This window comes from Oryctolagus cuniculus, chromosome 12, assembly GCF_051225735.1.
Source record: "Oryctolagus cuniculus isolate XC-2025 breed Fujian yellow rabbit chromosome 12, ASM5122573v1, whole genome shotgun sequence".
In the NCBI taxonomy this organism is placed as follows: Eukaryota; Metazoa; Chordata; class Mammalia; order Lagomorpha; family Leporidae; genus Oryctolagus; species Oryctolagus cuniculus.
Genome location: NC_142878.1, coordinates 104,627,065 through 104,766,353, shown reverse-complemented (window position 1 = coordinate 104,766,353; position 139,289 = coordinate 104,627,065). Strand labels below are relative to the sequence as shown.

Genomic DNA, 139,289 nt, shown 5'->3' with positions numbered 1-139,289 from the left:
ACGATAGTCCTTTTTGGTAGACAGACTGTGTCGTGATTATACAAGTCATAGAGGATTCGGGCTCTGCACTAGGTTTTAACTCAGTGACAGAAAACCCTTCTATTCAGGAAAATGCTCCATGCACAATTATTTGTATTGTGGTAAGCCAAGTTCTTTCTCTAACCTGTCACTTCCAAAATGGTAGGTTTTCTTGTTGTTTGAATTTCTCCACAACTTTGGAAAACTTATAAAGAACCAACATGTGAAGATGTTAGGGAATGGTTAACCCTTTCCTAACCAAGAGGTAAATAAACTCTGAAAACTGCAGGCAGCAAAAAGATGCGACTGGTGGTGCAAGAGCAGGAAGCTGGGAGATGCCTCCCACATCCAGGAAAGAAAAAGGCTTGATTCTACCCCGGACTTCAGGAATGTAGATTTCTGTCCTGAGGCTTCAACAAGGGCTGGAGTAGAAGACAAAAACAAAAAACAAAACTGGGATCTGGAGTAGATTTGATTGTGATTTTGTTTTTCCTAGCTGTGCGGTCTGTAGCAAGGCCACTGGCTTCTTTGGGCTTCTGTAGACAGCGGTAATCGGCCAGCACTGCAGCTCACTAGGCTAATCCTCCGCCCTGCGGCGCCGGCACACCGGGTTCTAGTCCCAGTCGGGGCGCCAGATTCTGTCCCGGTTGCTCCTCTTCCAGTCTATCTCTCTGCTGTGGCCCAGGGGTGCAGTGGAGGATGGCCCAGGTGCTTGGGCCCTGCAATCCATGGGAGACCAGGAGAAGCACCTGGCTCCTGGCTTCGGATCAGCGCGATGTGCCGGCCGCAGCGTGCCAGCCGTGGCAGCCATTGGAAGGTGAACCAACGGCAAAAGGAAGACCTTTCTCTCTGTCTCTCTCTCTCTCAATGTCTACTCTGCCTGTCAAAAAAAAAAAAAAAAAAAAAGCGGTAATAATACCTGCTTGGTGCGCCGCATCAGGCCGCCGGGAATCTATTTATAAGATGCAAAATGCTGTTCATATGTTAGCTATTTCGTAGCTTTGTTGTTAAGAGTGTTTTCATCCAGTAACATATAGGCTAAAAGCAATACAATCCTGAAAAGACAGGGGAGAGGAACCCAGGGCAGGAGGAAGAAAGTCAACGAGGAAATCAAACGGCGTGGAGCCCTCACAGCAGGAGAGGCACAGCTCAGCCCCAAGTTCACTGTCATAAAGGCTCATGAGAACGTGTAAGCAGGCTTACACGCTGTGACTTTAGAAGAGGGAGAAACGTCCTAATGACACTATTTAGGAAGAAGGCAGTTAAGATGAAGTAGTATGGGGCTGGCGTTGTGGGGCAGCAAGCTAAGCTGCCTCTTGCGACACCAGCATCGCACATCGGAACGCGGCTCTGCTTCCAATCCAGCTCCCTGCTAATGTGCCTGGGAAGGCAGCAAATGCCTGGGCCCCTGCTACCCACATGGGAGACCAGCATCCAGGGTTCAGCCTGGGTAAGTCCCAGCCATTGATTTATTTGGGGAATGAACAGTGTATGGATGATACCTCTCTGTGTCACTCTCCCCTCAAATAAATAAATTAAAAAAAGATACAGTAGTAGTAAAATCAATTAGAAGCCATTAGAAAAGACTAGAATTGAGAAATATAAAATAGGTATTTTTTTTCAAGATTTACTTATTTATTGGAGAGGTAGTTACAGATAGAGGGAGGGAGAGAGAGAGAAAAAGGTCTTTCATCTGCTGGTTCACTCCCCAAATAGCCACAACGGCCAATTGGAAGCCAGGAGCTTCCTCAGGGTCCCCCAAGCAGGTGCAGGAGCCCAAGCACTCGGGCCATGCTCTCCTGCCGTCACAGGCCATAGCAGAGAGCTGGACTGGAAGTGGAGCAGCTGGGACTCGAACCAGCAGGTGCTGGCACCGCAGGCGGAGGCCTGGAGTACCCTGCCACAACACCAGCCCCTAGGTGCATTTTTTTTTTTAAGATAATAAAGAAGAGATAGTACTCTGAACTCCAGCAAGGCGCGGGAGTCATTACACTAAGAATGAGGGAACGAGGCCCGTGGCAGCTTTCTGTCCAGGACAGCTGGGGTGCCCACTGTGATGCTGGCTGGGGAGGCCAGGGGGCGTCCGGAGGGGCTCCAGGGGCAGCATTTCCCGCCTTCGAGAGGTGACCACATCAGACTCTCAGTGTTGCCTCTCGGGAATCTGGTTCTGCCATCAGATTCATTTCTCAGTGGCAGACTCACGGTAGCCAAGTTTGTAAGAATGATGCATAAATCCACGTACCCATTTATAAACCGAATACGAGAGCGGTAACTGAGGCTGGGATACAGCCCGCTCACGTTAACTTACAATGACGGAAGTCTGTTAGATGAAGTAGGCATTTGACAACCAGCATAGCCTCACAGAGACCTTGAGCTGGAAAGCACTTTCATTTACAATTACGGCTGGCCTTGCCAGCACGACCAGCGTATAGGAGATCCGGCTCGGAACCACCACATCTCCTGGACGGGGCTGCATCACTGACTGTCCACGGCCTCTGCTTCCGTGGTCCTCCACGGGACCCACACAGGCTGGAACAGGGATGGCGGTGCATTCAAGAAGGCTACATTAAAGGCAGGCTGCAGCCACTGGATCTCTTTAATCATGGAGTCTGTTGGCATGGGCCCCCGGTCCACGGAGAGCCGCCAGAGGATCTGCAGACCTCATAAACTAGGTGAGAAATTTTACATATGATTTTTGCCATTTCTTTGTTAAGAAAAAGCTTGTTTGTTTGAAAGGTAGACATACAGAAAGATGGACAGTGAGTTCTTCCACCAGCTGGTGTGCTCCCCAAATGACCACAACAGCCAGGGCTACGCCAGGTGAAGTCAGGAGGCTGGAATCCTACCCAGGTCTTCCATGTGGGTGGCAGGGAGCCAAGTACGGGAGCCATCAGCTCTCCTGTCTCCCAGGGCACACAGAAGCAGCAGCTACCACTGAATCCCAGATAGAGGATGTAGCTGTCCCGAGTGACAGCCTTTGCCATTTTCTAAGGAGAGAATCAACAGGTTTACAGGTTTCGTCAGTCCCTCAAAGAGGCCCATAAGCTAACAGCATCTCTATTAGATCCCATGAGTTACGTTTGTATTTGAGTACTTAGCAATTGTTTTCAAAGATGTATTTATTTGAAAGGCAGAGTTAGAGAGAGAGAGAGACAGAGAGAGAGACAGAGAGAGAGACAGAGAGAGAGAGAGAGAGAGAATCTTCCATTTGTTGACTGTCTCCCCAAATGGCCCCAACAGCTGGGCTGGGCCAGGTTGAAGCCAGGAGCCAGGCATTGCATAGAGGCCTTGAAAATGGGTGCAGGGGCCCAAGGCCCGGAGCCAACTACCACGGCTTTCCAGGGAGCATCAGCAGGGAGCTGGATGGGAACTGGAGCAGCCAGGACTGGAACCAGAGCTCACAGGAGATGCTGGCGTTGCAGGCATCAGTGTTATATTCCAGTGCTTAGCGGGAAGTCATATTAGCCCCAGAATGTTAACAGCACAAATATACACTAACAACTAAACTAAAAATCCCAAGTGAAATAAGTGGTGTTCTATAAAAATGCACATTATCAAAGTTGATAAAACATGCAGTGAAAAACCTGAAGTCAAGCAGAGACTGAAAGTGTTCTCAAAAATAATACTGGTAGGTCGGCGCCGCGGCTCACTAGGCTAATCCTCCGCCTGCAGCGCCGGCACACCGGGTTCTAGTCCCGGTCGGGGCCCCGGATTCTGTCCCGGTTGCCCCTCTTCCAGGCCAGCTCTCTGCTGTGGCCCGGGAGTGCAGTGGAGGATGGCCCAAGTGCTTGGGCCCTGCACCCCATGGGAGACCAGGAAAAGCACCTGGCTCCTGGCTTCGGATCAGCGCGGTGCGCCGGCCGCAGCGTGCCAGCCGCGGTGGCCATTGGAGGGTGAACCAACGGCAAAGGAAGACCTTTCTCTCTGTCTCTCTCTCTCTCTCACTGTCCACTCTGCCTGTCAAAAAAAATAATAAATAAATAAATAAATAAATAATACTGGTGTGCCGGCGCCGCGGCTCACTAGGCTAATCTTCCGCCTTGCAGTGCCGGCACAGCGGGTTCCAGTCCCGGTCGGAGGGCCGGATTCTGTCCCGGTTGTCCCTCTTCCAGGCCAGCTCTCTGCTGTGGCCTGGGAGTGCAGTGGAGGATGGCCCAGGTGCTTGGGCCCTGCACCCCAGGGGAGACCAGGAGGAAGCACCTGGCTCCTTGCTTCGGATCAGCGCAGTGCGCCGGCCGTGGTGGCCATTTGGGGGTGAACCAACGGAAAAGGAAGACCTTTCTCTCTGTCTGTCTGTCTCTCTCTCTAACTCTGCCTGTCAAATAATAATAATAATAATAATAATAATAATACTGGCAAGCAGGTCCCTGCTAATGCCCTGGGAGGCAGCATCGATGGCTTAAGCACTTGGGTTCCTGCCCCCATCCAGGAAACGCAGATTGAATTCCAGGCTCCTGGCTTTGCTGTTGCAGGCATCTGGGAAGTGAACCACAGGATGGACAATCTCTTTCTGTTGCTGATGCTATCTCTGTCTGACTTTCAAACAAGTAAAAACATTTATTAAGAGAGGAATAACATTGGGGGCCAGCTCATACACACACACACACACACACACACACGGGCTTTTGGAATCAGTGCAACCACGGGCAGGGCAATAGCTATTCCTGCATCTGGACATCTTCAAACAGATTCCACTCAGGACCTGAGAACAAGGAGGAAGCTGGAGTCCAGGTGAGACCTCCCTCCACCCACCTCTGTGGTGACTCTCAGATCTCTTCAGCCTTTTGCCCAGAGGAACTACTGCTGGACAAGAGAGCAAACATGGGCAAGACTGCTGGGGACTCCAGTGGATGGAGCCACAGGACCAGACACACAGCAGAGACTCCTATGCCCATTGAACCAACACCCTGCTTGGCCCTCTCTAAGGTTAGGTATCCTCTGGTCTGAGTAAGTCTCCCGGAATTATCACGAAAGAAGAGAAGAGAGGGGAAAGGAAAGGATAGAGATTTAGAATCAAGGAATGTGGGGCCAGTGCTGTGGCACAGAGGGTTAAGCCTCTGCCAGGGATGCCAACATCCCATATGAGCACTGGTTCATGTCCCAGCTGCTCCACTTCCCATCTGGCTCCCTGCTAATGGCCTGGGAAAAGCATCAGAGGATGGTCCAAGTGCTTGGGGCCTCTGCCAGCCACCTGCCTGGGCGATCTGAGAGAAGATCCTACCTCTTGGCTTTGGCCTGGTTCAGCCCTGGCTATTGCGGTCATTTGGGGAGTGAATCAGCAAATGGAAGATCTCTCTCTCTCTCTCTCTCTCTCTCCTCTAATTCTGACTTTCAAATAAATAAATAAATAAATAAATCTTAAGAATCATTGAATGTAAGCTCATACCAAAGACTTGAGCTGAATTGGGTAAATAGAGATGACAAATCTAAATTCTGAAATATTAGCAGATATGGCTAAATGACATAATGAGGAATGAGAACTACTGACAGAATACAAAATGATCATCTTCAGAGATGGGGAAAAAAATCTGTCAGTACAATGTCATAGCCATTTGTAATACTAATGATAAAAATAGCTGGTGCTTCTTTTTTTTTAAAGATTCATTTATTTATTTGAATAAATTTGAAAAAAATTGGTTCACTCTCTAAATGGCCACAATGTCCGGGGCCGGGCCAGGAAGCCAGGAGCTCCATTCAAGTCTCCCACATTGGTGTCAGAGACGCAAGCACCTGGGTCATCCTCTGCTGCTTCCAAGAACCATTAGCAGGGAGCTGGATTGGAAGAGGAGGAGCTGGGACTTGAACTGGCTCTCTAATATGGGGTGTGGCTATTGCAAGCAGTGGCTCAACCTGGCTTAACCCACTGAACCACAGCACCTACCCAGTGGCACTTCTGTAGCGTCAGGCAACAATTATTTCAAATTATGGTAAACTGTACAGAACCTAAAATTTACTATTTCACCCATTTTTTTTCTTAAAGATTTATTATTTTAAAAAACAGAGTTACACAGAGAGAGAGAGAATCAATTTTCTATCCTCTGGTTCACTCCCTAAATGGTCACAATGGCTAGGGTTGGGCCAGGCCAAAGTCAGGAGCCAGGAGCTTCTTCCAGGTCTCCCAGGTGGGTGCAGGGGCCCAAGGACTTGGACTATCTTCTGAGGCTTTTGCAGATGCATTAGCAGGGAGCTGGATGGGAAGTGGAGCAGCCGGGACTTGAACCTGTACCCCTATGGGATGCTGGCATCACAGGCACAACACAGGCCCCCATCTCACCCATCTCCACATGCACAGCTCAGTGACAGTTAAGTGCAGTTGCCCAGTGTGCAGCCGTCACCAGCCTCCATCTCCAGGTCCCTTCATCTTGCAAAACTGAAATTCTGCCCCCCAACCCCCACCCTCAGCCCCTGGCAACCACCATGTAACTCTATGAATTTCACTTCTCCAGGTATCTCAAGGAGTGGATTCATGTAGTATTTGTGTTTTTGTGACTCCTTATCTCACTCGGCAAAATGTTCTTGAGGTTTACCCTGTTGGCGTATGTGTGAGGATGGCCTTCTTTTCAAGGTTAATAGCCTGTTGCTGGCGCCGTGGCTCAATAGGCTAATCCTCCGCCTAGCAGCGCCGGCACACCGGGTTCTAGTCCTGGTCAGGGCGCGGGATTCTGTCCCGGTTGCCCCTCTTCCAGGCCAGCTCTCTGCTGTGGCCCGGGAGTGCAGTGGAGGATGGCCCAAGTGCTTGGGCCCTGCACCCCATGGGAGACCAGGAGAAGCACCTGGCTCCTGCCTTCAGATCAGCGCGGTGCGCCGGCCGCAGAGCGCTGGCCGCAGTGGCCATTGGAGGGTGAACCAATGGCAAAGGAAGACCTTTCTCTCTGTCTCTCTCTCTGTGTCCACTCTGCCTGTAAAAAAAAAAAAAAGGTTAATAGCTGGTTACATGCACGTACTGTTTTTTGTGTGTCTATTCATCTGTCAGTGCACACAGCTTTCCACCTTGAGGCTGCTGGTAGCAATGCTGCTACGGACATGAGCATACAATTATTTGAGATGCTGCTTTCAGTTTTGAGGATTCTATGCTCAGAAAGGGGACAGCTGAATCACACAGTAACTCTACTGTGATTCTCTGTGGTGCCACCATTTTACAACCTCACTAATATTATGCACAAGGGTTCCAATTCCTTCACATGTTTGCCCCAACTCTTACTTTTGGGTTTGTTTTTATAGTAGCCATCCTTAGAATGTGATTTTAAAAAATGTTTATTTTCATCCACACTACAGGCAGAGTGAGAGCAAGACACACACACAGAGAGAGAGAGAGAGAGAGAGAGAGAGAGAGAGTCATCCATCTGCTGGTTCACTCCCCAAATGGCTGCAACACCCATGGCTGAGCCACGCCAAAGCCAAGAGCCAGGAACTCCATCTGGAGCTCCCACACGGGGCGCAGGGGCCCAAGCACTCGGGCCATCACCTGCTGTGGCACAGGAGGCATGAGCAGGGAGCTGGATGGCCAGTGTCAGGGCAAGGACTCAGAGGAGCCCTCTGATCCGCGATCCTGCACTGCACACATCAGCTTCTCTGCTGTGTTGCAATGCTGGTCCCAGAACATAATGTTAAAAATTAAGGTATTTATTCCAATTAAATCAGCATTTGTCAGAAATCAGTCTAGAGTGTCAAATATTATCAATATTATTTAATTCTGCTTTGAAAATTCTGGCTCTAGCAGTAATGCAAGAAACGTAAATTAAAAATTATGAAAAATTTGAAAGGAAGAGAGAAAATGCTTTCGTTATGATTACAAAAAGTAAGCAATCAACTGGAGACACATGTAACATGTTTTTAAAGGTCAGTTAAGGGGCTGGCATCATGGCGTAGCAGGCAAAGCCGCTGACTGCCACACCAGCGTCCCATATGGGCACCGGTTCATGTTCTGGCTGCTCCACTTCCGATCCAGCTCCTTGCTAAGGGCCTGGGAAAAGCAGTGGAAGCCAGCCTAAGAGTTTGGGTCCCTGCCACCCACATGGAGTTCCAGATGAAGCTTTGGCTTGGTCCAGCCCCAGCCATTGTAGCCATCTTGGAAATGAACCAGCTGATGGAAGATGTCTCTCTCTCTCTTTTTCTTCCTCCCTCTCTCTCTCTCTCTCATGTGTGTGTGTGTGTGTGTGTGTCTAACTCTGATTTCCAAATAAATAAATCTTTAAAAAAATAAAATTCAGTTAAATAGGTATAAGAAACACATACTATTAATGACCAATAACCAGTTTGGAAATATAACAAAAATTAAATTTTGTCCACAGTATCAGCAAAATAATAATAGTATCAGTGAATTATTAGTAAGAAATATACTGCTCTTCAGTAATGCCCCTTAATATTTTACTAAGTTCCAATCAATTGAGGAAACAAGGACAGTTTGACAAATGTGTATTTTTAAAACAGAACAAACAGAGGGAAGAACAGCAGATTCCTTACTGGGCCACCCAAACACCGCACAGATGTTGCTGTTCCTTCCTGCTCCCTCCCCCGAATCGCCTTCAGCAAAGGCAATCTCAATTAAAATCCTGGCAGGATCTCTCGGAGAGCTACCACGTTGCTACAAATGTAACCTGGAGGCATCAACAGATCAGAGCTGCCCATCAAATTCAAAGAAGGGCAAGGAATGGTGGAAAGACAGGGTCCCACAGACACCATGTGTGGCCAAGCAGGGCGGTGAAAATGTCCTGGGGCCTGAGGCCAAGCACAGGGACGGGCGAGGACGATCTGACCTGCGGGGAAAGCTCAGGCCTGGGGCATCGTATGTGTAAAAACCCGAGCATATGGCAAAGGGGGCCTCCGCACACAGAACCGTGGGGAAGACCAGCGCTCACATGCTTGTAGGATCATTGGTTCGTGAGCTGGAAATGGACCAATTTACACCCGAATCAGCACACAACCTTCAACAAAACGAATTTTATTTCTTGAAAAATGATTGATTGATATAAAGGCAGAGTTACAGAGAGAGGGAGACAGAGAAAGAGATCTTCCACCTGCTGGTTCACTCCCCCAAAAGGCCACAGCAGCCAGGACTGGAGCTTGGAACTCCATCCTGCTCTCCCCTGTGGGGTAGCAGGGGCCCAAGCACTTGGGCCATCTCCCGCTGCTTTCCCAGGGACAGGAGCAGAGAGCTGGATCAGAGAGGAGCAGCCGGGACTCAAACCAGTACCCATATGGGAGGCCAGTGTCCCAGGCAGTGGCTTAACCTGCTGGGTCAGAACACCAGCCTCTAAATCTCTAACCTGTTTAGGAAGGCGACAGACATACAGATGGACACATCTCAATTTAACATGGAGTTACTGCAGAAGGAAGAACACAGTGTGCAAAGACAGACAAGAGAAGCCCTGATTCTGCCTACAGGAATCTAGAAATCCTGCACCGTGAAGGGGCAGGTGTTTATACTGGGTTCTGGGTGGCAAGCAGGAGTTTGGTAGGGACAAGAGAGAGTATGTGCACAAGGGTGAGGTCATACAGAGGGTCAGGGTCGTTAATGGAGATCGGCGGAAGGGAGTTCATTTGTGGAGGGAGCTGCTGGCCATCGTCAACATGTGATCCATGAACCCCTGGTGTTCCTGAGACATTTTAGGTGGATCTGCCAGGTGGACATTATTTTCACTCCAATACTAAGTCACCATTTGCCTTTTTTCCCTGTGACTCTCATGAGTGTATGGTGGAATTCTCCTGAAGCTATGTGTTGATGTGTGATACTGCAACAGATAGAATGCCAAAGAAAATATGTGAATCAAACTATCATGTCAGGGCACATGCTGAACGGATGTGCAAAAAATATGCTGCTCTTTTCACTAACATATTCTGGAAAATATAGTTATCTTTCACTTAAAAAATTCTTGGGGCCGGTGTTGAAGCATAGTGGGTAAAGTCGCTGCCTGCAACGCCAGCATCTGTATGGGTACTGGTTCATGTCCCGCTGCTCCACTTCTGATCCAGCTTCCTGTTGGTGGCCTGGGAAAAGCAGCAGAGGTTAGACCTGTGCTAGGTCTCCTACTATCCACATGGGAGACCCAGATGAAGCTCCTGGCTCCTGGCGTCTGCCTGGCCCAGCCCTGGCCACTACAGCCGTTTGGGAAATGAACCAGTAGATGGAAGATCTCTCTCTCTCTTTCTCACTGTCTCCCCCCCACCCTCTCTGTAACTGACTTTCAAATAAATAAATAAATCTCAAAAAAAAACCTCCCTGGGCCTTATCAGATGGTGGCTCAAGTAGTTGGGGTCACAGCCACCCACATGGGAGACCTGGATTGAGTTCTTGGCAACTGGCTTTGGCCTGGTCCAACCCTGGCTGTTGCAGGTATTTGGGAAGCAAACCCACAAATGGGGTATCTCGCTCACTCTGTCTGCCTTTTTTTTTTTTTTTTTTTTTTGACAGGCAGAGTTAGACAGTGAGAGAGAGAGAGACAGAGAGAAAGGTCTTCCTTCCATTGGTTCACTCCCCAAATGGCCATCACGGCCAGCGCTGTGCCGATCTGAAGGCAGGAGCCAGGTGCTTCCTCCTGGTCTCCCATGGGGTACAGGGCCCAAGCACTTGGGCCATCCTCCACTGCACTCCCGGGCCACAGCAGAGAGCTGGCCTGGAAGAGGAGCAACCGGGACTAGAACCCGGAGCCCATAGGGGATGCCAGCACCGCAGGCAGAGGATTAACCTAGTGTGCCATGACGCCAGCCCCTGTTTCTCTGCCTTTTGAACAAATAAATGAACTAAATAAAAGTGGTCTACATGTTAACACGTAACAGGTTTGTTATTGCTATATTTAAATGAATTAACACTATTTTAAAATGTCTATTTTAAAGTCTAACAGAGAAAAGACTAACTGATGCAATCCACACAAACAACAGTTCTTTGGGGCCCTCAAGAATACTTAAGAGTATACAGGAGAGGCCAGCACTGTGGCATAACGGTTAAAGCCGCCACCTGCAGTGCTGGCCTCCCCTATGGGCGCTGGTTTGAGTCCCGGCTGCTCCACTTCCAATCTAGCTCTCTGCTGTGGCCTGGGAAAGCAGTAGAAGACGGCCCAAGCCTTTGGGCCCCTGCACCCACATGGGAGACCTGGAAGAAGCTCCTGGCTCTGGGCATTGCAGCCAATTGAGGAGTGAACCAGGGGATGGAGGATCTCTCTCTTTCTCTGCCTCTCCTTCTCTCTGCGTGTAACTCTGACTTTGAAACAAATAAATAAATCTTAAAAGAGAGAGAGAGAGAGAGAGAGAGAGAGAGAGAGAGAGAGAGAGAGTATACAGGAGTCCTCAGACCAAAAAGCTTGAGATCTGTAGCTTACCTTGATGAGAAGCCATTAGAGGAAGAAATATTAACCCGAGGCAAATGCGTGAGGGGCTTTTCTCCCCCACTAAGCATGGCCTCAGATTCTGCTCCGGTTGGGCCTTAACCCTCCCCCTGCAGGTTAGAAGTGGGTTTTGTGTTGAAGATGGTTTTCAAAGGTGGGGCGGACCGAGGTGGCCATGAGTTCTTTGCGAGCACCCTGTTTCAAGAGCTAGAGACGACCTCCCTGCCTCTTGAGGCCGCATAGGTCTTGTGTTCTTGATCAACAGATCATGGCAGAAATGGCTGTCCAACTGCCAAGAAGGACCAAGCTCACAGCCCTCGTATCCCAAAAAGCTGGGTCCTGTGAGACGTGGAAGGAGAGACGGGGCTGAACAGCCATCACAGGTCGGGGAGGGTGGTGTTAAAAACTGATTTTCCAGCTCTTCCCTGGGAGGGTGCTGTTTATGGTTGTCATCATGAACCTGCAGTTTGAATTACTGCATGCTTCCAGTGTTGCAGAGTGCTCCAGCAGGTGTGGGGAACCAGGAGCGCTCTGACCTACGTATGCTGTGTTTCAGGAGTAGCTTTCTGTAAGCAGTGGAAAGACCAACCGGATGGGACGTGGGAGGCCAAGACAAGGGAGTGGAGTTGCAGGCGCCTGCTTAAATCCAGGTGGGAAACCATGCGGGTGGGGAGGGCACTTCCAGGGTATTTCTAAAGCACAGTCAATGAAACATACGACTGATTGGATGTTGAGGAGGGGAGGGATTAAGAAAAGGATGAGTTGGGGCTGGTGCTGTGGCACAGCAGGTTAAGCCTCTACCTGCATCCCATACGGGCACTGGTTCGAGTCCCGGCTGCTCCACTTCCCATCCAGCTCCCTGCTAATGCACCTGGGAAAGCAGTGGAAGACGGCCTGAGTGCTTGGGCCCCTGCACTCACGTGGGGCGCCCAGAAGAAGCTCCTGGCTCCTGGCTTCAGATAGGCCCAGTTCCAATCATTGTAGCCATTTGGGGAGCGAACCAGCAGATGAAAGATCTCTCAGTCTCTCTCTTAAATAAATACATTTTAAAAACTTAAAAAAGAAAGGATGGGTAAAAAGCAAAAACTACTACACTTCAAATTATACCACCAAGCAAGTGAATGGATAATGCAAAGAATGGGAGAAAGTATTTGCAAATTACATATCTGAAAAGAAACAGGAACACAGACCCAACCATAAAAAGAACATTTAAAAATGGCACAGATGTGAACAGACATCTCTTCGAAGATACAGAACTAAGCAATTAGAGCTTGATAGGATGCTCCACACTGTTGGTCACCGGGAAATGCCAAGCGAGCGGCTGGTGCCGTGAAGCGGGTTAAATGGCTTCCAGTGCCGGCGTCCCATACCAGAGCACAAACCCTTTGCACTCTGTGCCACTTCCGGCCCAGCTCCTGCTGATGCACCTTGTTTTTATTTTTTTTTTTTAAATTTTTTTGACAGGCAGAGTGGACAGTGAGAGAGAGAGACAGAGAGAAAGGTCCTCCTTTGCCATTGGCTCACCCTCCAATGGCTGCCGCGGCTGGCGCGCTGCGGCCGGCGCACTGCGCTGATCCGATGGCAGGAGCCAGGAGCCAGGTGCTTCTCCTGGTCTCCCATGGGGTGCAGGGCCCAAGGACTTAGGCCATCCTCCACTGCACTCCCTGGCCACAGCAGAGAGCTGGCCTGGAAGAGGGGCAACTGGGACAGAATCCGGCCCCCCGACCGGGACTAGAACCCGGTATGCTGGCGCCGCTAGGTGGAGGATTAGCCTAGTGAGCAGCAGCGCTGGCCTTTGCTGATGTACCTTGGAAGGCAACAGAAGACGGCCACCTGCCACCCACATGGGAGAACCAGATGGAGCTCCTGGCTCCTGACTTCAGCCTGGCCCAGCCCCAGCTGTTGCAGCCACTGGGGAGTGACCCCAAAGATGAAAGATCTCTCTCTCTCTCTTTCTTTCACTTTCTCTCTCCCTCTCTCTGTTGCTCTGCCTTTCACATAAATAAACTTATTATTATTTTTTTAATGCAAAGTAAACCCACAGGGATGTGCCATTTCACGCTTACAGGGATGGCTAAAATGAAGACAGATTATAGCAAGTACTGGCAAGGAGATAAAGAAGTTGGAACACTCATTACTGCTAGGCATGTAAAATGGTGTAGTCCTTGTAGCACACAGTACAGCAGTTCTTCAAATGGTTAAACACAGAATTGCCAAACAACCCAGCAATTCTACCCCAGGTCTATATACCCAGGAGAAATGAAAACACATCTCATCACAAAAACTTGGATAAAAATATCCACAGTAGTACCATTCGTAATAAGTGAAAGGTAGGCAACAATTCAAATGTCCACATGTTGGTGAATAGATAAATAAAATGTGATATGGAAATACAATGGAATATTATTCAGTAATAACAAGGAATCCACTGACACATGCTGCAACATGAACTTGGAAACACGCTCAGAGACAGCAGCGAGCCTTGCAAGGCCACAGGTGTCTGACTCTTTATTTATGAAATGCCCAGAACAGGCAAAACTACTGGGACAGACGTAGGTCTATGGTTGCCAAGGGCTGGGGAGGGGGAAGGCAGGAACTTGGGAAAAGGAACAGCCACTGATAATGGGTATGAGGTTTCTTTTGGGGCTGAAAAAATGTTCTAAAATTGACTGTGGTAATGCTTGCAAACCATTGGATTGTATCCTTTAAATAGGTGAATCAGATGCTATGTGTATTAAATCTCCACAAAGCTGAAAAAAAAATTGAAGGGGGAAAAAAAAAAAGCAAAGGATGAGTTTCCAGCCTCAATGTCTGGACACGTGGTATCACCATCAGCCAGAACTGGGACTGCAGCTGGGAGACCGTATCTGGGTGACACAAATGCGTCTTGGACACATTCAGTGGCTGAGGGACGAGGACAGTGGACAGCCAGGAGAGAGGCTGGGTTTGAGACAGTGATGCAGTGTTTCTTACTGGTGCATCTGAATGCATCTTTTTAAGAAACATTTTTAAAAGATTTATTTATTATTTTATTTGAAAGGCAGAGTTACAGGGAGAGCGAGAGACAGAAAGAGATCGATCTCCCATCTGTTGGTTCACTCCTCAAAAGGCCACAACAGCCAGGGCTGGGCCAGACTGAAGCCAGGAGCTTCCTCGGGGTCTCCCACGTGGGTGCAGGGGCCCAAGCACTTGGGCCATTCAGCTGCTTTCCCACTAGCAGAGAGCTGGATCAGAAGTGGAGCAGCCGGGACTCAACCCAGCACCCAAGCGGCTACACCACCACACCAGTCCCTGAACGTTATCTTTCAACCTCCGGAACAGCCCTTTCCGCTGGGTGTTTGTCCCCAGTTTCCATGATTTTCCCAGGACTACAAAGCGGCTAAGTGGGAGTGGTCTGTCGGAATTCCACATCACTGTGCAATGCTGCCATCTCTCAGCCTCTCAGTTCTCTGCTGATTTGGCATGAATGCAAACAGCAAAAGGTCATAAAAACGAACTTCTGCAAATTTACAGCAAATACGTGACTACCTGACTGTGTTAGGGGCCAGGGTTAATACAGAGATAAACTGGATAGGGGTCCACAGTTCTGAACAAAAAGACATTTAAGGTAATATTTGTTGTGGTTGCTCAAATGCTTGCCAGTTCATGAAGCTCTGTCCCATATATTGTGCAAACCTCTCCCCCAAACCTCTCATAAGTAGGTCTGAGGGTATTCCAAAAGGCTCATGGAAAAATGAGGTTAAAAGATGGGTTTATTTTGCTGCCAAAAAACCTGAAATCAATGCAGTTTTTTCATAGTATACATTTTCCATGAACTGTCTAAAAAGATCCTTTGTGGGCACGGATGTCAAAAAGTTTTTGTGCCCAATATTTATTTATTTGAAAGTCAGAGTTACACAGAGAGAGAGGAGAGGGAGAGAGAGTGGTCTTCCATCCTCTGGTTCAGTCCCCAATTGGCCGCAACAGCTGGAGCTGTGCCAATCCGAAGCCAGGAGCCAGGAGCTTCTTCCCGGAATCCCATGTGGGTGCAGGGGCCCAAGGACTTGGGCCATGTTCTACTGCTTTCCCAGGCCATAGCAGAGAGCTGGATCGGAAGTGGAGCAGCGGGGACTCGAACTGGCGCCCATATGGGATGCCGGTGCTTCAGGCCAGGGCATTAACCTGCTGCGTCACAGCACCATCAAATCAACTTCTTTTAAGCCCATTTTGCATGGACTTTTCAGAGCGCCCTCCCAACGTAAGTCCTCCTCAATTAGGCTTTTGCCCAACACCTAAAAGATGCTTCCCAAAGAGACCTGGAACTGTTCAAGGCAACAGCCGATTTTGAACTTGAACTAGGAGCTTCTGACACTGCCGGCTCTCCCCGACCTGGACACACCTTGCGTTTGCCTTCGGGCTTTACTCTCCTGCCTCTCACTTCTGTCCACTGTGGGACCTGTGCTCTCACAGTTCTCGTTCTGGAATGTTCTTCACACGACTAACAAGCCCGCTCAGATCTCGGGTCTTCAGTGAGGCCTGCCGTGACTACCAAACTTAACACTGCAGCCGGGCCCTCCCGCTCTGCACCCTTAACACTGGCCAGCCCTTACCGACTCCCCACATACGTCAGTTACTTAGCAGGGTTACTATTTGCACCTCTCACCCCACGAGAATGAAAAAATCTATAATAGCAAGGACCTTTGTTTTGCTCACTGATGGCTCATTATCACTGGGTCCTAACAAATCTCGAGCAGGAATCTGAATCCCAGCCAGGACCCCAAGTTCCTTCCATAGGAGCAGAGACCAGTGAACCGAAGACACCCCATTCCCGAGACTAGCAGTGTCCACGCAGCTGTCACAATCCACCCCTCACCTCCCTTCTCAGTTCCACAGTGGCTTCCACGTCTCAGCGAGTCAAGCCAACTACTCAATCTGTTAAGACCTATCTTGGGGCTGGTGCTGTGGTGTAGCAGGTTAATCCTCTGCCTGCAGTGGCGGCATCCCATATGGGCACCGGCTCGAGTCCCGGCTGCTCTACTTCCCATCCAGCTCTCTGCTATGGCCTGGGAAAGCAGTAGAAGATGGCCCAAGTGCTTGGGCCCCTGCACCCACATGGAATGCTGGGAAGAAGCTCCTGGCTTCTGGCTCCTGGCTTTGGATGGGCACAGCTCCGGCAGTTGCGGCCATCTGGGAGTGAACAAGCAGTTGGAAGACCTCTTTCTCTCCCTTTCTCTGCCTCTCTGTAACTCTGCCTTGCAAATAAATAAATTAGCAATAATAATAATAAAAAAAGACATGCACTCCAACATGGTCCTGCTTGCTTTGAAACTAAAAACAGTTTGGATGCCTCAGGGCCCAAGGCACAGTGGGCTCCAGTTTTCCACAGGTGTGACTGTTTCTCACTTGAGGCTGGACCCCAGGGCGGCAGGAAATTCCTTCCTTCCCTTCCCAGGAGGCTAAGCCCCCTGCACAGTGTCACAGTGTCACCTCCTCCCTGAAGGCTCTCTGGCTTCTAGCTCCGGCTGCATAATTAATCACTTCCTGTGTTAGGGGCTCACTCACTGCCCAGCCGCCCACCTTGTACACAGCAGAAAGAATTCCACTCCTCCAAGCGGGCCCTGGCTATTGAGCTGGGTGAAGTAATGACAGCAGAGAGCACCCGGAAAAAATAACATTTCTAGATTACACTTTTAAAAAAATCAAAATTAATGCAAAATATTGAAATTTAAAACACTACATTCAAGAGTTTCAGGACTAGGTCTGCAACCCTCGCCCACCAACTAGAGTGTGACCTGAACTCCCGGCTCGGGCCGGGGCTGGAACCACGCTTTCGGAAAAGCCTGGGGACAGGGGGTGTCTGCGGCGCGCCGTGCACCTGTGCACGCGTGTTGCACACTTGCGCACACACATTTTCTGCTCTCTCTGCTCTTTCCCAATGCTGGCCCCTGGACAGGGCAGAGTAGCACCGCCGAGGGAGTGGCCAGGGCGCGGACTCAGCGCTGGCCACGACCGGCGCCACGGGGCTGCCTGTGGGGCCCGCCGCTCGGAATTCCCACGGGCACACCTGGCAGGTGAGGCGCGACCCCTCTCAGGTGCCTCGATCTCAGGCACGCGCCACTCCCGGAGAGGCGGCAGAAGGACCCGAACCTGCAATCGCCAGACCCTCCAAAGTCTCCGCGGGTCGCCCGCAAATCGCCCTCCAGCAGCAGCCGGCGGACGAGCAAAGAGCGAAGCGACCGGAGCCACCCGGCCAGCGCGCAGGCGGGCAGGAAGGAGGAGCGGCTCCCCTCGCTCCGCCCCGCCTCCTCCCCCGGCCTCGACCAATCGCCGCGCGCTGCGAACCCGGCCACGCCCCCTTCCCCGCCCCTGCAGCCCCGCGGCTCCGCCCGGGCCGGTAATAATCAGGCCGCGGGCGGGCCGCGCCGCGTCAGCGCCGGGCGCCGACCAATCGGAGCGCTCTCCCCGGCCTCGCGTCACAGGCCGAACAACCAAACAGAAAAGTTTAATAAACAGCGGACGGAGAGGGGGGCCGGCGGTGGCTGGGCCGGAGCGAGCTGGGGGGTTCTGCGGCCTCACCTGTCCCCATTCACCGGCGGCGACCGGCGGCGGCATCGGCGGGCAGCGCGTCAGGCGGAGGCGGCCGCCGCCAGGTGAGCAGCAGCGCGGCCCGCGCCGCCCGGCCGCCGCGCCCTTCCCCCACCGGCGGCGGCCCCTCCCCGGCCCGCGGGCCGCAGGCGCCGGGCGGCGCAGCAGGTGGGGGCCCCGCGGCGGCCGGGGCGTCGGCGAGGGCCCTGAGGCGGCGACGCGGCGGGCGCCCGCCCTCCGGGGCCGGCTTGCAGTCAGGGGCGGGGGGCGCGCCGGGCCCGGCCCCCCCCCCCCCCTCAGCCGCCCGGTTGCGGAGCCGTTGGCGGTGAGGGGCGCCCCGCCGAGCGCGAGGTGGCTTCTGGCAGGGTCTCTCCGCCTGCCGCGTGTTGGGGGGCTCCTGGGGGGCGGGGAAGGGTGGGCGGCGTGGAGCGGGTGCGACCCCCGGGGCGCCTCTTCCTGGCCCCCCGCCCCGCCTGGTTCTTTGCTCCGCGTTTCTGGGCGGGGGGCTGTGGGGTGTGCAGGCGATGGGACGCGGCGGGGTGAGAGGGGGTCGCGTGCGCCCCCCGGAGCTGCACCTGTTCCTCGGGGGTGGGGGTGGGGGTGGAGACCGCAGGCGACTCCGAGAAACTGGAGCGGACGCCCCTTTCGAACCCGGGGCGGGGTTGATGGATGGATGGATCGATTTACGTAAAATGCCATCAACTCGTCCAGGTTCGCTGCGTGGCGACCGTGTCACCAGTTTTAGGGCGCGCGCTGAGCTGTTGCAGCCTGCGGGGCTTCGGGGTGGGGGGGCGCGGGGTGCGCACGGGTGAATTCCCTTTTACAATGTAGGAATCTGTATATTTTTAAATAAGTGTAAGGGAGGCCGAGAGCGCCAGGAATGCCGGAGGGAAACTGAGGGCTTGGTGCATTTATTGCCTCGACTGTGTATCCATAACGTGCGGGACCCTGCCTTGTGCGCCGTTTTCAATACTGGCGTGCGTGCAGCTTTTTGTATGTCAGTTAAATCAGAATAAAAAAAATTTTTTAAAGTGGCCAAGAGCGCATCTAATACCATAAAGGAACAGTTTGCACACAGTGTGCTAAGGGAAACTGTGACTCCTCCTTGCAAACCCAGAACGGGAGCGCTAGGAAAACTTGGGTCTGGGTCTGGGCTCCCCATCCTGTGGGTCACTCCAGTCGGGCGCACTGGGTTGGTCATTCTTTTGCCTTTTTAAGAAGTTGTTTTATCACATATGTTGGTGTGCCAAAAGCAGCGTGGGGTTTGCTTTGCTTTGCTTTGCTTTGGAGTTTTACGAGAGCTGGTATGCTGCCGTAGTCCTGTGCTGGGAGCTTTTTAATATCGTGTTTTTCTCCCGGAACTCGGGCGCACGCAGGCCCGTGTTCCTGGTTTTGATTTGGTCTTGCCTCTAGCAGCGTGAACACTTCTCGCTTCTCCTCCTGGACAAGGCCGTTTCTTTGCGAATGCTTCCTGTAGGCTGCATCACAGTTTCAGGTAGTGCGTGAAGTAGACGGAAATACTTGGAAGGAAAGTCCTGGAAGAAGTTGAGGGTCTGACCCCCGCTGATTGGTTCCGCGGAGCTGAGTATTTGCAGGAGGAGCAGAGATCCTGTTTGTAAGGAATCTTCCTCTAATTACTGTGTAAAGTCCTCGGGCATTATTCAGCATCTTCTGTAGCAGAGAAAGCTCTCTGACGCAGCCGGCTCTGCCTTCCCTCCCCGCTTTGCCACCTCTCCCCCACCCCCCCAACTTCCCCCAGCGACCCTGAGACCTGCTCTGTGGCTTCCCGTGCCGCGGAGAAAACCCTGCCCACAGCTTTTCCTTCCGGTTCTGCCTGGACCGGCGTTGAGGCAAACACCTGTCAAGTGGCAGAGCCTTCCAGGGAAGCCTTGAGACCAAGGTGTCACTCTGCGGCATTGCCTTGTGCGTCCTTGGCCACATTTTTTGGAGAAACATGTGGATATTTCAAGAGTTATTAAGCGCATATTTCAGTATTTTTTTAGATCTGAGAATGCCCCCAGGTGTTCCTCCAGAGCGGTCTGTTTTTATCATGCCAACAGCAGTGCAGTGACAAGTCAGGGCACAGTGGTGGAGGCGTGGTGCTGTGTGTGTGTGTGTGTGTGTATGTGTGTATAGTGACAAGTCAGGGCACAGTGGTGGAGGCGTGGTGCTGTGTGTGTGTGTGTGTGTATGTGTGTATAGTGACAAGTTAGGGCACAGTGGTGGTGGTGCTGTGTGTGTGTGTGTAATGTATAGTGACAAGTTAGGGCACAGTGGTGGTGGTGCTGTGTGTGTGTGTGTGTGTGTATAGTGACAAGTTAGGGCACAGTGGTGGAGGCGGTAGTGCTGTGTGTGTGTGTAATGTATAGTGACAAGTTAGGGCACAGTGGTGGTGGTGCTGTGTGTGTGTGTGTGTGTGTGTGTGTGTATAGTGACAAGTTAGGGCACAGTGGTGGTGGTGCTGTGTGTGTGTGTGTATGTGTGTATAGTGACAAGTTAGGGCACAGTGGTGGTGGTGCTGTGTGTGTGTGTGTGTGTATAGTGACAAGTTAGGGCACAGTGGTGGTGGTGCTCTGTGTGTGTGTGTGTATGTGTGTATAGTGACAAGTTAGGGCACAGTGGTGGTGGTGCTGTGTGTGTGTGTGTAATGTATAGTGACAAGTTAGGGCACAGTGGTGGTGGTGCTGTGTGTGTGTGTGTGTGTATAGTGACAAGTTAGGGCACAGTGGTGGAGGCGGTAGTGCTGTGTGTGTGTGTAATGTATAGTGACAAGTTAGGGCACAGTGGTGGTGGTGCTCTGTGTGTGTGTGTGTGTGTGTGTGTATAGTGACAAGTTAGGGCACAGTGGTGGTGGTGCTGTGTGTGTGTGTGTATGTGTGTATAGTGACAAGTTAGGGCACAGTGGTGGTGGTGCTCTGTGTGTGTGTGTGTGTGTGTGTATAGTGACAAGTTAGGGCACAGTGGTGGTGGTGCGCTGTGTGTGTGTGTGTATGTGTGTATAGTGACAAGTTAGGGCACAGTGGTGGTGGTGCTGTGTGTGTGTGTGTAATGTATAGTGACAAGTTAGGGCACAGTGGTGGTGGTGCTGTGTGTGTGTGTGTGTGTATAGTGACAAGTTAGGGCACAGTGGTGGAGGCGGTAGTGCTGTGTGTGTGTGTAATGTATAGTGACAAGTTAGGGCACAGTGGTGGAGGCGGTAGTGCTGTGTGTGTGTAATGTATAGTGACAAGTTAGGGCACAGTGGTGGAGGCGGTAGTGCTGTGTGTATGTGTGTATAGTGACAAGTTAGGGCACAGTGGTGGTGGTGCTGTGTGTGTGTGTGTGTGTGTAATGTATAGTGACAAGTTAGGGCACAGTGGTGGTGGTGCTGTGTGTGTGTGTGTGTATGTATAGTGACAAGTTAGGGCACAGTGGTGGAGGCGGTGGTGCTGTGTGTATGTGTGTAATGTATAGTGACAAGTTAGGGCACAGTGGTGGTGGTGCTGTGTGTGTGTGTGTATGTGTGTATAGTGACAAGTTAGGGCACAGTGGTGGTGGTGCTGTGTGTGTGTGTGTAATGTATAGTGACAAGTTAGGGCACAGTGGTGGTGGTGCTGTGTGTGTGTGTGTATGTGTGTATAGTGACAAGTTAGGGCACAGTGGTGGTGGTGCTGTGTGTATGTGTGTAATGTATAGTGACAAGTTAGGGCACAGTGGTGGTGGTGCTGTGTGTGTGTGTATGTGTGTATAGTGACAAGTTAGGGCACAGTGGTGGTGGTGCTCTGTGTGTGTGTGTGTGTGTGTGTGTATAGTGACAAGTTAGGGCACAGTGGTGGAGGCGGTAGTGCTGTGTGTGTGTATGTATAGTGACAAGTTAGGGCACAGTGGTGGTGGTGCTGTGTGTGTGTGTGTGTGTGTAATGTATAGTGACAAGTTAGGGCACAGTGGTGGTGGTGCTGTGTGTGTGTGTGTGTATGTGTGTATAGTGACAAGTTAGGGCACAGTGGTGGTGGTGCTGTGTGTGTGTGTGTAATGTATAGTGACAAGTTAGGGCACAGTGGTGGTGGTGCTGTGTGTGTGTGTGTAATGTATAGTGACAAGTTAGGGCACAGTGGTGGAGGTGGTGGTGCTGTGTGTGTGTGTGTGTATAGTGACAAGTTAGGGCACAGTGGTGGTGGTGCTGTGTGTGTGTGTGTATGTGTGTATAGTGACAAGTTAGGGCACAGTGGTGGTGGTGCTGTGTGTGTGTGTGTGTAATGTATAGTGACAAGTTAGGGCACAGTGGTGGTGGTGCTGTGTGTGTGTGTGTATGTGTGTATAGTGACAAGTTAGGGCACAGTGGTGGTGGTGCTCTGTGTGTGTGTGTATAGTGTCAGGTGGCTTGTTTTTGTCTGAAGCTGGAAGTAGAGATGGTTTAGTTTTTGCAGCAGGTCACTTGCAGAGTGTCGGGATGCCTTGTTTTGGTAGGGCTGTGCCATCTGGCTGTGTTTGCATTTGACTGTAAGGGGTATGGGGTGTGTGTGTGTGTGTGTGTGTGTGTGTGTGTTTCCCCCAAACTTTGAGAAGGATTTGAAAGTTAGAAAGAAAAGCCACTCATAACATATCCCTGCCACTTTAAATAATCATTGTTGGGGCCTGCACTGTGGTGTAGCGGGTAAAGCCACCGCCTGCAGTGCCAGCATGCCATGGAGTTCCGGCTGCTCCACTTCCAATCCAGCTCTCTGCTGTGGCCTGGGAGAGCAGTAGAAGATGGCCCAAGTCCTTGGGCCCCTGCACCCGCGTAGGAGACCCGGAAGAAGCTCCTGGCTCCCTGGCTCCTGGCTCCGGATGGGTGCAGCTCGGGCCGTTGCGGCTTGTTGGGGAATGAACCAGAAGATGGAAGACCTCTCTCTCTGTCTGCCTCTCTTTCTCTCTCTGTAACTGTGACTTTCAAATAAATAAACAAATCTTTTTAAAAAAAGAATCATTGTGAATATTTTGTCAGGTATATCCTGGTCTTTCTGTGTATTTTCTTTTTTTTTTTTTTTTTAAGATTTATTTATTTATTTGAAAGTTAGAGTTACACAGAGAGAGGAGAGGCAGAGAGAGAGAGGTCTTCCATCTGCTGGCTCACTCCCCAATTGGCCGCAACGGCCGAAGCTGCGTGGATCCGAAGCCAGGAGCCAGGAGCTTGGAGCTTCTTCTGGGTCTCCCACATGGGTGCTGGGGGCCCAAGGATTTGGGCCATCTTCTACTGCTTTCCCAGACCATAGCAGAGAGCTGGATTGGAAGTGGAGCAGCCAGGTTTTGAACCGGCGTCCATAAGGGATGCCGGCGCTTCAGGCCAGGGTGTCAACCCGCTGCGCCCCCTCTGCGTATTTTCTTTATCTCTCCTCTCCTCTCCTCTCTCCTCCCCTCTGCTCCCCTCCCCTCCCCATCCATCTCCTCTCCTCTCCTCTCCCCCTCATTCTCCAAATGCCTGCAACTGCCAGGACTGGGCAGGCCTAAGCCAGGAGCCAGGAACTCAGTCTGGGCTTCCAGGTGGGGGGAGGGACCCAAGTACTTGAGTTAGCTCTGCTGCTTCCTGGGGTGTGCACTAGCAGAAAGCTAGAATCAGAGGGTGGAACCTGAACCCAGGCGCGTTGCTGTGGGATGTTGGTGTCCCAAGGAGTTTCTTCATTGTGAGGCCAAACACCTGTTCCTGTGTGCATGTTCTTAAGTTCTTTATTTTCTAAACTAGTAATTCAGAACAGCCTTGGGCTGGCTGTACTTTTTTTTTTTTTTTTTTTTTAAGATTTATTTATTTATTTGGAAGGCAGAATTACGTAGAGGCAGACACAGAGAGAGGGAGAGGGAGAGGTCCTCCGTCTGCTGGTTCACTCCCCAGGAGGCTGCAAAGGCTGGAGCTGCACCGATCCGGGGTCTCCTATGGGGTGGGGGTGGGGTGCAGGGGCCCAAGGACCTGGGCCGTCTTCTACTGCTTTCCCAGCCACAGCAGAGAGCTGGATCGGAAGTGGGGAGCCAGGACACGGGACACAAACCTGCGCCCACAGGGAATGCTGACACTCTGGCTGCACTTTCTAACCTGATCCCAAGTATGATCTGTTTCCCTACCTTTGTTTTATGTCGCGCGGTGAGGCCTGCTTCAGCTTTCACTCCTCTGCAGTCTACCCGGCTGCTCTTGGCGGAGAGCGTCATTTACGTGTGTAAATTTAAACGATTCAAACCCTTCAGTGGTGTGGCAGTACACAAAATAAATGCAGACCTCTCACTGTGGTTTTTATGTGCTAGACCAGCAATGCAAATAGGAAAATGATGGGAGCCACCCGGAGTAATTAAAAATTTTCTGATAGCCACATTGCCAAAAAGAGAAACAGGTGCAATATTTTTTATTCGGCCCCGAACGCAGTGGTTTCGGCATGCTGTCCATCCAAGAAGTTGTTACCGGGCTGATTGAGCGTGTGTTCCGTGTACAGCGCCTCTCACTTCTGCCTGGTCGCGTTTCAGGTGGGACTGGTGGTCACCAGGTTGCATTCGACTGCTCCAGGACCACCCGGGCCCTGCCTGCTTCGTAGACATCCTGTCCGCATGCTCTCCCTCACACGTGGCTCTCCAGCCGTCCTGGCCTTTTTGGGACTGTCGAGCAGGCCAAATGTATTCCCTTAAAAGTGTTGTTCTTTCTGCCTCGAGCTGTCAGCCGGGGTTCTGCCCACGGGTCACTCCTTCAGAGATGCCCTCCGCTGACCCCTGTGCTGCCCGCTCTCGTCGTCGTAGAACCCGCCAACTGAAGTCGTTATTGTCTGCATCCCCTGCTTGAAGGTAAACTACATGAGGACGGAGATTCCCTCCTCTCTATGGCTGGATCCCCAGGTATTAAAGATGTGAATTTTAAGGAGTACACGTACCATTTCATTTCATGAAAGTAGTATAACTTAGCGACCCATCGTGAGTAATTGTACTATATTTTTTCCCTCTCGTAAGCACTGTGAAGATCATCTTTAAAGCCACAGCTTCCTGTGTATTCCCAATCGTTTCCTCAAAGCATGAACCTCTTTTTCAGAAGTCTTTAAACAAATAGTGCCAGTGTTCCATACAGGTTAGACCAACACGGCAGTCTAAGAACGCACACTGGAACATTATCCGGCATCCTTGCCTCCCTTTTCATAGGACTTGTTGCGGTGCTCAGCAGAGGTGTGGGTATTGGACCTCTTCAGCTTTGTGCGTATTTGATTCCCTCCTCAGCAGGTGGGGTGGCAGCCCTTTGCTGTGTGCTGTGTACTGTGTTTTTCCTGCCTCTTTATTTGCCTTTTATTTGCTTATAGTTTTTTTTTGCTTTGTTTTTAAAAACATGCAGCATTTTTACCTTTTAAGAAATGCAGATTAATTCTTACTTATGGCTGCTACCTGGCTTTTATATTAAAAGGATTCTCCTATGCAGATAACTGTTTTCTTCTAGTTCTTTAGCTTCTAGTTCATTTTTTCATGTCGTTTTTGGTTCATCTGGGATTGCTTACTTTTATCACCTGGGACTTTGTATCATATCGGATTGATTTATAATATGTGAAGAGAAGTGTTATTTATTCCTTTTTTTTTTTTGACAGGTAGTTATAGACAGAGAGAGAGAAAGGTCTTCCCTCCATTGGATCACCCCCCAAATGGCCTCCATGGCCGGCGCTGCGCTGATCCGAAGGCAGGAGCCAGGTGCTTCTCCTGGTCTCCCATGTGGTAGGGCCCAAGCACTTGGGCCATCCTCCACTGCCTTCCCGGGCCACAGTAGAGAGCTGGACTAGAAGAGGAGCAACCGGGACTAGAACCTGGTGCCCACATGGGGATGCCAGCGCCACAGGCGGAGGATTAACCAAGTGAGCCACGGTGCCCACCCCGTATGTTATTTATTCTTAACAGTTATTTTAGCCTCGTTTAAGGAAAATCTTTGTTGCCTTGAAACAAAGCTGCCTTTATCATATATAAGTGCACATGCACTGGTTCTTTTTAGAATGGTCAATGCCAGTGTCTTGGTGCCCTTGCACATTCATGTGCCCTGGATATGCTGTTTTCATTTTGTGAACAAATATGTGTTTCATTGTGTGACTTTAAATGTACACTCTTAACCCTCCCCCTCCCCACACTCACCCAGAATTCTTGGTTACTGCTTTTGTTAATCCTTGAGTTTTTTAGTTGATTCCTTGGAAGCACAAATTGGCTTTGATTTAGGGTTCTTAACTTAAAAAATTCAGGGGCAGGCACTGTGGCGCAGTGGGTTAACACCCTGGCCTGAAATGCCAGCATCCCGTATGGGCGCCAGTTCGAGTCCCGGCTGCTCCACTTCCGATCCAGCTCTCTGCTGTGGCCTGGGAGAGCAGTAGAAGATGGCCCAAGTGCTTGTGCCCCTGCACCCGCGTGGGAGACCGGGAAGAAGCTCCTGGCTCCTGGCTTCGGATTGGCACAGTTCTGACTGTTGTGGCCAATTGGGGAGTGAACCATCAGATGGAAGACCTCTTTCTCTCTCTCTCTCTCTCTCTCTCTCTCTTTCTCTCTCTTTCTCTATTTCTCTCCCTCTGCCTCTCCTTTCTCTATGTAGCTCTTATTTATTCAAATAAATAAATAAATCTTAAAAAAATTCAATGTGTTATGTCTACACTTAATGTTTTATATTGTGTGATTTTAAAAATTCAGTGCCATTGAAACTTCTACTTGTCTGGGTTCTTGAAGGTTTGGTGATATGTGTAATTCCTGCGGTTTCCGTTCTGTGAGCACCCACTTCACGCTGGGCGTTGTGCTGGGTGCCCAGCGTTCAGCCGTGCACTGTGCGCAGCGCACAGCCTGTTGGGAAAGCGGAGCGCAGCAAGTCGAAGAATGGAAGCCGTCTCAGAGTCTGACAGGTGCTAGGAAGGTGAAGAAAACGTGCTGCTTGGTGGGCTGAGAGCCTCCCTCTTAGGAAATGACTGTTAAGTTGATTGTGGTACCAGACTTCCTCAGTCTGTAAGTAAATTTTTAAAAGTAAGGACAAACTGAGTCTTTTGGGTAAAATTTTCTGCCAAAATTGCTTTCCAAATAGCTTTGAAGCCTTCCCCCATCTCCTCACTGGATGACTGCCTCCGAGCTCATCCCGTGTGGAAAATGCGGCAGGTGATTCTGAGCTCCAGATCAAGGAGTCGCGTGGAGGAAGTGGTGTCCGGTAAAGGGGGCAGCTAGCGCGGAAGTGCTTGGGCTGGTGTAGACCGGGCGGTGTTGTAAGGAGTGGGATGAGCCTTACTCCGAGACCTCTCTGGGAAGGCGCTCACGGTTTCCACGTGGTGGGCCGCTTGGTGCGCTGCTCTCCTGTCTCCTCCCGATCCGTCTCCCACAAGTAGCTCCCACGATTTGCCCGCGGTGCTTCTCTTGCTGTTTCTTCCGTATTTCCTGTTTTCTCTGCCCAGGACTTTGTGTGTGTTGTGATCTCCTCAAGGACCCTTGGACTTCCCGGAACTGGTCGGGTCCTCCTGTTGGGTGTGCGCGCTTATTTTGTAAACAAAAAAGGTCCTCCAGACCTGTGTTTTCCAGTCTGACGGCTATTCAAATGAACTAAAAGTAAATACTATTAAACCTTCAGGTGCTCATTTGTGTTAGTTACACTTCAGGTGCTCACATGGCTAGTGGCGCCTGTACTGGACAGTGAAATGTGGAGTCTTTTGCAGAAATATAGCTTTACCTGAATTATAATCTTGAGGCTAATGGGCACTGTATTTTATTTACATTTACATTGCCACATATGTACTTGATTTATATACTCAGCAAGAATGAGAATCTCTCCATTTAAAAATTATTCATCAGGCAGGCATTTGGCGCAGCAGGTAAAGTGTGTGTTAGGGGGTACCCACACCCCATATCAGACTGCCTGGCTATGAGTCCCAGCTCCACTTACAGTTCCAGCTTTCTTAATGTACACCATGGCAAACACCAGGTCATGGCTCCAGCTCTCGGGTTCTGTCTGTGCCACTGGTGTGGGAAATTCTCTGGTTTTGGCCTGACCCAGCCCTGGCTGTTGCTGTTATAGGCATTTGGGGAGTAAACCTCAGGAGGTGGGAGATCTCTGTCTTTGTGTGCATGTCTCTGTCTCTCTCCCTTTCAAATAGTGTTTTTTTTATGTAAATTGCTTATCAGATGTATTATTAAAAATTTTATTACTTAATTTTTTTAAATTTTATTTATTTGAGAGAGTTATAGAGAGAGGGAGAGAGAGAGAAAGGTCTTCTGTCCGCTGGTTCACACGCCAAGTGGCTGCAATGACCAGAGCTAGGCCAATCTGAAGCCAGGAGCCTGTAGCTTCTGGGTCTCCCATGCGGATGGGCCCAAGGACTTGGGCCATCTGCTGCTGCTTTCCCAGGCCAAAGCCGAGAGCTGGATCAGAGGAGGAGCAGCCGGGGCATGAACTGAGCTGGGGCTGCACGTGGAGCCCACTGCTCCACAGCGCAAGCCGGTTTATTAGAATATATTTTAAAAGACTTGTTTATGTATTTGAAAGAGGGAGGGGGGTGGTCTTTCATCCCTTGGTTCACTCTCCAGGTGGCTGCAACGGCTGGAGCTGCAAGGATCCAAAGCCAGGAGCTTCTTCCAGGTCTCCCATGTGGGTGCAGGGGCCCAAGGACCTGGGCCATCTTCTGCTGCTTTCCCAGGCCACAGCAGAGAGCTGGATTGGAAGTGGAGCAGCCAGGACTCCAACTGCTGCCCATATGGGATGCCGGCACTGCAGGCGGCAGTGGTGGCTTTACCTGCTATGCCACCATGCTGGCCCCTTTAAGTATTTTAATACGACTGTTAGAAAACTGAAAATCCCTTTGGCCCCTGTTGTATTTTTGTAGGGTGGGAGTTCTGTCCATCTTATTTACCATGGTATCCACAGCCGCTACTGGTGCCCAGTACCTGGTCGGGGTGCAAAGGTCTGGCAAGTGAATGAACTAACTCTCAACTGCAGTGGCATTGCTTAACTGACAGGCAGTGTTACCTGCACATGTTTTGATTTTCAGAATTGTTAGTTTTCATTGTGACCACAAGTTTTAAAAAAATTTTGAGGAAAGAAGCCTTTGATAGCTAGAAAAATCGATCTTGTAATCTTTTACTTTGTCTTTTGGTTTATGCTGCTGAGGGGTAGAAATTAAAGCCTGCCAGTTTACTTTCTGTCCACTTGTCTTCGTCTAGCAGTTTTATTGATGATCTGTGTTATATTGTTGTGGCGAATGAAAATTTATGGCCCTTAAATCTTTATAGGTGAGGATTATGAATACTTCTTCCTTTACTTATGCTTTTATCTGCCTGTTGTTATCTTTGTTTGTTTCTAATTTCAGTTATTGGTTACCTTGCTTATTCCTTTAGACTTAGGACAAAGAGTTTGCTGTCTTGCACTCCCAGGAAGATCTCTTCCTATCAGTTTGGCTTATGCTTTCTTATCTGTCTGTGGCCTCACTGTGTCCTTTGTGTTCCGGGTTTGCTGGATGGGCCATTAATACCCTCCCCAACTCCCCAATACACACTGCACTATTTTCCCATAATGAGTTGGAAGATAGACAGCAGGGGTTGCAAACTCTGCGTACACCTTGTAGCCAAGGTGTACTTGCCAAAGCAAGGGTTTTTCTTTATTGTCTGTGCTCCCTGGGATGGTGGTTTTCAGACTCCGTCCTCACTGATCCCAGGCACGTGGCCTGGTCTCAGGGTGGTCCTTTCATCACCTCCTGCCTAACCCCCCAGTGGTGTCCAGGGAGAAGGCCCCAGATGAACTAATTGTGTAGGCAGAGCAGCTCGCTAAGACAGTCTCTGCCCTGCTCTGTGTATGCTCTGTCAACAGTTGTTTAATTCTTTAGGCGCTGGCTCTGTATTTAGGGTCTTTTTAATCAGAAGTGAAGTGGGACCAAGTTCAGTGGCTTGTTCGCTTCAGAATTGTTTCTAGCTGATAGTTTGGGAAAATCTCAAGGCTCCCACAAAGAATGCACAATGCATCCTTTGAGTGCTCGGTGTTGAGCTAGTGGTGTCCTCGTGAGCAGTCAGAGGCGTGGCGCTCTTGCAGGCTCCTTGTTCTGTTAAGCCATACTGTTGTCATGTAGTAGTCCTGCTTGGGAGTTTTATGGTCGGGATGCCACTTTAGTTATTTTGCTCTTTCTGGTGATTTAGAAATGCAGTAAAATTCCCCTGATTGTAACTTGTGTGACACCTGAAATGATTACCATCACCTTGACGTTCTTTCCAGAAAGCCCTGGAGGTCTCGGCACATCTGGAATTGCTAGTCTCTCTCTGTTCTTGGTTACGGTGTGACAGCAGTCTTGGTTATGTGAATGTATGGTTGGTGTCTGTTCCGTGCAGATAATCAACTTTGAAGTGAAAAGTGGATGTCAGAGCACAGGTTTATTTGGTTCCTCTGTCTCCTGCCAAATTTCGAGGTGAAGATGTTTACCATTTCTGTTTTTCTGTAATCCTTTAAACTTGTTGGTCATCTGCAGTCTGTTTTCCACAGTCCTGGGCTGGAACTCACTCACAATTAGTTGTTCTTTCTGCTGATTGCTCCTGCCCCTCTTCTGCTTCCAGGGTTCCTTTGCAAGAGTGTCCACACGGTGGGAAGAAAACCTGACCTTGACTCGCGAAGTGCTGGGCATTCGAAGCAGTGACTCCTTGCAAAGGATCTTGGGACTAGACCTCTGTGAATTGGCCCTTTCAGTTTGTCCACTTACAGGGCATAATGGGTGATGCAGCTGTTGGGGCTGCAGCAGGGTGTTGCTCCATGTTCGTGTCTAGTTGCAATTACGGGAATTTTCAGAGTTCTCTTTGTATTCAAAACTGTTTTGTGTTCCAATACAAGTTTTCTTGAGGGAAAAATGGTTGCAAGATTTTGCACTTCGTAAGCTGGGGCTTTAATTTAAAATTTGTTTAGTATGTACACTAATTTTAAGAAGTAATCATTCTAATCTGCTTTCAGTTTGAATTTATTTTTATGAATCACTGAATCACCGTCAGAATTTCTGGTGGAGGCGAAAATTATACTTCACTAAACATCCTAAATGCTGTTGAATCAGCCAGATAGTGATTAATGTCGGAGTAATGTTTGATGGGCCAAGCTACTAAAACATGAAAAACAGTTCTGATGAAAACATAAACCTGGATCATAAAATACAGCAAACTTAGTCACGGATAAAGTGACAGCCGGTCTTTTTGGCTTAAAATCGGAGTGCTTCTGTGGTGTCCTGTGATGCGGCTCACCGAGCAGCGTAAGGTCACACGCCCCGTCTTCCCACAGCGTGCCCCTGACACCTTGAGGGTTTGGAATAGTTTTTGCTCATCTTTTAAAAACAACAATTAAAAAAAACTGAAGTCTTCCTGGATCTTATACCTGAGGACGTCCTAATCCTAAGAACAAGTGATCTTTTTTTTTTTTTTTTTGAGATCTCCATTTGCAATGGATGAGCATTAACCTTGACAAAACATTCATACAATGTACACCTGCTAAATGTGCAAATATTAAAGTTTGAGCTTGAAGTGGGACCATCAATCTTCGATGTCACTGAAAATTTTACTCTTTTGTGATACTGAGAACGTGTCAGCGAGTTTGATAGGTGGCTTAGGAATAAGTCTTTTGCTTTCAGTATTTTAGTGCTATATATTTGCGCTTAAGTTAATAAGCTTCTCTTTAAGTCTTAGAGAAAATATTGTTTTGTTCCTCTTACGAAAATTTTGTAGTGGATTTTCTGTTGCCGTTTTACATTTTCAGACAAAATGTGAACTCTATTAAAATAGGAATCTGGCTTTTTAAAGTGTAACTCTCCCCCCCCCCCTCGAGGCTCTGTAAAAAAATGTCAAGTGATTTAGGTTCAGACCATTCCTTTTCCTCGGTTGGTTGAAAGCTCCTTCCGTGAGATGTTCATTGCTGCTACTTAGTTTATTTTTCACCGAGACAAAAGAGAAAGCGAATAGTATATGATGGGAAAACCGAAACGCTGCCTCTGTTTCTTTAAGAAGCCAGCTTATCCAGGGGGTTTTCGTGCGTCTAACCTAACCTGCTAGCACGGAAAAGTTCTTTAAAATAATGGATATTAGCCGGGCCCAATCACGGCGGCCAGTGCCGCCCGCGGGGAGGAGACTGCCCGGGCCGGCCACTAGGCTGGGGGAAGGTGGAGCTTGGTGTTCAGGGTTGGTTGCTTTGGAGAACAGCTTCAAGTGAAGTTAATCTGAGGTGAAGCAAACAGAAAATTGTGGAGGTTCCGTGGGTAGGATTTTTGTTCTAATCCTTTAACGACCTTTGCTTTTATACTTCTGCTCCTTTATGCTTCTGTGTACGCCGGGCTTTGGCACTGCTCTGTTTTCTGATGCAGACGGAACATTAAAATTAAGCAGGGAGGCAGAACAAAAGGGCTGTTTGGACAGGAAATAGGTGTTCAGAGAATCAGACTTGACTTTCTTTTATCCTTATTTTTAGTTGGGGATTTGAGTGTCACTAAAGGACCTTTGAATCCGAATCATAGCCAGCAGCAGGCTTATCTCTGGGGTTGGACGTCTGAGCAGCCGTTGTCAGTTTTCATAAATGACATCTGGAGGAGGTCTGTTTGTGTGATTTTCCTTAAACTTAAGGTGTGGAGTTGCTACCACGATAAATGTGAGGGACTTAAATTTGTTCTTTTTAGAGAACTGAAATGCCAGTGCCAACTGTTTAATTTTCTTTATCACCCCGGCGCAACCCCCCCCCCCCCTTTTAACTTTGATATATTTTAAACTTGGCAGTATGTTGATGTTTTTAATGCGCTCATAATTTTAGGCTTTTTTTTTTTTAAAGTCATTGAATCATGATTTGGGACAGTAAAACTGATTTCTTCAAACTTCATTTCTTTCAAAGGTCAAATTAAGTAAGTAATTAACACTGTTGAGATAGGAAATGAGTTTGATTTGTGTTTTTAAAGGCTGTAGGTAGGCTACTGAAACTTTTTTTTAAAGTACTTTTAAGACCATTAATCTTATGTATAAAATGATTGTAGTGTTTTAGAGTTCTAGGATTTTTCTTCAAGAGATTATTTTATTTATGGTGTTGCTCTTTTCTGTCATAGAAATTTAGGTATAAAAATTCATCTCAATGATCAGTCCAAATGCCAGGTGACCATTTTTAGTCTCTGTACTTGTATTTTCTATGTTACTTGTGCCAGATCATGCAGTCTTTTAACTTAATGTTTTTCCATTATGTCTGTTGCTTTACCAGTGCTATAATAATAAAAGCTAGAAAAGTCACCCATTTGCCCACAGTATCGTTGTATGGAGCTCACATTCTTTCCATCTGCCCTCCTGTGTATCATTCTTGCATTTTTCCAGTAATTGTGAATGCAGTTTTGTACTCTCTCTCACTGAACTGTATCATCTGCTGTTAAAATTGCTTTCATTCCAGTATTACATAGTTCTTTTCCGTTGGTACAACCTTAATTAACCTAGTCTTTGGCCTCTTCAACTCTCAGGTTCTTAGTTTTTCAGCATTTAAAATGGTATCGTGTTGAACACACTTCTGTGTGTATCTTTAAAATATTTTCCCTTTAAAAAAAAAAGGTTTATTTCTTTTTGGGAAAAATCCCCTGGAGTGGGCTTACCTAGATCAAAGGATATGAAAACGTCACTGGCCAAATTCCTCTTCGGAAAGGTTACACCAGTTTATATTGCCACCAGCAGGATGCGCTTCAAAGTCTCTCTAATGGGCCGCCCCTTAAATTTTCTATTAAAGTGTGCCTCTGGAGCTCTGAGCTGTTGATTAGTTTTTGCCTACACGGATAGCCTGTTTTAAACTCCATTTTTCCAAGATACAGATGCGTCTAAATCCATTTTCTGGATATTAAAATCAGCTGAAGGACATTGTGACCATTTTTGCTGACTTGTTGGGGATTTTATGTGTTGCCTGTGCTGCTGTCACTGAGTAGAGGGCTTGATATTTTGTGCCGGCTTTGTTGAGGCCAGCTTTGCTTGTTAGTATGTGCTGCTTTGGGTAAGTACACACGAGGAGAAACACTGCCTTTCAAGAAAATACATCCTGGACGTTTGTAGAGGGGCTAGAGTGTTCCGTTTCACGTGACCTGTCTCTGAATAGCCCGTGTCCCTGTGTGCACGTCCGAAATTTGTTTAGTACAGTTCAAAACTGGAGAATCTATACAGACTGTTGCAGGGTTTTGCATGGTGTGTGAGCCCCTCCGCCGTGCCTCACAGGTTTCTGGTTAAAGGTGTGAAGGTAGCTAGCGTGCTAGACAGCGTGTTTTGTGTTTTGTCTCTCACAGGGACCTCCACTACCCAGTCTGTTGGAGACCTGGGTTCAGCTGCTTGGGCTGTGAACTAGTTGACTGATGTTCCAGAATAGACATAAAAAGGTGTCTAGAAGCACTATTCAAGATAATTGACAATATGAATCTAATTTATAAGTGGGGGCAAAGGCAGGCCCCGGGCTGAGCTCTGAGCCGCAGGTCCAGTGCTCTTGAACAGGAAAGTTGTTAGCTCATTTTGCAGTTGAAGTGATGCCACTTATTTTCTTTAAACTTTGTTTCGACTTACTGTTGGAATGTTTGTCACTCAGTGTTTCCGGGGAGAGTTTTTTTTAATGTCTATTTTAATCCTTATCATTGAAGGATAATTTTTCCAGACACTAGTTTTTTTTTTTAACATTTGGAATAGAATAGAAAAACTTAAAATTTACCACATTTTTATCTCTTAATATTTCTGAATTTGGGAAAATGTGAAATGCATGGGCACCTCGAGAAGCTCTTGGGCAGTGGAGTTTAAAGGGGGATTTACTGTGCAGAAGTCTTTGAGATCTAGGCGTAGGTTTTCCACAGCATGCGTTTCCCTGAGCTTTTGAAGTCTCCTTGTATTAGATTTTCTTCTAAACAAAACGTAATCCTTTTGCTGCCAGAGAGATGAAAATAATTTAAAGTAATCATTTTAGTAAAAGTCACTCCAAGTTTTGGCAGTTGATCCTGTTTTAACAGAAGGACAAGGTGAAGGTTTGCCTGCTCTTGGGACACTGGAGTTCTGAGAAGCTGTGATCTTGGTGGTCTCTCTGCGGTGTATCTGGTTGGCAAAGCTAAGGAGCGTCCTCCGTTTCCTATTGGGAGAGAAATACCCTTAAATTGACCTTGATATTGGGGCAAAAATGTGAATAGTAACAGCTGTTTTATTCTTTTTAATGGAAAAATCACAGAGGGTATATCCAGTGCTTTCACAGTCTTCCCTGTTAGCTAATTTAAGGAGAGTGTGTGGTTTTTTTTTTTCCCTCTATAATATAAGGAATCGTAATGGGGGGTAAATTGACAAAACTTGCAAGAAGCTAGCACTTGGCTTGGCGTGTATGAGGTTTCCTTGTTCCATGACGGGAAATGACCGGCTCAGTGGTGTTTTTCCTCCATGTTGTCTTTACGAAAAGAGGTGAATGTTTTAGGTGGTCACTCCTCTGTCAGTGACTTAGGAAGCGCAGACTTAGAACAGGTGTCTGTGAGCCTGTTTGAATTCGGTTTTCTGTTTGGATGTCATCAGAAAAAGTGAACTTGAAAGTTTTGTGGTTGTTTAGCAGTATTTTGGTGGAGGAGAGCGCATCCATCTATTCTCGTTGTACACTTTTCTCCCCCAGTTTACGCTCACTGGGTCTGTAAACACACCTGCCGCGGATGCTGGTGAGCACTCTGTCAGCCCTGCTCGCTGCACCTCCTCCCCTCCTCCCCTCCTCCCCTCCTCCCCTCCCCCCCTCCCCCCCTCCCCCCCTCCTCCCCTCTTCCCCTCCTCCCCTCCTCCCCTCCTCCCCTCCCCCCCTCCTCCCCTCCTCCCCTCCTCGCCTCCTCCCCTCCTCGCCTCCCCCCCTCCTCCCCTCCCCCCCTCCTCCCCTCTTCCCCTCCTCCCCTCCCCCCCTCCTCCCCTCCTCCCCTCCTCGCCTCCTCCCCTCCTCGCCTCCCCCCCTCCCCCCCTCCCCCCCTCCTCCCCTCTTCCCCTCCTCCCCTCCTCGCCTCCTCCCCTCCTCGCCTCCTCCCCTCCTTGCCTCCTCCCCTCCTCGCCTCCCCCCTCCTCCCCTCCCCCCCCCTCCCCTCTTCCCCTCCTCCCCTCCTCCCCTCCCCCCCTCCCCCCCTCCTCCCCTCCTCCCATGAACTTGCTGAGGCTGCCTGCATGCCTGCGTCCCGTGCAGCTTTCCCCTTACCAGCCGTCAAGCCACAGAGCCTGGTGGGTGTCGCCAGCCCCTGCCCTTTCTGTGTGGTGTATAACATCCTATGTATGTTAATAGTTCCCAGACCTGGAGCCCCACGTCTCCAGGTCACCAAAATGAACTGTCCAGGCCAGCGCCTGGGTGTCATTCTGCTGCTTCCCTGTCACTTCCATTCGCCACAGGGCCCTGTCCATTTCCAGTCTGTGCTATCTCTAGACTCCATCCACGTTTGCTTTTTCCCTTCCTTAGCCCAGGCCACACTATGGTTTTTCACCAACATTACTAAAATAGCCAGCTAACTGATGTTTACTTCCAGTTTGGGCTCTGTGTAATGCATTATTTACGGTGTAGTCATGTCTCTTTTTCTCTGTTTAAAATTTGCCACTGATTCCTGGTAGCCCTGTGAACATTAACAACCCAGGGTGATTAATGACACCAGCCGAGTCTGTGCTGAGTATTTTCTCAGGTAGTCCCCAAACAACCCTAAGAGCTACAGTATCGGTACCTCCCTCAACAGAGAGTCCAGAAAGACTGATCTGTACAAAGTTGCCTTAGCTGGCCGGTGACGAGCGCACGCTGACCCAGCATTGCCAGGTCAAAGTCTTTGCCTGTAAGCACTGAGCTCGGGCCCTGCCACCTGGCTCCTGCTCAGTTCTCTGCCCTTTTCCCACACCGCTCTCTGCACCCTTTAACTGTCCGTTTGCAGTTCCTCCTTCAAGGGCACACTCAAAACTTGCTGCCCAAGTCTAAAAATACTTTAAGAAAAACATTTTCAGAAAAAGGTTTCTAACAATTTTTGAAACTCTGAAAAAAGGCATGATTCCTCATCATCCTCCAAATGTAAGATAAAAGAATGAGATATAAGGAAGGTAAAGGTGGTTTTCTAAACGGGTTCACTTTTGAATTTCAAAGCTGTTGATTCCTTATATTTAACAAAAGCTTGAGACCCAGTTGTCTCAGAGGAAGAGTTGGCAAAGTGAAAGCACTCCGAGTTATTTGAACTGCTAGTGGCCTCCTTAGATAGCAGGTGCCCGGGATCTGTGCTCGTTTTGCATCCAGGTGTGTTAAGGTATACACACCTGTGGGGGCCAGCGCTGCGGTACAGTAGGTTAAGCCTCCACCTGCAGCGCCGGCTGTCCCATAAGGGCGCCAGTTCAAGTCCTGGCTGCTCCACTGGGCAAAGAGCAGAAGATGGCCCGAGTCCTTGGGCCCCTGCCCCCTCGTGGGAGACCCGCAAGAAGCTCCTGGCTCCTGGCTTCAGATCTGTACAGCTCCTGCCGTTGTGGCCATTTGGGGAGTGAACCAGCGGATGGAAGACCTCTGTCTCTCCCTTTCTCTGTCTGTAACTCTACCTCTCAAATAAATAAATACAGTTTTTTAAAAAATGAAAAGAAAAAAGTATATACCTGTGGACACAGGCCTCAGAACTTCTACTGAGTAACTTAAAGGTAGGGGGGTAGAGAGAGGCCATGTGTATTCTTTTTATTAACAAAACTTGAATATTGTAGCCTGCATCACATGAAAATTGAGGTAAACAGAAATAGTTGACTTGGAATATGTTTCATTTAAAATATTTCATTGTTTTTCTCTTCACCTGGCACTGCTATCACCCGCAACATGTTTTAAAGAGAAATTACCCACCCTCCAAAAAGTGTTTTCATTCACAGCTTTTTTTTTTTTTTTTTTTAAAGATCTATTTATTTATTTGAAAGGTGAAGTTAACAGAGGGAGAGTCAGAGAGAGAGAGAAATCTTTCATCCACTGATTCACTCCCAGTGGCTACAATGGCAAGGGCTGGGCCAGACCGGAGCCAGGAGCCAGGAGCTTTATCAGGGTCTTCCACATGGGTGCAGGGGCCCAAGCATTTGGGCCATCTTGCACTGCTTTGCCAGGCGCATTAGCAGGATCTGGATTGGAGCAGCCAGAACTCAAGCCCTGAGTCCTTATGGGATGCTGGCATTGCAGGCGGCAGCTTAGCCTGCCCATGCCACAGTGCTGGCCCCTCATCCATAGCTCTAAAAGCAAGCTGGTAAAGGAAGAAGACCAAATGGATAGAACTTTGAAGTATGGGTAACTATTACCAATAATTTTTTGAAGCGGTCGAATATTTAATTATAGTTGGAGGTAAAGGTAGTTATAGGCTTGTAATAAAAGTTTGTGTTACTGGTTATGAAAGCAGGGGTGCTTTTGGTTTTTGTTTTCCAGTCTGAAGCTTTGTTGAGAAAGAAAGTGCCGTGCTTCTCAGGAGTCTTATTGGCATACTTAATTATCCCAAGTAAGATTTTGCTGTCTTTAAATTAAAAGGTGTAAAATAGTTTGTTTTGTAGATTTTTAGTTTTACTTTTTTGTGTAATGTACTTTTCTATAATTTGGGAAGGATTTTTTTCTTTAGCTTTGGTAAGTAGAATATACAACCATTTTTTTCTTAAATTTTTTAGATAACTGCTCAAGATATATGTCTTAATGAATACTGGATCTCAGTTTTAAAGAGCTTTATAAAATACGTTTACTTTTTGTAGGAAAACTTATTCTTGGCAGAGTATTTAAAAGGAACATCTGTACTGAAAGGATCCCATTAATGACCTAAAATAATTGTTTCAGTAGCAAATTCTTACTGGGTTGTGTGTTTAGAACCTAATTAGGTGGTTACTCAGCTGAGTGCAGAGGGAATTGGGGTAGTGCTTTTCTGAGAGAAGTTCACCTCCTGTTAGGTGCAGCTGGCCGGGGTGAGTGGCTGTCTTCTGTCCGGTAGGTCGGCGCTGTGTATTACCAGTGACATATGGGGTTTCTATACGTGATTGTCGTGGGTGCTCCGTGGGGACCAAGAGCACTGTAAGCTAAGACAATCAGGAAACCAGAAAAAGCAACATCTGAGCCCTGCCTTGAAGATTGGTTCCATATGTTTGAGACCACCCAGTGACAGCCTTTTTTTGAATAGTTTATTTTGAATGTAGAGCAGCATTTTATAATATTCACCTGAAAGTGGTAACATGGGGAGAATAAGAGATTCCAGATGCTCCAGCTGAAGGCTGGACGCTGGGTTAGCGTGTGCGCTCTGATTTCCCACTCATCCGGGGAGCTCTCACTGGGTGGGGAAGAGGCATGGAGGCCACTGAGGCTGCAGGAGTGGCCTGGCTGTGAGACCACGGTGAGAACCAGAGAGTTCGTCAGACTGTAGTGTCGTAAGATGGGTGTTACTTTTGTCCCAGTGTCACAAATGACCATAAAGCCGTGGAGACATTCGGGAACTTGACAGGTGACGAAGAGCTGATCACAGGTCAGAGCCTGGATTCACACTGGCAAGGCTGGGACCCTGTGTGTGTGGACCGTCCAGGTTTGCTTGGGGAGGAAGGGCAGTCCAAGGCAGGGAGGCTGCCAGACATTGTTTTTGAAGCTCCCTGGTGATCTCAGTAATTTTATTAATATTCTGAACTTGGGGTTTGTGATCTCAAGCTCACTGTGATGGACAGGGCTGACAAGCATTGTTCTTTCTTATTTCGGTAAGCATCAAGTGGTAGAATTGTTAGAGTTCTGGATCCCCAAGGATTTTTGTGAAGATTCGACAGCTTCTGGCTCCCCACCTTCCACCTTTCCCTTTCTGCTGAGTTTCCATTTTCTGGTTCTTTGATTTCCTATAAGCTTAAAATAAGAATCTTCTCTTCTCTTCTCTTCTCTTCTCTTCTCTTCTCTTCTCTTCTCTTCTCTTCTCTGCTCTGCTCTGCTCTTCTCTTCTCTTCTCTTCTCTTCTCTTCTCTTCTCTCCTTTTCTTTCCCTCCCTCCCTCCCTCCCTCCCTCCCTCCCTTCCTTCCTTCCTTCCTTCCTTCCTTCCTTCCTTCCTCCTCCTCCTCCTTCTCCTTCTTCTCCTTCTCCTCCTCCCTTTTTTTTTTTTTTTAAGGTTTATTTTAGAGAGAGGGAGAGATCGTCCATCTGCTGGTTCACTCCCCAAATGGCTGTAGTGGCTGGAGCTGGGCTGATCAGGAGCCAGGAGCTTCTTCCAGGTCTCCCACATGGGTGCAGGGGTCCAGGGACTTGGGCCATGCTCAGCTGCTTTTCCAGGTGCACTAACAAGGAGCTGGATTGGAAGTGGAGCAGCCAGCACTGGAACCAGCACCCATATGGGATGCTTGAGCCATCGTGGCAGCTGTACCTGCTATGCCACAGTGCCAGCCACAAGAATTTCTTCTTAAGAAATGTATTAATCAATTGGGCCGGCGCCGCGGCTCACTAGGCTAATCCTCCGCCTTGTGGCACCGGCACACTGGGTTCTAGTCCCGGTTGGGGCGCCGGATTCTGTCCCAGTTGCCCCTCTTCCAGGCCAGCTCTCTGCTGTGGCCAGGGAGTGCAGTGGAGGATGGCCCAAGTGCTTGGGCCCTGCACCCCATGGGAGACCAGGAGAAGCACCTGGCTCCTGCCAACGGATCAGCGCAGTGCGCCGGCTGCGGCGGCCATTGGAGGGTGAACCAACGGCAAAGGAAGACCTTTCTCTCTGTCTCTCTCTCTCACTGTCTACTCTGCCTGTCAAAAAATTAAAAAATAATAAATAAATAAAAAAAGAAATGTATTAATCAATTGATCTATCTTCACTTCTCTTGATAAGGAGTGGGTGTAGTTTGGTGGACTGAGCACCTAATTTGTGCCCTGGTGTACACGTGTTAGTTTAAACTTACCCAGTCCTGTGAATTGGTTTCTTAAGCACTTACTCAGTGCTTTGCTAGAAACATATGTTGAGGAAACATGCAGAGAATTAAAATGTTCAGTGAAACAAGGTAGAGACCAGATCTTAATAGGACTGGAGTCAGAAGACTTTATAAAGGATAAAGGGGCTGTGCTAAGATTAGAAGATAAATAAAAGGCAACCAGGAGGCAGGCCTCATAGCTTGAGAGAGAGCAGGGACCCCTGGAGCTTAAAGGGCCCTGAGCAACAGTGGCAGAATGAGGCTGGAGAGATGGGCAGAGCGAGCCTGCTCTCTTCATGCTGGGCCCTCTCTGGACTGTGGATCTAGGCCATGGTCTGATCATGCCTGCTCGAGTATCTTCCTTTACAGTAAAGAGGGGCAAGGCATTGGGGGGTTCAGCTCACATAGCCCACAAGAAACAGAGCTCGACTTTAAATCTAGGCTGAGAGTATGTCAGCACTGTGCTTCTCTGTCTGTTTAAGGCCCTTTGGTCGGGAACACAGGAGGCGGAGTGTGTTTGGCACCTACTCTGTTAGCAGAAGTCCGGTGAGAAAGGTCACTTCCTGTGAGACTTGCCGGGAGACACACCTAATAACTGAGGCATAACTGGCCAGCACCTAAGCAGGTGTGCTGGCCACATGTGAAATACTGATCTAACGACTAATTTACATTTTGGGGGGAGGAGGGCTGTGGGTCAGAAATGACTAAGATGCGAAGACAAGAATGGCAGAGAGAGTGACGTGCTCTTGCAAGAAAGAGGCGGGCAGAGCTGTTTTTTTGGAACAAGTTACTGAGGTGTGTTGAGTTTTGAGATTCAGGACTCTCTTTAAAGTCAGTGGAGGGTTTTGCACTTCCTGGCCTACAGGTCTGGCTCTGAATTAGACAGTGGACACAGAGGTAAATCAGACTCACAGCTGCCACCGCTGTGCACCACGTCTGCCTCCTCACGCCCCGTCCTGAGTTTGCCTCCCGCACTGCAGCCTGCGTCTGGTTGAGAAGATTGAGGTCCCTTAACTCCTCCTTGGTCCCCAGACCTGGCGTGGCTTCCTCCCGCTCCCGCTCCTGCTCCTGAGTTCCTGTGCGGAGTGAACAGGGCACCTGCAGCAGGGTGTTCCTGTTGCTGCCCTGACCGAGACGGTCCCAGAGGACACAGGCCTGTGGTCGTCTCCCGTGGTGGCTGCTGACTTGTGCCTGTTCCACAAGGGCTTGCCACGGGCGTGAGGCCTGTGTGTCTAGCTCCGTCTGTTTTCAGGCCATTGCTCTTCCAGGTAAACACCTGAGACGCGTGAGCAAGGCGCCTTCTCCCGTCCCTGCCGTCTGTCTCTGTCTTGCTCTGTCATCATGCCTCCCTTTCCCCCTCACCCGCCCAGAAGTCAGGTGTGTTTGTGTGTGTGTGGCTCGGCCTCACGCATATTGTGAAATCTTTCTGTGAAGTTATTCTTCGTTCACTCAGAACATAGGAATGAATGCCTGCTGCGTACGGGTGCTGTGCCGATTGCAAGTAGAGCGTTAAAGGCGCTAGTCCCGCTCTGTGCCGAGGATGCTCGTGTAAGCTCGTGAGTGGGACCGTAACCGTGAACGGCTGCATGCAATTCTGTTGCTTCAAGCACTGGAGGTAGTGTAACCATCTCCCTATTCTTGCCACTTTGGGGCCAATTTTTTTTCTTTTCTGTGAGAAGCAATGCTACCATTGTTGCGTGTCCTTAGTATAAATTCATGGACGTGGAATTTCGGGTAAAAAAGTATGCGTGTTTTTAACTTACTGTACTGGAGAAAACTTGAAGTTCACATTTTATTGACTGATGGAAGAGACAGGGAGCCGTCCACTAATTCACTCTGCAGATGCTCAGAGTGGCCTTCAGGCCAGGCCTCGGACTCCTGGGACTCAGGCCTGGTCTCAACATCGGTGGGCGGAACCCAGTTCTTGGAGCCCTCGCTGCTGCTTCCCCAGTGTCTACGTCACCAGGAAGCTGGAGCCGGGAGCGGAAGAGTGGTTTTGAAGCCAGGCACTCCTGTATGGGATGTGGGCCTCTTAACAACCACGCCGAATGTTCCTGCATGGTTCCTAGCATGTCTTGCTAGGAAGATATGAAGAAGATAGCTCATCTGTACCCACGCTATGCGTATGTGTTAATGCTTTTCAGAGATTGCCAGTTTGGTAGGTCAAGGTTTTTTCTCGTAATAAGACGAAACTTACATACCACAAAATCTACCCATTTCATAAATGTTCGATCATTTTCAGTAAATTTACAAAGTTGTACAATTAAAATCCAAATTCAGTTTTAGAATATGTCATCCAAAATATCTCTCGAGCCCATTAAAAAACAGTCCCCAGTCTGCCTGTACCTCCTCTCCCACCCCCCATTCCTGGGTAACCAACAATCTGCCCTCTGACAGAGCTTTCCCTTTATTGACATTTCTATAAATGGAAACATACAATATGTGGTCTTTGCTGGTTTTGTAGTGGTGCAACATCACTAGCTCATCCTTTTTTTTTTTTGATTGTGATAAAATATACATAAAACTTGACATTTAAAACTTTTTTTTAAAGTTTTTTTTAATTTATTTAAAAAGCAGAGTTATATATATAGAGAGAGATCTTCCATCCGCTGGTTCACTCCCCAAAAGGCCAAAAAGAGCTGGCTGATCTGAAGCCAGGAACCAGGGGCTTCTTCCCCCAAGCACTTGGGCCATCCTCTGCTGCTTTCCCAGGCCATTAGCAGGGAGCTGGATTGGAAGAGGAGCAGCCAGGACATGCACCGGTGCCCATGTGAGATGGCGACACAGCAGACCACTGCTTTACCCATTACATCACAGTGCTGGCCCTCCATTTAAAACATTTTTAAGTAGATCAACAGCATTAAGTATCAGCTATCACCACTATCGATCTCCAGAACTTTCGTTTAATTTTATTTTTAAGATTTTATTTGAAAGACAGAGTGACACAGAGACTCTTCTGCCTGCTGATTCACTCCCTAAGCACCTCGGGCAGTCAGGGCTGGGCCAGGAACTCCATCTGGGTCTCCTACGTGGTTGACAGGAACCCAAACACTTGGGCCATCATCTGTTGCCTCCCAGGCCCATCAACAGAAAGCTGGATCAGAAGCGTAGAGTATCCGGGACTTGAACCCAGGAACTCCAGTATAGAATGTGTGTGGATGTGCCAAGCTACCGCTTAGCCTGCTGTACCACAACTTTTTTTTTTTTTTTTAAGATTTATTTATTTATTTGAAAGAGTTACATAAGGAGAGGAGAGGCAGAGAGAAAGAGAGAGAGGTCTTCCATCCACTGGTTCACTCCCCAATTGGCTGCAATGGCTGGAGCTACGCCAATCCAAAGCCAGGAGCCAGGAGCTTCCTCCGGATCTCCCACGCAGGTGCAGGGGCCCAAGGCCTTGGGCCATCTTCTGCTGCTTTCCCAGGCCATAGCAGAGAGCTGGATTGGAAGAGGAGCAGCCGGGACTAGAACTGGCACCCATATGGGATCCAGTGCTTCAGACCTGCTGTGCCACAGCGCCGGCTCCGCATCACTTTTTTTTTTTTTTTTTTTTTGGACAGGCAGTTAGAGAGACAGAAAGGTCTTCGCTCTGTTGGTTCACCTCCCACATGGCCGCTACGGCCGGCGCATTGCGCTGATCCGAAGGCAGGAGCCAGGTGCTTCTCCTGGTCTCCCATGGGGTGCAGGGCCCAAGCACCTGGGCCATCCTCCACTGCACTCCCTGGCCACAGCAGAGAGCTGGCCTGGAAGAGGGGCAACCGGGACAGAATCTGGCGCCCCAACCGGGACTAGAACCCGGGGTGCCGGCGCTGCAGGTGGAGGATTAGCCTAGTGAGCCGCAGCGCTGGCCACAACTTTTGAAATTGTACCCGATAAAGAACTTTTGAAATGGTACCTAACTGAACTCCAGTACCTATAGAACAGCAGCTCCCTAGTCCTTCCCCTCTCTGGTCCCTGGTAACCAACATTGCATTTCCTGTCTCTGAATTTGACTGCTTCATGTAAGTGGAGTCAGCGAATATTTGTCATTTTGTGTCTGACTTGTTTCACTTAGCATAATTTCAAGATTCATTTATGTTATAGGATACATCAGGATTTCATTCCTTTTAGGCTGAATAAGTAACCTGTTGTGTATGTGCACAGTATTTTTAAACATTTATGGAAAGTGGAATTTAAAGATGAGTTTATTTGGGTGCAAAATTTTAAATCCCTGCATAGTTTTTTTTCATAAATGCTTTTTCCATGCATTTTTCTTCCTGCTGTTCTTAGCTCTTAATTTTAGACCCATTCTACCATCTACGCTGCCACTAAAACCGACCTGCTAAGTGCTGCCAGAAAAATATCGCGTTGTTCTGTATTTTGACACCACTAAGAATTTTTCTGTGGCTTTTTATTTTGTTGTGATTTCAAACCTTTACACAGAGCTTGCATGAACAGCACTAACAGGTCTCTGGGATATCCTACTCCTGGCTCCCAGCTGATAAATTCTGTCCTGTTTGCTCTGTCGTATTCCCTGTCCTCTGTTCCTCCTTCCTGAGTCACTGGAGAGCAGGCTGAAGGCCCAGCCCTTTACCTCTAAGTACTTGTGGTATCTGTTTCCTTAGAACACAAATATTCTCATAATACAGTGAGAATGTTACCAAAATCAGAAAATTTAACATTTATGCAACAGTATTATTTAATCTTCCACCCATATTAGCTTTGCCAGTTGTCCTCACAATATCCTTTTATAGCCGCTTTTTTTTTTTATTTTTATTTATTTTTTTTTTTGGACAGGCAGAGTGGACAGTGAGACAGAGAAAAAGGTCTTCCTTTTGCCGTTGGTTCACCCTCCAATGGCCGCCGCAGCCGGTGTGCTGCATCCGGCGCACCGCGCTGATCTGAAGCCAGGAGCCAGGTGCTTCTCCTGGTCTCCCATGCGGGTGCAGAGCCCAAGCACTTGGGCCATCCTCCACTGCACTCCCTGGCCACAGCAGAGAGCTGGCCTGGAAGAGGGGCAACCGGGACAGAATCCGGCGCCCCGACCGGGACTAGAACCCGTTGTGCTGCCGCCACAGGCGGAGGATTAGCCTAGTGAGCCACGGCGCCGGCCCTTTTTTTTTTTAATTTTATTTAAAGATTTTGTTTATTTGAGAGGTAGAGGTGGAGACAGAGAGAAAGGTCTTCCATCTGCTGGTTTGCTCCCCAGATGGCTACTATGGCCGGAGTTGGGCTGATCTGAAGCCAGGAGCTTCTTCTGGTCTCCCATACAGGTGCGTGGGCCCAGGCACTTGGGCTGTCTTCCACTGCTTTCCCAGGCTGTTAGCAGGCAGCTGGATTAGAAGAGGAGCAGCCAGGACTTGAACCCTTGTCCATCTGGCATGCTTGTGCTGCTTGGGGAGGCCTAGCCTACCAGACCACAGTGCTGGCTACAGCGTGGTGTTTTTTGTTTTGAACTTTACAATTCACACTTCTCTTGAACTTAGCCCTTCGTGGTAACAGCCCCCTCTTTCTTCATTCTTTTAGATTTTAACCTCACTCTTGCCTCTAACTTCAGTTATCATTGAGATTATCAAGTTCATTTTCTCAATTTCCTGCCCACTTTCTTTCTTAACTTACAATATTGTATCTTCATTTCCCTTTTCTTTGTACAAGATATATTCTTCTTCCTGGGTAAGAAAGTTCTGTTTCCATGTGCTGTAGATCAGTGCTGTCAATGTGGTAGCCAGTTACTTACATTTTAAGTGAAATTGAAGTTTTCTTATTTTTTTTTTAATTATTTTTATTTTTTTGACAGGCAGAGTGGACAGTGAGAGAGAGAGACTGAGAAAGGTCTTTGCCGTTGGTTCACCCTCCAATGGCCGCCGCGGCTGGTGGGCTGCAGCCAGTGCACCACGCTGATCCGATGGCAGGAGGCAGGTGCTTCTCCAGGTCTCCCATGGGGTGCAGGGCCCAAGCACTTGGGCCATCCTCCACTGCCTTCCCAGGCCACAGCAGAGAGCTGGCCTGGAAGAGGGGCAACCGGGACAGAATTTGGAGCCCCGACTGGGACTAGAACCCGGTGTGCCGGCGCTGCAGGTGGAGGATTAGCCTGGTGAGCCGCGGCGCTGGCAAAAATTGAAGTTTGCCCCCCCCCCCCGCCCCTTGCAGCAGCTCTGGTCAGGTGCCTGGTGGCCTCCTGTGGCCAGTGCCCTGGCAGGCTCCCTTCCCTCTCAGCCAGCAGCTGAAGCATTCCCTGTGGAGCCCCCCTCTGGTGGCGCCCTGGCTCCGCCTGTGTCCTGGTGTGTCACCACGTCCTGTACCTTGTGCTTCAGTCCCACAAACCACATGCATTCTCTTCAGATATCCTGATTCCTGCTTGTTTCACTTTGCATACCTCTTCCCACATCTTCTTGAGAGAATTACTCAGATTTAACAACTCACTCTGTTCTTCATTAATCATACCAGCCCGTACTAATTTAACACAATTGCCTTTAGTGCGAAAGCTGTGAGCTCCTTTCAGGGTGAGGACCATAATTCTTTACCTTTGTGTACTCTTCAGATAGTGTCAGATTGAAAGGAAGATGTTGTCTGTGTCCTCTGTATTGTTGTTGTGGGCTGATGGTCATTTCCCACGCAGGTGGAGCAGCCTGCCTTCGAACACAGCTGTGCTCTGCCTCTGCGTAGTCCCTTCTAGCCTGCTCTGAACCCTCAGCCTCGACTTCCCTCTGAATGCTTGAACCATGTTTTGCTTGGTTTTTCCTTTCGTTTCCTTTTTTCTTTTCTTTCTTTCTTTCTTTCTTTCTTTCTTTCTTTCTTTCTTTCTTTCTTTCTTTCTTTCTTTCTTTCTTTTCTTCTTTCTTTTCTTCTTTCTTTTCTTCTTTCTTTTCTTCTTTCTTCTTTCTTTTCTTCTTTCTTTTCTTCTTTCTTTTCTTCTTTCTTTTCTTCTTTCTTTTCTTCTTTCTTTTCTTCTTTCTTTCTTTCTTTCTTTCTTCCTTTCTTTCTTCCTTTCTTCCTTTCTTCCTTTCTTCCTTTCTTCCTTTCTTCCTTTCTTCCTTTCTTCCTTTCTTCCTTTCTTTCTTCCTTTCTTTCTTCCTTTCTTCCTTCCTTCCTTCCTTCCTTCCTTCCTTCCTTCCTTCCTTCCTTCTTTCTCTCTCTCTCTCTCTCTCTCTCTCTCTCTCATTTCTTTGAGAGGTAGAGTTAAAGACAGAGAGACAGAAAGGTCCTCCATCCACTGGTTCACTCCCCAAATGGCTGCAATGGCCAGAGCTGAGCGGATCCAAGCCAGGAGCTTCTTCCGGGTCTCCCACATGGGTGTGCAGACCCAGGCATTTGGGCATCTTCCATTGCTCTCCCAGGCCATAGCAGAGAGCGGGATTGGAAGAGGAGCAGCCGGGATTCGAACCTGTGCCCATATGGATATGCAATGCTGGCGCCATAGGCAGAGGCTCAGTCTGCTACACCACAGCGCTGGCCCCTGCTTGTTATTTTTCTAATCATCTGGAATCCACTCTCCAGCCTCCTAGACGTTTATATGTTAGGAGAACCGATCCACTTGTGGTTCAGGGATGCACCGTGTGGAACCATAGCATCATGTTTATTTAGTCAAAAATAAATCATCCTCATTCAAAATATAAATCGGGCAACGTCCTCCATAAGCAAAGTAATCCTTCTTCCCTGAGGCAGAACAAATCCTCTGCCGCGTGACCCCTTCCTGGTTGATGGTTGTGTTGTTTCCTGCTGCGTTGTGGCTTTCTGAGGACAGTGGGCATTTCTTACCCAGGGCAGGCAGCTCAGGACGTTTTTCACGTTACGTAGCTCCAAGAGGTGAAGCCAGAACGTGAAGCAGTTTGTGCTTTTTTCCCGTTGTATCCACAGTGTCTGCCACGTATTTTAGTGCTTAGGAAATCCTCTTGAAATCACCAGTTACCAGGGCTCCTGTCACATTCTGCATCTCATTTTTCCTTGAGGTTTTATCATGTGTAGCTGCGTGGGCTGTGGAGACACTGCGTCCAGTCCAGATCCTTTTGCTACCACTGGTGAGGTGTGGGTGTGGCTGAGTGTGTCGCCCAGCGGTTCGTGTGTTGCAGGTTTGGTCCTCAGTGTGGCCAGGCTGCAGGGTGTCGGCCCTTTACTGCAAGGCGGTCAGATCATTGGCGCCCTTCCCTAGCGGGGGATGAATGCTCTCTGAGTGAGTCCCCCAGAGGGCGGGTTGTTAGAAAAAGAGCAAGCCTGGCCCCTGGCTTCCTGTCTCAGCGCCCTCTGCCACCCACCTTGAGACCCTCACCAGAGCCCAGACTTGGGGCAGCCTGTGTTGGACAGCCTGCGAAGTGATGAGCTCTTCAGGATTCAGCCTCGGTCAGTTAGTGATGGCAGCACAGATGGCCTGCAGCAGCCTGAAAGCTGCTTGACCCGAGCGAGCGTCGTCATCTCCTTGGGTCTCGTTTTCCTCATCTCCGTGTACTTCCTGCCTCTGGGGGGATCGTGAAGAACCGCGAGGCGGCGCAGGAGAAGCATGTACAGCGTCCCTCCCAGTTCATCCTTATCCTGCTTCTCTGACTCACTGCCAGTTTCTCGTAGTCCGTGCTGCCCTGCCGTTTTGCTGGCGGTCAGGGTGACAACCAAGTGCGTTTCTGGTAGGGGTTAGCGAGAGAGGAACCCTGGAGAGAGGGCTGAGCTGGCACAGTGTTTGGGAGACACTGCTAGTTAGAACTCTGAAGCCCAAACTAGTGTGCAGTTCCAGTTACCTGGACACCTTTGGGCAACCTGTTTTCAAATATAATTTCTTGGGCCCGGCGCTGTGGTGCAGCACATTAACGTCCTGGCCTGCAGTGCTGGCATCCCATGTGGGTGCCAGTTCTAGTCCCAGCTGCTCCTCTTCCGATCCAGCTCTCTGCTGTGGCCTGGGAAAGCAGTAGAAGATGGCCCAAGTCCTTGGGCCCCTGCACCCACGTGGGAGACCAGGAGGAAGCTCCTGGCTCCTGGCTCTGGATCGGCGCAACTCTGACCGTTGCGGCCATCTGGGGAGTGAACCATCAGACGGAAGACTCCTCTCTCTCCCTCTGCCTCTCCTCTCTCTGTGTAACTCTGACTTTCAAATAAATAAGTGAATCTTTTTTTTAAAAAAAGATAAGACAAAATATAATTTCTTTTTAATAGTTTTATTTTAGCTTTTTTAGCCTTGGAGCTTTGGGAGTATTTTAGAAATACCAACTTTGGCATCTGTTAAGTGCAGAGTCACAGACTTGGAATCCAGAGTCACACGCAGAAGCTTGAAGCCGCCTTTTACACAGCCCAGCAGGGCGGCGTGCGCCCCTTCGGATGCTCCACACAGCCCTGGTCACCATAGTTGTGACCCACGCTGGGTCAGGCAAGGAGAGGTTGCCAAAGGAAATACTGGCAAGAGAAAGACTTCATTAGTGTTGTATTGCCTTTAGTAAGACCCACAGTGTTTACCACTCTCCAGTGATTTTGCATCAGAGAAGGGGGTGAAGAGGAGGAGGAGGAAGACGAGCATGTAAAACTGGAGGTGTGAGTGAAGAGGGACCACAGAAGGTCTGGAGATGCCAGCGCTGCGTGGCTGGTTTGTCTGATTGAACTTCTAAGCCCTATTGTGTTCTTCCCATAGTTTTAATAGTTTTCTCCGAATAATCAATTTTGTGTTGGTTTGCTTTCTCAAAGAGTTCCATTCAGATAAAATAGTTAATCTTACTTTTTATGATACTATAAAATGACTATGAAAATCAGGAGTGAAATAAGATTTTTAGTTTGTCATTGATTTGTTTTTAATTGTCTTTAATGAGAAATATCCCAGTTTTAAATATACATTTAATATTTCACTATCACCATTAATATTAACAGCTGGTAACATTCCTGAGTTTAAACTTTTGCTTTCTTTTTTTTTTTGGACAGGCAGAGTGGACAGTGAGAGAGAGAGAGAGAGACAGAGAGAAAGGTCTTCCTTCCGTTGGTTCACCCCCAAGATGGCTGCCACGGCTGGTGCGCTGCACTGGTCCGAAGCCAGGAGCCAGGTGCTTCTCCTGGTCTCCCATGGGGTGCAGGGCCCAAGTACTTGGGCCGACTCCCTGGCCACAGCAGAGAGCTGGCCTGGAAGACGGGCAACTGGGACAGAATCCGGCGCCCAAACCGGGACTAGAACCCAGGGTGCCGGCGCCGCAGGAGAAGGATTAGCCTAATGAGCTGCAGCGCCGGCTTAAACTTTTGCTTTCTGATAGTACAGAAACCTTGTTCTGAGAAACAAGCTGTTTGCAGGGATTATTCAGTGGGTAGGTCGGATTGGAAGCTGTTTTATAGTTTGAGTAGCTTAACCCTTGCCATGAGAACACAGTATAATTTACAGTGTCTGCTAGCAGGGAGAGAGGGTATCCTGGCTGGCTGGTTGTCATTGGTTTAAGCTCATGGCACATCTTAAAAGCAAATTAAAAAAAAAATGTGGATTACCTTTAAGAGAACACACACACTTCATCCTATCCGGAACCCTTCTGTGCTAAATGAGACTGACTGCCGCTCTTTTGAGCAGAGAAGGGAAGCGTGTGTTAACTGATAGGAACAGGCAGCAGCATGCTGTACGGCAGGTGCACTGTTCCGCATGTCGCCTGTCGTTTTCAGACCTCGCTACTTAGGCAGCGTAGAAGGGATGGAAGGGGCTCGCGGAGTTCAAAGTGCACGGACGGCAGGGAGCAGTGTGCCTGTGCCTCAGGGTTTCCATAAAGTGTTAGCCCCAGCCGAACATTTCTGAAAGCTCACAATCTCATTATTTTATAATTAGCATTTGCCTAATCAGAGTACGTATTCTGAATGGACAGTCCCTCTTTTCTGTGGACACCTTTATTGCATTGTAGTTGGTTTTAAAGTTTAGAAAGAGAAAAAACAGCAGGAAAAGAAACCAGGCTAGCCATGGAAAGCCCTGTTCTGGGTCAGATGTGAACATCTTGTAACGCTATGAACACAGATGCAGTGTAACTGTTATGTGAAAGCAGCCGTTGGTGTGTGTGTGTGCTGCATATGCTGCCTGGGTGATGCAAAGAGGAAGAAAGGGGAGAAGCTCCCGACCTGTTTCTGCGCAGGACACCCTCTTGGTGAAGAAGGGCTCGTTAGTGTGGAGAGGAATGGTGGCTGTGTTGTGGATGTGGGTCTTGCTCTATGGAAATAATTGAGACAGAGAGCATGAGCGCAGGGAATTTCCCTCTCAAAATTAGTTCTGTTTCCTCGGTTTTCGCCAGCTGCCCCAGCTTTCCTCTGTACTGCCCCGTGGAACCAGCATTGGAGTGAGGCTTTGTCCGTAGGCGATGTGGCAGGCACTGCCGTTCTGAGTTGGCTGCTAGCGCCCGTGCGTCACGTGCGATGCCCCGTGTTGCTGGGAGTTCCCTCAGTGCCTGCTCGCAGGGGGCTTCCAGCAGCAGGCCCTCCTTTCGTTTCTCCCAAGCAAATGCCGTCTCCTTTTTCCCAAGAGGTTGGTTTCTTGCTCTTCTGCGTAGATTCTTCCTCTCTGCTAGTTGGCTGCAGTTTCTGTGAAGCCCATCTCCACGCGCTGTCTTTCGTTGGAGAGACTTCTGCTGGCTCTTGGAGCCCTCTGGGAGAGGACTGCCGAGCACAGGGGAGGCCTCCACATTCTTCATACAGATGTTCACTTTCCTGGTGGCTTCTGGGTTTCGGTAGGGGAAATGTCTAGCCAACAAAAAATATTTGTTATAATTTCAAATAGTGGTTCTCTAAAATGTATAGGGAGAAATACTTAGTTTTTTGGGCAGTTCTTTTGGAGATACATGATTCAAAATTTCAAGAGGAAAAATCAGTTTAAAAAGTTGGAGGGAGCAGGTGTTTGACCTAGAGGTTAAGACTCCCACCTTCCACCTGACTTCAGGCCCCAGCTGCCCCTGATTCCAGCTTCCGGCTAATGCTGGCCTTGGGGCACAGGAGCGAATGGCCAGGTGACCGGGTCCCTGCCACCCATGTGAGAGACACGAAGGTGTTGAGTGCACCCAGTGAATGCAGGAGCATGCTCTGGCTGGTGTGCATGCGAGCATCCGCTCTTCTCTCCCTCCCCCTCCCCCCCTTCCTCTCACTCTCTCAAATAAGTGCAAAATTTAAAAAAACAAGTTGGAATTTCCCTGGAATGCTTCCCAAACCTGGAGTTCTAGTTCTCTTTATAACCTTTGGATTAGTATTTCTGAAAACCAAGGATTAGTGGAACCAGAGGAGGTTGGGGGTCCAAGGATCTTTTAGGGTTATATCCTCTGGTGTTCTGTTAGGTTGTGCAGATTGTTCCGAAGTTAACACTTTTTTTTTTTTTGACAGGCAGAGTGGACAGTGAGAGAGAGAGAGACAGAGAGAAAGGTCTTCCTTTGCCGTTGGTTCACCCTCCAATGGCCGCTGCAGCCGGCGCACCGCGCTGATCCGATGGCAGGAGCCAGGTACTTCTCCTGGTCTCCCATGGGGTGCAGGGCCCAAGCACTTGGGCCATCCTCCACTGCACTCCCTGGCCACAGCAGAGAGCTGGCCTGGAAGAGGAGCAACTGGGACAGAATCCAGCGCCCCGACCGGGACTAGAACCTGGTGTGCCGGCGCCGCAAGGCGGAGGATTAGCCTAGTGAGCCGCGGCACCGGCTCCAAAGTTAACACTTTCATAGTACTTTGGAAGTGTTTTCAGTTGTAAGCAGTACTTACTGTGGTCTAGGTTACAGATAGTATTTCCCATTATGTATCTAAGTAGTTTGTCTCAAAGTGGAATCTGGGGATCCCTTGAGGCTTCTTAAGGAATGCTAGTCTTTGGGCCTAGTCTCTAGAAATTGATTCATTAGGTCTGGAGTGGGCCCAGGATCTTGCAGTTTTCTGATGCTGTGACTCCTAGGTTTTAAGAAACACTGGTCTAGGGGCTGGTGCCATGGTGCAGTAGGTTAATCCTCTGCCTGCGGCACCGGCATCCCATATGGACACCGGTTCTAGTCTGGCTGCTGCCCTTCCCATCCACCTCTCTGCTGTGGCCTGGGAAAGCAGTGGAAGGTGGGCCAAGTCCTTGGGCCCCTTCACCCACAGGGGAGACCAGGAAGAAGCTCCTGGCTCCTGGCTTTGGCTTGGCGCAGCTCCGGCTGTTGCGGCCAACTGGGGAGTGAACCAACAGAAGGAAGACCTTTCTCTGTCTCTCCCTCTCACTGCCTGTAACTCTACCTCTCAAATAAATAAATAAAATCATTAAAAAAAAAAAGAGAGAGAGAGAGACGCTGGTCTAAAGCTTACACAGAGAAATCAAGTGCAGTGATATTTTGGGAAACCTCCAACTTCTTGACCTGGCTCATCTCTTGAGGTTTTGGTTTGTGCCCTCCTTGCTGTGGTTCTGGCTGACTGAAATCCGGCTCTTGGGAGTGTAACTTCCTGGCACTACGCTGAGGTCCGTGGAGTCGCTTGAGCATCATCCAGCAGCTGGAAGTCCAAAGGGTGAAGTAGGACACTGGGTGCTACGTGACTTCAGAGTGTGATCCGTGGCACGTGTGGTTTTGTAAGTCACATAGAAACACAAGAGGAGAAGCGGAGTCTCATCCGCAGATGACTGCTGTAGGCCTCTCCAGCCATTCATGGGCCAGCTCTCACCAGCATGGGAAGGTGGTCTCTGTGCAGATCCGTGCACATCCAGTAGTGAGGGACTTCTCAGTGGTGCGAGAGCTAATGTGTACTTGTCTTTCTAATTAAGGGAGACTTGAAAATTAGTCACGTTGCTAGCGCTTATTTTTGCATTAGGAGTAGTGAAGGTGGACGTGTAGGGTGTTTTAGTGAGGACAAAAGGGACCGCTTCCATGTCACTGGTATGCAGTTTTTGTTGGTATGTTTTCTCTAAATGACCTAAGAGTGCCATCAAGTTCTTGAAGAGAGTATAGTGCAAATTAGAAAGTCTTAGCAAACAAGGACTTGTCATCTGGCGTACTATTTTTAGATCATCATGGATTAATCTGCTGCCTTTAATGGCCTAATTTAGACCAGATTAGTGTGTTCTGAACTATTAAAGCATTCCCTGATTGATCCAAAAAATCAAAGACTGAAAAGACTTAGGTAATTAGATTTTTTTGTGGGTAATTAAATTTCCTATAGTTGATATATAAGGGGTTTTGTGTGTTTTTTTTTTTTTTTTTTTTTTTTGACAGGCAGAGTTAGACAATGAGAGAGAGACAGAGAGAAAGGTCTTCCTTTTTCCGTTGGTTCACCCCCCCACCCCCCAAGTGGCCTCTTCGGCCTGCGCGCTATGCCGATCCAAAGCCAGGAGCCAGGTGCTTCCTCCTGGTCTCCCATGCGGGTACAGGGCCCAAGCACTTGGGCCATCCTTCTCTGCCCTCCCAGGCCACAGCAGAAAGATGGACTGGAAGAGGAGCAACTGGGACAGAATCTGGCGCCCCAAACAGGACTAGAACCCCGTGTGCTGGTGCCGCAAGGCGGAGGATTAGCCAAGTGAGCCGTGGCGCCGGCCCTGTGTTTGTTTTTGTGATGTGTATAAATACAAGTCACAAGCGTTTGCCTAGAGCACCTATTCCAAGCAGCCTGCCAGATAATAGGAACACTGTACAACGGTGAGCAGGACAGGTGGCTCCTAAAATACAGTGTTAACCAAATGTCATGAGGGAGCTGGCACTTAGCCTGGTAGTTAAGATAAGACAAAGCCTGCAGCTTGGCTCCCGGCTCTGGCTCCTGCCAGTGTAGACCCTGGGCAGGCAGCAGACAAGTATAATTGGGTCCTCGCCACCCACTTAGGAGATCTGGATTGAGTTCCTGGTTGCAGGCTTCGGCCTGGCCCCAGCCTCTGCTGTTGTGGGCACCTGGGGAGTGCACCAGCAGGTGGAAGCTGCCTCTCTGCCTCTGCCTCTGTCTCTCTGTGCCTCTCAGACACTGTCTAGAAGAAGAATGTAAGGGGCTGACTTCCATGGCCTGGAAAGCACCTGGTGCGTTACTTTCTGCTCTCTTGAGTAGTGCTGATGCTTTCTCCCCACTTGCAGCAGATAGTATTTATCTGAAGGATAGCGAGCTGTTAACTGGGATGATGATCAAATAGGACTTACAGAAAAGCATTGATTTGATAGGAGTTGGAAACTTAGAAAAATCAACTTTGTATTCTCAAACAATATAATAAACTGAACATGGTATTTAAAACATACCAGAGTGAGCATTGTTGTGAGATGCATAGTAGCATTTTAATTTATTCAGAGTGCTAAATGTTAAGAGTTAGGGAGAAAGGACCCTGGGTAGTGTTGTCTTCTCAGTCCTTGAGGAGGCTGTATTCACTGTCTGTGTAAGTGAGCAGGTTCCTGGAATATTTCATCGTAATGTACTCCACAATACTGACAGAATTGACAAGAAAATGTTTTGAATGAATTGTATTTTTTCTATAAGATACTTCTTTGTTATTATCAGTTTTCTAAAGATGTCTCTTGGTCTTAAATTACCTAGTGTGCTTTAGGTTAATCTTTGAGTATGTTTAAGTATTAAAAAATACTGAAGGGGCTGGCACAGTGCCATAGTGGGTAAACCCACTGCCTGCAGTGCCAGCATCCTATATGGGCGCCCATTCAAGTCCTGGCTGCTCCATTTCAGGTCCAGCTCCCTGCTACGGCCTGGAAAGGCAGTGGAAGATGACTTGGGTCCTTGGGCCTCTGCACCCATGTGGGAGACCCAGAAGCTCCTGGTACCTGGCTTTGTATCAACCCAGCTCTGGCTGTTGCGGCCACTTAGGGAGTGAACCAATGGATGGAGGACTGACTCTATTTCTCTCTCTGTCTCTCTCTCTCCCCCTCTATGTCTCTTTTTCTCTCTGCCTCTCCCTCTTTGTAACTCTGCCTTTCAACTAAATAAATAAATCTTTAAAAATAACAAAAGAGTATTGAAAACTCTATAGGAGCATGAATTGTTTTGTGACATAAATTTAATGAATGTGCAAGGAAGTTGCCCCTGAGATGTGTGAAAGTTGCTCTTTCTCCGATATTTTGAAGAGTTAAGAAACGTTGGAAAGTGATTGCTGGCTGAAGGAGTAAGCTGCGCTCCCTGTGTTTGAGAGGTCCCTTTTGTTAAAGCTGAGAATCACTTAGCCGTCAGTTACACGTCGTAGTCCAGGACTAGCAGAGAGTGTGGAGCAGAGCTGGACTGTCAGCTTCCCCCACCCTTCAGCTTTAGAAATTGGTGATGAGCATGTTTAAGCTCAGTTCCCACTAAGTGCTTGCTGTAAAATAACAGCATACATGTTTAAAATAACAGCATACATGTTTAAAAAGCAATTCTAGTTGGTCCTGTCAAGTCCCAGATCATTTCCAAGGTGTTGATAATGTAGGAAGGAGATGGAGAGAGGAGGAAGGAGGAAACGTCTCTGCTCATCACTCAGTGAGGGACATTATTTACTACGTTATTTTAAGATATGTAGAATTAAATTACTTGGTAGAAAATTCACACTTGCAGAAACTCAGTCTCAGCAGCTATGTGGCATCTTCTGGTATAACTCATACTTTTAATGAACTAGTACAAACTAAATACTGAAAAATATTTTTAATTTGGGCCGGCGCCGTGGATCACTTGGTTAATCCTCTGCCTGTGGCGCTGGCATCCCATATGGGCGCCGGGTTCTAGTCCCAGTGGCTCCTCTTCCAGGCCAGCTCTCTGCTGTGGCCCCGGAGGGCAGTGGAGGATGGCCCGAGTGCTTGGGCCCTGCACCCACATGGGAGACCAGGAGGAGCTTCTGGCTCCTGGCTCCTGGCTTCAGATCGGTGCAGTGCCCGCTGTGGCAGCCATTTGGGGAATGAACCAATGGAGGGAAGACCTTTCTCTCTGTCTCTCTCTCACTGTCTAAAACTCCACCTGTCAAATAAAAAAAGCAAAAAACAAAAAACAAAAAAAAATTGAATCAAAATTACTTTCTACCCCTTATCCTATATTGTTTTAAAATTAGCTTTGTTAAAATAACTACATAACATAAAATTTGCAAATTTTGTGTGCAGTTTGTTCTGATGTGTGTAGCTGTCTGACTGCCACCATGCCAGCTGTGATACAGAACATTCGCATCACCCAGGAAGTTCCTTACCTTCTGTTGTGACTGTGCCTTCTCTCTGTGAAGTCTCCATATCTGTGGTGTTGCTTTCTGCCGTAGTTGAATTTCTGTAACCTTTCATATAAAAGGAATCATATTATGAGGTCCTTTATAGCGTTTTCCTTAAACTTATTTAGCATTATGATTTGGAGAATCCCCCACCTTGTGTGCGCTGGTATTTCATTGCTGCTCAGCGCTGAGCCCATCCGCCTGTGTGACTGTGTCGCTGTTGTCACCACTTGATGAAGTTCGGGATGTTTCAGTGGAGGGCTGCTAGGAAGTCACTTCAGCACCTCTGCACAGTCTTGGTGTGACGCTCCAGCACCCTGTGGGAGGGAGGACTTTACTCCCTTGAAAAAGTGGCATTTCTTCTCTCAGCTTTGGTAGATAGAGGAGTGTAAGTCACATTGAAAGGTTCATATCTATCTCGAGGGAAGAACAGAATTGCCAGCTGTTGTTCTTCTGTGTTATTTTTTTCCGTTAAGTAGAGCAACTGAGAACTGGTGTCCACGTGGGAGGCCCGCGTCTCAGGCTGCGGCTCTACCCGCAACGCTGGCCCCTCGCTTTTGTTCTTTATCCCACCCCGCACCCTTCTTTCCAAAGCTACTAGCCTTTCTTTCCCATCACTAAACTTCTCTTGAAATGGCTTTGTTTATTTAAAACTCAGCGTTAAGAGCCTGCTGGGTCTTGATGGGCTGAGTGCTGGCCTCCTGCCCCACCCTGCACTTGGGCCTGCCACTCAGTGCAGTGCCATTGCGGCCTTGTTCTCCGGCGCTGGGACTTAATGCAGCTTAAATTCAGGGAAACACAGAAGACGCTACAGGCCATGGTGTGTGGGTTATAATGCCACATATCAGGACTTGGTAGAAGTTCAGTTGTCGGCCATGTGCATCTGACTAAGCCTAGTGAACGCCTGTGACGGGAGCTCTGTTTGCTGACTCACGTGTGTGTGTTATGATCTCCTTGTCCTTGGAAGAGTAAATTTGGAAGACAAGTTTCTCATCCTCCCAAATACACAGTATATATGTGTGTGTATACACACACATGTACACGCATATATGTTTGTTTATTTATGAGGGGGTCTTCAACATTTCACAGAAAATGCATATGATGAAAAACACTGCCCAGATTTTAACAGTTTTGTACCATACCAGACATACTTTTACTTCCATTTTCCGTAAACTTTTTGAGACACCTGTACATATAGATACATGTGTCCATGTACACATCCTGTATTTCTTGTTTAAAGTGACATAAATTTTAGGTTTGATTAGGTTACCTTTCCATCACAGTATGGATTATTCTGATGCCTTTTTTTTTTTTTAGACAGGCAGAGTTAGAGAGAAAGGTCTTCCTTCCGTTGGTTCACCCCCCACCAAGTGACCTCCATGGCCGGTGTTGCGCCCATCTGAAGCCAGGAGCCAGGTGCTTCCTCCTGGTTTCCCATGGGGTGCAGGGCCCAAGCACTTGGGCCATCCTCCACTGCCCTCCTGGGCCACAGCAGAGAGCTGGCCTGGAAGAGGGGCAACCGGGACAGAACCAGTGCCCCAATCGGGACTAGAACCCAGAGTACCGGCGCCACAGGCGGAGGATTAGCCTAGTGAGCCGCGGCGCTGGCCTATTCTGCTGCTTTTATTAAATCATTTGCCTGCAGCAGTCAGAGAACTGGAGGTCAGAGGGCAAGTTGGAGAGCTACGTGCAGAGAGCAGACGCGGAGGGCTGGAGCACGTTCCATCAAAGTGGGAGAGAAGGCAGGGCCTGGGGTCAGGGTAAAAGTACTTGGCTTGTCTTGCTGTGTGCATTCTATCAGAACCTGCTGAGGGCCTCCTTGTTCCTCCTTCTGTCTTTAGAGTTTCTGGCAAAGAGATGTGTGGTCCTGCGTTCCCAGCGGAAGAACAGCAGCAGTCCGTCAGAGTAGCTGTCTCCTTTCTTTGGAGCGCTCGCAGTAGTAAGAAGAGCAAGACTGGGGGAGGCGGACGCTGCCCTGACCTCGATCCTTGACTCACATCTGTGATCAGTGGAGTGGCACTGGCCATGCTTTTTTTTTTTCTTTTTTTTTTTAATTTATTTATTTGACAGGTAGAGTTATAGACAGTGAGAGAGACACACAGAGGAAGGTCTTCCCTCCATTGGTTCACCCCCCAAATAGCTGCTACACCCGGAGCTGCGCCGATCCGAAGCCAGGAGCCAGGAGCTTCTTCCTGGTCTCCCATGCGGGTGCAGGGGCCCAAGCACTTGGGCCATCCTCCACTGCCCTCCCGGGCCACAGCAGAGAGCTGGACTGGAAGAGGAGCAGCAGGGACTAGAACCGGCGCCCATGTGGCATGTGGGCGCTGCAGGCAGAGGATTTACCAAGTGAGCCATGGCACTGGCCCCCATACTTGTTTTAAAACACATCGCTGTTTCCTCTAACTCACCGAATAGATAATCAAACATCATGTGGATTGCTTCTGGGTTGGAGCTGATGTGTGTGGAAATCTGTACTCTTGGACTCTGTAGACTATCAGGTTGGAATAGTTATTTTTCAGATTTTGTTCTGAAATAACTCAATTTATGAAAAACTACAATAATTCAGTTCCTGTGTACCACTTAGCAGGATGGACCCATTGTTGACATTTTGCCCAGTTTGTTCTGTCATTCCCTGACATGATGTTTTTTCTGAACTGTTTGAAAATAAGTTTCTTGTAGGCATCATGTTCCTTTACAATGTACTGCTTCAGTGCACGGTTTCTAAGAACAAAGGGACTCTCGTGTGTCACAGCTACAAATCAAGGCGACGTAACTGATAATGCAGTTTCCTGATAAGCAGTCTGCATTCAGGTTTCCCATTGGTGTTCGGTAGTGATTTTCTCCAGTCTAGGGTCCAGCCCAGTCTCCTTCCGTACATTCATTTTTCACTTATCTTTATTCTCCTTTAATCAGAATGTCTCCTCAGCTGTTCTTTGGCTCTTGAAGAGGATTCCAGGTGGCTTGTTTGTAGACTTTCCTGCGCTGTGGGTCTGTTTGACGTGCCCGTGGTCCGGTGTGGGCGGGACAGTCGCCGTCGGGAAGTGCGCCTCTGGCTCCTGCCGTCAGGAGCCCCGGGTCCCCTGGGCATCCTCAAGGGTGCTGCTGGTCTGTTACTTTAGAGATGTTCTGTAGCTGGTGGCTGTGCAAAGTAAATTAGCTAAACTTAAGGAAAACAGAACACCTGCTTTTGCTTGTTTTGAGTACAAATGATTATAAAAGGTAACCCTTGCTCACCCGGCCTGTGGCCAAGTGTGGAGAAACCCACAAGCTGAAATTCTGTGTTGTATGTTGTACATTAGTGCCAGCTACTGCCACCCATTTTTGTAGCTCTAATAGTGAAAGCATGCCTTAAAACTTAAGTAATTCGAATGTGATAGTAATTTTAACTGTCTCAACTCTGTTCCTGTTACATGTGTTACAGGAATGAAACTGAAGTCCGCTGCAGTAAAACTCTGAAGGCTGTAAAATGTTTTCTTGCGTAATACTCAGACTCTGAGTAGCTGCTCATGAGGCTAGGGGAGGCAGGGAGCTGATGTCTGCCTCAAGGCACAGGACAGCTGTCTGCTCATCAACCTCGACTGTGTGAGTAGACTGTAGCCTGCAATTCTACGTCACTGGGCATGGTAGCTTAATCTTCTTTATTCTTCTAAAACTCTTGAAGATACGCTTCTGTCAGCACCAGGAAACTTTTTTAGGGCCTTTCTTTTTTTTTTTTTTTTAATCTGGTGGGCAGGCTACTCAGAGTGGAGTGGGTGGAGATTTTTATTTGTAAAATATTCTCACCATAATGCTTAGAGCTAATGCCATTAGTGAATGTGCGCCCTTTTTTGGAATCACTCTAAGCATTAGAATTTGTGTTACTGATTTTATTATTAGGTAGCAAAAGATATTAATTCTTAGATGATTGCTTACTCTTGCTGTAAATTTTTGCCCTTTAAAATTAATAATCATATTTTGACCAGATAGCCGTAAGGAATGTATTTTAGGAATATGATGTTTGATATTAAAGTAGAAAATTATCCTGAAAGTAATCTAATAACAAGTTATAATGTGTTTTAAAGTTAGTATTTTTTTTTTTTGACAGGCTGAGTGGACAGTGAGAGAGATGAGAGAGAGAGAGACAGAAAGATCTTCCTTCTGTTGGTTCACTCTCCAATGGCCGCTGTGGCCAGCGCACTGCGCTGATCCGAAGGCAGGAGCCAGGTGCTTCTCCTGGTCTCACACGGGGTGCAGGGCCCAAGCACCTGGGCCATCCTCCACTGCCTTCCCGGGCCACAGCAGAGAGCTGGCCTGGAAGAGGGGCAACCGGGACAGAATCCGGCGCCCCGACCGGGACTAGAACCTGGTGTGCCGGCGCCGCTAGGCAGAGGATTAGCCTAGTGAGCCGCGGCGCCGGCCAAAGTTAGTATTTTTAAAAGTGACTCAGGTTTCATCTAACAGAGCATATACTTCAAAATAAAGAAACTCTGTTACCCACAATGCAGTTGGAGATCTTCTAAAGTTGCCAATCTGATTGTTGAAAATGCTTAGACAGTGTAAATCCCTGCTTAGGAAAACCGCTCCCTGCCTTGACTAAAAGTTACCATCTTAAGAATCGACTATGAAGGGGGGGTATTTTTCCCTGTTTTCCTCATTTTTTCTCTTCATGGATTCAGAAATGAGCCTCTTAGTTGACTGTCCCCACTTAGGAGAATGCTCGGTTTGTGCAGCGGGGTGGCTGGCATATGCAAGGTGCTGAGCGTGCGGTGAATGCAGCATTTCCCGAGCTGCTGGAGAGACGGGGACTAGAAGGATGTTCATCGGCCTCGTGTGTTTGGGCTAAGATAAATTCATTTTCTCTTTCATGTCACAAGCTGTTGGCTGAAGGACAGCCAGAATGGACTGTCAGAGCGTGTGGAGAGTGCCCGCTGACCGAGGGCTCACGAGACATGCTCCGTGTGGCTGCCTCCCAGTGAGACCCCAGCGCTGCTCACCCACAAGCAGGGGTCTCCAGAGCCTGTCTAGTAGCGCTAAAGAAGACACATTCTAATCCCCTCGTTTAATACTGACAGCCCTCACGTGAAGGAAGTGTTAGGCTCTGTGAGATGAGATTTACCTCTCCAGTTACAGTCCTTTGGCATTTTGCTTGTAAAGCTGAGCCTACGCTGATGTTGCTGTTCTGTTTTCAATATTTCAGCAACCCTTGCTTCTCTTTTAAATTAATGTCAAGAATAAAATTTCAGATGGAAGCATTCTTCACCACATACTAATGAAACTTTGTCTTTTAACATGAGATTCAGCGCAAAGCACACACAATAGAAAAGAGAAGCTTGTATACCTGAAACTGGAGGACTTGGAGGGACGTCGTGTGGCACTAAATTGGTCCTAGGTTTCCTTTTCCCCTTTCTGCCTCTGAGATGATTGTCCTCTGTGTCACCCGTCCATGAAGGCATGGGGAACCCTTTCTCCTGCCAGGGGCCATTGGGTATTTGTAACATCATTCGTGGGTCATTCAAAGTCCTCAGCTTAAAAATTAGTCTGTTGTTATACAGTGGTTGAATTTCAGGTCCGCCTGTGATTGCCCTGGAAGGCTGGGCATTCCCCACCCTGCTGGCCAGGAGTGCTAGGAAGCTGATGAATTTTACTGGGATGGGGTGTGCGGGTGGGAGTGTGTGTGACTCTTCTGTCTCCTGTGTCCTCTCCTGCCTTCACCTTACCCCGCCAGCGTGGGCTTCTCACTGTTTTTTTTTTTTTTTTTTTTTTTTTTTTTTTTTTTTTTTTTTTTTCCCCCCTTAAGATTTATTTATTTATTTGAGAGGCAGAGAGGGGGTGGGAAGGAAGGAAGGGAGGAAGGATGGAAGGTCGGAAGGTCTTCCATTGCTGATTCACTCCCCAAATGGTTGCAATGGCTAGAGCTGGGCTGATCTAAAGCTTCTTCCAGGTCTCCCATGCGGGTGCAGGGGCCCAAGGACGTGGACCATCTTTTACTGTTTTTCCAGGCCATAGCCAGGAGCCGGATCGGAAGAGGAGCAGCTGGGACTTGAATCGGCACCGCTATGGGATGCCTATGCCAAAGGTGGCAGCTTTACCCACTACACCACAGTGCTGGCCCCTAGAACAGTGCTTTCTAAACCAGAAGCAGCTTTGACGATGGTTGTTAGAGGTGGTGTGGTAGCCTCTCAGGAGGACTGGGTTTCAGTTTGTGATTTTAATGAAATAGAGTCTGATCTGAGCAGTCTGGGTTTCAGCACTGAAAATCACTCTACTGTGTGCTTAGAAATACTGTAGGTGTTAGTGAAGAAAGAAATATGGTTTTATATTCCAAAAGAAATCACTGTTTACTGAATTCCTATCAGGAACTAGAACACATGGTAACAGAAGAAATCTGTTCTAACTGGAGAGTGAACAAAGGGAGGATTATTAAAAAGATGTATAGGAAATCATGTGAAATTAAATTGCAAATTTATTATAGCACTGGTACTTCTTATGTGTCTAGTATTCTATTCCTTTCCTCGCCAGCCCCTGACTTTAGGCGGATTCATTGGGTCAGGCAGTCACGCAGGTCTGATTAGCTTGTCTCGAGGGATTATTGCCTGATACTAAATGGGTAGCCAGAAATGGGAGCTGTAGTTAGTGCAGATTGCACAGAAGAGGATGGTGGTGGGCAGGCAGCAATTGGCACGTGCAGCTGCGATGTCCTTAATTGATCGAAAAGGTGTGTGTGTGTGTGTGTGTGCGAGATAATGTAGATGTGGTGAACACTGAGATCATCCCTATAAAGTACTTAGCCCAGGGCCTACTACATAATAATAATGAATGGATATCTTCATTGAGTGCTTACTGATACGTACCTAATTATGTAGTTTTCTACATGATTTTTAAATTTAGAGAAACAGTTTGGAGAACTTTGTAGGGTGAATTGATCCAAGGTGGGGTGACCTCCTGCCTGGGCCATGGGCCTGCAAGTTTTCATGACAGTGTTGTTGGGCTTGAATGGCTTTGTTTTTAAACAGGAATTTGGAGTTCCAGGTTTGTTTAGCCATTTAACCCCTTTGTTTACTTGGAATCTCTCAGAGAGACCTGTGTGTGGAAATACCACAGGGAGCTGTTCCCGTGCAGCAGATTTGTGGCCCAGTCTACTCTCTCATCGTCTCTGTTCCCACCTCTGCCTCGGCCTCAGCAGTCTTTGATAGAACAGAAGCACCGGAGCTAAGGGGAAGGAGGGCTTAACGAGGGCCGTTCACTAAGCACTTGGCTACCAGGTTTCCTATAACACACGCTGTTCTGAAAAGAATTCAGAACACTGTGAATGAACAAGAAATAAACTTTATGAAGAATCGCCTAACTGATACACATGATTTAGATGCCCTAAGATTTTCTTTTAAATTCTGGCTCCTTGCAGGCCGGCTGTTAACTAAAGTCGGCCATGGTACTGTTGGTTTATATGGAAAAATGGTACCAAGAACATTTAAAACCTTGTGTTTTACTTCAGCCATTGTTGATCATATTGTGTTCTGCTTCTAAGTTAGAAGTGAAATGTTCTTAGGTTATCTGGGTCAGGATTTCATTTCCCTTCCCCTACGTCACTGGTAGTGTGCCTCTTCGCTGGTCACATCCTTTGTGTTAGCTGCTGTGAGCAGTCACGTGCATGGCTTGTAGCACTTAGGTTTGCTGTGTTACGTTTTGGGCGTGCATCTTGTTCATTCACAGTGTTTCTGACTTCTCTGGGCGTGCTTCTTGTTCATTCACAGTGTTTCTGACGTCTCTGCAGTGTCTCTACCGTTTTCCCTCACGCAGACCTTTTGCATCTACTTTCGGTGTTGTCATATAGCGAGTTTTTAAAGCCGCCTTGAATTCTTTTCAGAACAGCGTGTGTTATAGGAAACCTGGTAGTCAAGTGCTTGGTGAACGGCGCTTGTTAAGCCCTCCTTCCCCTTAGCTCCGGTGTGGAGTTGAGGCTTCTTACCTTTCACGATGTGGCCTGCCTCTGGGATCCCCCCACTGTCCTGTCTTCCCTGCTGGGCCACCCTACAGTCACATAGCAGTGGGGCCACACTGTGAGATGCATCACTGGGTGATCTTGTCCCTGTGTGAACAGCACAGAATGTACTTGCACAAACTGAAGTGGTGTGATGCCGCGCTGTGGTGTCTCATGGGGCCCACTGTTGACTGAAGTAGTACGTGATGCATGGCTATGTCTGTCTGTCTTTATCCTCCCCTGCACTTAAAAATACTGGAATGGCACTCAGAAAGTTGTTATTGGCAGGCATCCAGAATAATCGATGCACAGTTTTATAAACTCCCGAGAGCAGGATGTTAGAAAGCACCCCCTTTCAGGTGTAACCAAGAAGGGGTGCTGCCTCTAGTGGAAGCGAGGCATAGGCAGAGGTACTGAACAGGTGACCACTGCCGGGTGGCCAGGAGGCCTTTTGTGTGCCTGCACTTTGTGAGCTGTGGGTGAAGGAGTCTTGCGTTTATGACTGCAGCTACTATGGAGTACCTGGAAGTTCACAGCTCTCCCTCATTGTAAACAGGTGTTTGGCTTGCATCAGCCACCCAATTCTGATCTGAGCTGTATTTTGTTGTCACAATCACTGTCCCATTTGATCCTCCTGAAAATCCTGTGAGTAGGAAAGGCTGGGTGTCACACCTGTCTTCTTACGAGGAACTTGGAGAGAGAGAGACTGAGATTGAGCTTTTCCATCCGTTTACTCCCCAAAACAGCCGCGCTGCCAGGGCTGAAACAGGCCAAAGCCAGGAGCATGAGACAGCATCTAGTTCTGCTGTGTGGGTGGCAGGGACCCACGTTCCTGAACCGTCACTGCTGCCTCCCAGGGTACACATTAGCAGGACGCTGGATCAGAGATCTGGGACTCAAACCCAGGCGTTCCTACTCGGCTTGCAGGCTTCGCTTAACCACTGTGCCGCCAAGCAGTCCCTGAGGCCAGAGGGAGCAGAATCAGAGCCAGGTTCAAGATTAAGTCAATCAGTTGTTCTTCGCACTGTGCCATGCTGCCCATCGAGTTATTCCTACCTATGTAACAGTTGTCAGAGTGCTTCATGGTCATGGCCGTCATGGAGGCATATGTAACAGTTGTCAGAGTGCTTCATGGTCATGGCCGTCACGGAGGCAGTGTTGTAGTAGAGGGGGAGACAGAATGCGTGGTGAATGAAGATGTGGATAGGGGAGTGAGGAAGGAACACTGGAAAGGGTTACAGCAGGTGATGGGTGGTGAGGGAGGCCTTCCTGGGAGGTGACCCTGGGCAGAGACCCAGAGTGGGGGAAGGGCCCTGCTCAGAGGATTCCTGGAGTCTGGGAGGAACAGCAGGGTACCTGGCACCCCTGGGTGCTTGTCTGACGGGGAAGGGATAGAAGGAGCCCTTGAGTCAGGGAGGAAGAGGGGCTTTTGCTCTTTGTGAGCTGGGAAACATCAGAGGACTTGAGGAAGCAGTATTGTGCTTAGGGTTAGCTGCTACAGGGTCACTGGCTGCTGTGTGGAAAACAGGCTCTGGGAAGACAGGAGCGGCAGCAGGGAGACGTGCAGGCCGCAGCTTAGTTATCAGTGCGTGATAAAGGACACTGGTGTTTAGGGCACATTAAAACACACACTTGTCTCACAGTTTCTCTTGGGAGTCAGAAATGGTGTTGCTCTGTGGTTTTAGTTCAAGGCCTCATGAGGCTGCAACCTACCTGCTAGCCTAGTCTCTGGTCATCCAGAGATTTGACCAGAGCTGAAGAATCTGCTTTCAAAGTCCACTCCCAGCTGTTGGCCAGAGGCCTCGTCTGTTTTCCCTGTGGGCCACCTTCCTTAGAGTGAGTTAGCAGGAGAGTAACATGCCGTCACTTCGTGGTTCTCTTTTGATTGTCCACCGATAACACTGTGGACGGGAACTCACAGGAGGCTGAAGAACCCTTGGGCGCCACCTTGGAGGCTGGGAACAAACAAGCAGAGAGTGAGACTTGAAAGTACGATGCCATACGTATAGATTATAAACAAATCAGACACCGAGTATCTAATGAGAGACGTGCAGGACTTCACCAAACATGGCTGGGAACCAGAGGAAGGCCTGAAGGCATCGAGGGGGTTCAGTCAAGAAACCCAGAAGCCAGCAGCCACGAGGAAGAGTAAACTGATGCCAGACATCCAAGCCCTAGCCGACAAGGTTTGATTCTTAGTGCTTGATTCCAGTATTCCCAAGGTCACTTCTCAAAGGCTGTCGTAGTTCAGAATAAAAAGACCAGTGGAACAGCACCACGAGCCCAGGGAAAGACTCGTGCATGTGTGGAACACAGGCGAGACTGCAGTGTTGCAAGGGAAGGGTGGTCTCAGTGGCTGGCTTGGGCTTAGTGAATACCCATGTGGAGAAAATACCACATGTGGGTCTTAACCCCAGCCTCATTCTGCGCAGAACATCACCTCCAGAGAGATGACAGGTCTAAATGTGAGAGGCCAAATAGTAAAATTTTAAGAAAAAAATAGATCAACTTCATGACCTTGGTGTAGGCAAAGACTTACTAAATTACATCCCCACAGCACTAACTATGGAGGAGGATAGTTGACAGAATTTAAATTAAAGTCCAAGATATCACTGACAATAGAAAAGACAGTTACTAGATAGGGGAGGACATGAGCAAGAGGCAGACAACCCAGCAGACGCGGAGGCGAGAGGGACGCGGCCGGTGAATGCCCGTGGCTCTGCAGCCGGACGTGTGCAGTGCTCGGCTGTCTCGTGGCAGCGGGAGCTGCAAGCCTGCAGCACAATGTCGCTGTGCACCCACAGCATGCTGAAGACAGACAGGTGTGCCGCTTCTTCAGGCTTCTCTACCAGAGTGCCTTTACACAGAGAAAAGTCTTCTCTCTGAATTCTGGAGTCCACAGTGCGGACTCTGGGGCTTGCTTTGTATCTGTCTCACAGTTCCCTTTGCTCTGCCTTATAAGGACCCGTGTGAATGCCTTTTGGGTTCACCAGGTCCTTACCTTAATCCCATCCTTATCCACATAAGGGAATAGCAGCGGCCTGCAGGGATCAGGACTTGTCGTCCAGCCCCACACAGCAGACAGTGTTAAGTATTGGGAGATGAGAAAAGCCACACTGCTCATCCGCTGCCAGGGGAGTAGAAATTTCCCACTTGGGGAAACTGGCAGAATCTGCTGAAGACGAGTATCCATGTAACCTGTGGGCCTGCGCTTCCACACCCAGGTGTGTGCTAAACCGAAACGTGTGCGTGCGTCAGTCAAGAGACTCAACAGGGGCTGAGCTAGTAGGCGGGACACTGCTTGAGACAGCCACATCCCATGTCCGAGCACCGGGGTTCGGTCTGGACTCTGCTGCCAGTCCCAGCTTCCTGCTGGTGCGTAGGTGATGGCTCAAGCGGTTGGATGCCTGCCACCCAGATAAGAGGTCTGGGTCCCAGCTTCGGCCCCGTCCAGCCCTGGCGGATGCAAGCATTTGGGAAGTGAATGGACAAAGGGAGATCTGTCTCTTTCAGATAAATAAATGAATAAAAGCTTTAAAAGACATAAAATAATGTTCATAACTGCAGTATTTGTGGTAGTTCTAGACTAGAAAGCTCCAGAATTCCCATCAGAGTAGACGGTGGTTTACTCCTGTAACGGAATATACTGCATAACAACAAGGATGCATAAACTCCAGTTAGATTTGAATGCATGGTTGCATCTCACGGTTGGAAAGAAGCCAAAGTGTGTATACGCTGTGGGGTTCCAGGAGAAGCTGCTGGTACCTGCAGTGTTAGAAGCCAGCATAGTGGTCATTCCTGCGTGTGTGTTGGCCAAGAAGTAGCCAAACAGGTCTGAGGAAGCCTCTGGGCTGCTTGTGTGCCTTGGTCTGGGTGCTGGTCCACAGCCAAACAGGTTCACTTTGTGAACATTGCACCTTTGCATGCGGGGTTTGTTGGAAGGGAGTTGTGGCTTTTTGTAGGTCTCCTTTCTAAAGGGTATCTTTTGCTTGAACTAATGGAGTAGTTTTCGTTTTGATTTGCATTGATTGTCCTCTTGGGTTTGAGAATTTTAAGAAAGCATCATTTAGGACTTAATTCTAAGGTTCCTAAGGGCTCTGAATTGAGTGTAACCGGGTCGCAAGTCAAGGCAGAACCAGAGTTAGTCTGCTGTAACCAGGGACAGGAAGCCCTGTTCAGCTTTACTTTCCATGTTGTTTGAATTCTTGTGCAAGTTCTTTCTGCATTTTGGGGAATGCGAGCGTTGTGTTCACAACTGTTAATCTCAAAGAACAGCCTGCTGCTTTCCCACTAGCTCAGCAAAACCCAGGGAGAACGGATTGGTCAGCTTGAGTCACATGGCCAGGCGTGGCTCCCTTGTCAGCGCCCCAGCAGGACTGGCCTGGAGGGGAGGGGTTGGGCCTACCCAAAGCAAGTGAAATGGTCTTGGTGCAGGAGAAAGGGGTCTGTCACCCAGTGGGGCAGGGAAGGGGAAAGCCCACCAGGCGGACAGAAACTCACCTGGAGATACCTTTCCAGTCTTCCCTCCTTGTACTTAACTAAGACACATTTTTTTTTTTTTAACATTTATATATTTGAGAGGCAGAGTTACAAACAGAGACAGAAAGGTCTTCCACTCACTGGTTTGCTCCCCAGATGGCCAAAACAGCTGGATCTGAGTCAGTCCAAAGCCAGGAGCTTCTTCCGGGTCTCCCACGCGGGTGCAGAGGTCCAGGCACTTGGGCCATCCTCTGCTGCTTTTTCAGGTCATAGCAGAGAGCTGAGTCGGAAGAGGAGCAGCCAAGACTTCGGTCGGCGCCCATAGGGATGCCAGTGCCACAGGCAGAGGCTTAGCCTACTAGGCCACAGTGCTGGCCCCAGACACAGGCGGTTTAACAAGAACACCTGATACTCAGAGTTCACCTTCAGCTTTGGAGCTGCCTCTGCGCCTGCCCTGTGTTTGCCTGTGGTGTGACTGCACCCTGTGCTGCTGCTCTAACTCAGGAACTGGCAGACTTGTGCTCCTCATCTGTCTCTGTTCAGCCCATGAGCTCAGAGCGGCTTTTATATTTCAAGTGGTTGGGGGGAGAATCAAAAGGACATTTTATGGTGTGAAAATTCTGTGAAACCCAGGCGGAGGGTAGAGCTTTCTGGAACACAGGCCTGCCTTTGTTTTGTATTGGCTGTGGCTGTTGTGTGTGGCCCTGAAGCCGAACGTGCTTACAGATAGGTCATTTACACGAGTTTGCCGGTCCCTGGTTTAAACACTGTTGGGCAGAGCATAGTAACTGAGAGGCATGCGAGGTGGGATTCTCACAGTTGCCTTGAAACCTGTCTCCAGCTGCAGGTCATGCGGGGGTGTCGCGCAGGCCGTGGGAGCTTCCCTTGGAGGGGGAGCCGGGAAGGTTAGGGTTATATTTGCTAGAATTACCTCTGGGCTCTCATAGGTTTCAATAGCCTAGAATATTGGAAATGATGTATTAATTATTTGCTGGGAAAGAGTATGTCATATCCTCCAGGTCTTTATCCTGTTAGCCAGACATGTGCCTTTTTGTCTTTCAGCCCAAGCAACAGCAGGAAAGACACCTGACATAGGGAACTGGGGGCTGGATCCAGAGAGCACCGCCAAGCATCCACAGTGCAGAACCCTCACCAGAGTCCCGTACTGTATCAGAGTGAGTAGCCTTCTTCCCAGGGATATTGTACCAGGTGTACTTCCTGAGCTGTTTTATGAACTTCCTGGGATTTTTTGTTACTCTGCAAGAGTGCTTCCCCCACCCGTGAACACGTGTGTATTGTATGCCCGTGTGGTAGCTGGAGGTGCAGGTGCTGCTCCCTCTGAGAGCTTCCCCCTGCCACCAGCAAATGCTGATTCCAGCCGAGAAATCTAGTAGGATGCACCATACATTCTACTTTACTCTCCTTAGGGATCTCTGTTTTATGCAGTTACTAAGAATTTGCCATTTCTGTGTGGCTACTTTTCCAGTGAGCACATAAAGGCAGAGGGTGAGGAGTGGTCTCCATTGCCACTTTGTGCTGCAGGGCTAGTTCCATCTCTAATGGGCATTCTTTTTAAATTTGTGTTGTATGGGTTTTGTTTTTTCTGTCTTGAAATTAATAGTAAAGACCCCATATTAATGCCTCATGTTGACCTAGAGATTGAAAATTCAGATGCATTGTAAGGTCAGTCAGATAACTAAAGTGAAGGCCCCCACCTTACAGAGCCCTAGCTGTTCAATTTTAATTTTGAGAACATAAGTCCACTATTTGATCTTCCTGTTTTATGAAGCAAGCTAGAAATATGAACTTTTCTGTGACATTGGCTAATTTTTGAATGGTAACAACTAAATGTTTAAAGTTTTTAAAATTGATTTATTTGAAAGAGAGAGATTAGCCATCCGTTGGTTTACTCCGCAGATGCCAGCCAGGCTAGGTTACGCCAGATTCAGGAGTCCGGAACTGAATCTGGATTTCTCAGGTGGGTGGCGGGAACTCACACACTTGAGCCATCACCTGTCTCCCAGGGTGAGCGCCAGCAGGAAGCTAGAATAAGAAGTGGAGCCAGGACTGAAACCCAAGCACTCCAATATGGGATGTGAAAATCCCAAACAACATCTTAATCACTGTGCCAAACGTCCACCCCAAACAACTAATTAAAAAAAAATTAATTTTGGACTGGTGCTAAGGTGCAGAGGGTAAAGCCACGTCACCTAACTGCCATCCCTTAAGGGCACTGGTTTGAGTCCCAGCTGCTCCACTTCTAATGTAGCTCCCTGCTAATGTGTCTGGGAAAACAGTGGAGGATGGCCCAAGTGCTTGGGCCCCTGCACCCACGTGGGAGACCTGGAAGAAACTCCTGGCTTTGGCCTGGCCCAGCCCTGGCCATTGCAACTGTTTGGGAAATCAACCAGCAGATGGAAGATCCCTCCCTCCCTCCCTCCCTCCCTCCCTCCCTCCCTCTCTCCCTCTCTCTCTCTCTAACTCTCTCTCTCTCTAACTCTGCCTTTCAAATAAAATAAATCTTAAGAAAAGAAAAATGTGCTGGCCAGCAAAACATGGCTGTGGGTCCAATTTTATCCAAGTTTGTCAGTTCACAACTTCTTTGGATTAGCTCATCATTATAAATTACGTTTCCTTCCAATCTCTTTCATGAGGAGAAAGAAAAACAATGACGTGAAAAAACTGCATTTTGCAGCTGCCTTACGCTACTAGTCATTCTTGCTGAATAACTGTTCCAGTATATGAATTATGAATACTACAGTTTGAAACAGTTTTCATCAATCTGTTTCCTCCCCTTTTCAATGGAAAATAGCCATTTTTTGCCTGACAAGAATACTTTTAACTATATTATACTGTGTTTAGTAAACAGAGCATTTTGGTGGGATTCCTACTGGGCATAAAGTGGATCTGAGGAAGAAACTTCTTAGCTGGGCAGTGCGTTGTATACATACGAGGTTCCTAAGAACAGTAAGACCAGGTGCCCCAAGAGCGGTCAGGAGTCTGATAACTAAAGCGAAGACGGTCTTTATGGAGGTGGGATGATTTCCTGAACAGGCGGCTGTACCGTAGGCAGAGGGCCGAAGTGGGTGACGTTGACACAGGAAGGAGCCGCACGAGCTACAGCGTGTTTCCAGGAACTCGATGGTTTGGATGGGAACTTGGAGGAGGAGCTGAGAATGAACGGTTACTGAGCACCCCTGGGTGCCAGGCACTGGATGCTTTCGATATGCGCTGTGGAGTCTGTCAGAGAGTGAAAGTGCCCCCTCCAGGGACGAGCCGGGGGCGGGGGGGGGGGGGCAATCCAGGCTCCTCGGGTCATTAGATGGCACCGCTGGCGCTCGGACCCCCGCGGCCCTCACTCCGAGGCCTTCCCTTCTCACACGGGCCGGTGTGGGGAGTTGTGTACAGCAGAGAAGCTAGGTTGAGAGCTCCTCCCGGGGGCAGTTGGAGACGTTCAACAGAACCCAGATCTGAAACGGCCAGACTCACAGTTGAAACAGAAAGTAAAAGCAGGAGACGTTTCAGCGTGAAAACTTGGTGACGGAAGCACGGGAAAGCAGGCTTAATTGACGTGTGTTTGCCACTCTGTGATGGGCCTGTGTTGCATGCATTTACTGCTCTTCTCGTGCCAGGACCTCAGTAACTGGTGAGTGAGCTTTCTCTGCAGTCTTAAAATACTCAATATTGAATGTTCATGCTGGTAAGGACTTTGTAGGTTAAAAAGACATAAACGAAAGCCAAATTTCTCCTAAGTGTGGTTGCTGGTTATTCAAGGTATATAACTTACTATTGATTAAATGAAATCTTCTTAAACGAGTCTTTAAATGAAAATATCAGAACTCATGAATGCTTGTAGAATCATAGGTTTCTATCAGTTTCCTCATTTTTTAAAAATGAGGTTCTCAATAACACCAAATATGGCAGGATCTTGAGAAGATTAAATAAGATATAAATAAAACAATAAAAACAGTTCTTGGCCCATAATAAAGTAACAAAATTACCCTTTTATGGTTTTTTGGTCTTTTTGATCATCACATAAAGGTACATTTTGTGTCTAGAGGTGTATAAGGCTGATTCTTAAGTAACCTGTGGAATCTTTCTTCTGTATCTCTTAGTTTAAGAAAACCCTTGTTAATTTTCCTGTGTAGGGCAGTGACTCGGGAGAGTTGTTGGTGTTGCTCGTTTTGTAACATTAGCTTCATGTTCTCAAGTGAGTACTGGGATAGAAGGGCACGGTGGGCACACTGCACTTTTTAGCTGTGAAGTTGTGGAATAGAGTATTTGTCTCTTCTGGGTGTTTGTGCTCATTGGCCACACACTGAAAGATGTAGGCGTCTCAGTGGGAGAGCTGGTCACTTCCTGTCTCAGTGCCCCCCGCTCGGGGTCGTGAATGGACGGCCGTTTCAGATGCTGTGTCTCAGTCTTTACATCTCAGGAACCTGGTTAGACATTTTATCCCTGATTGCCTCCACTTCCATAAACGTTAACTCCAGGGACAATGCTGTACACGAGGTGCTGCCGCCTGTGTCGAGAGTGTGTATCTTACAGCCACGGGGTCTCAAAACTTCTGATTTGAGGACCTAATGTCCATTCTCTAAAATCTGAGAGGTGGCGTCAAGTGCAGGGAGTTGGTGTTTGGCAGCAGTTAATACACAGTCCCTGCTCCACTGCTGATTCCAGCCTCTTGCTAATGTGCATAAATAATGTATTTATTTTTGGAGGTTTATTTATTTATTTGAAAGAGCTACAGAGAGAGAGAGAGAATTTCTATTCTCTGGTTCACTCCCCAAATGGCTGCAGTGGCCAGGGCTGGGCCAGGCAGAAGCCAGGAGCCAACAGTTTCATCTGGGTCTCCCACGAGGGTGGCAGGGCCTTGGGCACTTGGGCCATCTTCTGCTGCTTTTCCCAGGCCAGTAGCAGGGAGCTAGAATGGAAGTGGAGTAGCCAGGGCAGAAACTGACCACTCGTATGGGGTGTAGATGTCACAGACAGTATCTACCCACTGACACACAGGGCCAGTCCCACATAAATCTTTTTTTTTTTTTTTTTTTTTTGGTTTTTTTGGACAGGCAGAATTAGACAGAGAGAAAGGTCTTCCTTCCATTGGTTCACCCCCCAAAATGGCCGCCAGGGCTGGCGCCTTGTGCCGATCCAAAGCCAGGAGCCAGGTGCTTCCTCCTGGTCTCCCATGCGGGTACAGGGCCCAAGCACCTGGGCCACAGCAGAGAGCTGGACTGGAAGAGAAGCAACCGGGACAGATCTGGCGCTGCAGACGGAGGATTAGCCAAGTGAGCCACGGCGCTTGCCCCACATAAATAATTTTAAAATAAATAATTTAAAAACAAATTATTAGTTGTGCTGAAGAATTTTTATTTATGAAAGTTACATCTAGTGCTGCTTATTGTATTACAAATTAAGCTGGGAAAATTTTTAAATTCTATTTCTTTTAATATATTTTAGTGAAAAATAATCACACAGAGACTCTGTCATGGCAAGAGGGGCTTTTTTTTTTTTTTTTAAGATTTGTTTTATTTATTTGAAAAAGTTACAGAGAGAGAGAGGTCTTCCATCCGCTGGGTCACTCCCCTGGTGGCCGCAACGGCCAGAACTGTGCCTATCCAAGCCAGGAGCCAGGAGCTTCTTCCGGGTCTCCCACATGGGTGCAGGGGCCCAAGGACTTGGGCCATCTTCCACTGCTTTCCCAGGCCATAGCAGAGAGCTGGATCAGAAGTGGAGCAGCTGGGACTCAAACCGGCGCCCATGTGGGATGTGGGTGCTTCAGGCCAGGGCTTTAACCCACTGTGCCACAGCGCTGGCCCCAAGAGGGGCATTGTTAACACGTTTTTGCAAGTATCTTTAGGGTCTGGCTTAGCACAAAGATTCTAATAGCTGCCTCATAAGCTCATAGTCTATTTTAATTACCTTTTCAGGTAACAAATGTTATCCCTTTTTATTTTTATCTTTTTAATTTTAATTAATTAATTTTTTAAAATTTTTTGCCAGGTAGACAGAGAGTTATAGACAGTGAGAGACAGACAGCGAGAAGGGTCTTCCTTCCGTTGATTCACCCTTCCAATGGCCACCACGGCCAGTGCTGCGCCGATCCAAAGCCAGGAGCCAGGTACTTCCTCCCTGTCTGCCATGTGGGTGCAGGGACCCAAGTACTTGGGCCATCCTCCGCTGCCCTCCCGGGCCACAGCAGAGAGCTGGACTGGAAGAGGAGCAACCGGGACAGAACCGGCGGCCCAACCGGGACAGAACCGGCGGCCCAACCAGGACTAGAACCCGGGGTGCCGGTGCCGCAGGCGGAGGATTAGCCAAGTGAGCCACAGCGCCGGCCTAATGTTATTCCTTTTTGATACTATATTTAAACTTGACAATCGGTAGTTTTTTTTTTTTTTTTTAATTAAGTATTGATTGATGTATTTGAAAGGCAGAGTGACAGAGATCTTCCATCCACTGGGTCTTCCCGAGATAGCCACAGAACCTGAAACTCCCTCGGGGCTCCCACGTGGGTGCAGGGGCTTGAGCACTCTGCCATCCTCCACTGCTTTCCCAGGAGCTTTAGCAGGGACCTGGGGAGAGGCAGAGCGAGCAGCACTCAATCTGGCCTTCAGATTCGGGATGCAGGGAGGCAGGCGGCGGCTTAACCTGCAGCGCCACAGTGCGGACCCCGATAATTAGAAGTTGTTTTTTTTTTTTTTTTTTTTTTTTTTTTTTAAGATTTATTTATTTATTTGAAAGGCAGAGCTACAGAGGCAGAGCTACACTTGCTCGTTCACTCCCCAAATGGCTACAGCAGTGGAGATGGACTGATCCAAAGCCAGGAGCCAGGAGCTTCTTCCAGGTCTCCCAAGCGGGTGCAGGGGCCCAAGGACCTGGACTATCTTCTGCTGATTTCCCAGGCGCATTAGCAGGGAGCTGAATCAGAAGTGGAGCAGCTGGGACTCGAACCAGTGTCCATATGGGATGCCAGCACTGCAGGTGGCGGCTTTACCTGCTACGCCACTACCGCAGCCCCAGTTGTTAGTTTCTTAAAGGAAAAATTTAAAGTGTTATCTTGTTATATTAAATTATGTATAATATATAATATATATTATATTAAAATTCATTGCTCTTTCACTTTGAATAGGTCTTTGGTTCATGAATAATTTTGTACCATTTTCATTGATCACTTGGAAAATACTGATTCTTTGATTTCTGAAGATGAAATACTGATTAAGCCTCAACTAAGCACAGCTCATTAATATAACTGACCTTGTTGGAAGCGCTCAAAACTCTTGAGCTTTTTTTTATTATTTTTTCATTTGAATGACAGTATTGTCCTTGGTGATGAATTATTTTGGTTGTTTGAAGTGACAGGCGAACTGTTCATTTTCAGGAAAATGCGATATACTCACGTCTGAATAACCAGTCTGTCAGTGGTTCTTTTATTTTTTTAAAGATTTTATTTATTTATTTATTTGAGAGGTAGAGTTACAGACAGTGAGAGGGAGAGGCAGAGAGAAAGGTCTTCTTTCCAGATGGCCGCAACGGCTGGAGCTGCGCTGATCGGAAGCTGGGAGTCAGGTGCTTCTTCCTGGCCTCCTACGCGGGTGCAGGGGCCCAAGGACTTGGGCCATCCTCCACTGCCTTCCCCGGGCCACAGCAGAGAGCTGTAGTGGAAGAGGAGCAACCGGGACTAGAACCCGGCGCCCATATGGGATGCTGGTGCTGCAGGCGGAGGATTAACTCACTGTGCCACGGTGCCAGCCCCAGTGGTTCTTTTAAATAACTGTTCCATAGAACAGGTTTCTCAATTCCAGTAGTTGCACAAGTGTTTGATCTTCAGTCATCATACTTCTGCATGTAGCAGGGGTGCTTCCTGTGCGCTGCCCAGTTTGTCAGAATACTAGTGAGATGGGTGTTCGCCCCTCACTTTCACCGGTAGAGCACGGTGATGGAATTAGGCGCCTTGATGATGCAGCAGCTGCGTATCCACGGCTGCTTTGGCAGCGCTGGCCCTCGTATCAATGCAGTGAGAAAGGCAGGTGATTCTCGAGGGTTACTCTGAGGGCAGCGTTGGCCGCACAGGAGTCACTGGACCCCACTTTGAGAATCGCTGGTATAGGAGCATGGACTTTGGTGGAGCCAGGCTGCCTGGCTTGAATCCCAGGTCCATCACTCACCAGTCAGAAGCAAGATTGTGAGCAGTCACCCGGTACCCAGACGAAACATCATAGGGAAAACAACCAGAAACTGCCGAGCAGCGTCTCAAACATAGAGTGGAGGGGTGTGTGTGTGTGTTTGACGTTAGCCCTTGTCTACCAGTGTCCTTGTCCTTGACTTTGTTATGTGTGTGTACAGGGCTACAGGAGGGCATGGCTCCAAGTCTATGGTTTTTTTTTTTTTTTTTTTTTTTTTTGACAGAGTGGACAGTGAGAGAGAGAGACAGAGAGAAAGGTCTTCCTTCCGTTGGTTCACCCTCCAATGGCTGCCGCGGGCGGCGCACCGCGCTGATCCAATGGCAGGAGCCAGGTGCTTCTCCTGGTCTCCCATGGGGTGCAGGGCCCAAGCACTTGGGCCATCCTCCACTGTACTCCCTGGCCACAGCAGAGAGCTGGCCTGGAAGAGGGGCAACCGGGACAGAATCCGGTGCCCGGACCGGGACTAGAACCCAGTGTGCTGGTGCCGCAAGGCAGAGGATTAGCCTAGTGAGCCGTGGTGCCAGCTACAAGTCTGCGGTTCTAGGATATTCCTTTCTAAAGGCAGCCACTAGGCTGCTGCCCCCCCCCCCTTTTTTTTTTGTAATTCAATCCAGTGCCCTAACTTGGTTTTCTTTCCAAATTTTCATTAAATCCTCTCTGGCCCTTACAGTCTTTCCAAAAAGATAAAGAAAAGTCTGCGAACAGTGAGTGCTTTCCTTCCATATTTAGTAATTCAGGGAAAGCTGAGTGGCAGAGCACCCTCCTCCTTGTACGGTCTTTGGGCGCACAGGCTCGTCCTCAGTGCACATAGACCCATTGCGGAGTAACCTTCATTCCGGAGGCTGTTTTTGCTAGGAGCAAGCCCGTGACTGCCGTCTGTCGTGGTTTTCCTGCCAGAGAGCCAGTGGCTTTGTGAGAGAAGTGGCACATGGGGCTCCTCCATCTGCCTCCATTTCCCGTTGTCTTCGCATGGCTCCAAGCAGGTCCTCAGCCCCTGCATCCCCCGCCTCCTCCTTCTGCCCTGTTCCTTGTCATTCAGTTTCTTAATTTCAGACACCTAAAACATAGCGTTTTCCTCTGATTAGCAAGTAGTATTCTCATTTTGGAGACATTTTGAAGTTCAGAACAGGTGTACGTCAGGAAGGAACTGGCAGCTGGCGTGGCCGCCCTTGGACCTGCTCTTTGCTGCTCTTTCTGATGATGAATGGGAGCCGTGTGAGCCCTGGCTGGCAGCACGTCCTCCCTAAGTACTCTGGAATGTTCTCAGTGACCTGTGGTGGTGTCGTTAGTGTGTACAGAACTCCTCAAGAAATTCAGTTCTCCTAGCGTTGGGCATTTAGGTTACTTGGAGTTTATCAGCGTTGTGAGCTGCCCTGAGCACACCCTTGCCTGTGACCGCTCACCTCATCTCTGGTTCTGCTCGCTGAGGAGACCTGTCAGGGAGCAGGGCTGCTGCTCGAGTGGCACTCCCCTTTCACAAGGCTCCTGAGGGGGTTGCCACATCACTTCCAGAGACTGCAGCAGGCTCTCACTTCCCCAACATCCTCCCCAGCCCTCTGTGTTTTCCCTGGATTGGTCTTGGCAAGTACTTTCTGAATAGAGTCAATCATACAAGTTTTAATATTAAGCCAAAGTGTAAATGCTTAGGCATTAAATAGTGTGACATACAGCAGAACTACCGTGTGTGTTTCTCTGCATCGAACTAGTCTGGAAAGGGCTTTCCTGGGCATTCTGGCGGTGTGGAGGCTTCGAAACACACAGCTTCTGCAGGACTTGTCTTTACTGTCTGAGCCCAGGGCCAACCTGGTGGTATGGAGTAGGCTGGGGATGAAAGCCTAAGATGTGTGTGTCCTTTTGTTCATTGTTTTTCCATTCTTTAGCCCTAGGTTTTGGGGCTGCTGTAGAGGGTGGTTCGAGGGTGGTGGTGAGTATATGTAGGTTTTTTCTTTTGTTTTCTAAGGCAGATTTGAATAATGTATGATTTAGGCTTGTGTCTGACTTCTTTGCTAATTCTTTGTAAATTTCAGGTGTGCAACAGAGGAACATGGCTCAAGAAACAAATCACAGCCAAGTGCCTATGCTTTGTTCCACGGGCTGCGGATTTTATGGAAACCCTCGTACAAATGGCATGTGTTCAGTATGCTATAAAGAGCATCTTCAAAGACAGAACAGTAGTAACGGTAGAATAAGCCCGCCTGGTAAGTGGTTCTGCTGAGACACAGCAGTGTTGAGAATTGAAGTGCACTCGGGCCCAGTGTACACAGTAGCACCTTTCTCTGCACATCCTCGTACTCACTTTCCCACGTTCAAAGCGATCCCACTCCTCACTGGTGCCGTGCCAATGAGTGGGGGGGAGTCGGGAGTGAGGGAGTCCTAGGTCCTAGCTCGTTGGACAAAAGTGAGTCCATTCCGTCGACTTGCTGTGCTGCGCAGGTCTGCTGCTTTATGGAAACAGAGGCATGCCCCGAGGAAACCTTACAGCTCTCTTGGAAAGTTAGGGAAGTGTGGGCTTCTGGGGGACGTGGGTTTCTTGTCTGGGGCGCCTTCTGCAGCCAAGGTAGAGGAAGAGAGAATGCATGCATGTAGTCCAGAGAGGACTGGGTATGACCAGGACTGGCCTGAGGGAGGGGGAGGTGTAGTGGATTAGTCAGAATAAGGAAGAGTCAGCCTCAATTTACTGGGGTAGCTTTTTCTTCTTTCCCCTGGATTGTTTATCCATTTTATTCGTTTGAGAAGCAGAGAGAAAAGTTTCCCATCTGCCGTCTCACTCCCCGAACGCCCACACACCACTTGCTGCCTTGCAGGGAGGGCATTAGCAGGACGCCAAGCAGACCTGGGAGTAGAACTCAGGCGCTGTAGGCTGGGTGCTGTTGTGCCACGCAGTGTCTTACACTGCACCAGTGCCCACCCCTGTTGTGGACCTGTGGTATTTTATTTCTGTGGTTGTATAAAAAGAGTCACGTAAAAGCAAAGTGTTGCAAGTACTGATGCAGAATGACTCTCATGGAAGTCAGTGCCTAAATGTTCAGATTTTTTGTGGTTAATCAAAGTCCAGGCTGTTGAATTAATTTGTAATTTCATATGGAGTCTTTCTTTTTTTAAAAGATTGATTGATTTTTTTGTTTGACAGATAGAGTTAGACAGTGAGAGAGACAGAGAAAGAGAAAGGTCTTCCTTCTGTTGGTTCACCCCCCCCCCCCCAAATGACCGCTATGGCTGGAACTACGCCGCTCCGCAGCCAGGTTCCTGGTCTCCCATGTGGGTGCAGGGCCCAAGCACTTGGGCCATCCTCCACTGCCCTCCTGGGCCACAGCAGAGAGCCGGAGTGGAAGAGGAGCAACCGGGACTAGAACCCGGCGCCCATATGGGATGCCGGAGCTGCAGGCGGAGGATCAACCAAGTGAGCCACGGCGCCGGCCCCTCATATGGGGTCTTTCTTACTGTTTCTTGTTCAAGCTGCAAACTAGACTATTTAATTGGAACTTCTCAAAAAATTATAAGGCTAATATCAAATGAATATAAATTGCTTTTTTAAAAAAGATATATCTGAAAGGCAGAGCTAGGGAGACAGAGGTCATCCATCCACTGGTTTACTCCCCGGATGCCTGCAGTGGCCAGAGCTGGCCTGGCCTGAAGCAAGAAGCCAGGAGCCAGGAGCTTCCTTGGGGTCTCCCACATGGGTGCAGGGGCCCAATACCAGGCCATCTTTCTCTGCTTACACAGACACATTAGCAGGGAGCTGGATCTGAAGTGGAGCATCCAGGACACCAACCGGCACCCATGCCCTTTGCAAGCCATGGCTTAACCTGCTACAACACAGTGCCAGCCCCAAGTTGTTTTTAAATCACACCATCCTCTTCATTTCTGCTTATGAAGTACAGGGAAAGTTATGCGTTGTGCGGAGCCTGAATCCATGCCTGCCTGACTGCTAAGCCATCTTTTATTTTAAATGTCTGATTTATGCACACGTTCTTGCATTAAAGGGTGTGGGTTGGAGTGATACTCAACCTGAGAAGTAGCACTATAGTTTACTAATATATACAACTTACATGTGAGTTCCTTTTTGGTTAAAATTATGCTTTTCTGGTAAAAATGAAAAACACCTAAAATAATATAGCATTTTTATTGGCAAACTATTGAAAAAATTTTAGCTGAAAATAATGAATCCACATATTGTACCGCCAAACACAGTCTCCGCCTACTAGACTTAGTGGAGAATCGGTGGTAGCTTTGAAGGTGGGGCCTTGGACTTCCCAAGCGCAGGGTCACTGATGTGGGTGTGGTCCTGTCCCAGCAGCTCCTGCCAGTCGCCTGTCGGAGTCGCTCCCAGCCCAGTGCGCAGATGGCGGTGGCCCCGAAGCGCAGTCGGCGTCAGACTCTTCGTCCTCATCTCTGCAGCCAAGGTGAGGGCGTCTCGCAGCTGCTAAGGAAAACCAAGGAGCGGATGCTGGCTTGGATGAGCCTCACTGAGGGAAGCCGTGTGAGGCCGCCGAGCGCTCAGTGGTCTGAAGTGGGGTCCGTCTGAGGCTGCGCACTGGGCTCAGGTTTTCATTGCTTTCCCACTGGGCAGGGGAGGGCGTCTGTGAAGACGGGGATTCCCTCCTCAGACATCTTGGCCTTTGTTCTCATAATCCGCCCTGCCCCTTCCCTGGAGTCCCTCTGGAGCTCGTTAGTTCTGAACGTCCAGTCTCAGCCTGGACGCGTGAGTACCTAGTATTGAAAACACAGTCGCACCACAGATCATCTTTGTCTAATACCGTGATGTGTAGTACATGTTTGTTTGTAGTATATTTTTCTCTTTTTTAAGTATATTTATTTATTAATTTGAAAGAGTTACAAAGAGAGAGAGACTTTTCCATCTGCTAGTTCACTCCTCCAACACACTAGCCAGAGCAGGGCCAGGCCAAAGCCAGGAGCCAGGAGCTTCTTCCAGATCTCCCACGTGGGTGCAGGGGCCCAAGCACCTGGGCCATCTTCTGTTACGTTTCCAGGCACATTAGCAGGGAGATGGACAGGAAGTAGAACAACCAGGTCTTGAACTGGCACCCATGTGGGATGCTGGCATTTCAGGCGGGGGCTTTACCTGCTACACCACCACGCTGATATATTTTTCTTTCTAATTCTGAGGATACTTCATTTAGAAACCTGCATGCAGAAATATTTGTTTCATTTTTGGTCTCCTGTTAGGAACACACATTTTTTATATATATATATATATATATATGTATGTATATATATAATATAATATAATCTACAATGTATACAATGTATATAATGTATATACTGTGTGTGTGTGTATAATGTGTGTGTGTGTCCTGCACTGTGGTTCCTTTTTCTGATTCGCGGTAGGAGATGTGCAGTTCTGCGATGCCGGCCTGTCTTCTGCAGCTTCGCGTTAGGGTTCCCTCCCCACGTCCATGTCAGCTGCTTCATGTGGTGAATTCATGTGGTACTTGAAAGGACACACACTGTTACTTTGTTCCCAAAGCAATAAACTTCTGGTCCAAATTAGTCTCCAGTTTCAAAGCTCTATGCTAGTTATTTTTAAAAAGTGTTAATGATCTATGTAGATAAGTTGACCTCTTATTATATCACTTCAGTTAATAATCATCAGCAGAGACCATTTTTTAAAATGGAAACACTTTTGTTTTTCTAGCCCTGTATCAAGTCAGTCACTTTTATCAGAATCTGTAGCATCTTCCCAAGTGGACAGTACATCTGTGGACAAAGCAGTACCTGAAACAGAAGATCTGCAAGGTGTGTATATGAACAAGAAGATACTGTGTCATTCGTGTGTGGTCGTAGGCCAGACGCTAGCTCCTTCCTTCCTTTGTGAACCGAAGGCTTTGTATCTTCAGGTATTTATGAAATGTGGGAAACCACGTCCAATTTAGGTATAATTACATTATCAGCATAAATAGAAACTTCAAAATTGATTTAGTTTGAAAAATATGGTTCAATGAATATGGGGGTTGCACTGTTCTATTTATTATTTATTAACACTATTTCCTCTCCAAGCAAAACGGGGCTGCTGGCTTGCGGGGAATCTGTTTCTCCTGGGTTGTGACTGAGATCTCCGAGTGCAGTCAGCACCTTGTGTTTGACACAGCCTCACGGTTTGCCTGTGCTCTTCAGATCCCCATTCTGTGGATCAGAGTGGTCTGAGAAGGCTTGGCCGTGTGCATGGGCGGTCTGAGAAGGCTTGCTTACTGAGAGACCTAGTGCAGAGGCCACGTTAGAAGGCTGTTCAATAATGGGTGCTGAATTGGTTATTTGCTCCCACCAGTGGAAGTGACGTGTTGGATGAGAAAGGTTGGCTGGGGTGGAAGCCCAGGGCTGGGCAGGGTGTCGCTGTGCCCAGGGTGGGACGTAGAGAGAAGACGTGCCCCGCCAAACTTCCCATTGCTCTCTTGTTCACACAGCAGTAACAGCTGCACCCAGCAGTGTTGGTTTCCGGCCGTTAAATTTTAAATTTTAGTGGCTAAGTCCCCTTGCTTTGATTTCATTCCCAGATGTTATGCATGACATAAGTTGAACATAGAATTTGCAAGAGAATATATGTGTCCAGTATAAATATTCTAGTCCACCTTGCATATTATGAATTCCGTAAATATTTTAAGTGAACAATTTTATGTTTTAGTTAAAAAGGAAGTTCTGAGGAAGAGAAGCGATGAGGGCTATTTTTAAGAGCAGGAATAGATTCAGGTACCCACTAGAAATGGGAACCACGTAAGGAGTCTCTGAGTTTTCAGTGAGATGGTGGCAAAGGTGTGGTTGCTGTAGACAGGGGCCGCAGAAGGGAATGAGTGGACAGAGTTTTGGAGAGCGGCAGCTGGGAGTGATAGAACCTCAAACGCAGAGAGCTCATTGCGGGGTCGCTGGGAAATTGCAGGCATTCGAATGCGTGGGTGACAGCCTTGTGTCTGAGACTGTACGTTGTTTGCAGAGACTGAAGGATGGGGAGCACTTTACAGCCTTCGTGGTTTGTGGACAGCAGTACAGGTTCCCCCACCTAGGCTGAGTGCGTGAACTCAAAAATGGCCACGACGCCGTGTCAGGAGAAATCGCGGCGGGCTTCAGGAATCATAGACTTCTTTTTGCACACATAAATTGAATGCCTTTGGGTTGAACCAGTATCAACTTCTAAGTACCTTTTAAAAACTTAGCATCCATAATTCAGATAGCAGCAGCGTCTTTGACAAATCAGGTGGACCTTTCACCCGAGTTTAAGAGATTAATTTTCAATGTATAAAGTCCCTTGATGATCTAGTTTTTTAAAAATATTTTAACTTACATTGTTAATGCCTTTTTTATTATAAATACAAATATAAATAATAGCGTGTGTATATATACATATATAGCCATACATGTGCACACGCACACACACACACACACACACACGCACTTACAGTTCCCTTATTGGATAGGGATGGATTCAGAGAATTTTTCCATCTATTTCATAGCTGAGTGGAAAGAGATAAAAAGGTCTCTCCGGCTTGGTCGTGGTGTTTGCTCTGGCCCTGGAACCCGGGTGTCTGACTCTAGCCCGGTGTTTTTTCCACCCGGTGGTTGTGCGGGTCGGCCTGGGGTGTGGAGGGGGGTGTTCCTGTTTAGTTTCTGTTTCCCAGGGAGGGGAGCTGGTCTGGCAAGCCACCCAGGCACCTGCTTTCTTCCTTGTCACTCCGTGTGCCTGCCTCAAGGGGAATTTATTTAGCGAGGAATCCAGTCCCAGGTGGAAGCGGGGCCTGAGCGGCAGCTGTGCCTGACCAGGGTTTGCTAACAGTTTTTATTAGCGTTTTCAGAACAGCTTTTTCTCTGCAGGTATCCTGCGTATAATGAGGCTGTGCTGCCACCAGGTGGGTGTGCTGCTTCCATTTTGGTCCCATAGTTCCAAAGAATTTTCTCCTGTTTGAGAATTTGGCAAACTGTAACATGTTTCTTGTGTAACTGTGCTTTTTTAAATAAAATAACCATAATAGCAGTATTTCACATACACAGTGCCCCTTAAAGAATATTAAGTCAGGTTTCCAGTTCACAAAAGCTGGCTTTAAAAAAAAAAAATCACGTTCATCATGTTTCTATAACTCATTGTCCTTGAATGGCCAGCAGTGCAATTAACCTCGGCCACCCTCTCAGTCCCCACTCCCTGGACCACACTGAAGGGAATGTGGAATTTGGATGGAGAGGTTCTGTTTTCATAGCTTGACACCCCCAGTTAGCTTCTGTGAGCCTTCGTATTTAAAGGCAAATGAGCACCATGTCTGTTTTGTAGGCTGTTAAAGTTACTGAGACGATAGAAGTGCAGTGAGCTTGGTAAACTGCACCCGATGTCCTCTGTGTGAAGCCAGAGGACCTCGGAGTCACGGATGCATTGAAGAGGCGGAGAGAGCATCCCCGGGGAGCTGAGTTACTGTCAGGGACCATGGAGAGGGGACTGCTGCCCTGGGGGACAGGGCGACCAGCATTCTCAGGCTCCTCCCAGCCCAGAGGGCTCCCGACTCCACAGTGCATGGACTTGGGAAGTCGGTGGTTCAGGACCATCAAGGGGACCCTCCCTTTAGACTGGTGGAGGGAAACTGTGCAGGTTAAAAACCTCTGATTTTGAAGAGTGATGAAAGTAGCCAAAGCCATCTTGAAATAGAGCAACAGAGTTGGAGGGCCAACTCTTCTAGTTTCATAGTTGACTTCATCAGGCCCGTGGCACTAGCATGAGGACAGTCAGACAGTGGGCACAAGTGGGAGCCCAGAAATATTCTTCCAAGTTTATGGGCACTTGGTTTTCTCCAGAGGCGCCAGGAGCATTCTATGGGAAAAGAGTAGTATTTTCAACAGATGATACTGGGACAACCTCATATCCACATTCAAAAGAATGAATTGGAAAAAAAAAAAAAAGAATGAATTGAACCCTGGCTCATACTGTATGCAGAAGCAATCTATCAAAATACAGCATAGACGTAAATAAATGTAAGAGCTAAAATTATAAAGCTTTTCAAAGAAAACAGGTTGAACTTGTGGTATTGGATTAGGCAGTAGTTGCTTGGATATGACACCTACAGCACTAGCAACCAAAGGAAAACCGAGATGAATTGAAGTACATCAAGCTTAAAATATTAGTCCAACCAGCACTGTCAAGAGAATGGAAAACAGTTCACAGAATGAGAGAAACTATAAGTCATACCTGGTAAAAATATAGAAGGAAATAATTATAGCGCAACAATAAAAAAGCAACCGAAATAAAAGTAGGCATCGGATTTGAATAGACGTTGCTCCGAAGAGGCTAACACAAGTTGTCAATAGGCATGTTACCAACACTCCGCATCATTATCGTTAGGGAAGTGTAGATCAAAGCTCTAAGAGATGCCACTTCACAGCACGAGGGCGACTAATCAGTGAAGTCTTGTCAAGGCCGTGGAGACGTTGGCGCCTCATGCGTTTCTGGTGGGGAAATAAAGTGGTGCAGATGATGCAGAACAATATCCCACGTGACCCAGCAGTTTCACGCTCGCTCCAAGGGTAGGGAAGCATCTGTACACAGAGATTTGCAATGAGGGTTCATAGCAGCATCATTCATTATAACCAAAAAATGGAAACAACACTAGGCATCCACACTAGGTTACCCTGAAACCACAAGAAGGAAGGAAATTCTGATCCGTGGCACAGTGTGGATGAACTTTATTTATTTGGTCGGCAGAGTGACAGGTGCTTTCCCAGGCTTCATAGCAGGGGGTTAGATTGGGAGTAGAACAGCCAGGAATCAAACCGGCACTCGGAGAAGGGATGCCGAAGTGGCAGGCAGCGGCTTAACCCGTCCCACCACAACATTAGCCCAAGTGGTGGGTAAGTAGAAGGAGCCGGGTGCAGAAGGCCACGTGTGTGTGACTCCAGTTTTGTGGTGTGTTTGGAACAGGCAGAATGGTACCTGCAGAACGATGCGTAGGTGCCAGGGCAGTAGGGAGTGATTGCCAACGTACGAGGTTTTGCTGTAGAGTGGACTAGGACGTGTTGATGAGTGGACTAGTTCTGGCAGGTTCACGGCCTTGTGAATATCCTAATTAGACACTTCATCATTATCATCAGCGTCAGCAGTCGAAAATGTGTTTAGGTGGTTAAGTGAACATGTGGCAGTGTTGTCTCGTCCCCACCCCAGCACCCCGAAAAAGACTGCGAAGGTAGCTTTTGCTCTGGGGAAATGGCAGAAGCAGAGGCACACAGGCAGGGAAACATGGAAGCTGGGAGTCAGTGGGCAGACCGGCTCCTGGAAGGGCCATGCAGGCCAGGGGACCTTGTAGCCAGGGTCCATGTGGAGCCAGACAGTGGGAATCGCTGCCAGAGTCCCTTTGCTTTCTAAAGCGACACCACGTCGCGTGTTAGGGAGATGAATGTAAAAGGCTTCTCTGGCCCAGGTAGCTGGGAGCAGGAACCAGTCTCACGTGCAGAGCTGCTCCCTGTCCAGCATGGGCACCGCAGGCCTTGAGCGCTTGAAGCGTAGCTAGTCCAGAAGCAGAGTGTGGGTGCTACTCAGCCGCTGGGTATCCTGCAGGTGCGGCACACATGCTGGGCTTTGAAGACCTCGTGCTCCTCCACGTGGAAAATATCTAATACTCCCTGCATTCAGTACAGTTTTGAAGTGCTGGTATTACCCACTTTCGCTTTTCAACACGATTGCTGGAAAATATAAAATTAATGCCTATCATGTCTTTGGGTTGCTGCTACTAAGGCAAGCCTATCTTTTTAAAATATTTTAAGTTCTTCTCATTTTATTTGATTGAGTCCACACCCTCTTTTGGTACATGGAGGGAGAGGGCAGGCCCTTTGTCTCAGTGGGCCACTGTGAGCGTGCCCCGTTCCTTCCGTGTCAGTGTGTGCAACTCAGACGTGCTGTCCGTGCTCAGGGGCAGGTGAGCAGAAAGAGAACAGCGTGCAGGCGCTGAGGCTCCTTGGATGAGACTGCGAGAAAGGATACACGTGGGTACCGGGTACCTCCAGAAGTTCACGGGAAATGCAGTTAAGTCACTTGGAGATCTGCACGTCATTTTCACATAACACACATTTCATTCAAACTTTCTGAAGGCCCCCTTGTGTAGCGTATTGTGTTACAAGGATATTGCATCCACCACCAGGACCAGTTGGACACTAAGGTCATGTTCGGGAGTTGCCTGCTAATGCCGTCTTCTGTTCCCTGTTAGTTCTCACCATGTATGAATATGCCCCAGACCGAGGTGGTGCTAGGCAGTTTTCTGTACCTGTTGTTACATGAGCACTTTCTGCTTTTCCTCTCCAAGACCCAGAGCGGGAGGCCTTGTTCCCTCTGACTGTGGCCCTCCATGTGGGTGTGGACTGTCCCTGCACAGTGCTTTTCTGAAGCAGCGATAGTGGCCAGGAGACTCTGTCTGTTGCCAGTTTCCAGTTACAGCTACATTAGCGAGTGCCGAGCAGTTTACCCCACAGTCTTCGTGCCCTCACACGGGCCCAGGGACGCCTCTTCATGGTGGGTAACAGGCCGACAGCCTGCCTCCAGCTGTCACCTCCGAGTGCAGCCACCACCTGGTTCTCGGGGGCTGTCCTTGTGGCTTTAGGTTCAACCAGGTCATGGTCTTTTGGCCAGTGGGTCACTGTGTAGCCCTTTTAAGGATTGAATTTTACATAACCAGAATTTGATAAGGCATTCTCTATTCATAAATCTAACAGATAAGCTGAGAAACAGGCTAATTTCTGGAATTCATAGACATGTACAGATTACCATATCAGCTTGCTGTGACTTAATTTGGTGGCTGTTTAAATTCAGGCTCTCAGCCACTGGTTTCAGGTAAGCCGAGGTCACCTTTATCTCTTGGGCTCGTAATTGACCCTTACTGGTCCCACACTTGAGCCCTAGCTTAGAAGCTTTTAGATCGCCTGCTGATCCTTAGTTTTTAAGATTGAGTGTTTGCCTCAGTTAGAAAGAAAGCGCTTGCCTCAGCCAGGCATGGAGTTAACCCTGACGCACCTGCTGGCGAGGTCTGGACAGTGTTCGTATGGGTAGCACACAGAGACATTTTCACTTTCTCCAAGTACCATTCAGAGTTTGCATCGCATTAGTTAAGCCAGTTCTGTGTGTGTGTGTGTGTGTGTGTGTGCGCACGCGCGCAAGGTAGCTTGCATGTCAGTTCTAGGTGTTGGGGACAGTACACAGAGCTGGGTTGTTCCTGACTGCGAGATGAGTTGTTTTGAGCTCTGTACATGTATCTAAGCCCCGTGTGGAGCTGCTCCAGGGGCTGGGATAAAACAGTAGACATTCAGCCTTGCCCTCATGATGCTGACGTGGTAGGGATGTCTGTTTATTGGAAATCAGAGGTTTTGTGTGTCCGTGTTCTGTTTCAAAAATCAAGTGTTTGTATCACAGGAACTGTGTCCACGTGTCTAGGTGGAGTAGTCTTCAGTAGTGCATATTTGCCTGTTAGCATGTGGCATCCTGCATTTTGTCCTGTTTTGCTGCCAGCAGGAGGCAGTGTGTGAGCACACCTAGCTTAGAGTCCACTGCAGCCGGCATTGGAGGTCTGGTGTGTGCATTTGCTGTAATAGGTGCTGCAGATTCGCACGGGGAAAAGATGCCGCCTTACCTCCTGCACGGGCACGTGAATCCGGTGGGTCAGCAGCTCGGTGATCCTCCAGCAGCTGTGGAGTGGTAGAAGCCACTGGGGATGGAGAGAAATAGGACAGGTTCCTGCCCTCGGAGAACGACAGTCCTGACAGCGTGAGCACACAGAGGAGGGTTTCCAACCTCAGCTGATGGGGCGGGGCAGAGGGGTTGGAGGTGATGAGACAGCTCAGTAGGAAACACAGATCAGTGTTAGCCAGGGAAAGACTGTGCCGATGCCCAGGGGTGAGTGTTTGGCGTGCCCAGGGCGGCACTAGTGCCTGCACTTAGAGGCTGAGGCACAGAGTATTGGGGGGGTGGGGGGCTAGAGAAGAGGGCGAAGGACATCCTGGGCTTCCAAGATGGGTCCCAGTGAAGGAACATGCCTAGCTTTCCGCCCACGGCAGATGGTGATCGGATGCTGCGTGGGAAGGTAGACTGAAGAGGGGCTCTTGCAACAGACCCAACATTTGGGGAGGCTGTGAAAGCTGATCGTAGTGAAAAACGGCAGAGAACTGAGCCAGGAAGGGCGATTGATCTGCACCCTGAGAAGAGAAGACGGCCTGGGTGCAGTGAGGATGAGGGAGAGGCGTGTGGTAGTTTGGGAGATGTGAGCAAAGGTGCGCGGCAATTCCCGTAACACAGGGGATGGACCTGTGGTGATGAAACCAGAGAGGTGAGAGCTGTAGCCAGGCTGGGCACTCCCTGCTGCAGAGCCCGGGTCACGTCCACAAGGTCGTGTGTCTAGACGCTGAGCTGAGCAGCGTGGTGAGTGACAGGAGCAGGGCACACGGCAGTAATCTGACCTGACTCTGGCCTTGGTTTCAGGACATAAGTGCATCTACTTATTATCTTAACGCTAATATTTTAAAATATCTGTGCATCAGTGTATCTTATTCCTAACATTTTACATGGTTTGTTTTCAATGTGAGATACTCTTGAGAGCTTTAGACAAACTTAGTGTGCCAAAGAACACTTGTTTTTCCCCTCTGTGCCCTGAGAAACCTCAGGGGCCTGCATGCAGCCATTCTGTTCACCCTCCCGCAGGACACCGCAGGACATGGTTCTCCTGGGGTGCTGCCTGCTGGACTGGTACTCTAGGGTGAGCTGGAGGAGGGCCGTCTGGGATGGGGTCAGGTACTCTAGGGTGAGCTGGAGGAGGGCCGTCTGGGATGGGGTCAGGTACTCTAGGGTGAGCTGGAGGAGGAGCGTCTGGGATGGGGTCAGGTACTCTAGGTGAGCTGGAGGAGGAGTGTCTGGGATGAGGTCAGGTACTCTAGGTGAGCTGGAGGAGGAGCGTCTGGGATGGCGTCAGGTACTCTAGGGTGAGCTGGAGGAGGGCCGTCTGGCATGAGCCCTAGATACTCTAGGTGAGCTGGAGGAGGAGCGTCTGGGATGAGGTGAGGTACTCTAGGGTGAGCTGGAGGAGGAGCGTCTGGGATGAGGTCAGGTACTCTAGGTGAGCTGGAGGAGGGCCGTCTGGGATGGGGTCAGGTACTCTAGGGTGAGCTGGAGGAGGGCCGTCTGGGATGGGGTCAGGTACTCTAGGGTGAGCTGGAGGAGGGCCGTCTGGGATGTGGTCAGGTACTCTAGGGTGAGCTGGAGGAGGAGCGTCTGGGATGAGGTCAGGTACTCTAGGTGAGCTGGAGGAGGAGCGTCTGGGATGAGGTCAGGTACTCTAGGTGAGCTGGAGGAGGGCCATCTGGGATGAGGTCAGGTACTCCAGGGTGAGCTGGAGGAGGGCCGTCTGGGATGGGGTCAGGTACTCTAGGTGAGCTGGAGGAGGAACGTCTGGGATGTGGTCAGGTACTCTAGGTGAGCTGGAGGAGGGCCGTCTGGGATGAGGTCAGGTACTCTAGGGTGAGCTGGAGGAGGAACGTCTGGGATGAGGTGAGGTACTCTAGGTGAGCTGGAGGAGGGCCGTCTTGGTGAGCCTCAAGCGTCGCGGCCTACAGGTCAGCTCTGTCTGCTCCCGATTGTTGTCTGTGTGCCAGATGCATATTTTGAACTGAGCGGGGATGTGTTCTGCACACGGCTTTGCTGTTTAATGTAGACGTGTCTCGTGCTCAAACAACTGAGGAATGGATCCGGTGGGAGTGGGGACAGCCATCCCAGCATCAGATCCTTGTTTGAATAATTAAACTTGCCCCCTCCTGTTTTGTCAGCTTCGGTATCAGATACGGCACAGCTACCGTCTGAAGAGCAGAGCAAGTCTGCTGAGAAACCAAAACAAAAGAAGAACCGCTGTTTCATGTGCAGGAAGAAGCTGGGGCTGACTGGTAAGGGCTGATCCGTGGCTTCAGGCTAGGCTGATGTTCCCGAGCACGCGCGGCACGCTGTTACTGACTTGAGTCAGCATTGTGTCTGTTCCCAGAATTACCGTGGTGGGCACTGCAGCTTCGGATCCTCTCACATAAAAACAGTTCTAGTGAGCTGTCTCCCGTGAAGTGAAGGGAACTGAGTTTGACAGTGTCAGAACCAGCGAGGTCTGTGTGCCCGGTGCCAGGGTACCTGCCTTCCTAGTGCTGTGCCATCTGTAGCACGGTGGGCTGAGCTCCGTGTCCCGCCCGTGCAGCCCAGTGCTGCCACACCGAGTAGTTGTTGTGCTGTGCTGGCTGCCCTAGCCCAGCGGTTCGGTGGTGGTGGTAAGCAGAGAGGGAGCAGACAGTGTTTGAAACTGCTTAGCAAGGAACATGGATGTGGTGCGTGCAGCGAGCCTGGTGGAGGCCCGTGTCTCGGCTGGGCGTTGACTGATGCTGAGGACTTGTCACCGATGGAGCTGGTCCTGTTCCAGCAGGATGGCGGCTGGGGCAGAAGCGCAGAGAAAGGAAAGCACGGAGCTCCCTTGGGGACCAAGGGGTGTGGGATGGAGCTGAGGCCCAGAGTCAGACGGCGGTGAGGGGCGGCAAGTGCTATACCTGCAGTGCTGGGAGTTCATGCGCCCGGTGTCTGCTGCAGGCTGGCAGGTGGACAGAGCAGAGTGGGTCAGATGCGGAGCACAGCTGTGCTTCAGGGTCCTTCTCTCTGACTGAAGGGGTTGGTGATAAAGAAGAAAAGACATTACATTAGAGTCTGAAACTCAGGATGCTGACCCATACCTTGTCAGGTGTGCATGGTAAGAATATAAACATGAATAAAGACATCGCAGAGTGCACATATTTAATGCCAAATAGAACTCTCAGACTTTGCGAGTGCAAGGGTGGGTAGTTTTTGCCCTGTCCTTTGTGGCATTCGAGTCGAGGGCCACTGCTGCGTTTTTCTTCCATTATGAAGTTTTAGAAGTTAAAAAAAAACAAGGTAAAGGAGGTAAAGCTCAAGCATCAGGGTTTAAAATGCTGATCCCTAAGCTCCGTTTCCAACAGTTTCACAGCACAGTAAAATCCTGATTGGGGCAGCAGGTCCAGTTTGGTTTTTCTTTCTTTCTTTATTTTTCAATTTGTATTTATTTTAGGAATGAGGAACAGGGAACCTCCCACCTGTGGTTCACTCCCCAGTGCCTGCAGTGACCACTAGGAGCCAGGACCTCAGTAGTGGCAGGGACCCATTGCCTCCCAGGGTGGACATCAGTGGGAGCCCTGCACCTGCTGTGGGACACGGGCACCCTAACTGGTGTCTTGACTGCTAGGCCCAGCGCCCGCCCCCAGCACCAGTTTTTCTGTAAAGATGTTCTTTAACTGTTACATCTGTTTTGGCTTCAACTCTTCGGGCATTTCCTTAAAATCAAGTAGCATGCATTGTGTGTTTACACCGTGTTTGGACTTAATGCATTCCTTATTTAATCTGTGACTCCAGAGTTACAGAAGCAGAAAGTGAGTCTTGGAAAGGCTCTGTAACGTGCCCACATTAGCAGGTAGATTCATGCTGACACAGCCTGTCTCTAGATGCACGCGCTGTCTCAGCCGGGTGCAGTGCGGGAGAAGCAGTGTGGGACTCCGTCAGCACAGTCGCCGAGGCTCTGCTCCTCTCAGTCCAGTGTTGAAGATGCTTTCCAGCAGTGGGCTGCGTTTACTTTGCAGCGTTTGGGTTTGAAAAATGTTCCACGTGTTCAAGTTAGCAACCCCTGTTTTTGATGGGAAGTGATTCTGGCCATTGCACAGGTAAAGACTGAGCTCAGAGAAGTGGTTGGGACTCATGGTAAAACGTGTGTTTGCAGAAAGGAGTAAGAATTGAAGCTGGCAGCTGGTGAGCTTTGAGAATGTGCTTGTGCTGTTGTGCATTGGGAGTGAGTCTGTGCCTGGGTGCCCTGAACACGGGGCACTGCTCAGCGCTAGTTATGCCGCAGAACGGACGCGCTCGCCCTTCGCCCGACTCACGTCTGTGTGTCATCCCTTTTCAGGGTTTGAATGCCGGTGTGGAAATGTTTACTGTGGTGTACACCGTTACTCAGATGTACACAATTGCTCTTACAATTACAAAGCTGATGCTGCTGAGAAAATCAGAAAAGAAAATCCAGTCGTTGTTGGTGAAAAGATCCAGAAGATTTGAACTCCTGCTGGAATACAAAATCCTTTGACCATCTGCAAACTAAAAATTGACTTGAGGTTTTTTTTCCTAGTCACTGGGAAGGTAGAGCAATGTATCTTGCATAGACCTTTGAATCATGCATGTCATCAGAAGAATAGATTTTTGTTTTTGTTTTGAAAATGACTCTGAACATTTATTTCCATTGCAGTTTCTGTGGCTGAAAAGACTTAAACTTTACAAGTATTATCCTTTTAAGATCATTTTAATTTTAGTTGAGTGCAGAGGGCTTTTATAACAAACGTGGAGAAATTTTGGAGGGCTGTGATTTTTCCAGTATTAAACACGCATGCGTTCCTCTTGCAGTTTATTTCCTCGTTGTGTATGTATATATAGCTTTTCTCTGCAGCACGATTTCCCTTTCGATGATGCCCTCTAGGGCACGGCTAGTTATCAGTAACTGAATGTATCTTGATCATTATGGCTGCTTCTGTTCTCTCATTAACAAAGGTTATACATGTGTTAGCTGATAGTTTCTTTGCACCCACTATTTATGTCTGAATCATTTGTCACAGGAGACGAGTATGTATGATGAGATTCTTAGTTTGTGTGTTTAAAAAAATTTTTTTTGAGCGAGGGAAGAAAAAGCTGTGTGCATTTCATTGCTGGCTGCAGATTTCTTTCAGATTACGCTCACCGGTCTGTGTGTATACAATATGAAGAATGATCTGAAGTAATTGTGCTGTATTTATGTTTATCCACAGTCTTTGATTAAATAAAAAGGAAAACCAGAATGCTCCCTTGTATTATTCTTTTCTCATATTTATTCTAGCAGTTAATTTGTCTTTCGGCCTTTTAGTTTTCCGCTTCCTAATTTTTGCAAGCGTGTGGCCGTTGTCTGTCTGGAGTCTCCTGACTCGTCTTCCGCTGACACGCCGTCGTCATCCTACTCCCTGTGAACTCGAGGCCTCAGCATTTCCCCACAGCCAAGAGTCTCCTCGCCACTTTCCTGGCCCTCGTCTGTGAGGCCGTTCTGCCCGGTCACGTTGACTGACAGCGGCAGGGAGGGGCTCCTTTGGCGACCTGGATTAGGGAGACTGGAAGAGGGTGACTGGAGGAGTGGGCAGCTGGGCGTGTGGACCGTTTTGCCCTGTGGTTTCCAGACTGTTGGCACCAGCCTTTCTGAAACGTGAGGCGTACATAGGCAGCACTTCCAGTCTAGAATTCTGGGTTGGAAACTGTTTGCTTGTGTGTCCTACCTGAGTATTTAAGGGTGGTTCAATATTAGAATCTGTAAATTTAAATGGTGGCATTGGCAGGCTATAATGAGCAAGCAAGTTTAATAGAATTTAACATCCATTCATGACGTCAAAAATATCCTTGATAAATTAGGGCTAGAAAAGGATTTCCTTAAAAGCTGATGGTTTCTATATAAAACCAATCAACCAAACAAATCAAAATCCAAGCATCTGCCAAAGGAAGAAACTGGCTTCCTTTCAAACCCGGAAACAACGGGTGGCCAGCCGCTGTCACTGCTTAGGCTAAGGCTTGTGTGGCAGTCGGAGCCAGTCAAGCAAGACAAGAGCAAGTCTTAAGAAGAAAGGGAAAAGCTCAGGTTTGCACATTAAATGATTGTTCTCATGGAAAACCTGAACACGGCTGGAAGTGACTGGAGAAAAGAGTTGTATTTTCAGAGGTCTGCTGCGTTTCCTCACACCAGTGAACTAGAAAGCCAGAACCGTGGGTCCAGCGTGCCAGTCGCCCAGGAAGTAGACGGTGTGCATTGAAGATCTCAAGAAGGAGTTCAGAAGCGTTATTAAGAAGTAATGAAAAGACTCCTCGTAAATAGACATGTCCATGCACAGGAAGATCACACCAAGGATGTCATTTGTCCCCAGCAGACCTGTTACATCTTTTCAAACATAGCCTTGACATTTCTCTCTTGTCCTATTAACACAGAAGCAACAAGATTAATTCCGAGGGCCAGTGGAATAGAAGGCCAGGACAGTGGAGACAGGAGATGGGTAGCACTTGGCCAACAAGAGAGCTGAGCGGCATCTGGAAACCCGGTCGGGGGCAGCCTCTGGGAGTCCCACAGGGCCATGACATATCTGTAATGTTAAAACGCGGTCTCGGAAATGAAAGGGGCCATTACTGCGGATCCCACATGCATAGGAGATGATAAAGGAATTTTGTGAACACTTCTATGCCCAGAGCTTTGATAATGGACCAATTCCTTGAAGGATGGAATGTACCAAAACTCTCCCAGAGAGGAACGAACCAACTAAAACAGAACTGTTTGTAGATGACACGCTATCTGTAGGAAATGTCAACTTTAAAAAAATCATGTAACTAAGCATTATTGTAAGTTTGCAGCATAGAAGGTTAATACAATACACCAAAAATTAATATATAAAAGCAATTGCTTCCCTATATACCAGGAATGGGAACTGTGAATTTGAAACTAAAAACATACCATTTGCATTAATACATAAGGCCCAGAAATAGATATAAATCTAATATTCCCAAGATCTTTATGAGGAAGACTACAAAACTAATGAAAAAGATACATAAATAAGTGGATAGCCCATGTTCACTGAGAGAAAGACAATACTGTCATTTCTTCCCAACTTGATCTATAAATTAAAAGTAGTTTGAATTAAAATCCCAGTGAGTTACTTCATGCACATTGATAAGGTGACTCTAAGGTGTATATGGAGAGGCCAAATATCCAGACTAGTCAACATAATGTTGAAGAAAATCAGAAGACTTGCAGGATTTGTAGATACCACTCAACTTACAGAATTAATAGTAAGAAGGGGCTGGCGCTGTGGCCGCAGTGGGTTAATGCCCTGGCCTGAAGCACCAGCATCTCACCAGTTTGAGTCTCGGCTGCTCCACTTCCAATCCAGCTCTCTGCTATGGCCTGGGAAAGCAGTGGAAGATGGCCCAAGTCCTTGGGCCCCTGCACCTGTGTGGGAGACCCGAAAGAAGCTCCTGGCTCCTGGCTCCTGGCTTCGGATCAGCTCAGCTCCAGCCACTGAGGCCATCCGGGGAGTGAACCAGCAGGTGGAAGACCTCTCTGTCACTACCTCTCTCTGTAACTGTCTTGCAAATAAATAAAAAATAAATCTTAAGAGTAGAAAAGAATAGTCTTGCACAAAAATTGATAACGGAACAGACAATACAGAAATACAGCAACAAAAACAAAGGAGAAAGGACAATTAGGGAAATGTAGTCCTTTTCATTCAGAATTTTTTTTCAACCAATTTTGAAGGATCAACTACATGTTCCCATGTAAAACAGTGAAATTAGAGTTAAGTGAAACTTTGCAGAAATTAACTCAAAATGTATCAAGGCACAACAATTTGAAACTCAAAGAATGCAGGTGATATTTAATGTGATCTTGGTTTGGCAATGCTTTTTTAGGTAAAACACCAAAAGCAAAATTTGTGAAAGAAAAAAATATTTCTACGTTGGGGGGCAAGTGTTGTGGCACAGAGAGTTAAGCAGCCACTTGGAGCACCACATTGCATATCAGAGTGCCGGTTCAAGTCCCAGCTGCTTCATTTCTGATCCAGACTCCTGCTAATGCACCTAGGAAAGCAGCAGAAGAGGGCCCAAGTACTTGAGACTTAAGCCCCTGACACCAGGGAGGAAGACCCAGGTGGAGTTCCTGGCTCCTGGCTTTAGCCTGGCCCAGCCCTGGCTGTTGTGGCTATTTGTGAAATGAACCAGATGATGGAAGATTCCCCCCACGTCCCTATTGTTGCCTTTCTAAAAACCTTCACAAGTTGGATTTCATTAAAATGACTAACTTCTTTGCAAGGGCCACTGTTAAGGAAAAGACAAGCTATAGAGTAGGAGAAAATATTAGCAGAACATGTATCTGGTAAAGGGCTTTTATACAAAACAAAAAAGAATGCCTAAAATTCTATAAAATAAACACCTGATTTAAAAATGGGCAAAATATCTGAACAGGCACCTTATCAAAGGAGATGTACGGATGGTAAAGAAGCATATGGAAGATGCTCAAGAACATGTCTGGGGAATCAAAGCAACAAGACATCAGGACACACCTCTTAGATGGCTAAAGTCCAGTCGTACTGAGGCCGCCTGACGCCGTCAACATGTGATGCAGGCTCAGCAGAACGCAGCGTGGTACTGCTGCCTGGGAAGCCTACTTCAGTTTCTTCCAAGGCCTTACTACACGGCCCAGCTAGATACTTGCCCAAATAGGATTTTAAAGAACTGTGTCAGCCGGTGCCGCGGCTCACTAGGCTAATCCTCCGCCTTGCGGTGCCAGCACACCGGGTTCTAGTCCCGGTTGGGGCGCCGGATTCTGTCCCGGTTGCCCCTCTTCCAGGCTAGCTCTCTGCTGTGGCCAGGGAGTGCAGTGGAGGATGGCCGAAGTGCTTGGGCCCTGCACCCCATGGGAGACCAGGAGAAGCACCTGGCTCCTGCCATCGGATCAGCGCGGTGTGCCGGCCGTGGCAGCCATTGGAGGGTGAACCAACAGCAAAGGAAGACCTTTCTCTCTGTCTCTCTCACTGTCCACTCTGCCTGTCAAAAAAAAAAAAAAAAAAAAAACAACTGTCCACACCGAAACCTGCACAGCAGTTTGTAGCAGCTCTGTTCTTAAGTACCCAAAACAGCAGTCCACCAGCTGGTACATCTATACAAGGAAGCAGCATTCGGCAGTGGCGGCAACGAACGCTCAGTGCAGGGAAGCAGGTGGGGACGTTAAATGCATGTTGTTAAGTGAGAGAGGCCAGTCTGAAACAGCTACGTGCTGTGTGTGAATCCAACTCGATGGCAACACAGTAGAGATGGTAAAAAAAATGAGCTGTTTCTAGGTGAAGCACCGGGGGCTTTTAGAAATCAACAAAACAATCCCATTTAGAATTTAGAACAAACAGAAACTTGGGAATAAGTTTAACCAAGGAGGTAAATACTCTAAACACTGACAACTATGGAACACTGCTGAAAGCAACAGAAGAACATAGAAATAGATGGGAAGACAGCCCGTGGTCATGAAGTGGAAGAACTGGTGTTGCTGAAATGTCCACAGTACCCAGAGAGACCTCCAGTCTCTGCGATCTGTATGAAAATTCCAATACCATCCTTTAAAACAACTTCTTCAAATATTATACTTTAAAAAACATTAAAACTTGTTTCTGATTAACAATAATTGTACATACTTGTGGGGTACAGAGTGATGTTTGTGGGTTTTTTGCTAGACCATTATTCTATGATGTCTTTACTTTTTTGAGGTTTTTATTTTTTAAATTTTAAGTTATTTTTAAGAGATTCAATATAGTTCATAGATACAGTTCTAAGAAACTCCCTCCCTCCCACCAATGCATTCCTTTAAAGAAATAGGAAAAAATGATCCTAAAATTTTTGTGGAACCATGAGAGATATCAAATAGCCAAAGCAATCTTTAAAAAAAATTTTTTTTTTATTTGAAAGGCAGAGTTAGAGAGAGAGAGGAGAGACAGAGATCTTCCATCTGCTGGTCACTCCCCAAATGGCCACAATGACTGGGAATGGGCCAGGCTGAAGCCAGATGCCAGGAGCTTTTTCCAGGTCTCCTATGTAGGTGCAGGGGCCCCAAAGACTTGGGCCACCCTCCGCTGCTTTCCCAGGTGCACTAGCAGGGAGCTGGATCGGAAGTGGAGCAGCCAGGAAGGAATCCAGTCGGCGTCCATATGGGGTGCAGCGCTGCAGGTAGTAACTTAACATGTTCTGCCATAGCACCAAGCCCAACCAAAGTAGTCTTGAGGAAAAAGAACAAAGCTGTTTTTATCAAAACAGCATGGCACTGGCACAGAAACACACTTATTGACCAATGGAACGAGAGTAGAAAGCCCAGAAGTAAATCCAGACATTTGTAGTTACTTTATTTACTTGAAAGGCAAAGTGACAGAGATGGGTCTTCTATCTGCAGGTTTACCCCCAACATGGTCAATAGCCAGGAGCCAAGAGCCAGGAACTCTGTCTGGGTCTACCACATGGGTACAGGGGCCCAAGTACTCGGGCCATCTTCTACTGCTTTCCTAGGCACATTAGCGGGGGGAAGTGGAGCAGCTGGGAATTGAACCCACACCTATGTGGGATACTGGAATCACAGGCCGCTGTTTAACCCACTATGCCACAAAGCTGGCCCCTAGTCAACTGATTTTTGACAAAGGTGCTAAGGACACATGTTGTGGGAAGATTGTCTTCAATATATGGTGTCCGGGGCCAGCATCCTGGCACAGTGGGTTAAGCCGCCGCCTACAAGACCAGCGTCCCACATGGGCCCAGCCAACAATAGGGCCACCCATTCTCAGGCTGGGAGCCTACAAACCATGAGCAGAAACACACTTTCCTTCGTAAGTCTCTTGTCTCATGTATTTCGTCACAGTAACGGAAAGCTGGCAAGTGCAGTGAGCAGACAACACCTGGAATCCACCCTAAGGTGGCCTGCCTTACCCTCCTTCCTCTCCCCAGTCCTCCCACCCTCCCTTCCCCCTCCTTTTTTACACCAGTCAGTCAGTCTTCATTTGTTGTTTGAATTGCAAAGTATTGGGTGCTGAGCTAGACGGCATGACAGAGGAAGGCACACAGGTCCTGCCTGGGCTTGGGACCAGCTGTTGACAAACACGGGCTTTGAAGAGTGAGGATAATTATTAGGGAGACAGGTGCAGGACTTTTGGACTTTATTTAAAGTCATTTGTCTTTGTCATTATTATTCAATTAAAATGCTTACAAAGGGAAATGGTTAGCCTTTTCAAATCCTAGCATGATTCTGCCACTTCAAAAAAAGTGTTTATTTTGAAAGAGCTACAGAGAGATCTGTCCGCTGGCGCACTGCCCAGATGGTTTCCATGGCCAGTGCTGGGCCAGGCTGAAGCCAGGAGCCAGGAGCTTCTTCCAGGTCTCCCATGTGGGTGCAGGGGCCCAAGGACTTGGGCCATTTCCACTGTGTTCCCAGGCTATGAGCAGGGAGCTGGATAGGAAGTGGAGCAGCCAGGACACAAATCAGTACCTATATGGAATGCTGGCGTCACAGGTCTTGGCTTTACCTGCTACACCACAACAGTGGTCCCATCTGCACCTCTTTTTAGATTTTGTTTAATTTACTTGAAAGGCAGAGTGACAGAGAGAGGGAGTGAAAGAGACAAAGGTCTGCCATCTGCTGGCTCACTCCCCAGATGCAACAGTCAAGGCTGGTCCATGCCAAGGCCAGGATCCAGGAACCCCACAGGATCTCCTACGTGCGGGCAGGGGCCCCAGGACCTAAAGCATCCTATGCTGCCTTCCCAGGCACATTAGCAGGAAGCTGGATCAGAAGCAGAGCAGTCAGGATTCGGCCAGCACTGTGATACGGGATGCTGCTGACTGATGTGTGTCCTGGGAGCAGTAGGTGATGGCTCACGTCAGGTGTTTGGGGCCCTGCACCCACATGGAGATGTGTGGAGTTCCTGGCTCCTGGCTTCAGCCAGGCCCAGCCCCAGCCGTTGTGGGCAAGTGGGGAGAAGACCAGTGAGTGGGAGCCCTCTTGGTGGGTCTCGTGTCTGCCTTTTGAATAAAATAGATAAATAACGATAATTGATTTAAAGAAAGTTTGAAAAGACTAATTTCTAGAATGTTGGCTTAAATTTGTTTTTAATTTTTTTAGAAAGCTCTGCTCGTATGTTCATTAATTCCTTAACTTCCGATTCTGATGTGATAGGAATTGCCAAGGCAAATTAACTGGAAGTGTTTGAAAGTGCTGGGGTGTACACGGACCGCCACCGAGTCCCCTTCACCCGGTACGGTTTTCAACTCGCTGTGAAAGACGATTTTGTTAGCGAGCTCAGAAGGCCGCATGCCTACTGCAAACCCGTTTTCTCTTCACCTTTTCAGCCATCGCTGTCTTCATGAGGAAAAGCAAAAGCCAGAAATTCGGGAGCGGCCCACTTCCTGGCGGGATGGCTTTTGGTGGGGCACCCTCCCCCTCCTCCTCTTCCTCCCTCTCTTCCTCCTCCTCCCCCCTCCTCCCCATCTTTCTCCTTCTCCCCTTCCTCCCCTCTCCCTTCCCTCTCCCCTCCTCCCCCTCTTCCTTCCCCGCCCTCTCCCCTCCTCCCCTTCCTCCTCCTCCTCCTCCCCTTCCTCCTCCTCCCCTTCCTCCTCCTCCTCCTCCCCTTCCTCCTCCTCCTCACCCTCCTCCTCTTCCTCCCCTCCTCCTCCCTCCCTCCTCCCCCTGCCCCTCCCCGAGCCCCCCCCAGCACGCACCCTAGGCACTCCGTTCCCGCGCGCAGCGCCGCCCCCGCCCCAGCTTCATCTACAGCACGCCGAGGTCAGCCGCTCCAGGTCCGGTCAAGGCGGCCACGCGACACGAGCAGGTGAGCAGCACCCGCGAGGGAGGACCCGTTCTCTGTCACCTCCCCGGCAGGCACACCTGTCCCCGCCTCTCACAGCCATATGCATTCGCTTTCCTAAACCCAGGGCACCGACCGCCGCCCTGCTCGGCTGCCGGGGGCCAGACCCGGCGGGAGTCCCGGGGCAGGGCTCTAAATGCCGGGCTGCTCGGGTTGGGAGCGGGGGCCATGCGCCCACAGACGGGGCTGGTTCCCCGCAGGTGGACGGGCGAGGGGCGGGGCCAGAGCAGGGGCGGGGCAAGAGGGGGCGGGCGTGGCGGGGATTGGAGGAGATGGGCTCAAGTAGGGGGCGGGGCAGCGGAGAGGACGCTCACGGATGGGGCGGAACCACGTGAGGGCGGAGCTCGCGGAGGCCGTGGGATTAGAGGAGGGATTCGCGGAATGGGCGGGGCCAGAGGAGGGCGTGACGGGGATTGAGGGGGCGGGGCCAGAGGAGGGGCTACGGGGAGTGGAGAGGACGCTCACGGATGGGAGCGGAGCCATATGAGGGCGGGGCCGGGGAGGGGGCGGAGCGTTCCCCGAAGGACCGGACGGCGGGCTGGAGCCTCCCCGGTCAGTGTTGCGACACCCGGAAGCGCCCCGGGGGCGGGGAGCGGGCGTGAGGGGGCGGGCCCTGGGGTAGGGGGCCGAGTCCGTGCCGGGGCGCTCCCGCCGCGTCCGCGTCCAGTCCTGCCGGCCGCGCCGCGCTCGCCGCGATGTCGTTCATCCCGGTGGCCCCGGAGTCCGACTTCCCCATCCAAAACCTGCCCTACGGCGTCTTCTCCACCCCCAGCCATGTGAGCAGCGGCGGCGGCGGGGCGCGGGGGCTGGGCCGGCGCGCGCGTGGGGGTGCGCGTGGGCGCGGGTCTGCGGGTCTGGCGAGCGGGAGCCACCTCGGCGCGCAGCTCCCCTCGGCTCAGCGCCCGCCTGCGCTGTCCGGACGGTGCGCGTGAATGGACGCCGCACGTTTCGCAGCCTCTGCCTGCGCCCAGCAGTGTTCAGGGCGTGTGTGCCAAGTCGGGTCCCAGCCGCCCCGGGGAGCTGCCGTGGGTCGGTCCGGGCAGGCCGCCTCGGTCTGCTTGTGGTTTCGCAACCGGCAGGCCTCCCCAGATGTTGCAAGGACACAGCAGGGAGGGCCTGACCCCGGAGGCCCCGGTACACCTTAACCTGTGCGTTGGCCAACCAGCTTCCCAGCCCTGGAGCCTCCCCCTGCCCTCCCGGGACACTCTGCCCTGGCCACACCAGGAGCCCAGACCCATGAGACAGAGACGGGTGTGGGGGCAGGGCCGCCCCCGCCAGGACCAGCATTCCAGGGGAGCCTGGCCCGTGGCCGCAGCTTCCGTGTTAGGATGTTACTGGAGATGAACCCCCTTCCCCCGTCTCTGGCTGCTCCTGGGCGGGAGAGCTGATTTGCTCAGAGCCCTGTTAAGGCACCGGGCTCTGCCCTGCCTCTCCCCACCAGCCTCTGCTCTGAACAGTGTCCTACCCCAGGGCCTTAGTGCGTGTTGGTCCTGCCACATGGGACACTTCCTTCTACTTCCTACATCCTGCTCTCTTCTCACTCTTAAGGGCTCGGCTTCAATGTCAGCCTCTCGGACAGGCGTCCCCTGCAAATCCTGCACGTGAGCGCCTTGTGCAGCTCGGCTGGGGTCACCACCTCCAGCCACACCCAGAGGGGCCTCTTGCTCGCGGCAGGAAGGGCGTCCACCTGCGTGTGCTCTGGTGCTGTGTGATTGGCAGATGCCCCTCTGAATTCTCAGAAGGAACCTGCCGTGTGTCATTGTCCCCACTTACCAGGCGAGGAAACTGAGGTTCAGACAGTAACAGGCGTGCCCCGGGTTGGGGGCAGGTTGGGGGCTGGGCTTCCCCTGCATCAGCCTCCCAGCCTCACCCCTTCCCCTGCTCGTGGGCTGGGGGTTGGGTCAGGCCTGCCTTTGTATCACACGCACCAGGTGTTATAAAGCAGACTCACTGAAAGCGAGCCACAGGAGGACCGGAGCCCGCAGGGGACCAGGGCCTTCTCCAAGGGCGTCCGTGCTGTGGTAAAGGACTCAGCAGCTGGGAGCCCTCCTAGGTTAGCCCTGGAGGAGGGTAACCGTCCAGGCCAGAGCTGAGGCAGTCGGCCTCCCAGACCACTCGTCCAGGTGCTTGGGCCACAGCGTGGAGTGCGGGGCTGTAGCTTATCCCGCCACTTCAACCTTTGTGTGCGCAGCTGAGGACACAGGCAGCCATGCTGTCACTACATCTCCTAGGCTGCCCTGGCCGGCAGTGGCTCCTTTTGGCCTCCAGCTGGGAGTGGGGACCAGGGTCGGCCACGCCCATCCTCCGAGTGGACAGTCCGCTCGGATCCACAGCTGAGGCCCAGCGAGTTGGCAGTGGGGCTGGGACTGAGCGGCTCGGCTCTGCCAGGGGCCTCAGGGTCGGCTGAGGGTCTGGTCTGTGCCCGGTCCCGGGATGGGACATGCATGAAGAGAGCCTGTGCGGGGGAGGAGACACGGGAGATCGGGGCTGCCGGTAACCCTACCTGGAAGTTCCCTGGGCCTGGCGTGGCTCAGCGGGTGGGCCAGGAGAGTGGGGAGCTGGTTTGCACAGCACTGTAGGGGGTGAGGGTGGAGTGGCCCACAGCCAGCCCTCCGGGTCCCTGTGGATGAGCAAGGCTCAGGTTTGGAGGCCAAAGAGCACCCTTTGCGAAATATTTACAGCTTCTGACGGGCCGGAGCTGGGCTGGCGTTTTACAGTGCAGAGGGTCACTTCCCTGCGTGTCCCAGGCAGTCTGACGTCTCACAGCTCTAAGGGAACCTGAACTCCCCTCCGCATGAGCCAGCAACATGGCCTCTTCCAAGCCACCTGCCCCCAGCCCTGTGTGCGGAGCACTTAGCAAGCAAAGGCCTAAGTTGAACCTGGAAAGTATTCCAGCTGCCAGGAGAGGTAGTGAGCTCCCCATCACTGGAGGCATCAAAGCCAGGCCTGGGGAACATTCTGTGACTTGAGAAGGGGCTTGGACCAGCCTGCCTGTGCCTCCCCGCTCCGAGGCGGATTATTCGGTTCCCATTCTGCTAACACAGGTTCCCTCTCCTCTGGGATCTGGAAGCGGCGGTGGCACCGGGGAGCCGGGGTCGGAGAGGGTTCCTCAGGAGCCTCTCTGTAAAGGGACATCCCTGGGGGACCCGTCCAGCTTTGTGCAAATGAGCTTTGCCCGCCCGAGGCTTTCCCCTGCTGACCACGCCGTCTTCTCCCAGCCCAGACCCCGGATTGGCGTGGCCATCGGCGACCAGATCCTGGACCTGAGTGCCATCAAGCACCTCTTCACAGGGCCTGTCCTCTCCCAACACCAGGATGTCTTCGATGAGGTGGGTGATGGGGGCTGACCCCGATCTCGGTGGCACACCCTGCAGATGCCACCAGGGACACACTCCTTGCCTCCATGTGAGGTCTCCAGGGCTCTACATGGGTGAAGCTGGGACAGACAGGCTAGCCGGGGGTGCCCTTAGGGGCTGGCTTCTCCCCTCTGGGTGCGTTCCCGTGTCTGTGTCTGCACCCTGGGCCTCTGTCTCTTTCAGCTCTTTCAGCCTCTGCCTGTTCAGTGCCTGGGTGGCCCCAGCAGGTGGGCCGGCCAGGAGCCCTGCCCTGCAGCCTGAAGTAGCACCGCCCTCCATATCCCCGGTCTACCTCCTACGGGCTCAAATAGGTTGTGTCCGCACCAAGCAGGTGCAGACTTTATTCCTTGCCATTATTCCCCAAGCAATACAGTGTAACAGCACTCGAAGGTTTGCAAGGGTGGGACATTAGCAGCCATGGAGGCGTGGCTTACCAAACCCTGGAGGGTGTGCTTAGCTGCCCTACAAGCATTATCCTGTTTACAGAAGGGACCCGAGCACCTGCGGATTCCGAGGGGCCACTGTCCATGGACTCGTGCGATGGTCGTGAATTCCCTTCCCTGTCAGTGGTCAGCTTGGCTGACGGGCGTCTTCCCGCTGGTGTTGGGAGGGCCCTGGGATCTATGGAGAGCCTCCTGTGTGCCAGGCGCTGTAGGAGGGTGCTCCCCATCAGTCCTTCCAGGGACCCCTCTAGCATAGGAATCAGAATCGTCACTAGGTGGGCGGGGACCCGAGCGTCTGGAACAAGACCTGATTCTCCCTGGAAGTGTTAGAGCCAAAGCCGGCTCCTAGCTCCACCAGTGCCACTCCTCCCATGCCCCTGGCTGCGGGACCCTGGCTTAGCTTAAGAAGGGCTTGGAAGTTTTCTACCAAGGGCCATTTGGTTATTTACTATGTCATTTACAGGCCATACAACATTGTCAACTTCAACAGCAGCCTGTTATAGATGCATTGAGAGAGAGAGACAGAGAGAGAGGTCTTCTATCCACTAGGTCAGTCCCCAGATAGCCACAATGGCCAGTGCTCGGCCACGTCAAAGCCAGGAGCTTCATCCAGGTCTCAGGTTACAGAGCCCAAGCACTTGGGCCATCATCTGTTGCTTTCCCAGGCCACTAGAAAGAAGCAGGATCAGAAGTGGAGCAGCTGGGACTCAAACCGGTGCCCATGAGTTTGGACAGGGGCAGAGGCTCAGGGGGTACCCTGTGGCTGTACCCGGCATGTGATGGCCTCTCTCCATGTCTCGGTCCTAGCCAACTCTCAACAGCTTCATGGGCCTGGGCCAGGCTGCCTGGAAGGAGGCGAGAGCGCTGCTGCAAAACTTGCTGTCTGCTGGCCACGCCAGGCTCAGAGACGACCAGGAGCTGCGGGCGCGGTAAGGGGTGCGAGGGAGCAGACACGCGGGGCAGACGAGGACTGGGTGGTGGGCGGTGCTGCCTTGGCTTTGGCCTGGGCGAGTCAGCTCACCCCTGTCCAGCCCCTGCCGGGCTGCACGTGGGTGGGAGGGCCCTGGGCAGGGGCTGGATAGGGGTGAGGCCCTGGGATTGCCTGCTGCTGGTGCTAGAGTCAGGCCAGCCCCTGGGCCACCCTGTCACTCAGCCGTTCCCCATCAGCATCAGCCAGCCCTCACTGGGCTCTACTGTACCCCAGGGGCAGAGATGGGGCCTTTTGGGTTTAGTGGTCAGACGTCCTCCCTGTGGGGCCCGGGCCAGCCATGCCCGGGTCTGGCCTGGAGGTGCCCACTGGAGCTGGTAGGCAGTGTTCCGGGGATGGTCTGCATGGATCCTGCGGCGGGTGGGGGTGGCGGAGTGGGGATGACCAGAGCTGGGACCCCTCTTTGCTGCTTGCTTGACCTTGAAGCCCCTGGTTCTGTGTTTCAGCGCCTTCACCTCTCAGGCTGTTGCCACGATGCACCTGCCAGCCACCATAGGTGAGTGTAGTCTCTTTGCTGACCTGGGACAAGTAGCTCAGCAGGCCAAGCAGGCTGGCCTGGGCTTCTGTCCCCACGTCCCAGTAGAGAGGACACAGGAGGGGCCCTGGGCCAGTTTCCCCCTCCCCGTCCCTGACAGCTCTCAGTCCCTAGGCCTGGCTTTGGCTCAGGCTGCGTCTGGAGGCTGGTTAGGGGCTGACACCCCTGCTCGAGTTTGTGATGAAGCCCTCGCTGCTCCCTGGGGGCCGCTCCTCTCCTGGGGGCTGTGGGGACAAGTGCTTTGGGCTCCAGCATGAGTCAGCAGGTCTGAGGAAGGAGGCCAGAGGCCCAGGAAGGGCTGCAGCGTGTGCACTTGGCCGGACTGCCGGCTGGGGTTGCCATGGGGAAGCTGGTGTTGCTGGGAGGCTCACCGCCCGCCGTACAGAGGCTGGCTGGGCACCCTGGCCCCAGCCCGCAGTCAAGAGGAGGCTTTGCATGTGGACGGGCCTGGGCCCCTGTGCTGAGGGTTGGCTGTCCCTTCTGCAGCTCTTTGCAAAAGGCTGTGTGGAGGGCAGGGCAGGGCAGGGCAGGGCAGGGCCTGATCACCTGCCCTCCCTACTGTGCTGTTACTTTGTTGCTCTTGTTCTGTATCTTTATTTTTGTTTTATTTGTTTGAAAGGCAACATGACAGAGAGAGAGAGCGAGAGCGAGAGAGAGAGAGAGAGAGAGCGAATAAACCACTGGTTTATTCTCCAAGTGATTGCAACAGCTAAGGTTGGGCCAGGCCAAAGCCAGGAGCCTGGAACTCCATCTGGGTCTCCCACGTGGGTGCAGAGGCCCAGTCACTTGGGCCATCCTTTGCTGACTTCCCGAGAACGGTAGCAGGGAGCTGGATTGGAAGTGGAGCAGCCAGGACTCAAACCGGCACTCATGGGATGCCGGTGCCGCAGACAGCTGTTTAGCCCGCTGCATTCACACTGGCCCCATGGTTCTAGTCTTTTGAAAACCCTTCTCTTATTCCTGTGCTGTTATTTGGTGCTAAGTAGTGGCGAAGGCTCAGACGAGCCACCGTCTTGCTCAGCCCACCCACCGCCTCTCCTTTCTCTCATCCTCCCCTATATCTATCTGCCCCTGGACTGCGGTGCCCAGCTCTCTGTTTTGAAAGCTGAACAGGCAGGCAGTCCTGACCGGCTTACCCTGCAGATTCTAGCAATTCACTCTCCACTGGGAGAGCGGACAGGGGCCGGCCCTCCGCTGGCAAATGACCCCACTGTTCGTTGTAATCAGTGGGCAGCGAGTGAGCACCTGCGGCGTGGGAGGCCGTGTTTGTGGCACCGAGGGAGGGTCACGCAGAGTGAGGGCTGGGCTGAGGCTGGCCCCGAATGGCCACGGTATAGCAAAGATGTGCATACCCGTGGCCACAACGCCCATGGGAAGGGACACCCCAGGAGACAGCCGCTGAGGGGAAGCTGGGGGGGGGAGGGGAGGGTCCTGCCAGAGAGACTGGGGAGGGCTTCCTGGGGGAGGCTGCCGGGCTTGGAGCACGCAGAGGTAAGGGAGGACTCAGGCACAGCTTCAGCGAAGGCGGGGGTCGCGAGGGTCTCAGGAGCAACTGGCGGTGGAAATGGGAGACTGGGGAAGGGGCGTGGTGTCAGCCACTTCCTGTTTGGATCCCACCGCGTGTTCAGAAAGCCTTGGCGCCTTCCTTTTTTTTTTTTTTTAAGATTTATTTATTTGAAAGGCAAAGTCATATATATAGAGAGATTGAGATCTTCCATCCGCTGGTTCGCTCCCTGGAGTCCACGCAGGCTGCGGGGTGGTGGGCAGGGTGCAGGTCATCGTGTGGGCGGTCCCGGCCCCAGCCCTCATGGGGTCCCGGATGGCGTTTCCGGTCTGCCCTCTGCAGGAGACTACACGGACTTCTATTCCTCGCGACAGCACGCCACCAACGTCGGCATCATGTTCAGGGGCCAGGAGAACGCGCTGATGCCCAATTGGTAGGTCCCGCACCTGACGCCTGGACCACGGCCACCGCATCTGTCTGCCCTGCAGCTGCCCGTGGGCCCCAGCAGCTGCCGGGTTTCCCCGCTGGGTCCCGGGGGAACCGGGGAAGAAAGGCCGGAATGACCTCGCGTGGAGTTGCCATCTCAGGTCTCAGCCTCTGGTCCGTGGACTCTGGCCCTGGGGTGGGGTCCTGGGGTGGGTACCTTAGGCACCCCTTAGAAAAGGGGTGGGGATTAGATCCCCTGAGCCGCTGCCAACCTTCTGCGTTCTTTCGTTTGAGAATCGGCCATGACTCTGGTTAACCTTGGCACGTTTTAAACCCTGCGCTGTCCTGAATGAGAATGTTCAAGTGTGCCTGGTACCTCCTGTTCCTCCATACGCAGTCCATTGCGTTCACGTCTTGGACCTGAGCCGCCCGATTCTGAGCCCAGCTTACAGGAGGGAAAACGAGGCCGGAGGCTGGACTAGGGCTGAGAACCTCAGCTGCAGGCCGTGCACTTTGTTCTGCCTGTGGGAGCGATGGCTCCCGGGCCCCGAGGGCCACCTGGACACCGAGGCCTGGGCACCTTAGAGAGGCCATGCCCGCAGGGGGAGGCTGTGTGAGGACCAAGAGGAAGAAGGAAGAAGGCGAGAGAGAGGCGGTCCCAAGGCAGGGAAGGTGAGCAGTGAGGCTCAGCCTGCAGGACTGGGTCTCCAGGCTGTCACTTAAGGTAGGCAAACAGAGACTCCGGTCCCGGCCACCCACAGCCTTTCTATTCTACGGCCCGTGGTGCTGAGACTAAGTGGACTGTGCATCCCCCAGGGTGTGGGCTGCCGCCTGGGGGCCAGGACTCCAGTGGCCAAAGGGCGTTAGCAGGGAAGCTGGATTGGAAGAGGAGCAGCCAGGACACCAACCTGCTACGCCGTGGTGCCAGCCTCCATAAGCGTCCGTTTTGATTCTATTTCTCCGTGATCTTTCTGCCTCTCCTATATTCTGGCATACTCTGTGCCAATTTCCCTGTGCAGTCACTTCTTTCCTGCCAGTTTGAGTGTTTTACAAGCAATAGAATTTTTTTTTTTTTTTTTTGTGACAGAGTGAACAGTGAGAGAGAGAGACAGAGAGAAAGGTCTTCCTTTTGCCATTGGTTCACCCTCCAATGGCTGCCGCAGCCAGCGCGCTGGCCGCAATAGAAATTGACCCTTTGTTGCAATGCATTGCAAATATTTTCTTCCTATGTGTTACCTTTTTGACTTTATTTGCTTTCTTGATGTGGACTTTTACATTTGTAAGAAGTATCACCTGTTGTTGGTTCTCTCTACGGCATTCATTCTTGTGCCGTGTTTAGAGAGGCTTTCTCGGCTGGCGCCACGGCTCACTAGGCTAATCCTCCGCCTTGCAGCACTGGCACACCGGGTTCTAGTCCCGGTCGGGGCGCCGGATCCTGTCCCGGTTGCCCCTCTTCCAGGCCAGCTCTCTGCTGTGGCCAGGGAGTGCAGTGGAGGATGGCCCAAGTGCTTGGGCCCTGCACCTGCGTGGGAGACCAGGAGGAAGCACCTGGCTCCTGGCTGCGGATTGGCGCAGTGTGCCAGCCATAGCAGCCATTTGGGGGGTGAACCAATGGAAGGAAGACCTCTATGTCTCTCTCTCTCACTGTCTAACTCTGCCTGTCAAAAAAAAAGAGAGGCTTTCTCCTACTCCCAGAATTTGAAAATACCACTTACGTTTTCTCCTGGTCCTTCTAACCACCTTTCTGTACATTGAGGTTCTTAACCCATCTGGAACTGGTGTGCAGTGTGAGGTAGGGGTCTGTGTTCACTTCCTGGAGCTGCGCTAACAAGTATTGCAGACAGGACTTCTCGGGACACCTGTTCTTAGGGTCCTGGAGGCCCTCGGTGTGGAATCGAGGTGTTGGCAGGGCTGGGTCCCATCGTCAGCTCCTAGGAGGCACTGTGTTTCCTTGCCGCCTTGAACTTCTGGTAGCTCTATCTCTGGAGGCTACAGCACTCGAGCCTGTGCTTCTGTCTCCTCTTCTCCATCTTCTCCTTGGTGTCTTCTAGGGGCACATTGAATTTAGGTCCATCTGGATCAGGCATAGGGAACCATTTTTCTGCCACAGCCATTTGGTTATTTATAACATCATTTGTGGCCTGTACAAAATGACCAACTTAAAAATCAGCCTGCTGGGCCCAGCATGTGGTGCAGCGGGTTAAGCCACTGCCTGTGATGCCAGCATCCCATTTAGGCACCATCTCATTTCCTGGCTGCTCCACTTCCGATCCAGCTCCCTGCTACTGTGCATGGGAAAGCAGCAGAAGATGGTCCAAGTGCTTGGGCCCCTGCACCCATGTGGGAGACTCGGAAGAAGCTCCTGGCTCTTGGCCTTGGCCTGGCTCAGCCCTCGCCATTGTGGCCCTTTGGGGAGTGAACCAGTGGATGGAAGATCTCTTTCTGTTTCTCTCTCTTACTCCTCAGATTGCCGCAATGGCCAAGGCTAAGCCAGGTGAGCCAGGAGCCAGGAGCTTCTTCCGGGTCTCCCACATGGGTGCAGGGGCCCAAGCACTCGGGCCACCCTCTGCTGCTTTCCCAGGCGCATTAGCAGGGAATGTTATCGGATGTGGAGCACCCGGGACACAAATGGCGCTCATACTGGATGCTGGCATCGCAGGCAGCGGCTGTATCCGCTAGGCCACGACGCCAGCTCCCAGGATGATGTCATCTGAGAGTTCCTTCATCATATCTGTGACGACCCCCCTGCAGCCCACTCACCGCCACGTTTTCTGGGGGTTGGGACATGGCCATAGGTACTGGCAAGCTACCACGGAGTCCCCCAGAGCGTGTGACTTAGCCCCTGGTCTCAGACAGCTACTGGTTTCTGCTGGTCGTGTGGTATTGCCACCTCCCTGTGGTTCTCAGCGTGCTCCGGTCATCACGCCGCACCTGTGCTGTCAGTCAGCCCTCCGTCCGCAGTTCCCCATCCACAGCTTCAACCAGCAGCATTGAAAGCGTGTGGGGAACATGGCCTGGCTCAGGACGTTCGGGTCTTTAATCCGTCTGGCGCCTCCTGTGTGTGTGATGTGGGTAGGGGTCCTGCGTTTCTGAACACGTGCAGGGGTCCTTGTCTTGTCTGACTCCCAGAATCATGGCTCCGTGTAGGGCCTTGGCGCCATGTTGGGGATCAGAAGTGATGTGGAGGGGGCTCGAAGCGTGCAGGAGGTGGTCTGTGGACCATGTCACACAAGGGGCCCTGCAGCCCAGCGTCCCTGGGCGACTGTGGCCGCAGTCAGGAGGACCCGCTCCTGGTGTCGTCTGCTCTGGGGGTGGGGGGAGACTTCCTCCTTCACAATCTCTCATGGTCTCTGACTTGGCGGCACTGGGCGAATCCTCTGCCCTGAGCTGCAGGTGCTGTGTTCCTTGGGTCCAACTGTGCTCGGTGCGGGGCGGGTGCAGAGGGCACAGCGGAACTTGGTGTGAATCACAGAGACCCCCGTTCCTGCTGCGTGACCCCAGCCCAGCCAGGGGCACTCACAGGGCCCGGTGCTGGCTGATGACGCTGTCACATGGGTCCTTGTAAAGGGGACACCGAGAGGGAGATGGACGGGGAGCCCACGGCGGGCTTGGTGTTCAACTCACAGCAGCCAGTGAGAAGACTCCCACCCTCGTGCACCTGTCGCCACCACCCCTCTCCAGGACTCTGTGTCTGCCGTCCCCACGAGTCAGTCCCTGCCCCTTCTGTCCTCCCAGCTGCCCGACCTCCTTTCTGTGTCTGTGACTGTGACAACGGCAGGACCCTCGTCAGTGGCGTCCTGCGACATCTGTCTTGTGTCTGGCTGCTCTCCCTTAGTGCGGTGTCCTGAGTTCAGCCGCGGGGAGCGTGTGTCAGAATTCGCTCCCTTTCCCAGTCTTCCACCGTGTGACCCAGCACGCTCTATCGTTTGTCTCTTCATCCACCTCCGGACCCTCGGGAGAGCTGCTTGACTCTGGAACCTGCACCTATGTCAACTCTTTTCACTCCTGGCTTTAAAAAGTTGGACTTTTTTTTTAAGATTATTTTTATTCTATTTGAAAGGCAGAGTTGCAGTTGGGATGGGGGGGCGGGCAGAGATACCTTCTATCTGTTGCCTCAACTCTCCAAATGGCCATAAAGGGCAGATCTGGGCCAGGCTGAAGCCAGGTGCCTGGAACTCCGTCCCACATGGGTGCAGGGGCCCCGGGCACTTGGGCCATCCTCCACTGCCTTCCCAGGGACATTAGCAGGGAGCTGGATTGGAAGTGGAGCCGCCGGGACTTGAACCAGCTCTCATTTGAGATGCCGGCACTGCAAGCATTGGCTTAGCCTGCTGTGCCACAGTGCCAGCTCCTAAAACATTTGTTTTATGCCAGGAAGTGTCATTGATGCCCAGCCCCCTCTCCCCTCCTATTATCAGGTTGCACTTACCAGTGGGTTACCACGGCCGTGCGTCCTCCGTCGTGGTGTCTGGCACCCCGATCCGCAGGCCCGTGGGGCAAATGCGACCTGACAACAGTAAGTGCTCCCAGCGCCCAGTCCTGCCGGCGCCCAGCCCTCGGCAGCTGCCGTGAGCTCGCCGGCCGGGCCCTTACGGCAGCCTCTCGTGTCTGGTGTTGTTCCAGCCCAGCCTCCTGTGTACGGCGCCAGCAAACGCCTGGACATAGAGCTGGAAATGGTAAGCTGAGCCTCCGCGGAGGTCTTCCCGGCAGGGCTGCGCCCCGCGCCGAGCTGATGGCTCATCCGCAGCCGGCCGTCGTAAGCACGGGCCGTCGTCACATGCAGATCCTGTGTCTGCACGGGCGGAACAGTGAAGCGTGGAGTCAGCAGCCGGCCATGTTGACACGTGTGTCCATTCTGACACGCGTGTCCTTTTAGGGTCTGTTCAGTGCTGTGTTCTTCACATCCTGGGGCTTTTTGTGGGGGTGGTTGTGCTGTTTATAACATGGCCCCCATTGCTGAAATGCTTTTGGCTGTTCCTAAGTGCGAGAAAGTCTGGGAAAGTTTATAGGAAATGTTTATTACGAAAAAACTTCATGGGTTTCCACTTTTTTTTTTTTTTTTTTGACAGGCAGAGTGGACAGTGAGAGAGAGAGACAGAGAGAAAGGTCTTCCTTTTTGCCGTTGGTTCACCCTCCAATGGCCGCCGCGGCCGGCGCGCTGCGGCCGGCGCACCGCGCTGATCCGATGGCAGGAGCCAGGAGCCAGGTGCTTTTCCTGGTCTCCCATGGGGTGCAGGGCCCAAGCACCTGGGCCATCCTCCACTGCACTCCCTGGCCACGGCAGAGGGCTGGCCTGGAAGAGGGGCAACCGGGACAGGATCCGGCGCCCCGACCGGGACTAGAACCCGGTGTGCCGGCGCCGCTAGGCGGAGGATTAGCCTAGTGAGCCGCGGCGCCGGCCGGGTTTCCACTTTTTTAAATTTTTGTACCAAAATAAACTTTGCCTTTTAATTCCCTTTGGCTGTGAACTCTCGGAAGTCCCCTTGCATGTGTGGATTGGCTTAGTTTTAGATCCTGCAGTTGGCCTAGAGTGCAGTGTTAATAGGCCAGCCGTGTAAGCGGGGACTGGTGTCGTGGTGCTGTGGGTGGAGCCACGGCTCGCCACACTGGTGTCCCTGTGTCACTCCAAGTCCTGGCTGCTGTGTTTCTGATCCAGCTCCCTGCCAATGTGCCCAGGAAAGCCGCAGCGGGTGACCCGAGTACAAGGGCCCCTGCCACCCATGGGGGAGACCTGGATGGAGCTCCTGGCTTCGGCCTGGCCCAGATCTGGCCATTGCTGCCATTTGGGGAGTGAGCCCGTGGAGGGAAGATCTCTGTCTCTTTGTCTTTTACATAAATAATTTTTTTTAATATAAAAAGCTTCATGGGCAAATGGAATCAAAAGGTAATTTCCATGAGCTTGTTGAAGCCCTTCTGTAAGTGAAAGATGTATCTGAAAAGGAACACGCAAAACAAGGTTATGCATTGCATATTTATCAGTGCCCAGAGCCTCAGAGAGCCACACTGTGTGTCTCTCCTGCAGGCCGAGGGTCGGTATTTGCTGAGTCAGTGTCTGTGGCGAGAATCTACCGTGTGCGCCATCGCACGCATGGCTGGGCCTGCACAGCCCCGGAACCACCGTCATTTCAAGGCTGTGTGTGTGTGTTTATTAATTATACTTTTTTTTTTAATTAAAAAAGTTTTTCATCTTATTGGAAAGTCAGAGACATGGAGACAGATACAAAGAGCTCATCCAACCACTGGTTCATCCCCCAAAGGCCTGCAGCAGACGGGGCTGAACCAGGCCGAGGCCAGGAGCCCAGACTCATCGTGCTCTCCCATGTGGGTGGCAGGGACCTGGACACTTGAGCCGTCACCTCCTGCCTCCCAGGGCGCATGTTAGCAGGAAGCTGGACGGAGCGGAGCCGGGGCCGGAACTCCGCATTCTAATGTGGGATGTGGGCATGCCAGATGACGTCTTCACAGCCGTACCAGATATGCACTCCACATTAAGCTTTTTATTTTGACGTCATCACATAGATAAGAAATAACACAGAGGCTCTGAATGCTGCTCACTCGGCCTCTGCATGGTGCCAGCCTGCACAGCCACAGTGCCACGTCGCAGCCAGGGTGTGGATGTCGATGTACTCAGCTGTGTTACCCCAAGGACCTCTCTTTTTTAAAAAAAATTTTTTTTAATTTGAAAGCTACAGTTAGAGAGAGAGAGAGGGAGAGATCTTCCATCTGCTGGTTCACTCCCCAAATAGCCACAATAGCCCAGGCTGGTCCAGGCTGAAGCCAGGAGCTCAGAACTCCATCCAGGTCTCCCACATGGGTGCAGGGGCCTAAGTACTTGGGCCATCTTCCACTGCTTTTCCAGGCCCATTTACCAGGGAGCTGGATCGGAAGTGGAGCGGCTGGGACTTGAACTGGCACTCATAAGGATGCTGATCTCACAAACAGCGACTTAACCCCCAACGTAACATCACCGGTCCCTTTTAAGTTCCGTTTTTAAGAGGCACACTGGGCTCTGAGCAGCCTCCTGGGTGAGGGGACCAGGAAGGCAGTGGAAGGGAGGGGCTGCACTGGAGAAGGGAGTGCTCAGGGCAGCGGGCAGTGTCTTCACACCCTCAGGGTGGTCAGATGAGCAGTGGCAGGGCTGTGCCCAGTGAGGGGAGTGCAGGCGGGCAGGGGGAGCGGCCTTTGTTGCAGGCTTTCGGCATGACTATCTCAGCTCTGGGTCCCAGGACATCCTTGCCACCCTCTGTGCCCACTGCCCCAGTGAAGGTGCCATGTGAGACGCGGGGGTGGTCTCCTGGCCAGCAGTCACCATGCTGGGGTCCTGTCCCTAGGAGAATGGGGGTCTCTGCAGGCAGAGGCTTCCCCGAGCTTGGCCCTGTTCCAGGGCCGGAAGTTAGCGAGTAGAAGAACAACTGTGGGCACTGGGCACAGGTGGCCTGGCCTTGAGGGTGGCGGGAATCTCCAGTGAGCAGGTGCAACACAGAGGTGCAGACTTAGCTTCCAGGTCAGCGGGGTGACAGGTGCAGCGTGGGGTGTACCCGCCAGGCCCTCTTTGTGGCATGAGGGAGGCACAAAGACCAACCCTGGTCTTTTCATTTTGTGCCAGCCTCAGTTGCTGTCAAATCTTTCAATGCCAAGTGTGTGTGTGTGGGGGGGGGGGGTGAAGGGGAAAGAGCAGAGTGACATGGAAGGTGCTAGAAGGAGAAGGGGGAGGCGCTGTGGCGCTCTTGGAGGGCTGTGAGCAGGGTCTGGTTAGGCCCTGGCCGGACCCTGGCCGGCTGCTGCATGCTGCTCACCCGACCCCTTGGGAACACTTTGTGACGTAGGAACAGTGGCCTGCTCCCCACAACCCACATCCGGGCACCTCCGGCTCCTGCCTCCAGCTTCCTCATGCGCGCCCTGGGAGGCAGCAGCAGCTGATGGCTCAGCCTGGGTCCCTGCTACTCAGCGGGAGACCTAGATTGAGTTTCTGGCTCCTGGCCTTGACCTTAGCCCCTTCCCGGCTGTAGTGGACCTTTGAGGAAGGAACTGATTGATGGGAGCTATCAAACAGAAAGATAGAAAGTATGTCTTAAAGACCCGGACTCCTGCAGGCTCCCGAGGCAGTCCTGGTGCCGGGCTGGCCGCCCCTGGCTCCCTGGGCGGCAGGTGAGCTGGGGCATCAAGCCACCCGGGCTCTGATCAGCTCCCTCTCCTTTGCTAGGCTTTCTTCGTAGGCCCCGGGAACAGACTGGGAGAGCCCATCCCCATCTCCAAGGCCCACGAGCACATTTTCGGCATGGTCCTCATGAATGACTGGAGCGGTACGTCCCTGGGGGTCGCGCTCGGTGGTGCGGGGTGGGGGGATGGGGACACTGACGCTGCAGCTGCCTGGGTGTCCTGGCTGGGAATGCGAGCCCTGCTGGCTCTACACACCTCACCCCTCCTGAGCTGCTGCGCCCTTGGCTGCTGCCCGGGGACACGGCGGGCGTCACAGCTCAGAGCTCCAAGCCCTTACTGTGTGTCGGGCCTGGGCTTGACACCCCCACAACCCCCCGGCCCGCACGTGCCCTGCTGCTGCCCCCTACAGGTACTGGCGGTACTGTCACGCCCACGATGCAGGTGAGGCCCCGAGAAATTCCTGTTGCTAAGATTTGAAGCGAAGCAGCCCAGCCCCAGTGCTGGTGCAGGACAAGAGGAAGTGCCGGACGCCCCGGGAGGTGCCCTCCTGCCTTGGAGGCTGAGCTGCCGGCCCCTTCCTGGGGCCACCCTGGCCACCCTTGGCCATCCCCCTCTTTGCTGTCACCTGGCACATCGCCCTCCAGGACTTCTGTCCTTGCCACTGGGTGCTCTTGGCCCCCTGGTCCCGGGCAGCCAGGCTGGTGCAGGGTTCCATGGAGGAGGCTGTGCTGGGTGTCGAGGCCAGGCGGGAGCCTGGGGTGGGAGCCCGGCCGTTCTTGGGAGACCCTGGAGCCTGCCCTTCTTCCACAGCCCGAGACATTCAGCAGTGGGAGTACGTGCCCCTGGGGCCCTTCCTCGGCAAGAGTTTTGGAACCACCATCTCCCCGTGGGTGGTGCCCATGGACGCCCTCCTGCCCTTTGCCGTGCCTAACCCGGAGCAGGTAAGCGCGCCTGGTGCAGGAGCCCGCAGACACAGTCCTGAGGGAGCCACAGAGGGGCGCCCGCCCCGTGCCCTGCAGGCAGCCCGCTCTGCTCATCTTCCACTGCGTCGCCCTGCTTCGTCCAGCTCCGCCTTCGTAATTGGGGGCCGCCCTGCCTGCCTCCCCGCCAGCCTTCCCGCTTCCCGTGCGTGCACAGCCCCCACCCCGCCTTCACGGAGCTTTTCTCTAGAGCGCCCCCAGGTTAGAGCTGCATTGAGAAGAGGGGCTTTGTACCCCTACTGCCCACCAGCCTCTCACTACGGAGAGCACCCCCAGAGCTCACGTCCCACTGGGGACTCAGGTGGCATGCTTTGGGAGGGCGCTGCTTTGGGCCAAAGTGCAGGCCTCCCAGCCTGGCTGTCCCGGCTGCCCCCGAGCTGGCTCCCGCACCAGATGGGGCCTGGTCCTCTGCCCCCTGGGAGGCCACCAGCTGCCCCTCTCGCTGTGTTCCCCACCTCTAGTTTGTGACCTTTAACCTGTTGATGCCCCTCCCTCAACTCTTCCTGGAGCCTGGCCAGGCTCCCCCTACCCCCACTGTCCCAAGGGGGGCGGGGCACAGTGTCCAGGGGCATGGAGCGAGGTTCCTGGAGACAAGAGGCTCCTGCCGCCTGGGGTCCCTGGGCAGGGAGGCAGGTGCTGGGGGCGCCTAGTCTGAGGCCCCCGTGCTGTGTGCTGCCCTCCCAGGACCCCAGGCCCCTGCCGTACCTCCGCCATGACCAGCCCTACACGTTTGACATCAATCTCTTTGTTGCTCTGAAAGGTACGTGGGGTGGGCAGGTGTGCCCAGGGGCTCTGTGGGTGTGTGTGGCCCAGCACCATGGCAGGTGGTACGTGGGGTGAGCAGGTGTGCCCAGGGTGGGTGTGTGTGGCCCAGTGCCATGACAGGTGGTACGTGGGGTGAGCAGGTGTGCCCAGGGGCTCTGTGGGTGTGTGTGGCCCAGTGCCATGGCAGGTGGTACGTGGAGTGGGCAGGTGTGCCCAGGGGTTATGTAGGGGTGTGTGGCCCAGCACCATAACAGGTGGTACGTGGGGTGAGCAGGTGTGCCCAGGGGCTCTGTGGGTGCATGGGGCTCTGCGCCATGGCAGGTGGTACGTGGAGTGGGCAGGTGTGCCCAGGGGTTATGTAGGTGTGTATAGCCCAGTGCCATGGCAGGTGGTATGTGGGGTGAGCAGGTGTGCCCAGGGGCTCTGTGGGTGTGTGTGGCCCAGTGCCATGGCAGGTGGTATGTGGGGTGAGCAGGTGTGCCCAGGGGCTCTGTGAGTGTGTGTGGGCCCAGCACCATGGCAGGTGGTACGTGGGGTGAGCAGGTGTGCCCAGGGGTTATGTAGGGGTGTGTGGGCCCAGTGCCATGACAGGTGGTATTGGGGTGAGCAGGTGTGCCCAGGGGCTCTGTGGGTGTGTGTGGCCCAGTGCCATGGCAGGTGGTATGTGGGGTGAGCAGGTGTGCCCAGGGGCTCTGTGGGTGTGTGTGGGCCCAGCACCATGGCAGGTGGTACGTGGGGTGAGCAGGTGTGCCCAGGGGTTATGTAGGGGTGTGTGGGCCCAGTGCCATGACAGGTGGTATTGGGGTGAGCAGGTGTGCCCAGGGGCTCTGTGGGTGTGTGTGGCCCAGTGCCATGGCAGGTGGTACGTGGGGAGGGCAGGTGTGCCCAGGGGCTCTGTGGGTGTGTGTGGCCCAGTGCCATGGCAGGTGGTACGTGGGGTGAGCAGGTGTGCCCAGGGGCTCTGTGGGTGTATGTGGCCCAGTGCCATGGCAGGTGGTACGTGGGGTGAGCAGGTGTGCCCAGGGGCTTGGTCTGTGTGTGGGCCCAGCGCCATGGCAGGTGGTACGTGGGGTGAGCAGGTGTGCCCAGGGGTTATGTAGGGGTGTGTAGTCCAGTGCCATGGCAGGTGGTACGTGGGGTGAGCAGGTGTGCCCAGGGGCTTGGCACGTGGGCCCAGTACCTTCACCTGGATGGCTCGGAAGCTTTGGTGGGGGGTAGTAGGGGCAAGGGCTGCCAGCGCCAGGAGCCGTGTGGGGCTCTTGGAGAGGATGGGAGGACGCCTGTGCTCCCATGTGACATGAGCTCTGTCCCTGAGCTCCCAGCTCTTAGGGCAGAGAGCACAGGGCCTGGGGCCTCGTCCTCCTTGTGCAACGCCTGCCCCGGCTCCTCCCGGCCCTGCTCACATCCCACAGTGACCTTCTGCACGGCAGGGCTGCGTGTCCGTGTCTGAGAGCCTTCCTTGCCCCCGGGGGCCGTGGCTTGGCCCACTGGGGCTGTACCGAGCCCGCACACCCAGCCCCACCGCAGACACTGGGCCTGCATCCCCTGCACCTGTGAGAACAAGGCTGCCGTGCCGAAGCGCCCCTGGCTTCTTGTCTGAGAAATGGAGTAGCCATGGTGTCGGCCTCGCGGCGTCATGGGCGCCGAGCATATCAGCTCATGGAAAAATCTGGAACAGTGCCTGTCCCGGGGAGCATCAGGAACCAGGGCGCATCTGCACGGTGGCTGCGCTCTGGGCAGGTCTCCTCCCCCGGCCCTCTGTCCCGCCTGGCTGCCTGCGCCAGCCTCGGCTCTGTCTCTCTCCCCGCCGGTCCCAGGGCCCCGGCTCTGTGTGGAACTGCCCTTCCGGCAGGAGGCTCAGCGTTGCCCAGAAGGGAGCAAGTTTGAGTCGGAGGGAGCGACAGAGCTGCTGTAGCCCTGCTTCTTCCTGTGCTAAAGGGAAACTGAGGCTCGGGGCATGGGTGGGTGGGGACAAAGGGTTCTCCCAAGTCACTTAGCTGGGATGGCAAGACCGGGACTAAACCCGAGAATCCTAACTTCTAGGCTCGTAGTTAGAGTGACAGAGACAGAGACAGAGAGCTTCTGTCCGCTAGTTTACTCTCCAAATGGCTGCAGCAGCCAGGGCTGGGCCAGGCCGAAGCCAGAAGCCAGGAGCTGCTTCCTGGTCTCCCACATGAGTAACAGGGCCCTAGCACTTGGGCCGTCTTCCGCTGCTTTCCCAGGCCATTAGCTGGGAGCTGGATCGGAAGTGGAGCAGCCTGGACACGAGTCATTCCCTGTATGGGATGCTGGCATGGCAGGTGGCAGCTTAACCCTCCACGCCACAGCGCTGGCCCCTGGAGTCCACTTCTGCCTTGTTTTCATCCCGGGGTTTCTTCCTTCTGCCCAGAGGTGCGCTGCTGGCCAAGGGACAAGGTGACCGAGAGAGCGCAGTGTGCAGAGACGCGGTGCTGAAGTTCCCGTTGTGATCCGCGTGGGGATCTGGGTGGAAGGTTGGGGGAGGGGCAGCAGGCGGCTGAGGACTGCACCTGTTCTCCACCTGGGAGCCCGGGGGGGAGCTGGGTTTTGAGGAAGTGGAAGAACTTTCTAAGCATCCGTGCTGTTCAGCGGTGGAGTAGCAAGAGCCTGGGGCCTTGCACGCAGTGGATGTTGACTAAGTGCTGTGGGAGGAGATTGCTTATCCCCGCAGGGGGCCACCTGGATGGCCTTAGCCGGCGGCCTCCGGGGGGAGCAGCTGGCACACTGGCCAGTTGTCGGGGGCTGCCAGGAGCCTTGTGTTAAGAAGGATCCTGAGGCTGACTCTGGACTCAGAGGGAGCACCTGCCTGATCCCAGCACTGGTCCACGGTGGGTGCGGGAAGAGGAAGTGGAGGCTGTGTGCGTGGCTTTCGCACCCCTGGATCAGCGCGTCTCCGTGGAGGTCTCCCAGTTCTGATCCCGTGAACTTATTGTTCCACCGACCCTTAAATGAAATCAGATTTGCTGAACAACGGGAGGCTTAGGCCACAGAACGCTTGCAAGGTGTGTTTTTTATTTCCGCTCCCTGATGGATGCAACCAAGTCTTCAGCAATGCTGTTGTTCTTTTCTCTCCAACAGGAGAAAATATGAGCCAGGCAGCCACCATTTGCAGGTCCAACTTTAAGGTAAGCCTTGGAGCGGGCGTGCAGCCTCTCGGGAGCTCACCGGGGCGGAAGGTCTGTCCGTCCCTGGCAGCAGCAGGAGAGGTGGTGACAGGTCTGCCTGTGGGCCTGGAGCTCCCCATCCCTGTCCACAAATGGCCGTGAGGTTGCACAGTTGTCTCGAGACGGAAGCTGCAGGGGCGTGGCCAGTGGCCAGTGGGAACGGTCGGTGTTCCTGCAAGGGTCTTGTCCTTGGGTCCTCCTGCCCTGCCAGGGGCTGGCCTGATGACAGTGGCTTAAGACTTTATTTTATTTATTTTCAAAAAGATTTCATTTATTATAGTTGAAAGGCATTGTTACAGAGAGACAAGGGGAGAGAGAGAGAGAGAGGTTTTCCATCTGCTGGTTTACTACCCCGAATGGCTGCAATGGCCAGGGCTGGGCCAAGCCGAAGCCAGGAGCTTCATCCAGGTCTCCATGTGGGTGCAGGGGACCAAGCAATTGGGCCATCCTCTGCTGCTCTCCCAGGCCGTAGCAGAGAGCTGGATCAGAAGTGGAGCAGCCACGACTCGAACAGGTGCCCATATGGGATGATGGCATTGCAGGCTGTGGCTTTACCCACTATGCCATGACACCAGCCCCCTGGCTCAATATTTTAAATAAACTTTCAATGGAAGCATCACACGCGTAGATAACACACGAGTTGAAAGTACATGGCTTGAGGGAATTTCACAAAATGAACATCCTTGTGCAACCGGTGCCCGATCAACAATGGGAAATTTCCGGCCCCTCAGCTCAGCTGTGCCCGGGGCTTCTCGGGGCCGCGTCACTCCCTGACCTCTGTGACTCCATCCCTCGTGCCTGCCGGTCACTTTTCTGCCTGGCCTCTTGGTTATCGCTCTGTGAGTGTTTGCGAGATTTGCCCGGGGAGCTTGTTTTCCCACCGCCATCGTCCTGATCACTGTGGCCGTGTTCCACGGCTGGTGCGTCCGTTCTGCCACGGAAAGGCATTTGGTTGATTCCGGTTTTGGGGCACTCCCCAAGCCACTGACCACCACAGCACACATGCGCCAGTGGTGCACCCAGGAGTGGACTCACTGGCTCACGAGGCAACATCAAAGATTTCATAGAAAAATGGGATTAAAAGTGAGGGCCAGCACTGTAGCATAGCTAGTAAAGCCACCGCCTGCAGTGCCAGCATCCCGCATGGACGCCGGTTCAAGTCCTGGCTACTCTTCTTCCTATCCAGCTCTCTGCTGTGGCCTGGGAAAGCAGTAGAAGATGGCCCAAGTCCTTGGGCCCCTGCACCCACATGGGAGACCCAGAAGAAACTCCTGGCTCCTGGCTTGGGTCTGGCCCAGACCTGGCTATTGTGGCCATTTGGAGAATGAAACTGTGGATGGAAGACCTCTCTCTCTTTTTCTCTCCCTCTCACTTCTGCAACTCTGTCTTTCAAATAAAATGAATCTTTTTTTTTTTTTTTTTTTTTTTTTTTTGAGGCAGAGTGGACAGTGAGAGAGAGAGAGAGACAGAAAGAAAGGTCTTCCTTTTGCCATTGGTTCACCCTCCAATGGCCGCTGAGGCCGGCACATCGTGCTGATCCAAAGCCAGGAGCCAGGTGCTTCTCCTGGTCTCCCATAGGGTGCAGGGCCCAAGCACTTGGGCCATCCTCCACTGCATTCCCTGGCCACAGCAGAGAGCTGGCCTGGAAGAGGGGCAACCGGGACAGAATCCGGCGCCCCGACCGGGACTAGAACCCGGTGTACCGGCGCCGCAAGGCGGAGGATTAGCCTATTGAGCCATGGCGCTGGCCAAATAAAATGAATCTTTTAAAAAGAGGTTGAAATCCGTGTGTAGCGTTTCATTGTCCACATTTTGCGTGAGCTGCCCAACGGCCTCCCGTGCGCACTCTGCTCTAGGGGTACTTCTGAGTGCTTGTCCAGAGCGGTGGCACCACTTCCACTCGGACCTTGTCAGCACCCGGTGGTGTCTGCCGTCTCGTTTTAGCCATTGCAGGTGGTAGTCTCAGCTGGTCCTGTCTGTGTTTGTTGACCGCCTGCAGAGCCTCTGAACCAGTGCATTCCTGGTTTACTGTCACCCTGGGTCCCCTGAGGCCAGCCAGAAGCATTAGGGGTCTCTGAGGAGGCACGGGGGCAGCCGCAGGAGCGGCAGCTCTGAGCCACGGTGGCCGTGGATGGGCAGGTGCGTCCTGTGGCCTGTGGTGCCTCGGCCCCTCTCCCCCGACCTCCTCCCCTTGGTCTGCTCTGACACCGTGTTTCAGTCATTCATTCGCTTGCCCAGGCCTGGGGTGCGGGGTGGGGGGTGTGAGTGAGGCCGTTGTTCACTGAGAAGGGGACTCTGCCGTGGACCCAGGAGGCATTCGCAGATCGGGGTGCAGCCGTGTGACACCTTGTAGCTCCCAGGGGTGCTTGTTGGAGGAGGCCGTGGGGCGGGCTCCAAGCAGCTGAGGGCAGAGCTGGTGCGGGCCCTGGCGTGGGCCCGGCTGGCTATGCAGCTCCCGACCTGGTGTGCCCCCTGCCCCAGCACATGTACTGGACGATGCTACAGCAGCTCACGCACCACTCTGTCAATGGCTGCAACCTGCGCCCGGGGGACCTGGTGGCTTCCGGAACCATCAGCGGCCCGGTGAGTAGTAGGCCTGGCGTCCCCAGGGGTGGCCGTGTCTCCCTCTCTGCTTCCCTCATGACGCCGTCCAAGTTCAGAGCTAAAGGGACCGGCCTGACCTCATGGGGCAGCAGCCTCAGCAGTGAGGTGGCCGTGTGGCTGCGGCCCTGCCCCTGTCACCCATGCCTGCGAGCCTGGGGCAGAGTCACGGACTGGGGGGTGGTGCGTGACCCTGAGGGCTTAGGGTTAGGTCTCCCCTGTGGGTGGGCAGCCGCAGGAGCAGGGAGGGTCCTGGACCCCTGGCGGTGGGGACTCTGCACGCTCAGTGACCCCTACCCCCACCCTGGCCCCTACTGTGCAGGAGCCCGAGAGCTTCGGCTCCCTGCTGGAGCTGTCCTGGAGGGGCACAAAGCCCATTGAGCTGGGCCAAGGGCAGACCAGGACATTCCTGCTGGACGGCGATGAAGTCACCCTGACAGGTGAGGCCCCTGGCCCGGCCCCCGCGACCCATCCTTGCCTGCATTGTTGGGAGCGTGGGCCGCACCCGGCGCCCAGATCCTGTGATGTGGGAGACCCGTGTTGCCCCCTTCTCCAGGAGATAAGGGGCGGCTTTCTGGCCCCAGGCCTCCCGGAAAACTCTCTGCCCACCTGCGGCTGGGCTCCGGGCAGGTGTTGGAGTCAGTGTCAGCCGCCCGTTCCCCACACATTCTGCCCTGCACACGTGCCTAGCTGTGTTATCTTATTTGAAAAGAGACAAACCAGGAAAGAGAGAGATCCCAAGCTGAAGGCAGGAGCTGGGGACTCCATCCGGTTTCCCATGTGGCCCTAGCACTGGAGCTGTCACCTGCTGCCTCCCAGGGTGCCAGGGTGCACGTTAACAGGGAGCTGGGCAGGGGCAGGGGCAGAGCCAAGACTCCAGCCCTGGCACTGCCCAAACACCTGCCCAGCCCAGCTGGGCCTCCTGCCATTTGGCCTTCCGGCACCTCAGTTTCTTCATCTTTAAAATGGGCTTAGATGGCAGAAGGCAGACCCTGCCAGCCGTTTGCTCCTCCAGTAGACGTCTTGTACACCTGCCCTGAGACCCACATGTGTCGTTCCCCCTCTTCATGGAGGAACGACACAGGACCCTGCGCTGTTCTTTTGTCTGCTCGGCCCTCCCCGGGTTTGCTGCTGGTTCTTCCTGGGTTGGCTACTGTCCCTTCCACCTCCGTGGAAGGGCGGTTCCCCCTGCCACTTTCCCCACTTCCGCGGGGGAGTGGCACACCGCCGGCCAGCTCTCTCGGGGGCTGCACAGGTGTTCCTTAGGTGTTCCTGGTGCATGTTGTCTCCTCCTTTATAGTCCTCTTCCACCAATCCCAACTTTGCTACCCACACGCCGAGTATGCTGCTCTCCTCCAATCAGGAGCAGGTTCAGCTCCTGCAGGTCATCACTCAAATTGGCGAGAGGCAGCTGCGTAGAAGCTGTTTCCTCCTCTCCCAGCGCCATATTGTGGGAGAGCAGATGCATAGAATAAGTCTTAATTCCAGTAACAGTCTAGTCCGAGTTGCTCCCCACACACGGGCACGGTTTCTATGTGGGAGATGAAGGCGCGGGGGCCCAAAGCCTCCCAGCACCTGGTCCTCCAGCCCGGCAGTGCCTTGCAGCCGGCCTCTGCTGGAGCCTAGGGCACCCAAGAAAGCGCGTGCATCCCCGTGGGTGGGTGGAGCCAGTGGCCATCTTCCCCATCATTGTCATCGCTGACGCCTCCTGCCGGGGTCCCTGCATGAAGTGGGCGCCTCATGGGTGCCTGCCCTGGCCTCAGAAACATCCCGGGACCGAGGGGGCCCCGCAGCTGTCACATGCTGTCACCCTCCCTCTCTGACCCGTCTCGGCACTTCTGACCCCCCGCTCCCTGGGCTGGGGTCTTGGGCGGATTTCCCCAGCCCAGCCTGCTGGGTGTGCTCCTAAGTGTGGGTGCCCTCTGTGTGCAGCCAGCCTCGTGCACGGCCCGACCTCCGGTCCCGCTCGTGGTGCTGCAGGCCGAGCCACACCGTTGCCTCCCCAGCTGCTCTTCTTTCTCGTGGCTCCAGGCTGCCTCTCTCAGGCTCAGCTCCTTCTCCCGTCTGATTCTGCCCTGCTCCTACCACATGGCCCCTGTGCTGAAAAGGAGCCGCCTTGCTCCTTGGCTCACAGACCCTGGGACCCATCCCCGGCGCAGCCCGGCCACCGCTTGGTCTGCTTGCTCCGAGCCAGTCGCCTTCATCCTCCCTGCTGTCAGCTCGCTCAGGACCCGCAGTTCTGGTCACCCGCCAGGTTCCCTGCTAACACTGTGGGCTCTCTCAGTCTCCCGTGGCACCGCTTGGTCTGCTTGCTCCGAGCCAGTCCACCTACGTCCTCCCTGCTGTCAGCTCGCTCAGGACCCGCAGTTCTGGCCACCCGTGTGCGCACACCAGGTTCCCTGGGAACACCGCAGGCTCCCTCAGTCTCCCGTGGCTGCCGCGGTAACTGATTACCATGAACCTTCTGGCTTCCAGCACAGAGGCTTATACTCCCGCATTCCTTACAGGACATTTGGGAGTCTGGACTCCCGGTGAGTGTCAGCGTTGGCATCGGCATTGGCGTCAGCAGGGCTGTGTCCTCTCCAGGCTCCCAGGAGGCCCCGTTCCTTGCCTCTTGCAGCTCAGGGCCCCCCATATTCTCTGCCACCAGGGCACCTGTTCTCCTGCTCTGTGTTCTGTCTTGTCTCCTTCTACCTCCTCCACGTGGCACACACGGGAGCGCGTTGGAAAAGCTGAAATCGCATCTCCCAAACCGGGTCCAAGGCTTAGGACCTGACATTCTTGGGGGCCAGTAATTCAGGCCCTGCAGAGGTGCTGGGGGCCGAGGCTCAGTCGGCGCTGCCATGAGTTATTCAACGAAAACATATCTGGAGGAGGACGGAGCTCAGGACGGCTCGGAAGCCACAGCCCCTGCTCCTGCTTCTCATCACACCCTCCCTAGCTGCAGTTTCATGGTGCTTGTGCTCCTGGGGCCCAGCTGCAGAGGCCCATGGTGATGCCTCGAAGCCCTGGCTTTGCAGAGCAGAAGGCGATGACCCTGCTGGAGGTCACCGGGCTGTGGGCCCAGGGCTCCAGTGCTGCTGTGTCCAGCGTCCCTGTGGCGCATCAGGACCGCGGTGCTGGGGGCCGAGGGAAGCCATCAGAGGCAGCTTGAGTTTGGAGAAAGGAAGGAAGAGACGAGGTGGCAGGGGGATGTTGGTGATGGTAGCCCTGGCACAGATGCCTCCACGGCCAGTGGTCATCTCTCTGCCTTCTCGTCCCAGGTGCCCAGTGGACCTGCACTAGGACTTGCACGAGGCTTCTGTGGGCCAGCCCCACCTCCACGCGCTTCCCTTGCAGTGCACTGGTGTCTCCCACCACTGGGCTCTGGGCCCCGTTCTCCTAACCACTGCGCCCTCTTTTTTTTTTTTTTTTTTTTTTTGACAGGCAGAGTGGACAGTGAAAGAGAGACAGAGAGAAAGGTCTTCCTTTTGCCGTTGGTTCACTCTCCAATGGCCACCGCGGCCGGCGCACTGCGGCCGGCGCACTGCGTTGATCCGATGGCAGGAGCCAGGTGCTTCTCCTGGTCTCCCATGGGGTGCAGGGCCCAAGTACTTGGGCCATCCTCCAGTGCACTCCCTGGCCACAGCAGAGAGCTGGCCTGGAAGAGGGGCAACCGGGACAGAATCCGGCGCCCTGACCAGGACTAGAACCCGGTGTGCTGGCGCCGCAAGGCGGAGGATTAGCCTAGTGAGCCACGGCGCCGGCCACTGCGCCCTCTTGTCCACTGGAGAGTGCAGTGCGTTCTCTACTCCTTGAGGGTAGGAGGAGAGGCGAGGGAAGTGAGCAGCCCACGCGGCTGAGCAGTGCCACAGCACCCGGCACCCCCAACTGCTCTCTCTTGCGCCACCTGGTGTTCAGCTTGTGACCTGCAGGGACATGTGTCTCCTTCAGATGCCGCCTGTACCAACAATCGCGGCTTTTTTTCCTGTGCTGGGAGTTCCTGGGCACCAGCATCCAAACCGAAAGCCGGGCTCTCGCTGGCAGCCCCTGCCCCGCAGCCTGCTCCGTGTCCCTCCTGCCTCCTCTCCCGCCGTCTCTGCTTCCGTGGCCTGGCTCAGAGCTCCTGGGCGTGGCTGGCCGTAGCTGGGGGGACCCATCTCCTCCGGGGCTGTGGACGGTGGCCCACGTGGCTTTGGGAGGATGTCCTGTCCCCTCAGCTCAGCCACAGGCTCAGGTGCTGCCTCTGCTTTCTCTGCACAGCGGTACCCGCTCCTGCAGTCCACCTGCACTCCCCCCCCCACCTCCCCCTACCTTGTCCTGCAGAACGGAGAACTCCCTGCCCGCTCCAGGACCGGCTCTGCTGTTCCTGCCGGCGGCCATGGCCCCCAGCCCCTCCTGACCCCTCTCCCTGTCTTCTCCGCCCCTCTGGCTTAGGACATTAGCACCACGATGACAGCTGTGACACAGCACGGGAACACCTTTGTCGTGCGCCTCCTGCACACCCATGTCTCCTTACGCAGCCCTGCACTCCCGTGGTCCCCTCTTTCTCACTGATAGGGTTGGTAGCTGGGCCAGAATCTCGCGAGAGCTGGCAGGTGTCAGGCTTCGCCGTCGCCTGCCCCAAACACGGGCCTTCCGTGTGCCTTCGTCAGGTCACTTCCTGTAGATCTGATGAATTTCTGCCCGCGGTCAGCTGGGCTGTGCTGGGGGCCCCATCCCTGACCCTGACCCCGACCCCGGTGTGGAAGCCTCTGAGCTGTGGGATTCGAATGGAACTGCCAGGGAGGCGACAGAAACAAGTGATGGAGTAGGCAGGACACTGGCCGGGACAGAGGCCGTGGCCCCGCACGCTGAGAGTCACTGCACAGGCCGCGGGTGGTGGCTCGGCCAGGGGGCCTGGCACCGGGGTGCGGGCTCAGGAAGGCGCAGGCCGCCGGACAGGCTTGCCAAGTCCTGCTGTTCTGCAATGCCGCCCAGAGAACTCCTACCTGCTCGTCAAGACCCAGCTCGTGTATTCCCTCCCTCTGCCGCCTTCTCACCTGTGGGCGGCTCTCCCCTGCCTCGTGTGCATTCCTGGGCCCCCACCAGGCAGAGCCTCCTCAAGGCCGCGGAGGGGCTTCTCCTGCATTGGCCTCAACGCCACTGTTGTTGAAATGGAACTGAACGAGGGCTTCCTGGAGGAGCCGGAGTGAGTGCAGTTGTTGGCCATCCCTGCCTGAGTTGTGCTGGGATTTTTGTCTCACTCAGGTACCTCATTTAACCCTCGCACCCTGGCGAGACCAGCACCACTGCTCCCCGTCTGCAGATGTGGGTGCTGAGTTCTGACGTCAAACACGTGGCCCCGGCTGCCGAGCCCATGAGCAGCGGCGTAGCCGACGCGCGCTCTCTGTGTTCACCCAGCTCCTCCCTGCAGGGGTCCTGGGCAGTGTGTGTGAGCCTTAGACCCATTTCCCAGATGAAGAAACAGAGCTCCAGAGGGACCCAAGGTGGCAGAGCCAGCAGGGGGAGGAGCCCGGCTCACACGATCAGGCGGTTGGAGAATTTGAAGGGAGTCGACCCCGCCAGGAAGCCTGCAGCCTCACCGGGTCTCGGAGGTCCCCAGCCTTGGGGCGGCTCTGAGTTCTAGTTCAGGTGCTCCCCGGTACGGCTCTGCCCGGCTTTGCTGTTGGAGGCCTGAGCCTGTGCTACCGGGGCCTTCCCACCTGGGGCCGGCTGTGTGCCCACTGCCCCGCTGCTCCCTGGCTAACCCCGTCCTCTCTGTTGCAGGGTATTGCCAGGGGGACGGCTACCGTGTCGGCTTTGGCCAGTGTTCTGGACGAGTGCTGCCTGCCCTCCTGTCCGCTTGAGCGGCTCCAGCCCCCTGGGTGACTGGGACCTCCCGCAACAGTAAATAAAGCCGTGGTGCGCTGTCCCCACGCCCGAGGCCTGCGCGCCCAGCATGCACCTGTGTCCTGGGTCCTCGAGGGAGAATCACTAACCTCTTTTCAGATTCATTTATTTGAGAGACAGACAGGGCTCCCATCTGCTGGTTCACTCCCCCATAGGCCCACAAAAGCAGGGGCTGGACCAGGTCAAAGTCAGGAGCCGGGAACCCCATCTGGGTCTCCCACGTGGGTGGCAGGGACCCAACTGCCTGAGCCGTCACCTGCTGCCGCCCAGGGTGCACATTAGCGGGGAGCTGGAGTCCGGGTGTCGTGTGGGTGGGTGGACCGAGTACTGTCCCCTGAGCTGGGCAGAGCTGAAAACAGGAGGAAGGGACTCGGTGCACGAGCAGGACTTTGGAGGGCAGCCAGAGGCCCTGGAGCCTGGACCAGGGCCGCGGGCAGCCTGGGCACAGCTGCAGCAGGGCATGCTCCAGCCTGGACAGGGACCCATAGATCGTCACGGGGCAGGGCTGGGGCCTGGCTCCCAGAGTCCTTTACGACTCTGAAGGAGGAGCTGGGGCATCTTGCTGGGCCGGCGGCCTTGACAGACACATGCCGGCTGCACCGTGGGCCTGTGCGGCCAGCAGGTTTCTGTGCCTTCTGACATGGCACCGCTGAGGTTTGCCGTCGTGCAGCTGGAGTTGGGAGTGGAGGTGGGTACTGAACCTAAGTACCCCAGTGTGGGGTGTGGGCACCTTTCAAAAAGGCAGAGAGAGCTACGAAGAGAGAGGGGTTAAGGGAGAGAACGTTAGGGATCTTCCATCCGCTGGTTCACTCCCCAAATGGCTGCAATGGCCGGAGCCGGGCGAGACTGGAGCCAGGAGCCTGGACCACCATCCGCGTCTCCCACAGGGATGGCAGGGGCCGAACCCAGCAGGCAGCTGGGCTGGAGGTGGAGGCAGGACCCCTCCCAGTCTCCCAGCAGTGGTCTTACCCACGAAGGACAGCGCCCACCCAGGATGTGAGCCTCTGAAGTGGTGTCTTAACCACCCCCTGAAGACTGGCCCTGGTTTCTCATCTTCATGGGGGAGTTGAGGGTGCATAGACTTGAGCATAAGCCGAGAGTCATTGGAACAAACGACCCCAGGTGCACCAGCTGGGCCGGGGGAGCTCAGGGCCATCTGCAGGTGCAGCCCCCATCCCCCACCCCCAACACACACACAACCCTGCAAAGGGGACTCCGCCCCTCAGGTGATGTCTCCCCACGTGGATCTCGTCCAGCACCCTGGCCCAGAAACATCTGGAAGGCTTGACCACATGTTCAGGCATAAGCAACACAGCTGGCCGCCTGCCTAGTCAGCGCCTGTTGGGGCCGATGGGTGGTCACACTGCGGGTGACACTCAGTGCAGGGGCACTGCAGCCGCTCTTAACCTTGCACAGAATCCCCCTCCCTGCTGTGGTGATGGATGTGCCCCTGATCTGTGCGAGGGCAGGGGAGGGGCCCGGGCCTCCCCAAGTGGGGAGAGTGAGTGCTGCCCCGTCTCCTCCACCCCTGCCCACTGCCCATGGGCGGCCCTGGGCCTCGCGGGCTCCCAGGTGGCTGCTGAGCCCCACGCTGAGTGTGCAGAGCCTGCCCGTCAGACGACAGCATGCATCCGACAAGCGGTTATCAGGTGCCTCGCCTGTGCCAGGCACTGTTCTGTGCACAAGAATGGCAGTGAGTGACAGCACAGCCCCAAACCCTTGCCTTCTCGCAGGAAAAGCTGTGACAGTGGGGATGACGCTTTGTGGGGTCTGGGGGGGTGTGGCCAGAGCAGGCCCCCGTTGTGTGGATCGTAGGGCCTTTGTGCCAGAGAGCTGCCCAGGCTGAATCTGGAAGCCCCACCGTGGCCTGGGGTCTTTCTGAACTCCTGGGGGCTGTGTTGCCAGGGCCCTAAAACCCCTGCTCCGCAGCCTGGGCCCGAGGGCATCCCTTAGCTGTCTCCTGGTGTCAGCCGCAGGCGGGGATCCAGCTTCATGCCCTCAGAGCCCTCCCCGCACCTGCCTGTCGGCTGCCTGCTGCTCCCAGCAGGGCCCTTCTGGAGGTGTCCGGGCAAAGATGGCCTAAAATCCTGATGGACCCACTGGCCCTGTGGCACCAGGGCCGACGGGTCTCAGCAGGGCACCCTCAGCCTGACCTCTCACTGCCCGTTAGTGCACAGCAGGTGCTCCCCCAACCAGGCACAGCAACCCCAGCGGCTGGCCTCGGACGCCTCTCCGCCCTGGCTGGGGGGGTTTCGGGTAGCAGGGGCCAGAGGAGAGCCAGGGAAGAGGAGCCTCCTTGCTCCCCCCAGGGACTCACCTGCTCTCAGGCGCCCTGGGTCACCCGGCAACAGCTGCCAGGGCGCTCCTTGAGATCCTTATAGTTCATGTTCTCTCCAAGATTCGCGTTAACGAAAACGGACCTCCAAAGCAGTTTCTTTGTTTCTTTGAAAGACAGAGTGCAAGTTCCCATCTACTCACATGCTGGGGGCTCCATCCGGGTCTCCCATGTGGGTGGCAGGGACCCCAGCACTTGACCCATTGCCTCCCAGTGTGCATCTGAAGGGAGCTGGAATCCGAGGTCGAGCTGAGGCTGGAACCCAGGTACCCCGATACGGGATGGAGGTGCTGCAAGCAGTCGCTTATCCACTGCACCGAACGCCAGCCTTCCGTGGAGCTCCAATTTAAAAACGTGTGTTCTTCCTTTCTTTGGAAGCGTTTTCGTTTTAGCAGCCTCAGGAGGATCAATGTGCTAGGGCTGAATCCTGAGGGACCAGCTTGGTTTCTGTGTGCCCCTCTCTTCCTCTTGGCAAGACCCCTGCGTCCGAGGGAGTCCCTTCCCCCGCTGTGCCTGCAGAGGGGCAGAAGGGACTTGGAAACCCTGGGCCCACACTGCCTCCTGGGATGGCTGTTGCGGCGCGGCGGCTTAAGCTGCCGATGGGAACATGCACAGCTCTTAGGGGAGGGCCTGAGTTCGAGTCCCGGCTCCGCCTCTGATTGCCACTTCCTGCTAATGATGCTGGGAAGGCAGTGGGTGATGCCCAACGTGCTGGGGTCTTTGCCACCCTGGTGGGAGACCTCCTCCTCTCTCTGCCTTTCAGATACACGCACACAAACATGCACACGTCCAGCTGTACACACACAGACAAGAATCCCTAAACCTAAAGAGGAAAGCACTGGGTGTTGGCTTGCAGAGCCTGCTCTGTTTTCGTTTTCTGCCCTCGGGGGCTGAGGCTGGGGCCAGTCCTGTTTCCAGACCGTCTCCCAGCACCGCACACACGAGCTGGAGCTGCAGCCGCATCCTGCCTGGGGATACTGTGTCCCCCGACGCTGTGATCCCGTCGCGTGGGATTTACTCACTGCCTTGTTGGATTTTGAGCTGCGTGATGCAGTCCGGGCATCCCTCACACGCAGCTGTCCCTGGGTTCCTGTTTGTCCACTGAACACGTGAGCTCTGGAGGGTCGCTGGGCCACAGGTGCATCCGACTCAGATCTGCTCCTGAGCCAAGAGAGCACGTGGGGGCCCCCTTGTGTATGGGCGTCTCAGAGCACTTAAGCCAAGCCACAGGCTGTTAAAAAAGCACTTCCGTTCTCCCGCCTGGGCATGCTTGCCGTCAGAATTACCGTGCTAGCCTCTCTGCAAGGCTGTGACATTCACATGGTTGAAAGTGGGTAAGATGCTCCCCTGAACTTCATCATCACCGTACGCGCAGAGGGCTTGACGGATGGCTGTGTGCGGAGGAGCATAAATCCACGAGATGGACTTGCTTTATACATTTTTAAATGAAATGTTTTTAAAATGTGAGACAGCTCTCTGTCACTCGCTCCCTCCCCAGATGGCCCCATGATGAACAGGGCTGAGCCGGGAACTCACTCCAGGTCTCCGGCGGGGTGTGTGTGTGTGTGTGCGTGTGTGTGTGCGTGTGCGTGTGCGCGCGCGTGTGTGTGTGTGTGTGTGCGTGCAGCAGGAGCCCAGTTACCTGAGTCGTCCCCCCTACCTCCCAGGGTCTGCCCTGACAGAGAGCTACAGTCAGGAACCGGAGCTGAGGCTGGAGCCCGGGCTCTGCGGTGTGGTGTGCGGGCGTCCAGCTGCCAGGCCAAGTGCCCACATGATTTTCCTGGGGCGGGGTGGCGCAGGGTTGAGATGCTCGCATCCCGGCTCTGAGTGCCGGGTGGAGTCCCAGGCCTGCTGCCACTGCCCAGCCTGGGAGGCAGCAGCGGTGATTCAAGTGATGGGGTCCGGCTGGAGCCGCGGCTCGCTAGGCTAATCCTCCGCCTTGCAGCGCCGGCACACCGAGTTCTAGTCCCAGTCGGGGCGCCGGATTCTGTCCCGGTTGCCCCTCTTCCAGGCCAGCTCTCTGCTGTGGCCCGGGAGTGCAGTGGAGGATGGCCCAGGTGCTTGGGCCCTGCACCCCATGGGAGACCAGGAGAAGCACCTGGCTCCTGGCTTCGGATCAGCACAGGCGCCAGCCACAGCAGCCATTGCGGGGTGAACCAATGGAAGGAAGACCTTTCTCTCTGTCTCTCTCTCTCACTGTCCACTCTGCCTGTCAAACAAAAGTGACTGGGTCCCTGCTGCCCACGTGGGAGACCCGGATGGAGCTCCTGGCTCCCAGCTTCTGCCTGGCTCAGCTCTGGCTGCTCTGGGCCTTTGGGGAGTGATGCAGCAGATGAGCGGTCTCTCTCTCTCTTTTCATGTCTCTATCAAAAATAAATAAAATTAATTTTTTGCTTCAATTTCAGTGGAAACACTAATTGTGCCATCCTAAGCTTTTCACAGAACTTGAGTTTTATTGCCAGTATCAGAGATTAAAAATTAAATTGAATTATATTCCAAGTGTACAAGATACAAAGATTTTCTAACTCTATAAAGATTTTATTTCAGATGCATTTACAAAGTTGTTTTTCTTTCCAATTATTTTCATTTTTATTTGAAAGGCTGAGAAACAGAGATTCATCTATTTGCTGGTTAACTCTCCCAAATTCCTGCAGCAGCCAGGGCTGGGCCAGGTTGAAGCCCTGAGCCAGGAGCTCCATCCGGGTCTCCCACAAGGGTGGCAGGGACCCACACCCTTGATCCACACCTGCTGCCTCCCAGGGTTCCTGTAATCCGGAAGTTGCACCGGAAGTGGAGGAGCTGGAAGTGGAGTCAGATACTGCGAGACGGAACGTGGGCGTCCCAGCGGCTGCCGGCTGCCTGCCCACAGTACCTGCTGCCTGCCACTCAACGTTCTCAGTTCTTTTTCTTTGAAAATAATCCAAGTTCTCTGTAAAATTAAAGGACAAGATTCGAATTATGAAAGAACGTCAACATTTAACATCAAACGTGTTTAAATGAAACGGAAGTGTTTACATTTATTTTGGGGAAATGTAATGAAATCCCATTAAATGCTTTTTATAGAAGCAGCACTGTGTACTGTGCTGGCGTTCAACAACCGGCCAGCTGCCAAGGTCAGGATTCCGTCCGGCTCTTCCTTTGTGGGGTGTTGAGAGCCGCGTGTGCCTAATTGGATATGAATTAGTGAATTCGTCTGCATTAGCCTTGTAGAGCCGCTGCGAACGCTCACTGATCCGTGAGGAGCCTGCACGTGGAGCAGGAGTGAGTGGCGCGGGGGCTGGGGGAGGAATGCGGCCCCGACGCTCTTGCTGTCCTGCCTGTTTCCCACGCAGAACTCAGCGTGGCCCTGTGTGGGGCTCACACGGTCACCTGCATTCCGAGGACACAGGGCAAGGAAGTGGTGTTTAGGGCACAGGGTGGGCTGTGTCCAGCTGAGTCCCAAGGGAGAGCAGTCCCTGTTCGATTTTTTTTTTTTTTTGAAGATTTATTTTATTTACTTGAAAGTCAGAATTACAAAGAGAGAGAGAGAGAGAGAGAGAGTCTTCCATCCACTAGTTCACTCCCCAGTTGACTGCAATGGCTGTAGCTGTGCCAATCCGGAGCCAGGAGCCAGGAGCTTCCTCCAGATCCCCCACACGGGTGCAGGGCCCAAGCTCTTGGTCCATCCTCCACTGCCCTCCCGGGCCACAGCAGAGAGCTGGATCAGAAGAGGAGCAACCAGGACTCGAACTGGCACCCACATGGGATGCTGACGCTTCAGGCCAGGGCGTTAACCCACTGCACCACAGCGCCGGCCCCCCTGTTTGATCTTGGACACACTAACCTCGTGTATCTTCACCAGCTTCTGTTTGCTTATATGAGAAAGGCAGAGCTCCCGTCTACTGCTCCACTCCCCAGGCAGCAAAGCCGGGGTGGGGGGCTCAGGTCAGGTCTCCCACCTGGGAGGCGGGGACCCCAGTCCTTGAGCCATCACAGCTGCCTCCCAGGGTGCGCATCAGCAGGAAGCTGGAGTCAGGAGCCGGAGGTGGCATGGAGCCCAGATGCTGGGACGCGGGCGACGCCACACCTGGCCGCGCACCTGCCTCACGTGCTCCTGGGATAGGGAAGGAGAAAGACGCTGAGAGAACGTATTCCCCTGACGCCACCCCTGCTGAGTCATGGATTGGGCAGTGGCCGCATCCCTCTGTATCCACCTGCCTGGAGTCCCTCCTGCTGTGGGCAGCGCACCCACCTCCCTTGCTGGACCCTGCTGCTCCCGCTTCCTGCCCGGGCCAGGGGTGGCCGAGGCTGCT

The 139,289-nt window shown here is 51.7% G+C and overlaps 2 protein-coding genes and 3 long non-coding RNA genes across 28 annotated transcripts; 3 read left to right on the top strand and 2 right to left on the bottom strand.

Moving 5' to 3' along the window:
* Window positions 1-17,836: 17,836 nt before the first annotated feature.
* ZFAND6 (zinc finger AN1-type containing 6) lies at window positions 17,837-96,237 on the top strand. Of its 22 annotated transcripts, none has more exons than XM_070054592.2 (8): window positions 17,837-17,968; window positions 61,166-61,326; window positions 71,243-71,355; window positions 80,394-80,564; window positions 82,664-82,769; window positions 84,023-84,123; window positions 93,148-93,261; window positions 95,319-96,237. In XM_070054592.2, the coding sequence occupies exons 4-8, from the start codon at window positions 80,411-80,413 to the stop codon at window positions 95,465-95,467; spliced, it is 624 nt and encodes a 207-aa protein (XP_069910693.1). In that variant the 5' UTR covers window positions 17,837-17,968; window positions 61,166-61,326; window positions 71,243-71,355; window positions 80,394-80,410; the 3' UTR covers window positions 95,468-96,237. The 22 variants fall into 22 exon arrangements, with proteins under 22 accessions (XP_069910693.1, XP_069910682.1, XP_069910696.1 ...); XM_070054581.2 differs by having other exon boundaries at window positions 82,661-82,769; XM_070054595.2 differs by having other exon boundaries at window positions 17,837-18,071.
* On the bottom strand, window positions 50,553-58,393 carry LOC149123204 (uncharacterized). Its single transcript, XR_016217650.1, has 3 exons — window positions 57,898-58,393; window positions 57,730-57,810; window positions 50,553-52,349 (listed from the first exon to the last, which is right to left on the bottom strand). It is a non-coding gene; the product is annotated as an uncharacterized LOC149123204 (long non-coding RNA).
* Window positions 92,487-92,833, top strand: LOC149123203 (uncharacterized). Its single transcript, XR_016217651.1, has 3 exons — window positions 92,487-92,620; window positions 92,709-92,753; window positions 92,798-92,833. It is a non-coding gene; the product is annotated as an uncharacterized LOC149123203 (long non-coding RNA).
* Window positions 96,238-100,881: 4,644 nt separating the features above from the next.
* On the bottom strand, window positions 100,882-103,846 carry LOC138844752 (uncharacterized). The gene is made up of 2 exons (XR_011381072.2): window positions 103,706-103,846; window positions 100,882-101,222 (listed from the first exon to the last, which is right to left on the bottom strand). It is a non-coding gene; the product is annotated as an uncharacterized LOC138844752 (long non-coding RNA).
* On the top strand, window positions 103,692-132,750 carry FAH (fumarylacetoacetate hydrolase). 3 transcript variants are annotated; one of them, XM_051834227.3, is made up of 14 exons: window positions 103,692-103,815; window positions 107,070-107,180; window positions 108,458-108,579; window positions 109,085-109,134; window positions 111,020-111,110; window positions 115,522-115,619; window positions 115,727-115,779; window positions 119,307-119,406; window positions 120,074-120,204; window positions 120,928-121,003; window positions 124,105-124,151; window positions 126,672-126,773; window positions 127,114-127,231; window positions 132,540-132,750. In XM_051834227.3, exons 3-14 carry the CDS (start codon window positions 108,476-108,478, stop codon window positions 132,617-132,619), a joined length of 1,050 nt encoding a protein of 349 aa, XP_051690187.1. In that variant the 5' UTR covers window positions 103,692-103,815; window positions 107,070-107,180; window positions 108,458-108,475; the 3' UTR covers window positions 132,620-132,750. The 3 variants fall into 3 exon arrangements, with proteins under 3 accessions (XP_051690187.1, XP_051690185.1, XP_089165655.1); XM_051834225.3 differs by lacking the exon at window positions 103,692-103,815 and adding an exon at window positions 104,496-104,627; XM_089309529.1 differs by lacking the exons at window positions 103,692-103,815; window positions 119,307-119,406; window positions 120,074-120,204; ... (3 more) ...; window positions 127,114-127,231; window positions 132,540-132,750 and adding exons at window positions 104,496-104,627; window positions 117,436-117,719.
* The last annotated feature ends 6,539 nt before the right edge of the window (window positions 132,751-139,289 follow it).

Excerpts from the sequence above, each read along its gene's own strand:
- ZFAND6 (XM_070054579.2), top strand. The coding sequence starts at position 80,411 with ATGGCTCAAGAAACAAATCACAGCCAAGTGCCTATGCTTTGTTCCACG. Across the intron at positions 80,565-82,660 it reads CGGTAGAATAAGCCCGCCTG|CAGCTCCTGCCAGTCGCCTG; the intron begins GTAAGTGGTTCT and ends GTCCTGTCCCAG. Across the intron at positions 93,262-95,318 it reads GAAGAAGCTGGGGCTGACTG|GGTTTGAATGCCGGTGTGGA; the intron begins GTAAGGGCTGAT and ends ATCCCTTTTCAG.
- FAH (XM_051834225.3), top strand. The coding sequence starts at position 104,547 with ATGTCGTTCATCCCGGTGGCCCCGGAGTCCGACTTCCCCATCCAAAAC. Across the intron at positions 109,135-111,019 it reads GCACCTGCCAGCCACCATAG|GAGACTACACGGACTTCTAT; the intron begins GTGAGTGTAGTC and ends TGCCCTCTGCAG. Across the intron at positions 111,111-115,521 it reads AACGCGCTGATGCCCAATTG|GTTGCACTTACCAGTGGGTT; the intron begins GTAGGTCCCGCA and ends TCCTATTATCAG.